Source organism: Xenopus laevis, chromosome 8L, assembly GCF_017654675.1.
Source record: "Xenopus laevis strain J_2021 chromosome 8L, Xenopus_laevis_v10.1, whole genome shotgun sequence".
NCBI lineage: Eukaryota > Metazoa > Chordata > Amphibia > Anura > Pipidae > Xenopus > Xenopus laevis.
The window spans coordinates 62,679,806-62,796,951 of record NC_054385.1 but is presented as its reverse complement, the minus strand read 5'-3'; the positions used below and the strand labels follow the sequence as shown (position 1 = coordinate 62,796,951).

The window sequence follows — 117,146 nt, the reverse complement described above, 5'->3', positions numbered from 1 at the left end:
GCATGTGTAAATAAGAAAATGGTAACTGACATAAACATTGGACCAGTGCAAATGAGAATATGGTTATATATTCAAAATGATTAAGTTTAAAGAGGACATTTCAGGGTAAGAATTGATGTGAACTATTATCAGTAACAAGAAAAAGAGAGCTTAACCATATCTATTTATAGAATTTGTGATATAAAATGGCAGGCTTTATACGTTTGACACTTGAGAAAGGGCAATTACAGCCCGAAACATGTTGTGTATAGCAGCTTAAATAAATATTAATCACAAGCAGTTAATCTGCGTCAGAGTGCTCTCCTCTCTCCTACTGAAAGTTCAAATGTTTGCCAACATTTTAAATTCTTTGTAAATATGGTGTGCATATTAATGGTGGCTGGAGAGCAAAAACTGCATTCAGGCAACAGAACGACACTATAATAGGTTTTGGCTTCTTTATATTTATTGTTCTATATGTTGATTCTTCATCTCCTGGTTTTAACACTTTACATCAAGGCATCATCTGTAATGACTGCCACCTTTTCTATCCTCTTCTCTGAAGGTCAATGCCTTAGAATAACAAATTTTAAAAGCTCTATTATTAGTGCAAACAACAGTATGACAGAGAGCACCCTGGACTATTTTTACCATTATAGTTTATAATGTACCCGCGCTTTACAGTAGTGAAATTCCACACTATGTAACAGATCAACCAAGGCATGTGATCAGAAGAGCTGCATGTGAGAGCTAACAATCTAGAGTAAGAGGATATTTTATGGGTGACTGGTGTGATTACTATTGCTGGAGAATCATTCAGCCCTGTGCAGATCTACAAGAATTAAGGCAAAGTTTTCGTGGAGCCTTTCCTTCAAGCATAGTAATAAGTCAATTGCTTTTACCAGCCATTACTTCTTGAGATGGGCCAATGCGGCCAATGCACTCTTGTTTAGAAAAGGTTCATACCTCCAATATGTCAGAGGATATATCTATGGGTCTATGCACTAAGGGGCTCCAGCCTGGATTTAACAATCTCATTCAAAGGAAAGCATGGTGATATACCTTGACTTCATGCAATCTGTTTAATCCAATCCAATCCAATTTTTTTGGTGCAAAGCTTTGCCATACCTAAAACATATTATAAACAGAATTGCAGGAAATGAGAAGAACATATACATAATTTCCTGTGTAGAATTGTGTTCACATTTTGTTCAACCTTTTCTATTTATAACAGGCAGTGAATATCATAATCCTTATTGACCAGAGCTGTTCTATTCTGATTGAGCATAATACACAACTGGAGACCTGGTTGTGCTTGAGACAAATTATAAGATTTGTGTAATGTTACCAGGAATGTTCCATAGGTGAAATGATTAGATTCCTCAATAGTTGTCCCCCACTTATGTTAAGGATTAGCCTGAACATTAAGTTTGGTATTTAAATGGGAAGTTCATCTTTAAAGGAGACATAGGATAAATGAAAAAAAACCCTAATTTTGTAGGCAATTATAAGTAATATGTGGTGTTGCTTTACATGGTGCTAAAAATAACATTATCTTTAAAAATAGCCCCTTTATTGGAGCTCCCTGTAGATGTTCTCTGGTGCCTGTCTGTGTTTCAAATGAGGAGTGGGCATGTCCTAATGGTCCCTGCCAGAAGCACAGTAGGAGGTGGACAGCCAATCACAGCCCTGTAGTCACACAAGCACAGACAGGCTTCAGTACCCTATCAGGTCCTGCTATCTACTGATTGGTTCCTGTCCTACAGTGCAGTACCGCCGGCTCCCCTGCACAGCCTGGAAACTCAGGGAGCAGGAAGTGGAAGAGAAGGGAGGGATTATTAGGGTTTTTGCAGAAATATTCAATAAATCAGCACAATTCTTCTATATCTAAATTAGTATAATGCACTGGTACATTCTTATTTTTTACACTGAATGTCTCCTTTAAACTAAGTTTTGATATGATGTAGACATTGATATGCTGAGACAATTTGCATTTGTCTCCATTTATTGTTATGATTTATCAGTTAATAGAGTTTTTGTTCAGCAGCTATCAGGTTGCTAGGGTCATATTTAACCTAGCAAAAAGGTAGTGGGTTGAAAAAGAGATGGGAATATGAATAGAAAAGGGCCTGCATATAAACAGTAAGAAATAAAAATAAAAATACAACCATAACCTTACAAAGCAATCAATGTTGGCTGCTCAAAGCTGGAAAGAGGCAGAAGAGGAAATTAAATAATTCAAAAAAAAAAATAAAAACAATGATTAAAACCAGTTGCAAAGTCGATAGGAATAAGACATTCTATAAAATACTAAAGGTGAACCACCCCTTTAAATGAGAACTAAAGAAGTAGGTTAGAAATATTGTACATTATATTTTGGGTTTCTGTACCAGCCCAAGGCAACCACAGCCCTTTAGCAGTAAAGAGCTGTGTCTCCAAAATGCCCCAGTAGCTCATCATTTTTCTTTTCTGCTGATTCACTGCACATGCTCTGTGCTACTGTCACTTACTGAGCTTACAGTTACAGAATTTAATAATCAGCTCTGTAGCATCATCTTATATTACAGGCCAACCTCATTTTGGCTGAAACTTTAGCCTGGTGCACTAAGTTCAATATATAAAATAAGGCATTTTTAGCCATATTCATTTTTAGGGTTTCGTTCTCCTTTAATATTGTTCTGGGTCACAATAGTTCCATCTTTGGAATGGGTCAGGAAGTAGAGTATAGTATCTAGAAGATTTGTATCTTTGATATGTGGTATATAGTGAAATGCCATGAAGGTTTCATTAATTCAGATGATCCTGAGGTCATGACACCAACCATCTAATGGATCAGCAGGATATTAATAGCACTACCATTAGTGCCAAATGTCTATCCTTCTGTCGCCCTGCTCCAGTACTTTAGCACTAAAAAAACAGAGGCTTTTTTTAGTTGTCATTTGGCTTGGGCCACTGTCTGTGAGTGCTAGATTTCAGGATAAACTTCTGTGCCTTATCAGCAACAGCTTACAATTTTCTCTTTTGTTTGCTCATCCACACACAATGTTTCTGATATATTCTTTACACTCAAATACCTTAGCATTATCCCAGACTATGGCAATACCTGCATTGAAATTAATCATTTTTTCTTGGATATCTCTGCATAGATATGAATTATTATTATTATTTTTAAATTACCTCTTGTTTATCTGCAAACACCTTCTCAAGCACTCTAAATGAAACAAGAAAATGAAAGTGTATCAAAGTAATTAAAAATATAATGTACTGTTGCCCTGCACTGGTAAAAATTGTTCTCTTTCCCATTTTCTCTCATACTCTGCCTTCTCATCCTTTCTCATTGTCATTGTCTTTCTCCCATTACTTTTTCCTTCTCTTAAAGGGGTAGTTCACCTTTAAATAATTTTTTAGAATATTATAGAACGGCCAATTCTGAGCAGCTTTTCATTTGGTCATAATTTTATTCTCTACAATTTTTGAATTATTTGCTTTTCTCCTTTGATTGTTTCCAACTTTGAATTGGGGGGTAACTAAACCCGAAAGCCAAAAAACGATTGCTCTGTGAGGCTACATTTCTAATGTAATTGTTAATTTTTATTACTTATCTTTCGATTCTAGCCCTCTCCTATTCACATTCCTGTATATTATTCAAAACACTGCCTGGTTGTTATGGTCAATTGCACCATAGTAACCAGATAGCTAATGAAATTAATTAAAAATTAATTAAAAGGTGACCAACCCCTTTAAGTTTCTTGCTCCCTTTAATCTCCCTTTGTGTCTTTTATTTCTCCTGTGTAACACAGTTTCTCTTGCTCACTCTCATACAATCTTATAGTGTATGCAGCTCAGTTTGTGTATATAAACTGCATATGTAACTAGCCAACTGTCAAAATATTGACAGATCTAAAATGTTGTTATAAGTATAAATAGATACTAGATAGATAGAAGATTAATTGGTAGGTGGAACACTTTTTGAACACATTGTTGACCAATGTAGCTAATATACAGATTATTTGCTACATATTTACAGATAAATATATATGATGCACCCTGGGGGGGGGGGGTATGATGCTTGTACTGTACTTTTGGTTATATAATATGTTTATTAGTCTCCTGGTAACATGGAGTATGGGAGAGTAATTACTGCAAGGTGAGAGGTCATCTCCATATAGGGGGACCAAGACACTGATACAGCACAAGCTGAGAGAGCCAAAAAATATATATAGATTAGAGGAGGGCGGGGGAAGGGAAGATGAGGGCTTAGGAGCAGAGCAGACTCAATATGGGTGAGAGCAGAACAGGGAGTTCAATAGAAAAATAGCAGGTGGGAATATACAAATAAGAGGGGAAGCAGAAAAAGCAGCATATTCTAAGAAATACTAATAATTCATACCAATAATTTAAAATAAGGTCCTTATATAAGCAGGTTTATAATCAATACAAAGCAGTGACAATATCCAGTATGAGTGCCACAATATAGCAGCAAACAATGAGTAAAGCTGGCCATAGATGCAAAGATCCTCGAACAATTGGACTTCCCCATCTCCCAACCTGCCACTAACCATTCCGATCAAATAAAGTAGTTAAAGAACAGATTAGCCGATGTTGGTGTGGCCAAATCAGGAGAGAGAGCAGTAACAGATGGTGGATTTTCCTTAGAACAAACCTGCCTTGTTCACAGATCAGCCGATGTTCTGGCCCTGACAGCAATCGTACGAAAGTTATGTCCGACAAAAGCTGGTGCCAGTCTCCCTCTGAAAATCTTATGACTGGCAATACATGCAGAGATATTATCGGCATTATTATCAGTGGCGTAACTAGATGTTACTGGGCCCCACAGCAAATTAATTTTAGAGCCCCAAACATATCCAGAGGTTGTCCTGTTTTACCAAAATGTATTGAAATTGTACATGAATTTGAGCCTCATGGGGCCCCCTATACCTCCTGGGCCCCCTGCAGCCGCAGGGTCTGCTTCCTCTGTAGTTACGCCCCTGATTATTATTAATAATTAATATAAAAAACAGCCTATTGGATTTATTTTAATGATTTTCTAGTAGACTTAAGGTATGAAGATTCAAATTACGGAAAGATCCGCTATCTGGAAAATCCTGGGTCCTGAGCATTCTGCATAACAGGACCCATACCTATAGTCACTTTCCTGAAATCTGCAACAGATGGCAGTTTTAAATGTGCATTCCGTTATGTGAGCCCATACTGGGTTGTTTAGGCAACCACACCTTTTAAAGGACAGATATCACCAACAAATGAAAACAATTTCCTAAAATTGACATGCCATTTTTTTCGATTGTAAAAATGTAAAATTATTTATAATAGCAAAAAATGCTTTGTTTCAATGTTCCTGCTGAAATGCTAATATCCATGATATAAAAGGCAAAGTATTATCTTACAAATAAAATGTAACACTTTCTGGAAATGATGCAGAGTTTGGAGAATGCTATATACATATAAATGTCTACAGGGCAATGAAACTGGTTAAGGCAGAACTCTGCAGCCCTTCATCAGGTGTTAAATTCCTCTTTGGCTCAACTACTATTACCAACTTTTAACCCACTCCTTATGCTTCTATTTTTGTACAGTCCTTCCACGTGTAGTGTGTGTCTCTCTCTCTCTCCTGGAGCGACATGTCCACCCAATGCACAGGTCTGCACTTCCACATATCTGTTATTAGGCTCTGTACATACCCACCAAGGAGCAAGCATTTAGAACAGAGATCATCCAGTATTTGTTGGGGTATTCTGGGGGTTGTAGTTCAACAACAGCTGTACTCAACTTCATGGCATGTTACATGATATTTCAGAGGATTAACACTTGCAATAAAGTGTAGTCACTGGGGGTGTACTATCCTGATGGCTGTACAGAGCATCCCAGGTCATACGATGAGATTAGAGGATAGGAAGTTTTGTATTTTGCACTCACACTTGCTATTTACAGTACCGGTCTAAAATATGATATGTACTACAACATACAAGCACAAACATTTCCCCCCTTTTGTCACAAAAATGTATTAATTTTTCCAATCATTTTTCTAATTTAAAATAAAAGCTTAAGGTAGACACCATTTACAGGTTTTTGTTACTATTGGAAAAAAAACCTTTTAAAGAATAAATCTTACATGGCCCAGCAAATATGTTTCATTTGAGACTGATAAATAATTTTTTTCCCTGTCAAGAGATTACTCAACCATTTTATAAAAAGTAGAGCCAAAATGCAATGTATTACACCTAGAAGGGCAGAATTTCATGTAGAGCTACAAAGCTATTTGGGGCAATAATTAGACAGGTTTCCTCTGTGACTTCAGTTAAATGATGAAGTCTCATCTAAAGCTTGGCATATATGGCAACGTTTGCTCTTTAAACAGGTATTTATCAATGGAATGTTGCCAGGGCCAGCAACAGAGGGGTGGGGAGGTGCTCTAGGACCCTAGGTACATATCTCTGGTGCCTTCTAGCCCTGTGTATCCAGAAACAGTGGTGTACAACACAGTGAGCAAGCTGGTGAGATATCAAGGGTAACAAAGCTCTGTGGGGCCGCATGGGGAAGATGGCTCTGCCAGCTTAGTAGCATTGGACCATATGATTACTGATGGCAGCTCTGCTAGCAAAGGCTGCTCAAACAAGATTTGGGAGCTCTAGGGCCAGTTAAGAAGTCACAGGAATGGAAATGGAAATCCAGTAGTTATTTCAATGTATATTGAAAAGCATATATTTTGAAGAGTTTCTGGATGTCAGTATCACTTTAAGTAATTTACCAGCAAAACGTTGGCAGATACAAGGAGAATATGCTTGATGAAGGGGTGTGACCCCAAATATTGCATTTCACTGAATAAACATGCAGGGTTTTATCGAACTTTTATCTGCCCATGTTGTACTGTTAAATTACTTTCTTCTATAGTGAGAAGCGTGCCAACCCTTTATACCAGGCACTGGGTGAATTTATATAAAGAGGGTTCGGTGTGCTGGTGGTACACTCACTAGTATTACCTAGAGTTCCACAGCTTATTATCCTCAAAAATCCCAAGATCCTTCTCAAGTAAGAATACATCAGCACCCTAATATTTAGTGTATAATTAGCATTTATGTTATTTCTACCAAAGTGCATAACCTTGCATTAACCAGCACTCTTTGTTATCTTTCTTTCAGCCATTTCCACTTACAAATATCATGTTTCAGGCAAATATTCCTTAATTTAACCAGTAAACTCTGTGTTGCACTGTATCAAATGCTTTAGCAAAGTCTGTGTTGATTACATCCACTGTCATTCCCTATTTTAGGCTTCTGCTTACCTCCTTATAGAGGACAATTAAATTTTTTCTGGTATATCTACTATTAAATAATCTGAATAGCAGAAGTAAAAAAGTTTGATCTAAATTCAGTTGTTTGTAGACAATGATTTGATGTTATTTACTGGTCATCAGCTCAAGGCCTACTTTTAGATTATGATCTACCTTTGGGTCTCCGTTATTTTAAATTATGGTGAGACAGACTGTGTGTGCCTGCTGAAGCCAAGTCATGCAAATGTATAGCTACTAAATAAGAGAAATTTACCCAGATCTTTGGTATCTCTGGGGCATATTAATAAATGTTCTGCTATAAACAAAATATAATATTTCTATATTGTTTTTACATTGCACAGAACATTAGCTATTGGTTCAAGATCAGCAAGAATCAGAAAGTAAATAGAAGATGGGGCTGCCAGAGGAAACACAACTGACCCTAGAGAGTGAACAGTGGGAAAGATAAAGGAGATGGTAACATCAGAGGCTTCAGTAAAATGAAATAAACTCTCAATATAATTCAATGTGAACATATTATACATATGAATAGTGAATACCATGCCAATTACAGAGTATATGAGAATGCGAGCAATAGCTTAGGACTTTGCAGTTTATTACTTTTTGTGGTAATTCATTTTAGTTCTGCAGAGCACTTTACTTTTCTGCTGCCATAGGCTAAATACATACTATAAACTAATCATGAGTAAGCCTCAAAACTTGATTTATTTTGACAAACTTCTCCAAGAACATATGAAATTGTTACAGGGCACCAACCACAAAAATACTTGTGTAAAGGAACTCTGCAATGTCACTTAAGCCTATGAGTTGGAAACAAAGGGTGCATCAGTGGCCCGTCTTTAAGAGCTTTAAAAGCATGGGTGCCCAGACTTTTTCAAAGTGGGGTCAATGGTAGTGAAGTTATCACATGAGGGTTTACCGTATAGAGTGTTATAATGCCATGGAAACCTATTGTTATATTAAATTTTTTTTTTAAAAAAATACATATTTCTCAAAGCAAATTCTGAATAGTGGGTCCTCAAAAGGACATTTTGTGGACAGCCTTGGGCTACTTGTGACCTACTAGTAAATGAGGATCCCCTAAAGTAGCAGGTCCTGGTGAGTTTGAGCATAGCAACAAACAAAATGCTGGCCTTCCAAGATCTTTCTCCCTATTAATATCATCAGCATCAAACATCATTTTTACCAGTCAGGCTCGTAAAAAAAATGGACACATGGCAACCCTACAGCCATTTGATTTTGAGCCCAGTAAATAATTAACTGCTTAATGATCAGGTGATTTGTGAGAAACCTGAACAATAGTTATAAAGTAAATTTTGGATTTTGGTGATCTGACTAAAGCAACCAAATACAGCTAAGCTGCTTGTTATTACAATATACCCAATTTCCACAATCCATAAATCAGTCAGATCTTAGATTTCCTGGACTCAGCAGATGAACACCACCCAGTGGCCGAATGTGGAAGATACAGTCAAAGCCAAATAAGTGTGCAAGCACTTAACATATGATAGCATATGGGTTGATAGTTGAGAAGTTGCAGCTGCCATGCAGTATACTGTTAAAAGGCATCTAACCCCCATAAATGCACTGATGCAGACTTACTTATAGTGTTTCTCTGAGCACTTTTGCAATTTATATTCAGTTTACATTTTTAACTGTTTCTAAGGTATTTGTCGTTTAGACTAATATCATATATCATTTTTAAGTATCAACAACATCAGGGTTAACTAGTCCAAAAGTGCATAGAAAATGCATGGACAGTTAGAGTCACTGACACTCTTGGACTTCAAAGAGAGCTGTTAAGCTGATGCCTACAAAGAACCTACTTAGCAAGACCAGCAGCTACACAGCAAAGAAAAGCATATCAATTTACAGCACTTTAGTGGACAAGAATATAACAACAAGCAACACAGGCATATCAGGAGCAGGATGCAACAGCAGGGAGATTGTGTCCAATATGAGAAAATATAATTATACTGTAATGCTCATAATATTGTGATCTCTAGTCAGACTCTCTACTGATGATTTTTTTAAAGCCAAACTAGTAGGGGCAGGTGACACAACTTGAATGAAAATGAAATGAAATTTGGACATTGGTTGTGGCAGAGACCAGTCCAACCAAAGGCAGTACCCTAAAGGATAAATTTAGACATGCTTGTTCATACTGATGGGATAGCCAACCTGTGAAAGAATGCCAAAAGAATCATTCAGCAGCTGACCAGATTTGTTTCTTTTGGACAGGCTTTGTCAAAGACACTGAGACTGACAGTATTGGGAAAGTTAAGCAGGCAGTTAAGAAAGTACCCTAATTGCTAGCTTTTTTTTGATTGGTTAATTCAAAAATGTATTGTGGCAGTCTCTCTGTAAAATAATCAGGTTCCCAGATGCAGGGACTCTGCATGTATCTTCTTGTAGTTCACAAAACAAAATGTAGGTCCCTTTACCGCGCCCCCACTTGCTAACATGGTTATTTTACCCTTTATGGTGTATGGAACATACATCTGGATGTGACTATCCCATGCCAGAGATTTTTTGCTAGCTTGGGATCCATTCACTACAAGATAAAGCAGTGCCTTTTCTTCCTGGGTATCAAGATGGATGCCAAGCATGTAAATGTGCCTTCTTAGCAACAACATAGAAAATACCAGTGAATTCAAAGGTCATGTCATGCACTGCAGTAGGGAAGCTCAATTTAAAACAGTTAAGGCCTGATAGGTATTCTTATTTTTGGCACAGACAACCCTCCTGCATAAAGCTCTGCTTACAAAGCAGTATCAGCAAAAGCTGAAGGGTGGGGTTGTATTTTCATAATCTAATTATCTACCTTGCAAGGACCAAGCATATAACAGTAGCTTCAGTTTCCCTTTTGCCCTGTTTAGCTCAAGAAATAACAAAAATAAATAGATATTTCATTATTAAACATGAAAAGTATGTTCAGCACAAGCCCTATTCACTGAACACATGTTGAACAAAGGGCCCTTTACAATAGACCCAGATGCAACAAGTGCAAGAATTAATTGTCCAAATATATTTGGCAGCTGATTTCTTTGCCCTATAATATTACATTTGAAGGTCTCAAGCCTAGGTAAGATGATTAGAATTCATTGCATGCCGCTGAGAAATAAGTCCATGAGACACATTCATACCCCATTAACTTATCTATAGTATCTGTAAAAAAGTAGTTTTTTGCTAATGACTGGCACAAATTTTTTTCTGTGTTATTATTTAAGGGTTGGATTATTTCTTGTTTTATGTTAGGGATTTTTGAAGTGCCTCCCCCTCTGCTGGGTACAAGTAAGCTATCTGTCCCTTATGCTATGTATGTTACACTCAGCTTTGCATAGGGATAAGGAATGTATCATGCGCAGGCTGGATCAGATTTTGAAGGACCTAGCAATTTAAAGGTTAAATGGTGAATGCTTTGCATAACCAACAGCTGCTGAAATGACTCTTTTGCCCTGGTGTTATGAAAGTTCTTCTCAGGAAGGGAGGGAAATTCCCAGAAGATTGACAGCCATGTCTGTCTTCTGAAAAAGTAGCAGAAGAGCAAAAACTTTGGGGAGGTCAAGCATTTATTCTCTTCTATACTGTGATGGAATTTATCTTCTATACCGTGATGGAATCCAGTTATGCTTTTCTATGTATCTGAAGAGGTTAATCAAAAGTGTGATTCACTTAATGAAGATTTTCTGCAATTTAATGTGTGTTGCAGGTCAATTAACAAAGGAGAAATACAAGATGGAGTGTAGACAACTTGTACTGGGAACATTATTATTATGGTCCTGTATTGGTATATTTCATTCCTTGATAAAGAGATAGGCGTGGCTGAGTTGAATCAAAACACCAGAGGAGATCATGCTGCTAAATCCCTTTAAAAATACAAGGAAATTGTTTCTCACTTGAGGAGGGGGGGGGGTTGTTAGGCAAAGTCTGCTGATTATGATCCTTTCTCCCCATATTGTCTCTTGCCTCAGGAATCCCTTGCAGCTGTCCAGTGCTATGTGCATTCTCAGTAGAGTAAATTCATAAGAGAGAGAGTGGGCATTTGCACAGGTCATGGCAGTCACAACAGATCCTTGTACAAGAAACAAGATGGTGGTGTGGTGCTCAGTCTGGTGTATTTTCCAGCAAAGAGTAGCTGGATTTGAGCCTGAGGCTAGGAATTTTAAAGCGGACCTGTCACCTAGACATAAAAAGCTGTATAATAAAAGTTTGTTTCAAATTAAACATGAAACCCAAATTATTTTTCTCATTAAAACAGCCATACCTATTATAAAATTGTTTAAACGTCTTAGCTGTCATATCATATATTGCCTTCCCCTCATGCATTCACTTTCATCAGTTCTGTACTTTCTAGATGTCACTGCACTCCCACATCCCCCCTCCCTCCTCACCATCATACTATGTAGCCAGTGCATGGATATGAGCATCAGGTGCCCTATTCTGGTGCATAAGGGCTCTTACAGACGAGCAGTTTTACCTGCGCTCCCCTGCATTGCGCTTTCGTCCGTTCAGCTGCAGTGGAGCGCAAGAGTAGACAAACTCAATTATTGTCAATGGGGCTGTACTCACACAGACGCATGTAAGCGCCAAACGCAGTTTACGGGATGCGGCATGTTGTATTTTACCTGTGTTTGGCGCATACATGCGTCTGTGTGAGTATAACCCCATTGACAATAATTCAGAGCGTTTACTCATGCTCTCCCCTACGGCTGAACGGAAGAAAGCGTAACGCAGGGGAGAGCAGTTAAAACCGCTCGTCTGTAAGAGCCCTAAACAAGATTTTGGCATCTTTACCATAATAACACTGTCCACAAAATGGTGCCTGCCTGAAAGGGCTGCCATTAGAAATCAAGGGGCCCAGCCCACACTGTCGCCCAAGCCCCACCCCTGGATCCCGCCCACTCCACATTACTGTTAAAAGACCACACAGACATCAGTGCTAAAAAAGTAAACCCCCCCACACAAGTTATAAAAAGCTAGTGATGGTCAGGGTCCCCTTATAAGTTAAAAAATATATAAATATTGGCGCCAGGGCCCCCATAAAATTTATTTTTAAAAAAGCATTGGTGCCAGGGCCCCCCTTACCAGTTAAAAAAAATTGGGGCGCCAAAGAATTTTATATTTAAAAAAAAACATTGGTGCCAGGCCCCCTCCTTACAAGTTAAAAAAATTGGGGCCCCCCCAAAATTTTTAAAGAAAAATTGGCGCCAGGGCCCCCCTTACAAGTTAAAAAAAATGGGGCCCCAAAGAATATTTTTTTGAAATATCATTGGTGCCAGGGCCCCCCTTACAAGTTAATAAAAATTGGGGCCCCAAAAAATATTTTTTTTTTTTAAAAAACTTTGGCGCCAGGGCCACCCCTTACAAGTTAAAAAAATTGGGGCCCCAAAAAATATTTTTTAAAAAAACGTTGGTGGCAGGGCCTATAGAATATTAAATTATAATACATTGGTGGCCAGGGGATTAAAAAAAAAAAACCCACAAATTGGTGTTCAGAAGAATTGAACTCATGGCTTCAGGACTTCAACTTCGCCTCCTTTCGTGACTTTGGGTCTTTTCTCTGATTCAGGACTTCAATTTCGTCTGTTTTTGTGACTTCGGCAGTTTTTGCCGCTTCAGGACTTAAATTTTGGCTGATTCCGTGACTTCGGGTCTTTTCGCCACTTCGGGAGTTCGGATTCGGCTGTTTTCATGGCTTCAGGTCTTTTGGCCACTTTGGGACTTCGGCTGTTTGGCTTTTCGTCACTTCCGCTTTATGGCTTTTCAGGACTTTGGTGCTCTCAAGGGGGGGCCTGGCTCTTTCAAAAGTGCAGCACTGCCCTTCATGCCTGTCCCCCCCTGTCCCCCCCTGATGGCGGCCCTGCTGCCAAGATTTAAATCATTTATATAGTGAAAGTAAAGTTTATTTTGCTTAAACATAATAATAATAAAATAGGATTTGTAATTATTGCTTAGGATGACAGGTCACCTTTAATCCTAGAGGTTCCTTAATACTGCCAAAATGTTGGCACTGCCATCTTTGATTAACTTTTCCCTGTTTGTTCAAGAGTATTTAGTAACATGAGCTCATCCAGGGGTTTGCACACCTACCTCCTTACCAAGATATAAAGGGATGCCTCACTTTCTTTATTAGTTTAGTTTCTTGCCAAATACTAAGGTGCTGGTAGTACTTGCCAGCTTAAGACTTTGGGAGTTGCCCCAGTAAATCATAAAAGAAGATTTTTGGGAGACAGAAATACTAGATATCTCCTTTAAAATAATAGAAGCAAGCAGAGCAGAAATAAATTCTCATTGACTCTTTATATTTGTTGGATTCACTTGATTCTTTTTACATTTAATCCAATTTATTTGTCTTTCTGTGCTACAGACATTGAAGCATAGCCACAAGAATGATATGGTGCTCAGGGTGCTATTTCCATATGTATATATTTTTACAATATATTTGACTATTTCTACAGAAAATAAGAGGACTATGAAGAAATATCATCCTTTGTGCAAACATAAGGGTTTGGCCAAAAAAATAAATAAATAAAATAAAAATGATAAATGATATTATTTTACTAGTTTTCAGACACAAATAAGAGCGCTCCTTTAGATAAAGCTCAGTTTATTAAGTTGGCATACTTACATTTTGTTTTTTTGTTTTTTCGTTGTTCCTGTTTTTGCCAAAGGCCAGCACTGGGCATGGTGATTTAGTGTTTGTTGCCAACCAACAAGGATCACTCAGTAAACATTGGCTTCAGCATTTCCTGGCAAGTGTCTCTAGTGACAGTGCAGCGAGCTTACAGAGTTTCATACTTGGCATCCATACAGAGCTGCCATCGGGAGTACATGCAAGACTTGTTCGGAGGGCCCACCATCTTGTTTCAGACAGACACACCCATTAGGTTCCCAATGGCAGCAAAATGGCCTGTGGGAGTGCTCACTTTAAGAGCTGAAGTTCCATATTTTACAACATTTTTTTAAATTAGTGAGGCAATTATGCACCTACGCTCAACCTGCTCCAGCACTAAAAATGTAAGTGCAAGGGGTGAGTTAGGGGGTGGTGGCATCACCCAGTCCCTATGGGGGAACAGGTCCCCCTAGTGAGGCCCCAAGGCCACTTTAAGGTACCAATGGGCCCAAGGCTCACACAGCTGTCCCAAGCAATTTGTAATAGAACCACCCTCAAGTTAAAGAACTCAAATAAAATATGGCTGAAAATAGAGCAGTAAGGGGTCATTTACAAATGTACCCACAGGTGCAGGTGATCTATAATGGTATCACATGTAAAGAATCCCTTTGTTTTATGTTTAGAACCATGTAGTGGGTGCGTCACCGTGCTGCCAAGTATTATTCCGTTACTGTGTTCACAGTTTCTACAGCAGTGCCCTTAGTGGACAAATTACATCCTGACATCCCCTCAGGTAAACAACGTCTTCAATCTTTCTGATTATGAACTAACTAAATCTGAATTGACTATATTAATCAAGGGGTTAGGATATGTTCCCTCCTTTACTACTCCAGCTTTTCTAGGCACTGTGGACCTGTTTAAATTTATTAGATCTTTGAGGCTAAAAGCTTTCTTTGGTGATAAACCAAATACAAATACCAAGGATCCAATTATGCTAACATTGAAGAATAAATTGGGTTCCACTAGTAAATTTGTGCCGCCAGGGAATCACCCCAGTATTGAAGCTCTTGAAGCAGTAGTAACCCTCTGAATGAGTATTTAAAAAAAAGAATAAACATAACAATATCTCAAGGGTTGAAAAAGCAGCATCAAAATCATTACAGGACAACACGTTGGTTACTATCACTAAGGCTTATAAGGGAGGGGGTATTGTTGTCTTAATTACCACTGATTACGAATTAGAGGCCAAACGGCAACTGGAAAATACCCGTCATTACAAAAAACTTAACAGTGATCCCACACTTAAGTATAAAAATGCAATTAAAATTTTACTGAATTCTGCTTTTATGGAGGGTGTAATTACTGATGAAGTCTGCCAGTTATTAATTGCTGAGCATCCTAAGGTTCCCCATGTTTATTTTCTTCCCAAGATCCACAAGCAGCTTACCAACCCCCCAGGGCGACCAATAGTTTCCAATGTAGGATCTATTTGGCAACCATTGGCAATACATAGCTATGTATTTACAGGATGTTGTAATTAATTTGGAACCATGTTTGATAGATACTACCGAATTTTGAAATAGACTCAATAACATAACCATGCCAACAGGAAAGTTTTTGCTGTGCTCACTGGATGTAAAGGATTTATTTACCTCAATTCGCCATGATGAGGGGATTGAATGTATCCGCACATATTTGTCGCAAGGGAACTTACCTAATCATGTGATCAATTTTATTTGTAATTTACTCGAGAATGTTCTGTTGAAAAATTAGTTTCAGTTTAAAAATTAGTATTATCTGCAACTACAAGGATGTGCCATGGGTGCCAACATGGCACCTGCCTATGCCAACATTTTTATGGACTTTTTTGAAAAAGAACTTTATTTTTACAAACGAGCATTTTTCAAAGTTTATCCATGGATATATACACTATGTCGATGACACATTTTTCCTGTGGTCGGGCACAAGGGATGACCTTAATGATTTTCTGAGTTATCTCAATATGGCACATTCCACTATAAAGTTTACATTAGAAGCAAGTCACACTGAGATACATTTTTTGGATGTTAACATAACATACAATGGCACAACCTTCACTACTTCAGTCTATACCAAACCTACAGATAGAAATAATCTATTGCGACCCACCTCTTTTCACCCTCCAGGATTATGCAAAGGACTTCCTAAGAGTCAATTTTAAGGGTTAGACGGATTACCTCCACGGATGCGCTCTATGATAAAGAATCAACTGAGATGATTAACAAATTTCTGGACAAAGAATATGATAAAACTTCCCTTGAGGCTAATAGAATGCCATCCCCCTTGTAAACCCTAACAAGACACAACGCATTCCTTTCATTACATCCAATCCTAAATATGGCCACTTGTTTCAATTACCCCCTATGTTTTCATATAGATGGGGTAGAAATATTAGTGACCTTATCAAACCCAAGCCCTTGGATAGATCAGGATGTAATTTGTCCACTAGGGGCACTGCCAATGGCACCTTCCCCTGTATAAAACTGTGGACACTGTAGCGGAATAATACCTGGCAGCATGGTGATGCACCCACTACATGGTTCTAAACATAAAACAAAGGGATTCTTTACAAGTGATACCAGTGATGTGGTATATTGCATTAAGTGCCCATGTGGATTGGCTTATGTGGACCAAACATCCAGACCTATAAAAATAGACTTAATGAGCATAAATGTACAGTATGAAACTACCAACTGCCATCGTATGGCACAGCTCTGGTTGCAAATTTTAGAGAAGGTGAGACAAGGACTGGACAAAAAAAGTTTATTACACCAGAGGGAATGTTTTTGGATCTAGTTATTGCAATCCAGATTCCCTAAGGGCCTTAATGAAGAACATAACCTGTCCTGTTTCTTGTGAAGTGGTTCTGTTTTCACTAATCCTGTTTTTTCAGGGAAAGGTAAAACTTCTCCTTTCCCCTTTTCTGTACCAGCAGGGTTAGTTAAATATACTTTGTATCTATACTGTTCTCTCTTGATACAATTGTTGCCAAGTTGTCACCTATTTTACTGCTTGTTACTTTGTTTAATTAAGCCCTTTATTGATTGGCTATATGTTATTTTGTTATTGTTCTAAGTTCTTATGAACTCTTTTTTGGACTCACTGTTTGTTTATAATTTTTCATTTTTTATTTTCTTTTTTATGGACTTTTTGGACTTTTTACAATGGACTGCACTTTATCACATGGGAATTATCCCTGATGGGGGTGGGCTTCTTATACTGCCTGATTCATTATGCACTCAGATGTTGCTTTTACAATTGTATATGTTCATTTAATTGATTATACCTATATATATGGTGTATACCACAGGTTCTGTGTGCTTGATAAAGGGGCGTGGACCCGAAACGTTGCACTTCTGCACTGCAATAAAGCAAGGTTTTCCTGCTAAACAAATGTCTGTGTGCTGGTAAATTTGTTTCTCTATGTACACATTTGTTTCACAAATTCAGATTCTAATTTTATAATTCTATAGAGTCTGTAGGGGGCAATACATGTTTACTCTAGGCCTGTTACACTGTTTTGTCCCTGGGATGGATGTCTTCACTTTTATGTGATTGCTAACTGTTCTATGTCCATTGGAGAAACCAGTGATGCCCATTTTAAAAAATAATGTCAGCCCCCTGGGATCGTAGGATTCACGGTGGACATAAACAGTATTTTTGGTCAAATAATCTCTCAGACCTATACGTATTGGGCATCAAACTGTTCAGCGAACCCCAGGCTTTCATATTTGGGGTGATTCATCTTGATACGTAATAGTATGTGGTAAATAAGATGCTGCAGGGTGGAAGTTTTGAGGTGATTTTTGGAAATGTCACCAAAATCACCAAGTTTAGGAAAGATTTGCAGCTTGGTGCTTTGGAGTACAAAGACATGCATACCCAATTTGGATTCAGGCGAATGTGTACTTTCCGAAATTATATGGTTTTATGGGGGTAAACGTATTTTTCTACCTTTGCCTCCCCCACAACTATGTAAATGTGTTGATTTTGCAGTACCTGAAATGACAGACCATATGGAGGGGGCTTATTTTTTGGGCCCCTATATGCCACGTGCTTGGGTACACCTATACGTATTGGACATCAAACTGTTCAGTGGACCCCAGGCTTTCATATTTGGGGTGATTTATCTTGATACCTAATAGTATATGGTAAATAAGAAGCTGCAGGATGGAAGTTTTGATGTGATTTTTGGAAATGTCACCAAAATCGCTATATTTAAGAAAGGCTTGGTGCTTTAGAGTAGAAAGGCATGCATACCCAATTTGGATTCGGGGGAATGTGTACTTTCCAAAAGTATATGGTTTTCTAGGGTACAAGTACTTTTTTCTACCTTTGCCCCCCTCCCCCAAGCAATGTAAATGTGTTGATTTTGCAGTACCTGAAATGACAGACCATATGGGGGGCTTCTTTTTGGGGCCCCTATATGCCATGTGCTTAGGTAAACCTATACGTATTTGGTATAAAACTGGTTGTTTTGAAAAGCTCAGGTTGTCCTGAAAAAACTATGTTGTTTTCCTGGGTAAACTAAAAGACCCCCCTCAGGAAAGTCCATTAAAGAAGGGGTCCTCAACTGTTCTGGGCCACGGATAGTCCTGAACTGGGCCACCAAGCCTAGTGACCAAGTGACGCGGTGCGCAGAATTGGATGCCGACCCTCCCCAGTCCTTGCAAACAAATTTGGCTCTACACAGGTCCCCGGGCCAATAAATGTTGGGGATCACTGCTTTAAAGTGATGAGTACACAATGTCTAAAAACAGCTTGGCAGTAGTCTTTCGCATTTAGGACAAATTGGCTAGCAGGGAAATCAACTGGATGATTATGTGCTATCCACCATTCCCCTTCCCCCTGCGCCGCTGTGTGAGCATGCTAATCTTTTAAAGAAGAAAGCGCCAGTAGCAGGGGTGTAACAACAGCGAGCAGGGCTCCCCACCAGAAAAATATTTGGAGGTCTCGGTCCGCATACGCATCCACCACTCCCCTGCCCCCCTGCCGCTGTGCGAGCACACTAATTTTTTAAAGAAGAAAGTGTCGAGAAGGGGGATTTCAAGACTATTGACTAAACAGTTTCTGCGGTTCAGACCCCCCTTTTCTCTGGGGGTCTGCTTCCTCTATAGTTACGCCAGTTGCTGGTAGTATATACTGGCATGGTCCCATATACTGTACATTCACTGCTGGTGCTGGGTGCCACCTTGTTGGCAATTGCTGATGCCTTTTAAAATCCCAGAGGGTATGAGTACCAGGGCAACACTGGTCTGTTACATGCAAAGGCAGTGGAAATATATCCCTGACTGCTGTTTATTTTGGGCAATAACTGTAGGTCCTGGGCTACTTTATAGATTTTATGGCATGATTTTATCTGGCAAACACATTATCGATGTACCAGACAAGGATCAATGCTTTAGCTGAAAATGCTGTCCATATGCAGGTAGAAAAAAAATAAGGATAAGAAAAATAAACTGCTGACAACTGTTGTTTACATGTCAACTGATCTAATAGACAGGCAGACTCATAGCATTTAGTAGCAGAGAAAGCTAGCAACAAAGATACAACTTAGTTTATGTATATGTAACAGTAAATACACTATACAGCAGGATAGAATTTGTATGTGTATTTCCTAATACAGATACAAAGATATACATGCAGAAACTCATAGTAGATATTCATTTTTATTATACAGGTATAGGAACCCTTATCCGGATCCCGATATCCAGAATGCTCCGAATTACGGAATGGCTGTCTCCCATAGACTCCATTTTATCCAAATAATCCAAATTTCTAAATATGATTTCCTTTTTCTCTGTAATAATAAAACAGTAGCTTGTACTTGATCCAAACTTAAATATAATTAATCCTTATTGGAAGCAAAACCAGCCTTTTGGGTTTATTTAATGTTTAAATGAACTTCTAGTAGACTTAAGGCATGAAGACCCAAATTACAGAAAGATCCGTTATCCAGAAAACCCCAGGTCCCGAACATTCTGGATAACAGGTCCCATACCTGTATTACTTTTTTTTATCATTGCAGGTGACCCACAACTTTGTGTGCACCGCAGGTCATCTTGAGATTTCGGCCAGGGGGTAGGAGCACCCATAGTTACACCACTGACTTCCATTCAGTGTCCTATCCTTTCATGGGAATATTTGCATACAGAAGATTTACTACGTTAAGTATGTACAGTATGCTATACAAGTACATTTATTTGTAGCCCTCTCTAGGCATTCTGTTTTATGGAGTTGTTTCACAAATTAGGGGTCCCAAGCTTCCTGCATTGCACTGGTCTGTTGCTTTTCTAACTTTGGCCCCATCTTTCAAGTAAAGGTAAATGTTATATTAATGTGGTAATGTTTCTGATATGTGCACACGTCACCTGTAATAAAAACTTACCTTGGTGGCCTAGTGGTGCGGGGGGACGCCTGCCTCGCCGCTCCGCTTCTCCCGAACTTCCAGGTTCCTAGGGTGCGCAGCACGCCTCTGCTTTATTTAAAGGTGCAGTGCCAGTGCGCAATGGCGCATAATTTGAAAAGTATAAATAGCTTGTTAAAGCTACAGGACTTTGCCCGTGATAGGTTTATCCTTTGGTGCTTTTGAGCTATCTGTTCTGATCCTGTTTTGATTCTGATTGATTCCTGTTGTGACCCCTGCCTGGCTATTCGACTATCCTGACTACTGCAACCTGACCCTTGCCTGATATCCGACTTCGATTCTGCTTAACCCCTCTGATTGACTTCCTGGTTTGACCCTTGCCTGCCTGATTACGTTTACTCTCTGCCTGCCCCGACCGGCCTGATCTGACTACGATTCTGTCTAACGCCTTGTACCATGACCTTCTGCCCAAAGACTTTTACTTACAGTTGTGCCCCTTTGTTTGTCCAGAATCCCTCGCCCTACACCTCTCGTTATAAGACCTGGCGGCATCTGAGTAGCTGAGGGCTCCTCCCGAGGGCAAAGGGGGCTGCTACCTGGTAAATTCTTCCTAAAAAACTGGTCCTGCAAAACCTGTACACTTAACAGCAGCCCTGGATTTTCCTTTTTATCTGTGGCAACAAAGAATTATCTGTATGCTGAATCACCTTACACAGGTGAGATTATGCCTATTGCATCAAAAATCCATTACACAGGAATGCCAGATTATAAGGGCCCTTACACAAGAAATAGTACAAGTCCTAAAGCCAGGGCCAGATGATGGTGGATCTCTGCCTGCATTCCTCTGCAGGTGGAGAATCCGCTGCCCTGCTGTGCTTTCGCTCCTGGAGGCAAATTCACTAAGCGCCAAAAAAGTCCTAGCGACTGCCCTAGTGAAATTCACTAAAATCCGAAGTTGCGCCCAGGGAGGCAAAAGGTAGCGAAGTTGCGCTAGTGTTAATTCGTCAAGCAAATCGATATTACGCTAGCGATGCCTAATTTGCATATGGCGCCAAGTTAAAGTACAATGGACGTATATATGTAGCAGCAAAAACATTACACTACACAATTGAGAATACTATAGATGGTAGCCGCACCTTCTAACCTATTGTTTTTCTTTTTAAGGGTTGCCCCTCACACCGAGAGTTTGAAAGCAGCTTGACTTGGATGTGCTGACCACTCCCATATAAACATTTAGTTTGGTGCTCAAAGGAGAGACAGAAAGCGGAGTATATAACGTCGCACAATCCCGAATTACCCCTGTGTCAAACAATGTGTCTGCCTGCCTGAAACGATCAACTTGTGTTGAAATAAATAAATAAATTATTAAATTCGTGTTGTGCTTCTGTGATTGACAATAGAAATTAATTAAAGTGCATTAATTGAACAGTTCATAGTGAATAAATATTTAAAGTGCTTGGTGCTTAATTGTGAACATGGGAATATACTTGAAACCTGCGGCTTGGACTAATTAAGGAGACATGATAAAAAGTAACTTTTATTTATTAAACTAAAAATTCATTGATAGAGAAGAAGTTAATTGTTAAAACCACTAAAAACGAGTAAAATTCAGGGTGGAAATCGGATCTAGATTAGGTGTAAACAAGGGGTAACAATAAATATGTTCCTTTAGACTGTTCCCTATAGATCTTCCAGCACCCGTTTCCCTATACTGGCTGATTAGTAGTATGGGAGTACGTTAAGGATAAATTGGCACTATTGCAGTGATCTCCAAAAACGACTGTGCGAAGGTAGGTGGGGATTGGGGGTTGTGGGGAGGTGCCCCTTGAGTAGAAAAGCGTAATGTGCCAGCCACTGTACAGTATGATGTGCGCAAAATTTAACTGACACTGTGTCCTCTCAGAGGCACCTAATGAGTTGTGGCCTATTCCCTAGACACTACAAACGCGACACATCTCACTGACAGAACCGCTTAACAGGACGTTCTGAGGATAGGTTCCCCCACCCAGAATTAAACATCCGATCCTTTCCCCCTGATCCTCAGACCCACTGCGTGCTTGGTAAGATTCCTTATGGTTCCCAAATATTTTCAAACCGCTGAGTTGCGGCTAAGCTACTGTGCCTGACGCACGTTTCGCCGGTTAGGCTTTTTCAAAGGCAAATGGCGGCGTGTTCTCGCGATATTTACGTCCTCACGAGCGCGCCGATTGGTCTCTTAACATCACGTGATCCGCAGCCGTCACTGCGTATGTATCTTATGTAGAATGCCTCACATGATCATGACATCCTTGTATTTGTATTGGATACAATACACTGTAACAATTCTAATCATGTTGGCCACTGTTGCAATGCATCTTTTTTACATTCCCATGTTTTTGGATACTTTCTATCATTGAAATAGCACTTAGATACATCTTAATTCACACTTCTCAAAAGATTACCTGCTGATTAAGCAACATATAGAGGAAGCAAAAAAGACATAATTCTTTGTTTTCTGTATTTTGCTTTATAATATTATCTTGGATCTCATAATCTTTTTTTAGACATTTTAATAGATCCTATTTAAGATATTGTACCTGACAGAATTATAATGCTTATAGCTTCTATGAGCCTATATACGTGTGTAAGGATAAACTTTCATTTAAACCATGGGGATTGAGAGTATTTAGTTCATAGATCCATCTGCTTTCTGTTGAAAGTAGTTTATGGTCTAAGTCCCCTCTTCTGATTCCAAGAGAAATTTTTTCAAGAACTGACACTGTTAGGCCATCTGGTGAGCCATTGTGGTGTAAATGAAAATGTTTCCCCAAGGGACTGACTTTTTTGGGGTATAGCGTTTTTTTGTCTGTGCAGGATGAATTTGAAGATTGAGTTTCCAATAACGCTCTCTGTGTTGATTTTATACTGTTTATATGTTCAGAAATCCTTTTATTTAAAGATCTTTTTGTTTTGCCTATGTAATGTAAATTACAAGGACAGGTGATCCTGTATATCACTGCTTGGGTTTTGCAGTTGCTCCACTGCCGTAGAAGATGTTTCTTGCCAAATCTGTCTACAACCTCTTTGGTATTGTGTATAAAGGGGCAGATGTTGCAAGTGCCACATGGATATGTGCCCCATTTTTGTTTTGATACATTCCCTTTTTTATTGTTGAAGTGACTTTGAACCAATAAATTTTGTAGGTTGGGAGCCCGTCTAGATGTTATTTGTGGGAATATTTGAATGTATTTACTCAAAGTAGAGTCAGCATGCAAAATATGCCAGTGTTTTTTCAGGATGAATCTAATTCCATTCCACTGTTTGCAGTATGTTGTAACAAATCTCACACTTTCCTGATTGGACTTTTTTTCAATTTGACATAGAGTTTGTGATCTAGATATGGATTTTGATCTTCTCTTTCCCTCCCTTATCGATCTGTTACTGTAGCCACGTTTTTTTAACCTTTTTGTTAGCTCTTCAGCTCTCTTCCTAAAGGTGAAATCATCGGAGCAATTTCTCCTAACCCTTAGGAATTCCCCAATAGGTATTGCTTTTTTCACATTGCTTGCATGATGGCTGGAAAAATGTAAGGTAGAGTTGGTGGCAGTTTCTTTCCTGAACATATCTGTTTGTAAGATATTACACTACACAAGCCTGGGAAAGCTTCATAAAATAAAATAGAGTTGTTATTTTGCCCTATACATGTGCCCACTGTATAGTTTAGGTGCCATATGTTAGGAAATGTAGGGGTAAAGAGGTTTTTGGGACTCAGAAAAAATTAATAATAGTAATATCCAGCCTGTGACCTGGTAGGTATTGCTGAAAGTTTTATTTTTAAATAAAAATATCATGTAGAAATTATCCAGGACAGGAAAATTTTAAGCAGGGTTCAAACAACAGAAATGATTGTGTAAATGGGGTTGCCACCTGGCTAGTATTTTACTTTTTGCTATATGTCGGTTTTATAAATTGGGAAGAAAGCTAAAATCATAGGCAGACAGTATTTCCAGAAAAGATGGCAGCATGTTATACAAAGCAACAAAGCTTTTGTCAAAAAGTTAATGTGAACCATTAAGAGTAACAATGCTGGCACCTGTGCTGGAAGTGTTAGCAAAGGGAATGCGGGAATACATATATGACAACATTCACAAAGGCACAGGAAAGGTGTCAGGATTGTGGACTGAAGTCATTGTTTACTATCTGGTGTTGCCAGTTGAAGGGGTGGTTCACCTTTAAGTTAATTTTTAGTATGTCATTGAATGGCTAGTTCTAAGCACCTTTCCAGTTGGACTTCGTGTTTTCTTGTTTATAACTTTTGAGTTATTTGCCTTTAACTTCTAACTCTTTCCAGTTTTCAAATGGGGGTCACTGACCCCCATCTAAAAATAAAATGCTCTGTAAGGCTACACATTTGTCATTGATACTTTTTATTACTCATCTTTCTATCCAGTCTCTCTTCTATTCATATTCCAGTCTCTTATTCAAATCAATGCATGGTAACTAGTGTAATTTGGACCCTAGCAACCAGATTGCTGAAATTGCAAACTGGAGAGCTACTGAATAAAAAGCTTGAAAACCACAAATAATAAAAAATAAAAAACAATTGCAAATTGTCTCAGAAAATCCCTCTCTACATCATACTAAAAGTTCATTTAAAGGTGAACAACATCTTTAATCACTATACACAGAATTTATGTGCTTGCCCAGTTATAACACAGTGGTTAAATGCTTGGACCATAAGTCTGTGAAGAACCCTTTGAGTAACTGAAGTGTGAAACACAAGCTTTAAATACTGAGATGTAAACATAGAACGGGAAATCCTGTTTTTCAAAACGTTAACAGAAATTCACAAAACAGGTGCTATAATTGCTCCCAAGTACTAACACATAGCAATTTGTGTTAGTGATTTTGTCAGTGGCTTAAAGGAAAACTTTACCCCCAAAATGAATATTTAGGCAACAGATAGTTATATCATATTAAGTGACATATTAATGAATCTTACCAAACTGGTATATATAGTTAAGTAAATATTGTCCTTTTAAATCTGTTGCCTTGAACCACCATTTTGTGATGGTCTCTGTGCTGCCTCAGAGATCACCTGACCAGAAATAATGCAACTCTAAGGACAGATTTATCAAGGGCCGAATTTTGAGTTAATGGAATTATTTAAAATTCCCATAAACTCCTGTGAACTTGAAATGAATCAAAATTTATAAAAAAAAAAAAAAAAAGGTCTGGTGAATTGGATTGACCCCCAAAATCTATTTAAATTCTAATCGAATTCAATTCAAATTTTAAAAACTTTTATTAGATTTTTTTCTCCTTTAACAAAAGGGGTCACATGACTGTAGGCTTAGCAAGGACAGACAGGGTCCTAACTGTCTATAATAGTGCTGCACTTTCAAAATGAAGATAAAAATGTTAGAATTCCCAAGAATCTCTCAAACATGAACAATTGTTTTATTTAAGAAAAACAGATGAGATGTTTCAACATTTCTGTAATGTACAGAGCCTTTATTGGGGTATGTTAAAACACACACAGTTTAATGATGCCTTTTTGACTCAGTGTACATCTTCCATATACTCTGGGTATACATAAAAAAAGAAGGATAAGGACCGTCAGAAAGAAGTACAAGTTGCTATATGTCTCCAATCTGTATGATTATAACTGCTCTGGTATGTTGCCACTCATTGGCACGCCTGTAAACAATGAATATCTGTTTGGTTGCTGAATTTAAGGTGGCCCATACATGGGCCGATAAAAGCTGCCGACAGACCGAGTCGGCATCTTATTGGCCCGTGTATGGGGCCCCCCCGACGGGCTTCCCCGATCGAGATCTGGCCAAAAGTCGGCCAGATCTCGATCGGATGGGACAAAAAATACCGTCGGATCGCAGCCGCATCTGTTCATTGATACAGTCCCGCGATCCGCCCACCTGTTCCCATTCGTTAGGATGGGCCCATGATCGGATCAGCCCGATATTGCCCACATATCAGAGAGAGATCCACTTGTTTGGCGACATCGCCAAACAAGCAGATCTCTCCATGTATGGCCACCTTTATAGTCTCGGCATGCTCAGATAGCCTCTTAGATTCTGGGAGTTCAAGTGAACAGTGAGAAACAGAATTTCTTATCAGAAATCTCTGTCTGGTTGTTTTCAGATCACTTGCTTACAGCATAAAGCGATAGCAGCCTGTGGGAGCACTCTTTCTGTGGCCTCTCACACCTGATGAGCAATCTCTTGTATCTTCTGTAGCATCTCTTCAGATTGCAACTGCTCAAGAGTAAGAAGAGACAGTCCCAGCTGGTCCTCCTTTAACAGAGAAACATAAAGAAGTAAATAAAAAATGCATAATACAAAATGATCAAGAAATCTTTAAAAGATGAGATATAGTGACAAAGATCAATGATATGGCAGAGGACGGTAACCCAGATACTCTTTGAAGAGATAAACAATCGGTGCAATTCAAGTAAATAGAACAAAAAAGTAACAAGAAGCAGAACAAGGCAACAAATGGTGAAATATAGCAGTTTATCTCCATGATTAAAAAAAAAACAAAAAAACAAAACAAAACAAAAAAAACTAGACTCTTATAATGAAGCACATCTTTCTACAAGTATACACATCATATTTAATATTGTACCACACAGGGGAAGCTTATATAATTTGTTGATTTTCTGGTAACAAAAGAATAATTAGGAATCCATGTATCCATAATGATAAATGTGTCAGTTTGTTAAAAAACTTCCTAGGCCGTCAAGAAAAATGGGTCCACAATTCGCAGAGCCTACGCCATCAGGGGTAAGGCACCCCGTTCGCAGTCCAGGCTCACTCTACTCACTCTGTCAGAATTTTTGGGGTAGTTTGCCATCGGGCTTCCACTGCAGAGCCACACATTTTCACTAAGTACAGGGTACACACACAGACCTCAGCCAAAGCTAGCTTTGGGAGGAAAGTGTTACATGCTGTAATTCCTGGATACTTGCAGGGATATCTGCCCCAACATCATGGATAGCTTTGGGACATCCCCATGTTGCCTTTGCCCCCCAATCTAGGAATAGCTGCTTCCATGTAGCATTACACGGGCTCACTACTCTCATAATTAGAATCTACTCCTGCTGGTTATGGCCAATCATGCTGCGCAGGTCTGGGAGTTTCTGGGGTGAGATTCTTCCTCTGTTCGGAACTAGAGTTCTTTCTCATCTACTGTCCTTTATTTCTTTGGTACAAAAACTGAAGATAGCAAAAAGTAGGCAGGGGATGAAGCTCTGAGCAGTAGGAGGAGTTACTTAACAGTTTAGTGTCCGTTCTCCAGATACGTTACCTCAGTACATCCATAAAGTAGAAGGCATCTCAAGACTACATGTATATTACATAAATTGTGTGATGCAGCCAAAGCGATTTGCAGGGCATGGACAAATAACCATAAGACTACAACAGAAAGTACATTGCAATTAAAGCACAAGTTTCAACAGCCTTACCCTGCGGAATGGTTGAGCCATTTGTCTAAGGAAGTGTCGGGCTAGATGGACACTTTCATCCAGTGTAAGGTTTAAGTTTGCGTCTGTAAGATGTTCTTGAATCCAGAGTGGCAGCTTTCCTCTCTTATCAGAGCGTGCATACCGCTGTAACAGCAGAGCAGGAAGGAGTAAAAGAAAATCGTGGTTACTAAGAGGGGAGAGAGGTAGGTGTGTGTATTTGTGTGGAACATATACGGTAGTAGTGTTTAGAAGGGTAGGGCTTAATTACGTAATGAGTAGGAACATTTGCAAAAATGACCAAAATTTGTTATTTATCTGCCCTATGATTTTTATTAGTGTACTTTTAAGGTGGATGCCATAAAAATAAACACAGTGCCAAACACCATTTAATTTAAAGATACTCTTTAAAACTGTGGGGTCTCTTGGTATCGCATCGATATTAGGTTTGCAGTACATGGCAGGCATTATTATCAGTGGACAAACTAAACACACATTCTGTAAGACACCTGCAACAATAATCTGGCATGGCTGCATCATGTAGCATTCAGTGGAATAAAAAAAGTCAACATTATTGTACATACACAGAATTGACATCAGTATCAATACATATACTAATATACCTAGTTACCTTATCAGCAAAGAGCATTATTCCATAGTCAGTTTTACCACGTATAGCACGTCCTACACACTGAGCTGCATGTCTCATAGCATCAAATGTCAAAAAATCATTCTCACGTAAATGGAACTGATCCCGCAGGAACTGAAGACGAGCCTGAAAAGGTGGGAAAGTGGAAGGAGTGATTTTAATAAGAGGTACACAGTTCTATTGCAGTTTGCAGATGCCCCTATAACAACTGAATGGTGCCCTGGTTTACTAAACTGGTAAACCCTGTGAATGGGTCTTGGAGGCTGCAGTTTTTTTAAAATAAATTACACTGTTTACACATTACACATCCTTAATACTAAGGATGCAGAAAAAAAGTAGTTTGAATATATACTTTAAAGTCAGAATACTAAAGATGATGCTGTAACATTCTAATTTTCCATGCATATTCATAGACCAACATCTTGTTATATACAGGTACAGGATACGTTATCAGGAAACTGTTATCCTGTTACGGAATTACGGAAAGGCCCGTCTCCCATAACCTACATTTTATCAACATTTTTAAAAATGATTTCCTTTTTCTCTGTAATAATAAAACAGTACCTTGTACTTGATCCAAACTAAGATATAATTCATCCTTATTGGGAGCAAACCCAGCCTATTGGGTTTATTTAATGTTTTTTATGATTTTCTAGAAGACTTTAGGGTAGGGACACACTGGGAGATTTAGTCGCCTGGCGACTAATCGCCGCGACTTTCCACGACCAATCTTCCCTGAATGCCTCCCCTCGCTCTGCGCCTGGCTAAAATGAAAAATCGCCTGCGCTAATCACACGCGGCGATTCGTTTTCCGAAGTCGCCCGAAGTTTCCTCGTGAGGCAACTTCGGGCGATTTCGGAAAACGAATCGCCGTGTGTGATTAGCGCCGGCGACTTTTCATTTTATCCAGGCGCAGAGTGAGGGGAGGCATTCGGGGAGAAAATTCACTGCGATTAGTCGCCAGGCGACTAAATCTCCCCAAATCGCCCAGTGTGTCCCTACCCTTAGGTATGAAGTTCCAAATTACAGAAAGATCCTTTATCCAGAAAACCCCAGGTTCAGAGCATTCTGGATAACAGGCCCCATACTTGAACCCATTTTAGAGCTGTAAATCAGGGTGGTGAAGTGGTACCTCAACCAGGGCCCTTAAAACAATTTAAAAGGGAACGCAGACCAAAAAAATATATATATTTTTCCATAACGAAATTTTGGAAAATTATTCAATTATTTCCATAGTGAATTAAATGACAAGCAAATTTTCAATGTAAATGGATTCAAACTTTACAATAGTTAGTTAACGTTATTTATAAATGTAATTGTTATTAAAACTATCATCTGTCTAGTCTGTTTATATTGTCTGCATTCCTACAGTATTAGTAGTTACCTTCAGTATGCGGCTTTGTGTATATACATATGGAACCCCAAACATTATTACAGCTCGGCCATAGTGATGCACTGAGGAGAAATTACAGAAATATTTCTATGAAGATCACTGGAGCTGAAGCACAGATACATCCATGTAATGAATATCATAGAAATGGTTTGGCCATAGAGTTCTATGCTGAGATTTGAACAGGTTTTTGGGTTACTTACCAAAATCAATGCCCTCAGATACTTTTCCTCGTGCAACAGATAACAGGATAGCTCCTCTTCCATTTTCACAAGCCTAATAAAGTCCATAAAGAGATCATATCACATTTTGTTTAATCACATTAAGGCTTTTATGCTATTTTCATTACAGACTGACCTCTTGATATTTTTCTAAGGCAACGCTGGTCTCTGCTCCATCTTGTGTCTCAATAAAGATCAATTTGTTCCTCTGAATGTTTTCCAATATTCCCTTTTGAAATATTTGTTATAGTCACAAAACTAGAGTCAGATTGTGTGATGTGTATACGGTATATGTTAGAGTGTTACTTAACTGTTAATGTACAATATTACACAACACAGGAACCATATAAATAACAAATTTTGCTCTCTGGAGATTAAATAGGTGAGAAACAATATTTAGAGAAGGAGATAGTAATCGGTTACCTGTTCATACCATGAAGCCACAATGTTCTCCATATATAGGTAACTGGTAAAAAATCCTACTATTCCATCTGGGACCACAGCAGACATTTCAAGCAGAAGGTTCCCATAATTCCTCATCACAGCTATTTGTTTGCAGAAAAAGAAGTGGCACAGGAAACCAGGAACAAATGGAAATTAAGAAAAACATAAGATGCAATATGATTTAAACAAATAATAGATGGTTCATATTTTTGTTTGTTGCTTACCGAGATCTTCCCTTGTTTCAAACTTTGAACTCATTGCCACTTGATCATTCCCACGGCCCACAACCTGCAGCATACAGTAAACAATTGTAAGAAACCCTTCACTGTTAATATCTTCATGTTTAAAATATATCCTACCCAACATTTTACCGTTCCTTACCATAGGACAAAGACAAACGCGGGCCAAGGTCATTGTAAACGTTGCCATAGTAACAGGGCGAAAATCCAAAATTTTGGGGTAGATATCCAAGGGAGAGAGGGTCTGTGAATCATTTAATAGGTTATAAAAAAAGCCACATTTTAAATTTAAAATAAAAAAAAAAAAAAAAAAAAAAGGAAGGGTTATCCAGGTCTAAAAAGAAAATTGAAAAAAAACCTCTCTCTTACCCCAGAAGTGATGATGACAGACTGAAACCTTTGGAATACAGGTTTAATAGCAAGGGAAGAATCTAGGCAGCTAAAACAATGAAAAGAACAGACAACTGGAGAAAACAGTTTGCTGGATTTTTTTTTTTTAATAAAAAGTTAAATACAAAGTTTTTTAAATACAAAGTTACATAGACAAAACATCAGGAGCAGCAGCAGAAATGGAAAAAAGAAATTGTCATGCTGGAGAAAATGCCTGGAAGAGATTGTGTTGGAAAGACAAATAACGTCGGGATTCTGCCTTTTTCAGCACAATTCGGATTTGGCGCTTTTCCTTATGCCTGGCCGAACTGAATCTGAAGGGAGGGAAATTGCGTGAATTTTTGTCACAAAACAAGGAAGTAAAAAATGTTTTCCCCTTCCCACCCCTAATTTGCATATGCAAATTAGGATTCGGAATCAGTTCGGTATTCAGCTGAATCTTTCACAAAGAATTTGAGGGTTCAGCCCAATCCAAAATAGTGGATATGGTGCATCCCTACAAATAACAATGGAAGAACAGAGACAAAAAATACTGCACACCGGAAAGGAATTTTGAAAAAAAAGTTGTAGGATTTTGTGTGTCAGAAGAGAAACTAAAGAAGGGGCAGAAAATGTATGTCTATGGAGCAAAGAAAAGTATTGGCCAAAAGAGCAAAAAGAAGGTTGGAGGGAGTAGCAATGCTGTGCATACCAAGGAGCAAAGTGTTACCTAAAGTGCAGCACAGGATTACTTATAGATGGAGTTCTGTCCTCGAATGGTTCAATGATGATCATAAAACCTGCAAGACAACAGAGACATTGTTCACAGGGGAAATAAAATGGTTAGGGGGCAGAGAGATGACCAGAAGGATATGTAACTGCTTACGGGTTCTTACCTTTAGTATATGTGCTGACAAGGGTAGCAAAGTTGGTTATGAGGACAAGGGGGGAGAGGTCTGTAATGTCTGCAATCTCAAGAGTGCGTGTGAGGGAACGCAACCGTTCTGCACAGAAACTAAAAAAGGCAAAAGACTTAATCTCGGTGAAAATTCACTTTTGCATTTACTTTGAGTATGCAATCATTTTACCAATATTAAGCAACTTTCTAATTGGCCTGCATCTGTTATTTTGTATGCTTTTTGATTATTAATTTTTACATTAAGGAGGTTATTTATTAAAGTCCGAATGCCAAAAACTCGAAAAATTAGACTGAATTTTTAGTAAAAAAAAAAACCTCAAATTTTTCATGATTGGAAAAGTCAGAATTCGAAAATCCAGCATGGCTGTATAAAAGTCAATGGGAGCAGTCCTGAAGATATCCTGATCTGCACTGGGTTTTGTGCAAAAATCCAAAGGTTTTGTGGTTTTCGGGCAAAAATCTGATTTTTCGGATTTTTCAGAAAGATTTGAATTTTCGGAAAATTTTCCCAATTCTATCAAGTCTTTTCCCAAACTGGAATTTTTCAGGAAAATGTATTGATAAATAAGGGGCAATAACCCATGCAGATTTGGTCAGAATATATTTAAAAAAAAAAAAAATAATGAAATAAAACTGGAATTTGATAAATAACCCCCTAAATCTATTTCCAATATTACTTATATTTCTGGTTGTCAGGGGTCATTCACTTTGAGGGTTCAGTTTTATGGTATTTATTATTTTATTGTGTATTCTCAGGCGCTCTAAAAATCAATTCTATAAAAATGATCACTTACATAAAAAACCTGACTGGTTTCTATGGTAACTAAACTGAAACAACCAGATTACAGATGAAATTCAAAACCTGAGGAAAAGTATACTATGGGGATGAAGATCAGGACACTAAAACATTAAACTTGGCCCTTCCTGCTGCTCAGTACTTCATCCACTTCCAAACACCCTCATTACATAGAGGCACATTTATCAACAGTCGAATTTCGAATTCGTGTGAGTCTTTTTTTTTTTTAACTCACATGAATTCTATTTAACTTGAAATTTGAATATTCGACTATTTATTAATAAAATCAAATATGTAACATTCGGGGCAAATTTTACTGACTCGAAAACTCAAATCGAATGAGACCAAACTCGATTTGAGTTTTTTTCTCTGAAAAAAACTCAATATAATCAGGAAGGCTACAAACAACTCCAAATTGGTCACTGCACCTCATTGACTTATACAAAAATTCAGCAGGTTTTAGGCGGCAAATAATCAAATTCGAATTCTTAAAGGGCCAGAATCGAGTGTGACCCTTAATAAATCTGCCCCATAGTGTCAGGATCTAAGGAGAGGACTAGCAACGTAATAGAAGGGAAGATAAATTGTTGAGTCCCCCTCAAGCCCAAGAGCTGCAAAGTCTCAGGCATGATGGAGATAACCATATAACTGGAAGTTTGAGCACATTAGGAGCTTTAAATATAAAGTACTGAGCAAGAGAAGTATTAAAGGATAATTGTTTCTGTTCATTCTCCAGCTCCAGGATATTTAATCCTATGGTGCCTGTGTCCCCCAAGCAAGGCTCACTCATTAAAAAAACAAAGAAAATAAACAGCGCTGCCAAGCAAAATGTCAGTTATGTCAAATCCTTCTGGAGCTTTTGATATATCTTAGGTAACCAGCTGAAAGAGCCAGTTCTAATTCTTTTCTATATAATTACTATATGAACAGAAACCCTAGGTAATTTCTGTTTCTGTTACATACACTGTAATAACAAAATATTATATGTGAACATTTTGCAATTAAAGGGGACCCGTCACCGAAAAAAATTATCGAAATCTTATTTTATCACATTAGTCAAGCAAAATAAACTTTAATTACACTATATAAGTTATTTGAATCTTGTTTCCTTCAGTCTGGGAATTCATAATTATAATAAGCAGGCAGGAGCCATTTTGTGGACACGGTTATTAAGGCAAGCCTTGTATCATCTCAGAATCTTGTTTGTGCACCAGAATGGGGAACCTGATGTCCATCCCCATGTCCTGGCTACACAATTAAATGGTGAAGAGAACGGGGCAACGTGGGGAGAGCAGTGACATGTAGGAAGTGCTGAATGGAAAGTGAAAGTAATTGTCTGCTCTGCCTCTATGCCTAGGCATAGAGGCGGGGCAGACAATATTTGATTGACAGCTGAGATTTTTAATTGAGTTTACAACAGCTATGAATGCTTTAATAAAAAATAGAAATTGGATTTCATGTTTAATTTGAAAAGGCCTTTATTATACAGATTTGTGTGTCTGGGTGACGGGTCCACTTTAAGGTTTTCCCTATGCATATTTATATACATTTGGGATATACTCTCTGTAGCTAGAAATGTAATTAAGATACGGTATTGCTGAACACATTAATTTTATATTATATATATATATATATATATATATATATATATATATATATATATATATATATATATATATATATATATATATATATATATATATATATATATATATTCATTATTGTTGTGGTCAGAAAATCAACTCTTACCGCATTGGCTTCCTTTCAATGCAGACTTTCTCAAAAAGGTCACGTAGGAAGGCGACAGGACCCTCTTGTGTTACATGGCCTGCACGTAGACGAGATTTGATGTAGCCCACCAATCGCCGCAGAAAACCCAGGAAATGAAGAGCATTTCGGATGCATCCTGGCACCGCCTCTGCATATAGCACAGAAACTCAATACTTAGTCATTTTGCTAGCAAAGGGAAAAAAAACTGTTTTGGGTACTAACCACATTAGTACAATATTTATACAATATTAATAACTAATGCAAAAACATTTTAATGTCCAGACTACAATGTTGATAAAGGTGCAGCCTCCTGCAGTGCTTGATAGGCTTCATGTTTACCTCTTAAGTGTTCCTCTTTCCAGGAGAACACTCATACTTAGAGACAGGTTTATCAAAATGTGAGTTTAGACCCCTAATAAATAAAAAGTCACCCACGTTCTATTCATTCCTATGGGATTTTTAGAATTGTATTTATCAATGGGTGAAATTTAGAACTCACCATTTGATAAATACGGTTCTACAATCCCACTAGTGTGAAAACAATGTGGGTGTGTTTTTATTTACCAAGTTCTAAACTCACATTTTGATAAATCTGCCACTTATACAAAGCAACAGATATTACTTCTCTTACCTTGCAGAATTTCATCAGGTAAGACAGGGTTGGACAGGTACACATCAGTTTCCCTTGCAACACTGGCCTCTCGCAATCCCTCCACCAGTCGAGCGTACTCCTCCTTCAGCTTCTTTTCATCTAAATCTTTCATTCTGTGAAAGACAAAAAACAATACAAATTACACAATAACATTTCTCCCTACACTCCTCCCAATATCCACCTATTAACGAAACTCCTTTGCACCCAGTTCTTTCCATTACATTTCTAAATATATCCCCTGTTTTTTCCCGTTTCACATGTTAGAATGCATTTTCTTTCAATTATACAAGAATTTGTTTTCTCTTTCCCTCCAAACAACATTTCTTACTTTTGTATTGCAGTGTTGAGCGTTTCAATGTTTGTCTGACTGCGTTCCAGGGTTCGACGTGTGATGGTGACACTCATAGAGTCAATACAGACATTATCTAAAGAGAAAGTAGGCAGTTAAATTTTGCAGGTGTGTGAAACAGACCTGTATAAACAAAAATTCAGTTTTTATCATCACTTACCAATATTATGAGCTTCATCAAAGACAACAACAGATTTCTTCGCAAGTTCACGAGAGACAAGGTCAGCTATTTTGGGGTCCAGTAAGTAGTGATAACTGTACACAACTACATTGCACTGTCCCAGCTGCACAAATACACAACATTATTTTATAATTTCTTCTGAAAAGAGGGAACAATAACTAAACACAAAAATATAAACTGTGACATAATCCCACTATGAGAGTGTTCAGATACACAAGCCCACTATCTGTTATACAAGTTTGGAAAGCATGAGAAAATTAGGACACTCACAGCATGTCGGGCAAGGTAATAAGGACACCAGCCTTTTTGTCTCCCCACAGTCCTAAGGTCATCCAGATTGTAGGTACCAGGAGGAAGAGGGGTCTCACGTCCAATGGCATCAAATTCCTAAAGCACCAGCTAACAGTTGAGCATAAGCAGTGTCGCTTCACAATGTATAATATATAAAAATGCTAAGCTTGACTTTAAAGGGCAAGTCAAACCCAAAATAAAAATGTGTATTAAATGAAAAGACAAGTCTAAGCAACATTCCAACATAGATCTATTAAAATGTTTCAGTGCTAATAAAGTTGTCAAAACAACTGCTTTTGAAAGCAGCATTTGCCTATCGGTTGTTGCTTTTAAATGTTGCAAAAGTTTTAGTTCTCCATCAAAGACAGTTCGGCGGCCCAGTTCAGGAGTGTCCGCGGCCCGGCGGCTTGGGACCCCTGATCTAAAAGATATCCTACCAAGACTTTGGGTTTGGTCCTAGGTCAAGTGCTTTGCCCCCACCACATGTTCTATTTTAGCAGGACCATCTTGATCCACACACCTGCATTTCCCCGATAATGCCTACGGACACCACCCAACCTATAGATGACCCACCTCTAGCTGAAAGCCTCTAATATTGAAAGTGACATCATTTGTGGGGCATTCAGAACACATTATACTGAAAAGTGCCTTTACTAATACTAACTTGCTGGGGAGGTAAAATTATTTTCTTAAAAAATGCTTAACAGCCAATTGCATCCTAGCTGCTGAATACCGGTAAGCCACCTGCTGGGACCTACCTGACCACTGTGTGGGTATTCCGAGGGCACCCAACATGGAGCAGGACTCCAACATATGCATTAGTGTGATATGGCATCTGACTAATTTAGAGAGTATTAGCTCACTTATAATTGTGCTTTTGCAAAAAATTTAAATATAAGCTTCATCAACTAAAATAAGAAACATATTAAATAAATTATTTCTTTAAATAAATTTAAAATACTCTACTGTTTTTGAAATGATCAAGTTGCTCTTCACAATTTTCCTTTGAACGTTTGTCTCTCTTCATTCTATCTTCATGCAAGAGTAGGATGCATATACATTTTGAGGGGGCTCCCGTTACTAGCAAATGTATTAGAGCTTACACAAATAAGGGATTCCAGTGCAAATAAAATCTAACAAAAATAACGGACTGGCACAAATCCTGCATGTAGAGAGATATGATGTCTTGTGACTTGAAAAGAGTGACCTTTAATAAACCTTTTAGGTAAAAAGAGCAACCCTAAGGCTATATTAGAGTTACTAGAGGTTAACTTTAATACAGTTAGTCGTGGTTATCAAATCGATTTATTTTTGGAAAATGGTCTTCTTTCACCACAAATATATGAGAATTGTCTATTGTGAAACATGACATATTCATCTGTGAATATTACAAGTACATATTTTGTTAAAGGGTTGGTTCACCTTCAAACAACTAGTTGTTTTCAGATAGATCACCAGAAATGACTTTTTCCAATGACTTTCTATTTTCTATGCGTGACCGTTTTTCTAATATTGAAGCAGCCCTGGGAGGGGAGGGGTCGCCGACGATGTAAACTGTTATAAATGGATACATTTAGTTGATACATTTTTTATTTTTGTCCCTGCTGAGCAGAATCTCTGGGTTTCATTACAGCCAGTTGTTAGAACTGATACAATAGTTGCTAATACTCCAGAGACGATACTGAGAAATGTATCAACTAAATGTTTCAAAATGTTAACAGTTTAGAGTCTGTACCTGAATTACTGAGCTGCCAGACTCATACAACACAGACAGGAGCATTCAACTTTAAACTTAGATTTTAGAAAAACAGTAAAACATAAAAAATGGAAAGTAATTGGAAAAAGTCTTTATTTTTGGGGAACAATCTAAAAACAACTGAATTGAAGAGTGTTTGGAAGGTGAACAACCCCTTTAAGTATTAGAATTTTTGGTTTGTAGTTTCAATTGATTGTCTCATACCTCATAAAACCGACAGCTTGGTACAGTTGGGTCTCTCTGTCTCTGGGAACGAACAAAGGAAGCTGTCAAACTGTGACAACGACCATCTATCTCTTTCCCAAAACGCAAAGCACTGACCTGAAAAGTAGAACATAAAAAACTGTAGAGATACCCAAAACTACTCTAAAAGTCAAACAGCAGATATGAACATGAACTCTCACCTCTGGATTAACACAAAGATTACGTCTGGAGCTCAGGGCCAGAGCCAAAAAATTGAGTGTCTCTCCAGTCTGTGTTTGAGTGTATTCAATTAGCTTTCTTAACTCCTCCACAACCTGTTGAAAGGTTACCATAAATTAGTCCTAAAACAATTACTGGCTTTCACTACAGTTCCTCAGTGCAGAATCAGGCATGTATAATTAGCAAAGTAACAAATATTTTAAACAATGATTACTAACCTTCTCTATTTCAGGAACAGTTCTGGAACAGTATATTAACTTGGTGACTTCTAATGGGTATGCCTGCAAAATAAAATATTTTAAATGTGAGAAAGTGAAAAAAAGGCGCAATGAAGGGAATAAGAAAAGCTGAATTACCCTTTGGTAGGCCACAATGAGCGACAGCAGAGAAACAGTTTTCCCAGTTCCTGAAGGCATCTCCAGAACACCATGACCCTAGGAAACCAACAAGCATTAGGATTATATTATGTAGAGCACAACAGAAAAGATCTATTGAGGTCAACTATTGTAAATATTATACAAATAAACAATTTTCAAAAACAGCCATTAGAGTTACAGACAATAAAAAGATCAAATTCCCACCTTAATGGAATATTTAGAGTTAACACTACAATGTAACAGTACATTTCTAAAGATTTATGAAAGATTTTGGACAGAATGTAAGAATATGTAAAAACATTATGCTGAGAATGCAATACTGTAAGATAAAGCAATAATAAAATCTTTCCTCCACAGAGAAGACAATGTCTAGAAGAATGAGCAGGAGACAACAAAATTACACTTCAAAAGCACACAACATCCACCTCAAGGAAGTACAAGAAAAAGGTGTAAAACTATCAGCATTTGAATTAGACTGGTAACCAGCACCTAACACTGAAAGGAAGAAAGAGTGAGAGATAGATAGACTAATAGAGTGTAATTATTAATATGCTAGGCATAACCTTCAACAGAAATTCTAGGCCCAGATATATTTTTAAACAGAGCAAGAAGTTACTTTTTGATCAGCAGAAGTCATCCACATAACAAGCCAGAAAAAAAGATATCCATAAACATTCAAGTGCTTTCTGTTGACATTTGCATGTACCATTTTAGTCCTGTTCACAGCGATATTTACCTTGGCATCCAGGGTCCTCTTGAGCTCCAACATGTAGGAGTACTGTTCTGGATATATGTACTCATAGGGAAAGTATACCAGTAACCCATCTATATTCAACCTGGCAGAAAAGCAATACACACAGGTAAATTATCTTAGATCAAGAGGCAACAATATCCAGATTTCTAAGATCCCACCCAACTGTCCCAGTTTGAGCGGGACAGCCCCAATTTTGACAGCTCAACCCGCAGTCCTGCATTTGTAGTTTAATTTCCCGACTTTCTATTTAATCTCCTGCACTGAACAGCCAGAAAAAGATACAAAGTTTCTAACTTACTTGGCTTTTGGCAAAGAGCCCAGAATAGATTTTTATAATAATTTTGTAACAGTTTTAGATAAGGAGGTCTCTCGGGAAAACTAAGACTCACATTTTAAAGGGCAATTCACCTTCATTAGCAAAACTGTATTAACAGATAAAAACGACAGAAATGTATTCAAACTTTCATAACCTGGCAAATTTTGTAAAATGGACATGGTAATTAGGGGGTGTGGCCACAAAAACGGGCATGGTCAAAAAAATTTGCAGTTTCCAAAATGTTGCAACTACTATGCTCATTCGTAGCTGTTCTAATAGGTCTCCCTTACGCTTGTCAATTGCTGTTTACTTTCTAAGCCCCATTATTTGCATCCAAAGGGCAGGCTGCCATCAGGAACCAGTTTGGCTCTGTGGGATCAAGTTCAAATAGGAAATCTAGGGCTACAGCTGATGGATAAGGACAAAATACTCCATTTAGGACCCAGGGGAATAATGGGGTTGTATCCCTTGTATATGAATGTGTGTCAAGAGGTGTTAATATGGTGTTTGGGTGTCTAACAATTATGTCTGTGCACGAGAAAGAAAAATACAAGGTCAAGTTTCTAACTAATCTATAATATATGTAACATTTACAAAATATAGCTGGGCCCCAAATAAAGAAAGCTCAGCCTAGAAATATCCCACTGTTTCACTTTAGTCTTATTAAATCCTGCCCTGAATCCACTGCTGTGAAATAAAAACACGGCAAATATGAAGCCATTTCAATAAACTATAAGAGAGTTTGTCATTAATCTAAATCCTAGACTGAACTCTTTGCAGCAATGGATCACATCCACATGACACGTTTATCCCGACTTTTCTTTTATACTACAATATCAGGAATGTGGGATAACACTGGGCAGAAACTTCCGAAGCAGACAAAAGATAAAGACACTTATACACAGCATGGAAGCTACGGCTGCCAGTTCTGAGGATAACTCACTTCATTTCTGCTAGAAGCTCCTCCCGGTTATGGAAAAACTTTCTACCTCTTTTTCTGTTTTTTGCGGCTTGTTACTATCTCCACATTTCCCTACATTATATAATAAAGAAACTACACTTTAGGAGAGCCATGATGGTTAAGGGAAACGTGACCAATCAGAAAGCACGGCCGGCGCTATGACGTATTATGGCTCGATGTTTCCGGAGCGCATGCTGCATTACGGAAGGCAGAAGCAATCGAGAGATGAGACGGGTTAAAGTAGTCAGAGAGTGAAACTGGCTGATAGAACCTTGTAATATATTTTAGATCTAAACTAGAGTCATTGTGACGGGGCTTGTGCACATGTACATAATTGGCATTTGTGTAGACGTTTTGTGCAATAATCTAGTGTGTTTGTTGCTGTGTACCATAAGAACCTAGAAGTTTTATGAGCCTTCTGTTCAGCCTGCTGCAGATAGATGCAAGTCCCTCCTGTGGCTGCATAGTCCTTTTGCATTCTTTAGACAAGGCTGGATAAACCCTGAATAACACCTAATGCAGAAATGCTGTATTTTATATGCTGAATCAGGCTAAAGTTTCGGAATCTCTGTAACAGAAAAGATTTAGGCATTCAAAGTTGTCCCCAGAGGGGTCGCCATCTTTTGTTAGGAGTGTCGGTGACATGCACATGCTCAGTGTGCTCTGAGACATTAAGCTTAGGGGTTGTTGTGAATCCAGCAAATAAATGAGGTTCTGTCACAGAAGCTGGTGCTACAGGAATGGTTATAACATTCTGATGCAAACTGCTGCTAATTTCATACATTCCAACATTTTGGAATTTTTTTCGAACAGCAAATTTTTTTGACCACGCCCTTTCTGTGGCCACAACCCTAATTACCGTGTTAATTTTACAAAATTTGGCAGGTTATTAAAGTTTGAAAATATTTCTCCTTATCTAAACTGTTATTTGTGTCTAAAAATTGTTACAAAGTATCTTATTTGGATCTGTTGGCTGTTCTGTGCTATCTGCTGAAAGACAATTAATTGAGAAACTTAGTTTCTTTTTCTGGCTGTTCAGTGCAGAGAAAATAGGGACTTTCCAGTACAAATGAGGGACAGTTGGGAGGTATGTAATTTGACTTTTACAGTCATATGAAAAAGTTTGGGAACCCCTCTTAATTCTTTGGAGTTTTGTTTATCATTGGCTGAGCTTTCAAAGTAGCAACTTCCTTTTAATATATATATATATATCTCTATCTATCTCATGTAGGGTTGCTAACTGGCCATTATTTTCCCCAGCTTGGTCAGTAAAAATGATGGTTGATGCCAATGTTATTAATAGGAAAAAAAGAAATATATAGGAAGGCCGGTATTTTTTTCCAGAAAATGTGGCAACCCTAATAACATGCCTTATGGAAACAGTAGTATTTCAGCAGTGACATAAAGTTTATTGGATTAACAGAAAATATGCAATATGCATCATAACAAAATTAGACAGGTGCATAAATTTGGGCACCCCAACAGAGATATTACATCAATACTTAGTTCAGCCTCCTTTTGCAAATGTAACAGCCTCTAGATGGCAGTATTTTTGACCATTCGTCCATAAATCTCCCAGTTCAATCAAATTGATGCCTGCTGAGCATGGACAGCCTGCTTCAAATCATCCCTTAGATTTTCAATGATATTCAAATCAGGGGACTGTGACGGGCAGTCCAGAATATTGTACTTAATATTGTACTTAAATGCCTTTGTAGGTTTCGAAGTGTGTTTATGGTCATTGTCTTGTTGGAATATCCAACCCCTGCGTAACTTCAACTTTGTGACTGATGCTTGAACATTATCCTCAAGAATTTGTTGATAATGGGTTGAATTCATCCGACCGTCGACATTAACAAGGGCCCCAGTCCCTGAACTAGCCACACAGCATGATGGAACCTCCACCAAATTGGACAGTAGGTTGCAGGTGTTTTTCTTGGAATGTGGTGTTCTTCCACCATGCAAAGCGCTTTTTTTTTTTTGACCACATAATTCAAGTTTTGTCTCATCAGTCCAAAGCACTTTGTTCCAAAATGACTGTAGCTTGTCTAAATGAGCTTTTGCATACAATAAGCGGCTGTTTGTGGCGTGAGTGCAGAAAGGGCTTCTTTCTCATCACCCTGCCATAACTATGCTCTTTGTGCAAATTGCACTGAATTGTTGAACAATGTACAGATAAACCATCTGCAGCAAGATGTTCTTTCAGGTCTTTGGAGGTGATCTTTGGGTTTTCTGTAACAAACCTCATGTCCCGCTCCTGTATTTTTCTTGGCCTGCCAGACCTGGGTTTTACAGCAACTGTGCCTGTGGCCTTCCATTTCCTGATTACATTCCTTACAGTTGAAACTGACAGTTTAAACTTCTGAGATAGCTTTTTGTAGCCTTCCCCTACCATTATACTAAACAACCTCTGGTTTCAGATTGCTTTGAGGATCCCATACTGTCACTCTTCAGAGGAGAGTCAAACCGAAGCACAACTTGCAATTGGCCACCTTAAATACCTTTTCTCGTGATTTGACACACCTGCCTATAAAGTTCAATACTTGACAAGCTAATCCAACCAATTTGGTTTTTCCAGTAATCAGTATTGGGCAGTTACATGCATTCAAATTGGCAAAATTACAAGGGTACCCAACTTTTTGCACAGCCAGTTTTTCACATTTGATTTAATTTCATACAACTGAATACTGCTTCACTAAAAATCTTTGTTCAGAAAACACCCCAGATGTTCCTGGGAAATGAAAGACTTATCTTTTTTGTTGAAAGTGGAGTTAATTATTATGCAGACTGAGAGGGGTTCCCAAACTTTTTCATATGATTGTATATACAATACAACCCCCATTTTACATCCCCTGATTTAAGTTTTCCCTCATTTTACATTGTTGTTTTGTGGTCCCACCTATATATTATGCATTATACATTTCCCTGATTTTACATTTCCCAGGATTTTACACCATTTTTTTCTGATCCCCTGAAAAATGTAAAATGGGGTTTCTACTGTATTGTGCGTTGGACCCTAAGCTCAGTAACTGACAGCAGCACATTTCATCTGCAGTGAAATAGCTTGACTCTAGGGGCTGGTACGAGTGGAGCGGTCACCAAACCGAAAAGAAAGACTCAGGTGTCCAATACACGGTTTTGTACTACTTTTTCTAAACCAGCACATAAGATAAAATGGATTGTGCAGAAACAAAGGAAGCTTTTATTTCAAGAGCCCCATTTAGTGGATACCCTGGATAGGGTCCCACGATTTGTTTTTCGCAGGGCCTCTTGGATATCTAAGAGTCTCTATAGGTCAAAGGATGAGAGTCAAGGTGGAGCATAGCTTAAATATAAGGGAACCTATAGATGTGGTCGTAATAGATGTAAAGCCTGTAAGGCATTATGGATCTCTGAGGAATTTAATAGTACCTATACTAATAAAAAGTACAAGATCCCCTGTTATTTTAACTGCCTGTCAAAAGGGGCGGTTTATTTGGCGACTTGCCAGTGTGGAGCCCAATATGTGGGGCAGACTGTACGCCCCATAGGGGTTAGGAGTTAACCAAAAGGCGAACCACCCCTCTAAATTATTTGTTAGTTGACTTAAGGTATAGAGATCAAAATTATGGAAAGACCCCTTATTCGGAAAACCACAGGTCCCGAGCATTCTGTATAACAGGTCCCATACCTGTACTGTTTTAATACTACAAAGAAAAAGCAAATCATTGCATTATGTGATTTAAATGGAGTTTATGGGAGATGGCCGTCCCTTAATTTAGAGCTTTCTGGATAACCGGTTTCCCATACCTGTACTTACAAAAGCAGACATATCGGCAAAAAAAATCGTGACCTAACTTCAGAGTTGTGTTTTCCCGGAAAAATGTTAGTTTTTCAAGGGTAGTTTCAATAAAAACTAAATTTTTGGGATACATTTTTTTTTTCAGAAACGGTCACTGTTGTACCAACTAATGCATAGTCTTACAGCATTTTGCAGGTACAAACTTGTGGCTTGTTAATCCTATAATAAAGATAGAAGAACTGTTAAAACGTGTCCAGACACAACAGTCATGGCAACATGAATAATTCTCATGACTCATGATGATTTTGAAATATATTTAATGGGAAGTGGGGGGTGGGGTAGCTCTATTTCACAGAGTCATTTTGGTATTGTAAGACAGAATTTTCAAATTCACTTCTGTTTCTCATAGGAGGGCTGCTGTTAGCCTACACAACACTCATTTACAAATATTAAAGATCCCCTATGACCTATTTAACTATGTAATGACAGTTTTATATGGTAGTGTGCACTTTACTCCCCTAATGGCCACACTAAAGTATATGGGCGTGAAAATGTCACTTGCAAGACTTTGCTAAGGGATCTTATTCACAGGCATTTTGGGGTATCTTCTAATGTTTTGTTGCCTGCAGCCCTGCACTGGAAACTGATTGTGTGCCATTGTCCTTCAGTGAATAAGTGCGTAGTTAGGCAATGTATTCAATACATATGGTCGTAGCACGGGAGTTCATTTAAAAGAACAGGGCAACATTTTGGTCCCCTTTAAGAACCTTTATCAAGTCTTGATAAGGGTCCTACAAGGAGTTGGTATTATACTTTGAATGAAGTAAAATATATATATATATATATTATATACAGCCCATTCAGTAAAAGAGCATCTGGTGCAATGGACATTCTTTGTCTCTTTTAACTGCTGCTTTGTGGAGCCTGGAGCAGTTATTCTGTATTGTGATTGTCATCTGTAATGATTGCTGGCATGCCACCCTATCGCTCTCAAGTTGTGAGCAAAATTCATTCATTGTTTTCAGTGATACTTGCAGGCTCACATCAAGCTGGGCCAGCATTGCCACAGTTTATATTTGTCTCCCACAGACAAATCTCCTTATGGGAGGAGATGAAGGACTTAGATGTTGTCTATCAGCTGAGAAACATTCTCTCTCTGTAATAGTATGAAGGGACAAAACAACGGATTGAATCTAAATTATAGGGAAGCTTTAAATCCAGGATTTGGTTTGGGAAGCAGCCAAAGACCATCACTTTTTGCAGGATTCTGCTAGATCCTAAGGGTTCTTACACACGGCCGTTCCGACCTGCGCTCCCCTGCGTTCCGTTTTTTGGCGTTCAGCCGCAGGGGAGCGCAGGAATAGACGCAAGTCATTATTTGAAATGGGGCTGTACTCACTCAGGCGCGTGTAGGCGCCGAACGCAGGAAAAATGCAGCATGTTGCGTCTGAACCTGCGTTCGGCGCCTACACGCGCCTGAGTGAGTACAGCCCCATTTCAAATAATGACTTGCGTCTATTCCTGCGCTCCCCTGCGGCTGAACGCCAAAAAACGGAACGCAGGGGAGCGCAGGTCGGAACGGCCGTGTGTAAGAGCCCTTAGAGCTTAGTTATACCCTTAAAGAGGCAGTTCACCTTTAGCTTTTGAAATGGTCTAGAATGGCCAATTCGTAGCAGCTGTTGAATTGGTTTAAATTTTTTGTCATTTTATTTCGACTCATTCCAGCATTCAAATGAGAATCACAGACCCTGCCAGCCAAAAAAAAGAAACAGTTGCTTTGTCGGGCTACAGTTGTATTGTTACTTTTCAATACTTTCTGTTACACCTCTCTTTCTCCTATTCATAAGTCAATCTCTCTGCTTGGCCGCTAGGGTAATTTGGACTCTACAAACACTGCAACTGCTGAAATTCCAAATAAGTGGTCTGCGGAGCACATTTAAAAACCACAAATAAAAAAAATTAAGAGCATTTGCAAATTGTCTCAGAATCTCACTCTTTACATAACTAAAGGTTAATTTTAAGATGAACAACCCCTTTGAAGCAGGTGACATTATAGCATCAAAAAATTGACCGAAAAACAGTTTTTTTCCAGAAGCCAGCAATTGGCTTTGTTCTGCCAGCTGCATGGAAAAAAAATTAAAGCAAAAACATGACTTGTTGCTGTGGGTTACTTCCCAGATGCAAATTTGCCTATAGATGCCCAGAGAACAGTCAGGGAAACACTAGAGCAAAGGAACGTCTCATACCAATTGCTATTGTTTAGATCACATTGAACATGCTGAGAAACTAGATTCCCTCATCCCAGTATTTTTGAAAGCTACATTCTTTCCTTTCATGTAAAGCCACTGTTTCATAGGGCACGGTGCATTGTTTTTTATATTACCCTCGTGTATCAGAAGCAATGGCTATGCACTGAAGCCACAGAAATGTTGGTACTGAGATGTGGGCCACCAGGTCAATTATTTAATCACTAAAGCTTTATTGTATTTGAACAGCCCATTGCAGTTATATCTTTAAAAAATATATCTTGTGTGTAGGGATGTAGCGAACTGTTCGCCCGAACTTCGACCCTTCGCGTCCGCCGAATGTTCGCGAACGTTCGCATTTTGAGTTCGCGTTCGATCGTTCGACCATTCGAATTCCTTCGACCGCTAAAAATCGAACGATTTCCATTCGTTCGAACGATTGTAAGCATTCGATCGAATGAAAAGCATTCGATCGAATGGCTTCGATCGTTCGATTCGAATGAAAATCCTTCGATCGAACGATTAAAATCCTTCGATCGTTCGAATCGAACGATTTTAGCGGGTGTTCGAAGTTCGCCAACTGTTCGCGAACGTTCGCATTATTTGCCGGTGTTCGCGAACACCAAATCGCCAGTTCGCTACATCCCTACTTGTGTGCCCCTGGCTTGGACAGTCACTTTTTGTCAGTGGAGAGATGACCATTTTCCCCCAACCAACCCCTGTGCCCAAAGACTATTCCTGATTTTGATTCTATTAAAAGTTTGCCCCTGGCTTTTAAACCCCACAAATTACCCAGAAGAATTTAAATAATAGTAAGTGTCTATAACCTATTTTCTGTTGAAAAAGAATTTAAAAAAAACACAATAGCTTTGCCATATATCTCATACTGTGCCCATTGACCAAGTGTCTTTGGAAAGAATTGTCACATCTTGATAAAGGTATGTATGGTTTGCTCTGATGTAAACTAGAGTCCTGCGCGGGTCCAGATGGGCAGACTAACGCAAACCCGAACCAAACCGCTGACCTTTTTTCAAGGGCCCTGTCCCTGCTAACCGAACTTGGCTTAAACTTTAACCAGACCCCAGGACCTGTGTAAACCAGAAGTGGTGTCATTGGTGGACAGAAGTGACACCACTCCGGAGGCGGATTAACCAGGCCGGGAGTAAACTGTACTTTTAATGTGGGGTAGTGGGGGCAATGCGAGCCTGCAATCTCCCCTGTACCCAGGAAGGCCAACCGCATGTTTAGGGAATCATGGTCTTTCTGCCCAAAACCCAATCACTTTATGGGTATTCCGAAGGAACCCAACCCGATTCAGGACTCTTATCTTAAAAGTTCTTACACAAATTCATACCTTCCACCACAAGGAAGCACATGAAGAAGAACAGCCTGTTCTTTGCTATGTGATTGAACTCACGCTGCCACAGGTAGGGTTCCACCTCACTCCTTTAATACAGGCTGCATACTGAATCCACACCCTGCAAGGCTAGTCAGCTATTCATTTAGATGCATGCTGCAGACTGAACTGATTTATGCACAGCCACGCAGCATGCATCAATTGCTAATTAGTCACAAGGATGTGGATTCAATATATGACATGAATTAAAGGGGTGTGGTGGTAACCCTAGCCCCAGGGAAGCACAGAAACACCATGATGCATTTCCACCTGTGTTTGGTGCTTCACAGTAAGTGCAAAGTCATAGAAAAAAAACAGGCACATCTGCAGTGGAATGCATGAAAACTGCACCACAGGAGAATGCAGGAAAAAAAAAAGCACTGGCTCTTAAAGGTTTCAAGCTGATCCTGGACTGGATTGCACAGTAGTGATTAGGTTAAGCATTACATTTATGGAGACAGGCATAGAAGTAGCTCATCATGTTTTGTTCACAGGGAAAGGGTTAACAGCTGCAGCTAATCCTTGCCCTGCAGTCTGATACAGTGTGTGTATATGTGCAAACACATGACTGGGCTTTCAAACATTTTATCATAGTTTCTGGGTGAATTTACAGATGGTGCAGTCAGTTAGTATTATTACACAATACATTAAATCATGGGTTTCAGATTGCATTCTAAAATGTGTCATAATGACTGCTTGTACAGGCAGCAATGAATCAGTCGGGGTGTTTGCATTGTTCTTGCCTTCAAGAATGCAGCCTGACACCTCAGCATTAGATAAAACGGTCTGCCAGCTCTCAAAGTAGGACAAAGGAGATTACAGACTGCACCTCTCTACCCACCATTTCCTTTCCCACCATATCATTCTCTAGACAGATAAGGTTATGTGTACAGTGTAGGGTGTGTACTTGTTAGTATGTGTGGGTAATCCATTGAATTTCATAAAGCATTTTATTGCATGTTAACAACTGTATCAAATGGGCAACTTTCCAGAACTTTTCATGAAACTCACAGCTGCCACCAGTTTTGGTGTTCAGTGCTATATATGCATGTCATAAAAAAAATATATATATATATATATTTTTGTGTAGTAGCATTATATCCTTATAATATACAAGAGCCCTGAATATATCCTGTATCCTTATGTAGGGCTCTTACACACAGGCGGTTTTTCCTGCTCTCCCCTGCGTTGTGCTTTCTTCCGTTCAGCTGCAGGGGAGCGCAAGAGTAGACAATTATTATGAAGGGGACTGTACTCACACAGACGCATGTAAGTGCCAAACGCAGGTGGGACACAGCATGTTGCATTTCACCTGAGTTCGACACATACATGTGTCTGAGTGAGTAAAGTCCCTTTTACAATAATGGACTGCGTCTACTCCTACGGCTGAATGGAAGAAAGCGCAGCGCAGGGGAGCGCAGGTAAAACCGCCCGTGTGTAAGAGCCCTAAGAAGTTTTTTGTGATGTCATTTCTGTTACATGACTCGTTGAAACTTGTGTTTTATAATAATTTTATAATAATTCATGTTTCTTGTGTTGTAAAACATGAAAATATTAGATGTCCCTTTGGAGTTCCATGATCTGTTATATTATTATTATTTTAAAATATATAACATGATTCACTATATATCTTCCTCCATGCATCATTAGAGAATAAGTTATTCTGTGCTACATTCAATTTTTTTAGCAATCCATAGAATCCGTTTTTATCAAGAAGGGTTTCTTGTTTGTTATAAAGATGGGGACTGGCCAGACAAGCTGTGCCACAGTGGATTGTTTATAGATTACATACGCTTGTCCAGTAATGCCATTCCTTTTTTCGAATCAATCATATTCGGCAGGATATGTTTAACAAAGGTTTGCAGCTTATGATTAAGTTTGTTGGAGCACAAAACAGGGAAGGTTAACCCTTGTACCTAATAACTGTTGTAATTTTTGGTGGAAATAAAGTTTTATTTTCCTCTCACATTTAGGGGATATGCGAGTACCTGTTGCATCTTTTTCATTATTACTTTACTTTAAGCTGTAGATCTGAGGTGTGTGCACCCTGACCCCACGTTTATACTGGTGAGCTTTGGTTACAGCACTATAGACGTGTTATATTTACTCAAACGTTTAGAGAGACCGACCTTTGAAAGGTAAGACCTTGGTAACAGTTTAATCAAGCGTGTCCTCTTGTAGAACAGACATGCCATTATATAGAAATCTATTGATAAAACGACTTTTTGCAGAAACAAGAACCTTTGGTTCTAAGCACAGCAAACACAAACATATGCTCGAAATTGTTTAAAGGGGTCACAGCTACTAAATTTCTCGACTGAGAAAACACAGCTTTAAATCAATGGTTGTATTTTTGCTTTAGGTTTGTAAGGGCATTTCTATTTAGTGTTCTAGAAAAGTGCAGACTAAACATGATGCATATGTGCATTTATAACATTTTCATTTCCTGATAACACTGATTCTGAAAATTTGTACAAGCAAATTTTTTGTTACTGGTACATTTTACATATTTCAGGCAGAATTACCCTTATCAAGTGTAACAAGGGATAAAAATGTGACAAACTTTAAACCAACAAGCCATGCCCTTTGGACTAGTAATGGTTAATTAGTATATTGTTTAGTAGTCCTGTTTGATTATAGTCCATCCCAAATGCAAAATCAATTCTTCTGAACCAGAAGTAATTCCTAATTGAGTTATCACGTGTTACACTTGCTAAAGGACAAGTCTGCCCACAACATGTACAGGTATGGGATCCATTATCCAAAAACCCATTATCTAGAAAGCTCAAAATTACAGAAAGGCTGTCCCACAGACTCCATTTTATCCAAATAATGCACATTTTTTTAAAAATATTTCCTTTTTCTCTGTAATAATAAAACAGTACCTTGTACTTGATCCCAACTAACATATAATTAATCCTTATTGCTAGCAAAACCAGTCTATTGGGTTATTTAATGTGTACATGATTTTCTAGTAGATTTAAGGTATGAAAATCCAAATAACAGAAAAATCTGTTATCTGGAAAACCATAGGTCCCAAGCATTCTGGATAACAGGTCCAATACCTGTAGTTTATTTACAATAAAATTGCAGCTGCAGTAACTCTGCTGTTGGGTCTCTCCTTTCTTATTATAATTCTTATTATAACTACAGTATTACTTCTTTTGGGGTGTGGGTGGTGACCCCCTGGCAGGTATATGAAATATATATAATGAAAATATAAGTTACAAGCAGACCGCAAACACTAAAAGGAGTGTTTCTGGCTTTACAGAAAGACTAAATATGATAGGGATTATATGTGGATACTTCCATTGTTTATATAATTTCGATTTTTTTTTTTTTTTTTACTGGAAAACGGATAAGGCCAATGCATAATTAACAACTAGAATAAGGACTGGGTATTTCACAATCCTTTCATTCTAATCTTTTTTGGTACATACACACAACAGTTTGATTTTAATTATTATTTTATTATAAAATAATGTTCATACAAAGACAAAGAAAAAAAAGCTAAACATTACCACAATTCGCACAGCTAATACATTGCTATACAAAATGTGCATCTCTTCCGTACAACAGCTACCTGTAATTCACATAATACTATCAAACATACGTAGTGTACCAAATGACATACACCGAGTCACTCACTGGATTTGGTTAAAAAAACATACATTCCATACAGAAGCATACATGAGACAATGCATTAGTTTGCTGTATGCACAAAAATACAAAATGGGCAACTGATGAGTGCAAATGACATCAGGTTGGTTCACTATTCACTGTATTCTTGTAACATCACTTGGGACTACGTGTAGAGCGAACTCTTGGGTACAGCTGTAAAACAAAAAAGTCAGCATAACGTCAGAGATGAGGTCTGCAAGAATAATGCCAGGAAAGGGTCTCCGAATAGAAAGAGCAACCATTGCCCGTGCTAAAGTAGTTAGAGAATGCAACTTAGCGAAGAAATACTTTACTATAGGTGACATACCATTATATCACTATGTACGTTTAAAAGGCCATTACATAGCCATTAGCCTCAAATGTTGAATTCTGCTAAAGGAGAAGGAAAGCTCCAAGACGCTTTATTGTCAACAGATTAGCCACAATAGTGCAAGCTAGAACGCTATATTTATTCTGCAGAATGCTTTACCATACCTGAGTAAACAGCTCTAGACACTGTCTCTGTTTGTTTAGGATAGAAGCTGCCATATAAAATCGGCCTTGCCTTATAAACTTAGGACCAGCACTACTTTGAGGGTTTACTGGTGTAATTATATAGACTTTCTGATAAAGCTTACTTAATTTTAGTCTTTCCTTCTCCTTTAATGCTAGCAGTTTACAGTACAAAGCTTAAAGCAGAATAGGGCAAAAACATAATTAATTTCCCCTAGAGGTGAAAATGTGGATGGGGCCTATCTGGAATGCATCACTAACTGGAGACAGCCCTTCTCACATCCCAAATAATGTCCAATAAGCATGTACACATGGTACTAGGAGAGGGACATATCTTATATTGACTGGAGGGTGAAGGGGTCCAAAACTGGGTAACTCCCAGTGAATGAACCTGTGGTGTTGACAGGTATGATTTCTGTACAAAGAGGCATCTCATATTCAGAAACCTGTTATCCAGAAAGATCCAAATTCTGGGAAAGCCATCTCACGTAGAGACTATTTTAAGCAAATAATTATAATTCTTAAGTAATGATTCCTCTGTAGTAATAATAATAATAACAGTAATAATAAGAGTAATACTGGAAGTATTACAATGTCTAGTTGATTCATGGTTCCAAAGCTTCTGATATAATAGATGTATCTTTCACTCTATATTTCACTTACCCCAAAGTAATTGCGAGGAACGTAGCCTTCCCGACCACAAAGAGAAGCCCACCACCAAGATCCACCCTCTCCATCTTTCCTTAGGACAGTAACGGTGTCCCCTTCCTTTAATGAAAGCTCATCAGCAAATTCTGCACTGTAATCCCACAAAGCATAGACCACTCCACTCTGTGCTTCTCCCATGCATTGTCCTACATCTGCAAAATCAAATAAAAATAAAATAAGAAATTACATTAAAGGTTAAAGGAAAGCAGAGAAGTAGACCAAAAGGGGCAGAACTAAAAATAAAATGAACGGATTCCCTATTTTAAAGGGACTTACCAGTAAGGTAATTGATACACTCTTGGTACCGTTCTCTATAAGGATCACATTTCTCCACAGCAAGGCTTCCATCACTGTGTGTGGTTGCAAAAATGGCTGCACCATGTCGTACCAAAAGTAAGCATATCTCAAGGTCATTGCAAGAGGCAGCACAGTGAAGGGGGGTCCTGAAAGACAAAACATTAAAGAGAGGATAAAGTTATTGACTAGGATAAAGCCTCGTCTCAGTGCAATCCTTTATCTACCTCCTTCTTTTTACTCTGTCCTATATTTGTTCACATTCTCTTACCATCCATGACTGTCTTCAGCATTTACATTGGCTCCATTGCTAACAAGCAGGTTGACAATATTATCGTTGGCTCCACATATAGCATTGTGGAGAGCAGTTATTCCCTCTTCATTTGGTTGGCTTGGGTCATTTACCTGAAAGAATAAATGAATTAGAAGACTGGTTCATTGACTGAAATAAAATCACACAAACATATAATAGAATTGCACAGGCATTCCAAGTCTTAATCAAATTGGGTGTTTTCATTTATTTTCACATGTGAATAGCTCAGAACTATGATAGAGGGGTTAAAAAACTAATTTCAGACAAGACACACATAGCTTATGCTATGGCAGGAATCTTACTGGTAAACCACAGCTGCAATTATATTCTGCTAAAAAGTTAATGCTCTCCAGGAATTTCAACAATATTACATAATGGGTTTTAAGGCACAAGTATTCAAATATTGTATTTTAAGGAGAGTGGTCTTTAATTAAAAGTTTACAAACAGCAATAGCATTGCCCATTCACTTTGAATGGGGGGGCTTTTTTTTTTGTTTGTTTTTTTTTCTCTATATTTTTTTATTATTTTGAAAGTAACAACAGATAAAACATCATATGACTTAAGCAAAGGGTAATTATACAAAAGTGACTTTTTAAACAGTACCATGATATTCTGTTATTATCATCTCAAGAGGTTCTAATGAGTATTCGAGTATTGATTTGATTATTTCAGTTCTGACAACAAAGCAACTAGTAGGAGAATAAGAGACAATAGATTCTAATATGCTAAACAAGTGAAAGTATCAATACAATAAGGCAATAGGTGAATACTGAAAGTTGACTCTCCTCTCTCAAGAGTTACATAGATGATAGGTGAGGTTCCTTCAAACCTGTGGTCTATCCAGGGGTGCTACACCTTGAGGGTAAATGCAATGCTAGTGAGCTTTTCATATATAAATACCCAGTCTATCTGAGGTTTAAGCAAATTGTAATTTATGGTGGGAGACTTCCAGGACCTTGACAAGGCCTGTCTAGCAGCTAGAAAGTGAACCAAAAAAACTATGATCAATTCCAGTTGCCTCATCAAAATAGCTCATACAAAAGCTCTGTATTCTAACCATTAGACCAGTGGTCCCCAACCGTTTTTGCCCCAGGGACCGGTGTAAAGCCCCAATTTTTTTAAAGGATGGGGGGGCATGAACCACTTAAATTTTGCGCATGCCGTGTCAAATTTGGACTCATCTCGGCGGCCCAATTCAATTATGTCAATGGCCCCGCGGTTGGGAGCCCCTGCATTAGACAACAGTGCAAAGGACATACCTCTTTAAGAGCCTGGTTCACCACATCCATTTCTCCTGTGAGTGCTGCATCCAGAAGTAAAATAAGGGGGTCAAGTCTGGCACGAGGGGGGCGCTGCCTATGCGGTGAACCTCGACCTTTCAGTGCTGAACGAAGTCCCTAGGTCAGAATGAAAATAAAACATTAGATCTTACCATTCATGCAATCATTTTTTCCTACTTTCTATACAGCCCTTAAAACATTACTTTCTTTTCTGTTTAAATGCCACTTGCCCTTTAATAAACCATTTTCTTGTTTGAGCAGCCTCATTATTATTAAAGGAGACATATTGTGTAAAAAAAATTGAATGTGCCGGTGCATTATACTCTCTTAAAGGCATTGTTCACCTTCTAACACTTTTTTCAGTTCAGTAGGTTGCAGATAGTTTACTAGAAATAAAGACTGTTTCCAATTACTTTCTATTTTCCATGTGTCTGATATTGAAGTGTAAAGTGTCAATTTTCACCTTCAGAGCTGCTCTAGGAGGGGTTACTGACTATGTAAACTGATCTAAATTGAGACATTTAGTGGATACATTTCTTATCCTTGTCCCTGCTGAGCAGAATCTCTGGGTTTCATTACAGGCAGCTGTTAGAATTGATACAATAGTTGCTACTATTCCCAAGATGCTTCTGAGAAATGTATCAACTAAATGTTGCAAAATTGTAACAGTTTAGAGTCTGCACCTGAATTACTGAGCTGCCAGACTGAAACACCAGAGAGTCTAAACTTAAAACATTAAATTTTAAGCTTAGATTTTGAAAAAATGGTAAGAAATAAAAAGGTAGTTATAAAAGTGTCTATTTCTGGGGAACACTGAAAAAAAGTGTTTGGAGTGTGAACAAACCCTTTAAATAGAAGGAAAGTGCTGAAAAAGTAGTGATTTATTCAAAAATCCTACTAGCTGTGCAGGGGAGCTGGCGGTACTCGGCATACTGCACTGTAGGATAGGGACCAATCAGCTGAAGCCTGTCTTTGCATGCGTGGCTGCAAGGCTGTGATTGGCTATCCCCCTCCTACTGTGCTTCTGGTATGGACTGTTGGGACATGCCCATCCCTCTTTAGAAACATAGACAGGGACTATAGCACATCTATATGGAGCTCCAAAAAAAGGGGCACTTTTTAAAGATTTTTATTTTTAGCCCAAATTAGAACCAGCACTATATATTAGTCAATATTGCCTACAATATTAGGGGGGTTTTGCTTATCCTACAGTACATGTCTTCTCAAAGCTTTTAAACTTACTCACCAAATTCTGGCTTCCACCGATAACCAATGGTACTTTAAATTCCACATCTCCAGGCACTGGGGCAGATGTACCAACCCGGGAATCTGACGTCTCCAGTATAACACACAATTTATCGTCGGGTATAATCTTCTCATCTGTCCTGATTTCCTCAGGAATTGGATCTATTTTATTGCACAAATCTACCTCCAATGATGGTTCTTTAGGGGAAATACTAAATTTAACTGCAGACCCCTGAAGTTTATCCTCAGCCTTTGGTTGCTCAGGAGAAGAGCTTTGTTTAGGTGTGGCCCTTCCAAATAGTCGTCCCATTATCTGCTGATACTGGCGCCGATGAGAGGGCAGGGGTGAAGCTAGTGCTGCGAGTTCCTGGGAGCCTCTTCTTCTTAAAGGACGAGGTATGTCCTCCAGAACTTTCTGCACCTCAGCAAGTGAGGGAGGCAGATTTGGCTGAAGACGAGTGGGACTGAGAGGACGGGGAACTTCTTCATTTGTGGGAGGAGGCACTGGAGTGACTGCGGGTAACTCCCACTCTGGGACCATTGGTAAAGGTACAGATGGTACAGGGGGCATTGAAACTGCAGTAGGTACGGTAGTAGGTACTGCAGTAGGTACTGTTGGTGCAGGAAACATGCCATATGAAAGGGGTGGAGTCTGGTGCTCCCAAAATGCATTCTGCAGGTGGCAGATCATAGAAAGAGGAAGAGGTCGGTGAGGCTGTCCTCTGCCTTCTGGAGGTGGAACTTGAATGCGGGAGATTGGCTGTTGGGCTTGAATAGATCGGGGAAGTGAACCAGTCCCTGCCCTCCATCCAGGTTCCCCACCTTGAAAACCCGGCTCAGCTCCTGTAGAGAATTTGTAGCCTCGAGGAAGTGTTGAAGAGGAGGAGTCGCCCTAATAGCCAAAGGAAAAAAATAATCAAATAACTATCCAAAATTATTTTAAAAAATTAACCCTACATTTAAAAACACCTATCGTTCACATATCTGTACATGAGTAAATTCTACAGTGATTACTAATTGTGAGTGCTTGAAATGGCATTGCATTTTGTACATTGTCGGACTGGGACACCAGGGGCCCACCCAAAAACCTTAGACCAGGGGCCCACCATAAAACCTTAGAACAGGGGCCCACTCTCAGTGATATTATTCTTAATCTCCTCAATCAACCTCTATTCTCCTAGTCTGTTTTCTTGATACTATAATCAATTATTCCATCTATTTAGCCTCTTTGTCCTCATAGAAATAGGGAATGGCCATGAAATAGACCAAAAGTTTAGCAGTATGGGGGCCCACTGACACCTAGGCCCACCGGGAGTTTTCCTGGTATCCCGGTGGGCCAGTCCGACATTGATTTTATAATGTCCATTATATTGCCCATTAATGTCTGACTTTCATATTCCTATTAACAATCCCTGTATACCTGCTGTCTCTAAACCCCTTTCAATAACAACCTTCCTTATAGACCCATTTACAATTAGCATGGTGAGCAAATTAACTGACCTTATGCTGAAAATACATTCTGCCTTTTTTAAGTAAAGGGGACCTGTCACCCTAAGAAATAATGCCAGATCCTATCTTATGATGTTAGCCAAGCATAATAAACTTCCCTTACATTATATGCATTATTTAAATCTTGTTTCTTGGAATTCACAATCACAGCAGGTAGGCAGGTGCCATTTTGTGGTTACTGGAGAGCTTTGCATTATGCCAACACCTTGTTTATACGCCAGAATAGGGCACCTGATGCCCATGTGCATGCACTGGATACACAATTAAATAGGGAGAAGGGAGGGGGGATGTGGGGAGAGCAGTGACTTCTAGGAAATGTTGAATGGAAAGTGAATGTAATTGCCTGCCTTGCTTGATGCCTGAGGCATAGAAGATGGGCAGGCAATGTAGGATTGACAATTGAGACTTTTAAATGAATTTATTACAGGTATGGACATTTTGATCTAAAAAATTTGTGTTTGTGTTTAATTTGAAAATGACTTTTAGTATACAGATTTTTGTGTCTGGGTGACAGGTCCCCTTTAAAAATATGTATATTATCTTTTACCGTTTGCCTTATTAAGGGGATTATTTATCAACGGTCGAGTTTTAGAGCTTTTTTAGACTCAAAACTATGTCTTTGGATTCTAACTGCTGTCTGCATGCTAGGGTTTAATTACCAGGCATCCAGGCAGGAGTTTGAAACATCACAATGGAAGAAAAGTAAGGGATCTGAAAAGAAATATAAGGAATAAGGATACAATTTTAAATTTAGTATTTAAAACTGGTTTCCAGTTTAGTCACCCCAACCATTATAAAAGCAAATACCGGTAGTTCAAAAGAAAACATAAGAAATAAAGATCAACTGAAATGATGTACTATGTCCGTTTAACATGTAGCAACACCAAGGTCATTTTACAATAAGGAATGTAGAATTATTCAATTTCACAATTAAAAAAGAAAACATCAGCATTAATAGCTGGGGATCTCTGATATGTCTAGTGCTTACCTTGCTTATCGATGCAGGGTCCAGACTACTCTCCTTCCAGGCTTTCACTATGGGCAAACTAGAAGGAATACCATGATCTGCTCCTGTTTTATAAGACATTAGGGGTGTTAAATATTTGTCTCTGTAAGAAGGTGAACAAAATGCATGGATATGGCTTAGTTTTGCAAACCTCGCTTACTTCCTTGCGGTGGTTTTTTGTCATATGCCACATCTAGATCAGACTCATTCCAGATGCGTTGCTGCTGCCGACGTCGTGGAGAACTGACATCATCTATGATTGCAACAAATATTATTATTATAAATCACTAAAAATGCAATATAATTCAATAAGGATGATTACAGATGTTGGACTCCCCACTCTTCATGTGCTTTCATAATGAGAACCTACAACCTTTAATTGCTGGCTTGTGCATCCACAAGCAATATTGATTCCCATAGAATATCCTATCAGGAACCCAACCACAAAGTGGATTCATTCTGCGGGTAGATTTATGTGGATATTTTTCCTTTTGGTTCCAGTTCAGACCTTCTATTCATCATTGGTTTACAATAAGCCAGTGGGAAAACTAGCAAGAATTACCTGGGAACCTGGAAGTGTATCCATGAGGGACTTCGTAGCCTCGTCTTTGTAATGAACCCCAGTCTGAATACATTCCTCCTGAATGTCCTTCAAGACTAGGAGCAGGTATCCGGGGTCCTACGGCATAATCATATGGACTGGAAGACAGCCGTGTAGAAGATGTGTGGGGACGGTCATAATACTGATGGCGAGGTGAGGAGGGACGGCCCAAAGGGATCTGAGGATTTAAAGTATGATAGGGATCTACACGCTCTGTGGGGATAGACCTACGGGCCATAGAGGGGGAAGTAATAACTGTGGAACTGATGGAAATGGAAGGAACAGAAGCGCTAGAGCTAATAGCATGTGATGATGCTGTGCTCATTGAGGACTCTGATAGGCGGGGCTTCAGTGAAGGTGTTGCAATGAGCGGAGTAAAGCTGGGAGAGGAATGGGCCCGGCGTGTCAGAGCAGGGGAAAGAGAGGCACTGGATGTCTGTTGGGAAGAAACTTGCAAACCCTGGGGAGAAAAGCGAACAGTCTGTATAGATGAATGAATAAACACAGGCATCTCCACAACAATTTATAAAAATATGTTTATACCTCTTTATTGCTGTTCTTTACCGGCTCCCTCCTGTTTTCCAAATCCCTCTTCAGCTCATCCAGTTTAGCAGTGGCTGAATCCAGCTCCATCTGCTTCAGGTCCAGTTCCTGAGAGGCCAGGGCTGTAGGAAAATAAACATTTAACCCATTAAAAGGAGCACACGAGAAGTTGGAAGAAGGCTGAACCACACACATTATAACTGCCTAATAATATTAGGATGCCAAATAAATGGATATTCTTGTTACAAAAATGTTATTATAATAGCATGGATGCATGTTCCAAATACCAAATCAATCATGAAGGATTTAAACTGAATCCAATCAAATGCAGGAATTGGTGAATATGTCATTATTCCAGTTTATCCTTCAATATGATTTTGATGATACCTATGTAACTCTTGATGCCTCAGATTATTAAACTCCACCCTATAAAACCACATCTAACAATACTCTTCTAATTTCCAGCCTACCTATTATTCATATCAGGGAACACCCTCACAATGACCTAGATACAGAATCACACTCAATAATCAATACTAAGCCTTGTGTTATGAACCTTTCTGTATGAAAGCTTTAGTTCTATTTTCTGTCCAAGGACTAAACAATTTAAGAAAAACTATCTTGCAAACAACCAGATTATGTCATGTCAAGAGGCTGAAGTGAAATATGTCTCCTGGAAAACTGAGATTCAAACTAGGCCCTGGCATTTTATTACACAGAGGCCCAAAAAGTCACCAAAGTCTGGGCCTGCTTATGGTCCCTTGGAATTGCAGACATGGTTCTGTCATCAAATATACACTCAGCATACAGCAGTTTAATTGGTGTCAGAATAAATTTGTATAATGGTTAATTCAAAGAAGACTTACTGTGCGAAAAGTAAGAATGTGCCAGTGCATTAAATAAAGAAGGAAGTTCTTAAAAAAAGTACAGTAGTAGCTTTTGCACTACAGTGAGCTGATTCATGTTGGAAGTATGTATGTATGTATGTATATATATGTATATATAATGTCCAATTGGATCTCAGCACACCATTCAGGAAAAAATTAATCCAACCCAGGTGCTATCCAAACGTGCTTTCATATAAGAATGTGAATAAATGGATGCACACCGGGATTTTTTTAAAAAAGTTAAAACTCGCTTTTATTTAAATACTTAAAACATGGTCAGGTCAACGTTTCGGTCTCCATCTTAGACCTTTGTCAAGACCTAAATGGTTGGTTAAAAAAGAGCACATATATAGATACATTAATCCCACCCACAAATGGTTACCCTGCCGCTGCTTACTTTAAATCAAAATATTTGGCCCTGTTATATGTATGCAGGCATTTTCAAACAACATTAGGTGCAGCCACGGGTAAACCAAACAAGAGAAATTGTAAATAAAAACAAAAATTGGACAATTGGACCATACAGAAACCTGATTTTTCAGGGCAAAGTTATGAAATCTTAAACCAATATTCAATGTTACATTGTTCCAGTAATTAATTATTCAACTAGACCCAATAGATCTGCACATATCCGCTATCCGAATTCAATCAATATATCTCATGTGGCAAAAAGATTGTCAACGCTCATTCAAAAAACATAAGAAGGAACAGTGTTCATTTAACCCCGAGGGAGCCAAAGTGTTCAGTTTTTTGATCCAAAACACTTCCCGTTGCAGTAGCATCTTAGATCTATTCCCACCTCTACTCAAGGGGGGAATGTGATCAATGGCTATATATTTGAAGGTGGGCAGCCTATGTCCCCTCTCAAGGAAGTGCTTGGCCACTGGTTTCTGTGTCTGTCCATCCCTAAAAGCCGTGCTAATCGCAGATCGGTGGCCATCCATTCGTAGCCTGAGGGTTTGATCCGTTTTTCCTACATAGGAAAGCCCACAAGGACATGTTACTAAATATATTATATGTGTAGTAGTGCATGTTATATGGTGTCGGATCTGGAAGCGTTTACCCGTATGGGGATGTAAGAAAGATGTGCCTGGAGTCATGTAGCGACAAGACGTGCAGCTTGGGCAGCGGAAACATCCTAGTTTTAAATCTGCTAACCATGTTTTTTTGTTAGTAATATAACAATTCACTGGGTCAGTCTTAACCAGTAAATCACATAAGTTAGTTCCACGCTTATAGCTAATCATATGTTTTTTGAATGAGCGTTGACAATCTTTTTGCCACATGAGATATATTGATTGAATTCGGATAGCGGATATGTGCAGATCTATTGGGTCTAGTTGAATAATTAATTACTGGAACAATGTAACATTGAATATTGGTTTAAGATTTCATAACTTTGCCCTGAAAAATCAGGTTTCTGTATGGTCCAATTGTCCAATTTTTGTTTTTATTTACAATTTCTCTTGTTTGGTTTACCCGTGGCTGCACCTAATGTTGTTTGAAAATGCCTGCATACATATAACAGGGCCAAATATTTTGATTTAAAGTAAGCAGCGGCAGGGTAACCATTTGTGGGTGGGATTAATGTATCTATATATGTGCTCTTTTTTAACCAACCATTTAGGTCTTGACAAAGGTCTAAGATGGAGACCGAAACGTTGACCTGACCATGTTTTAAGTATTTAAATAAAAGCGAGTTTTAACTTTTTTAAAAAAATCCCGGTGTGCATCCATTTATTCACATTCTTATATGTATATATACACACACACACACATTATACACCTATGTATTTTAGATTATTATAATATCAATACTCACATTGAAAGTTGATGTCGAGAAGAGACTGCGTGGGTCTGATCTTTTCTCCTGACATCTTGCGAAAGGTGTCCCGCCAACCAATTAGTTTGGTCCTTGGGAGAACAAGCACTTCCATTAGAACAAAATGCTAAAGAGCAGGTGGTAATAATAATTTGGGGATGTAGAAAACAGAAAAGAGCTGGGGACATTAGGAAGGAGATAAGAGAAAGCCAGAGTTATTACTGAGATGGAACGAGAACGGACTGCATTTAAATGGTGTGGTGGTGGGAGGAGTGTGACGACATGTAAATACATAACAAAGGGTGTATCACAGATGTAAAGATAAAAACTGACAGAAGAACGCACAGTGAGTAATTGTAATAGTGCTTTTGTCAATATACTTTATGTGCACTTTGAAGTTTCTTAAGTCATGTTTACCCCTGAGGTGTTAGAGTCAAATGACATGTGTGTCTACAAATACGGTGCATAGACAATAATCCTAGGAAAGAGAAATTTTAAGTCCATTATTACATTTTGTACTTTCCACCTAAAGAAGCCAAAACATGCCAAATCAGCAGAGGATATCAGGTTTCTATGAAGGGAAGGCATAACAAATGGAAACTTAAACACAGAAACAGATTAAGTATTATACCCTAAAAAGAGTGGGGACTCCCCTTAACTTTGGGAATATGACATTTTTCATGAACATATACTAAAACTAGTTATCAATCAGTCCTCACTGGGCCCCCAGTAGTGTCAGCTTCCTTTATAGATAGGCTCCTGCACGGATATCATCTCTAAACTGAGGCTGCCATTTGAAAAACACCTGTAATCTACATTTAAACAAAAATGCTAGATGTACTTAAGAGCAACAGAAGCATGTAAAACAGTCCAAGTCTCATTTACTCTTTTAAAAAGCAATTACTCGCCAAACAAACAGCCCATACTACTTTCAATAAAATGTATCTCCAGCCTTTCAGCGTATGCCAATTGCTTGGATCTCATCCCAGCCACACCTGTTTCCACTGCCAACAGTTTAATAGGATTGCTGTAAACCTTCTGTGTTGTTTTGATCAAGTCTGCTGCTTAACTCCAAATAATTAGCCAGATCCATTACATCAAAGCCCACGAATGCTGTTTTTCCCACAAACATCTACTAGTTTGGCAAGTAACCCCAGAAACACCATTACAAAATAGAGTTCCCAGCCATAATCTTGTGTTTATATGTTTTATAATTACTTATAAAATGCTTCTCAGGGAGTTTTACCAGCAGAATTCTGTAAAAACTCTGCAGAAGAGATTTACTGTATCTAAGGCACCTCTGAAAAAGATACTGCACACTGTTATGGACACTTTGCCCTCTAGAAGGAGCTGTCTTGAGAGAGAGATCAACCTCAAAAAGCACACAATAGATATATTTGTATAAAACTGCAAAGTTATAAGTTATGCAAATGCAAATTCAATTGCAAGCTGTATGAGGCAGGATCTTCTTTTTTTTAACCTTTTGTATCGACAGGAAATCTTCTCTCCTGCAGGCAACAAATTGCCCAAACTACACTTTACATGCGGAAATCCAAACTATTGACGCGAAAATGACGTCTGCTGCAGGCAATTTCCTCTTCTGCAAATGATAAAGCACCGTCTGTAATCCCCCTAAGGGCTTAGTGTCTTCAGACAAGAAAAACATGAAACTAAGTAAACCTTCAATATAAAAGTCTACACTGGGTAAGAAAGACAACACTAGTAACTTGCTTCACACAAGTTGTAAAAAAAATAGATACTGGGCGTTTGTAACATATGGTGCAAAGTTTGCTACAGGTCTAGTCTTCTGTAGCAGGTAGCTGCTTTAAAAGCATCTTATAGGTTTCTACAGATTTATTGTGGTGTTGCTGCTTCTATACTTACCTAACTTATCTTTAACTATGCCAGTGTGACAGTAATAATGCAAGTACTGTGGCTGGGAACATTTCATAATCAAAGCATGCACACATCAACTGCTCACCAAACAGGCTGCTATGCGTCATGAAGAGCCAATGCCATTTTGTACTTTTTTCATTGGTATTTTATTCAATGCACATTCATTCAGATCCTTTCAGATGAAGCCAGAGTCTCAATAATGGGTTAAAACACTTGAATACACAATAATATGTATAACAAACTTACATCAGTCAAGTAACTTTCTCTACCCTAACCCAACAGTTAGAAGTTTGCTTTCAATAGTCGTACTGCTCTAGATCTGTAATAGCCAATTTTTTATTAGTTCCTGTAAATGTTGCCCATGATACTATTTAACTCTCTTGGTGACAGCCTACAGGAAAGAAAGAAAGAAAGAAAGAAAGAAAGAAAGAAAGAAAGAAAGAAAGAAAGAAAGAAAGAAAGAAAGAAAGAAAGAAAGAAAGAAAGAAAGAAAGAAAGAAAGAAAGAAAGAAAGAAAGAAAGAAAGAAAGAAAGAAAGAAAGAAAGAAAGAAAGAAATGTAGTGCCATAGTGTAAAAGGCAAGGAATCACTCAGTGACTTCTTTACTACTGTCTTAATATCTGTTATAAACAGCAGTACCCACTGCTACCACCATCATCCTGCTTTGACTAGTGATGGCACAGAACAAATTTTACAGAAATATTATGTTAGTGCATTTATGTAGAGTATTTATGCCCACATCCAGCCTGATTTAATTACAAATATTTTAAGGACAAGTACAATTTTTTATGCCTGTATTTTTGTTAATTAGGGGAGACTGTGTCAACAAACCACAATGAATGGTTTCAGGTCGCTTCCCAATCTATTGGCTGAAAACACTTTGCTATAACAAGAACCAACCGAAACAAATCTTGTTGCCTGGTCAGAAGTCATACAGCTATAATTACCAAGGTGCTAATTAATAACAAAGTGACACGGAAAGAGAATAACTGGTATTCAACACAGGTTATATAATGCCTCTCTGAATATTTAGGTCAGAATAATAATGCATTTGTACTTTCCTGTGATGCAATCATAAACCAGTATCAGTTTTCTGAGGTCTGTTGGCGATACATAACTAGAATAACAGAGACTGGGAACACACTAGGGTTGCCACCTGGCCGGTATTTTAACGGCCTGGCCAGTAAAAATTATGGTTTATGTTATTAATAGGGAAAAAAGATAAATATATAGGAAGGCCGGTATTTTTTTCCAGAAAAGGTGGCAACCCTAGAACACACACACACACAATACTGTGCACAACTAAACCCTAAGGAATTATATAATTATCCAAGATTTCTTCTTTCTGGCTGGTTTGGGAGCAAACCTGGACTCCCAGTCAATATCTTATAAATATATATATATATATCTTTTTCTAAATTTTAGTGAAATTGTATTTATTATACTATATAAGTCATAAACACCGTAGAGTGGCAGAGTCCACCTGTGCATAATAAGGACATCCATTTCTATTAGTAACACTCCGCTATTTAAAGCCGCTGATGGGTGGGGGTTTCCTTGCAAGGAAACATCACAGTAACTGATGATTAACACAATCCATTTTATATCACACATCTCTCTTACAGTATTGTGAAGCTTTTTAAATATAAGAGCAAGGTTGAAACAAGGGTAGAAATTGAGGGAATTATAGTAGTAAGCATAGAAGAAACATTATTCAGAATGGCCTGTGGATGTAGGCACTCAGATATTTTACCCTTATTAGAATACACACAAGCTTGTAAATTAAATACCTTTGAACTATATTGAAACATTGATTTGCAGATCAAAGGCTAAATTGGCTGATATGCCACCCCTTGCATCCCAACTCATATCATTGTTGCTGGGGTAGTAGGAAGAGTTGCACTCAAAAACAACAGAAGAGTAACCTGCATCAAGAGTTCAGGATACCAATACATATTATATGCACTTTTTTTAAGTTTGTAAATCAAAGGTAAAACAAGGTTTACATAGGACTAACAATCACCTGGAACTATATTTTTGAATAACCAATGCATTCACTATAAAGGAAAAGGAGGATTGGGAGAGGTATGAAACTTTATTTGGGGGCACTAGGCCATTTGGTCTGTGCTGTGAATTCTAAGGAAATATATTGGATGCCACTCATCCAGCATGAGAACAACTGGCTTTTTTCTGAGCTTCAAGGGAGTGCACTAATACAGTGATGTGTTTAATACAAGCAGAATTTAACATCTAATGTAAAAATGACGGACATCCTGGATAAAAAACTTTTTTATATTCCCTAACAATAAACATCTTTTCTCATGGTTACATATACATGAATTAACCTGTAAAGCCCTATAATCACCCAATCCACACAACAATACCACAGCTCTGTCTAATATATTTACGTACCATAGTTTGCTGTGAATCTTCTTGCCTCCTGATAAAGACAACACGCTTCCAAAGTTAGCGTGTTTGGGTCTAGGCTGTGTCTGCACCATTGTGGGGGACAAAGAGCCCAGAAGACTAGAGCATTATGTGAGAAGGTGGCACAAGTATGGAAGATAAATACTCCAGTGTAGGAGGTGTGTCACAATAATTAAAGGGTGCTGAGCATGCATAACACTAATGGGAGGAGAGAAGTAGTAGGTGATATCAATGAAAGTAGTTAATGGAATTTTTATGTCAGTTACTATTTGATAAAATATGTAGGGCATTATTCCAATAAGGGAAGTAGGTTCTTCCTTGTGAAGTAATAACTCCTTTTCAGATAGATTGCGTTGATGGGATGTGTCCCATTTGCCCCCCTACCCTAAAGGAATTACACAATACTTTATAGGACATTCACGGCTCTTGTGTAAGTATACATATATATTTTAAAGGTTGTATGTGTGTATGGGTTTTTGAAGTGAGTACATTGAAGAAAGGTATTCATCAATCATTATTCATTTATCTTCCAAGAATAAGGCCAAACCTTGCCCTTTAGCTTTATATTGCAGCCAATCCATCTCTCTCTATACAGGTATGGGATATTTTATTTGGAATGCTTGGCACCTGGGTTTTTCCAGATAAGGGTCTTTTAATAGCCATACCTTAAAGGGGCGGTTCACTTTTAAGGTAACTTTTATTATGTTATAAAACGGCCAATTCTAAGTAACTTTTCAATTGGTCTTCATTATTACTTTTTATAGTTTTTTTTAAATTATTTGCAGTTTTCTTCTGATTCTTTCCAGCTTTCAAATGGGGGTCACTGACCCCAACTTTAAGGCTACAAATGTATTGTTATTGCTAATTTTTATTATTCATCTTTCTAATCACACCTCTCCTATTCATATTCCAGTCTCTTATTCAAATCAATGCATGGTTGCTAGGGTAATTTGGACCCTAGCTACCAGATTAGTTAACATGCCAATTGAAGAGCTGCTGAATAAAAAAGATAAATAACTCAAAAACCTTAAATGATAAAAAATGAAAACCAACTGCAAATTGTCTTACAATATCACTCTCTACATCATACTAAAAGTTATCTCAAAGGTGAACAACCCCTTTAAGTTTACTAAAAAGCAATAAGAATAATGCAGCTTAGTTATGTAATGATATGTTATGATCACATACAAGGTACATTTGTTTTTAATATTACAGACAAAAAGGAAATATGTTTGTATACAATGGGCTCGAAGGGAGGTGGCCTTCCTGTATTTCTGGATGATGGGTTTCCGGATAAGGGATCACCATACCTGTATTGCTCTTACAAAAAGGCTTTGCATATGACACAAGTATCAAGAAACAAATGGGAAGCATTTTCATAAAGCTAATAAGGGCAATGAGTAATGGGTGTTATTTGCAGGTAAACCTCAAACTCCCAAGAAATTGATTAGGAATGTCACTGTGATGTTTCAGTAAATATAAAGAGTTGAAGAGGTAAAAAATGAGGACAGAAAATAGTCTCATGAGTCACAAATATTCCAGTTATATTCTACAGACCTGTCACATATGACACAGGCAACAAGGAAGCTATTATAGCAAATAAATCCACAATTCAGCATGGATTATAAGCGATAGATAATGCATATTGCAAAATAGTTTGTGGTTAGACAACACAAATGTTGCAACTCTTATAAACATGACTACACTAGTGCTGTAACATCTAAAGATAGCCCCCAAAATAGCTTTCATTCACTTATAATTCACTCATAAAGAGCCATAAATCTTAAAAAGCAAACAAAAAAAGAGGAGTAAATTTTCAACAACAATCCATGCACTAGCCCAGGGCCATACTTTCTATATTCTGTTGGTATCCTTTGGCAACAGCTTCAAGAGGATGGCTCCCAGCTGCAAATATAGAAAAAATAATTGCACTTGCTATTGCAACCCCGAAGTCTAAGGCTAAGGCCACACTAGGCGATAGCGCCGCGATTTGACTCGCGGCGACTTTTCGTCGCGACTTTTAAGCCGCAATCGCTGGGGAAACTTTTGCGCTGGCGTCTATGGGGAATCGCGTAAAATCGCCAGCGTAAAAACACACGCGGCGATCTTTTTTCTATTGTCGCTCGAAATTGCCTAGCGAGGCAATTTCGTGCGACAGTAGAGAAAAGATCGCCGCGTGTGTTTTTACGCTGGCGATTTTACGCGATTCCCCATAGACGCCAGCGCAAAAGTTTCCCCAGCGATTGCGGCTTAAAAGTCGCGGCGAAAAGTCGCCGCGAGTCAAATCGCGGCGCTATCGCCTAGTGTGGCCTTAGCCTAAAGCAGGTCACTTGCAATTTAACAATAGGATAAGAGAAGAGGTAAATGAAGGAGAATGCTGAGGGCATTCTAATTCAGCACTGCTAGGTTGCCTTATTAATAGATTTGTGGGTGAAGAGAACCCATGTCTCCAGAAATAACTTTTTACAGTTTATTTTTGTTTGTTTTAAAATTAATCCTTATAAGCAGAATTCCAAATATGTTAAAAACAGATAATTTCTTCAGTAACATCATAAAAAATGCATCACTTAGGGGCAGATTTATCATGGGTCAAAGTGAAAATTTGAATTTTCAAGGATTTTTTTTTGGTGAAAAAACTTAAATCAAATTAGATTCTATTCGAGCTTGCAGGTCAATCCCATTCATCTGAATTTGAAAAATTATCTATTTATTTTTTTTAAAGAAATATCGAATGGCAATTTTTTTTTAATTTCGAGTTAATGGGAGTTTAAGGGAGTTTTTACAAAATGAACTTGAAATTCGACCCTTGATAAATCTTCCCCTTAATGTATCAATTACAACAATCAGGCAGGGAAAAAAGTATATTTTACACGATTTGGTACAAATTAGTTATTTACATATCAGATTAAACATGTAAAGTCAGTTTTTTAAAGTGTAAATATAGTTCCTATCACTAAATGAAACAACTCTGTAATGTGTCTGTTAAAAATGTAGCACAAGTACATGCTTCCATGTATATGAGATTGTTTCTGTCACTTTCCCTCCTCAAGCTTCTTCAAAATCCCCCAGCAGTTTACACAGAGTCAGAACAGGCCGGTGGAATATTGGGAGAAATTCTGGTGACTCGCTGCCTGCCTTGGGTGGAATGGATTTTGCTGACCACAAGAGGTACATGGTGGGCTAGCGGAGGCAATGGGTGACAGGCCCTGGTGAGCCTCAAACAGTCCAGTCAGGCCCGGACTGGCAATCTGTGGGTTCTGGCAAATGCCAGAGGGGCTGCTATAAGGTGCCATAGACAGTCAGTATTTAGTGGGCTGGTGGGGGCTGTTTGGGCCTCTGTGTGGGCTGATTGGGCCTCTGTGTACCTGAAATGCCAGGGCCTATTTTAATTCTCAGTCCGGACCTGAGTCCAACACTAATCACACAGCACAATACGTGCACATTTACTTTGCGGCTGCAGCCGACTCCAGCCGGCTGCATCGAGCATGATCTGCCGGGGGGCCCTGCGAGGGTGCGGGCCCTGCGGGGGTGCGATCCCAGTTGCACCCCCTGCTCCCCCGGTAGTTACGCCACTGATTCTTCACCTTCCAAACACTTTTTTCACCACAAATACCTTTTTCAACTGATTTTCATTTTTTTCTTTTTTTTTACCATTTCTCCACAATCGAAGTATAAACTAGTAATCCAGGCGCAGACTCTGAACTGTTACAATTTGCTACATTAGTTGATACATTTTTCAGCAGCATCTGTATATTAGCAACTATTGTATCAATTATAACTGCTGCCAAACACTTTTTTCAGATCAATTGTTTTCACATTCCCCAGAAATAAAGACTTTTTTTAATTACTTTCCATTTTTTTTTATTTAATTTTTTTTCAAAATTTAAGTTTAAAGTTTAATGTCCCTGTCTCTGGTGTTTGAGTCTGGCAGCTCAGTAATTCAGGTGCAGACTCTAAGCTGTTACACTTGCAATATTTAGATGATACATTTCTCAGCAGCATCTCTGGAGTATTAGCAACTATTGTATCAATTCTAACAGCTGCCTTTCATAAAACTCAGGGATTCTGCTTAGCAGGGACAAAGATAAGAAATGTAGCAACTAAATATATCAATTTACAGGGTCGGCGACCCCCTCCCAGGGCTGCTTAAGAAGGTAAAAAATGAAACTTTACACTTCAATAGTAGAAAACCAGTGACGCATAGAAAGTAGTTGGAAAAGGTATTTATTTCTGGTGAATCTGAAACCAGCTGAATTGAAGTGTTGGAAGGTGAAGGTTGAAGTAGGGAGGGGTGTGTATGGATGCAGGGTTTTCATTTGGAGCGGCTGAAATTGATGGTCTTTTTTCAACCAGATTTAACTATGTAACTATGAACAACCCCTTTAATAAAACTCATAAAATGGTAAGAAATTAAACTTTAGAAAACTATTAAATGAACTATTAGAAAAATGGTCACAAATACAAAGTCTGAAATAACTGAACTGAAAAAAGTGTTGAAAGGTGACCAAACCCTTTAAAAAGGAAATAGGGTGCTCATGCCAACTAACTCAATTTATGTGTTATTTTAAGGTGGCCATACATGGGCCGATAAAAGCTGCTGACAGACCGTATTTGGCCAAAAGTCGGGCAGATATCGATCGGGCAGATATCGATCGGGCAGGGCTAAAAATCCCATCGGATCGCTGACCGCATATGTACATTGATGAGGACCCGCAATCGTCCATACTCCTGCATTGTGATCCGAGTATGAATGGCTCCTCATAATTTATTTACATCTATGTTTTTAATACAGGCTTTAAATACAAGAGGTTCACAATAAATATACATTTTGTTAACACAGTGCTGGGCATATAGGTAGAGGCGACCAAGGCTATGTCTTGCCTCAAAATCACTGCTATGACCTTGACTGGGCTGATTTTCCTAAGCATGGTCAACTTCTTTACTGTTAAAGTCTTACAGTATGTGCAGGTTTCAATGTGAATATGTACTGGACTCCTCAAATAATAAATCCAAGTTGCCAGCACAGGTGAGGGAGCAGACTAATGCATGGAAAGCATGTCAAATAAGTGGGAATAGCAGTAAAGGTTCAGAACAATGCTGTTAAACAGGCAACACACAAGCAATAAAAATCAAACTTATCCTGAAAATAACTTCTTCCTATTCTTTTCATTTGAAAAAAAAAGTTTTAGTTTTCATTATAAGGGTTAGTCCACACGAGGAGATTCGGGGAGATTTTGTCGCCTGGCGACTAGTCGCCTCGTCTTCTGAGCGACAATCTCCCCAAACTGCCTCAGTGTGTTTCCCATAGGCTACAATGAAAAGTCGCCTGTGATAAAGCACACGCGGCAATGCGTTTTCCATAGTCGCCCAAAGTTGTCGTCTAGCGATTAGTCGCCAGGCGACAAATTCTCCTCGAATGTGGAGTAACCCTAAAGCAGTAATGGAGAGTTTCTTGCTTTCAAACTTTGTTAGTAATTAACTGGACTAGAGCTCTGTATACACAACCCCCCTAATGCTTTCTTCTGCTTACAGATAAGAAAAAGAGTATTATGCACAGGGGTTTATCTGCCTACTGGTAAAGTCATAAGAACCGCATGTTGGAAACATGGAATTGTTACAGTTTCCTTTGCCCTGTTTACCTCAATCCATTGCATGTTCATTCAAAGCAAAAAAAAAAAAGTGTTCATCATAAGCCCTATTCATTGAACTCATGAAGAACAATGGAATATGCTGAACTTTTAAAGGACAGCTAAGGGGGCCCTCCCATTTAAGCAAAGCAGCAGAAAGGGCCAAGCAACAACCATACCACCTCCTGCAAAGTCTCAATTTTTTTGTGTCTGTCTGCACATAGTTCTGCTGTCTGACTTCATAGGATATGAGTTAAACCAATACCAGTAAAAAAAAAAAAAAATTCTCCATATTATATCTGCCATCCGAAAGCGCCATTATAGAGTATGCACACACACTACAATTTAAAGGATAAAGACACATCCATGTAATGTCTACCCAGTATAAATAAAAACATAGAACAATGTGAATACTTTGTACCTATAATATATTCAATCTCATAACAAATTGGTTGCTAATTATTACAAGTAAACATTTAGCAAATCTATCTATTATTAAAGGGGTGGTTCACCTTTAAGTTATCTTTAGTATGTTATAAAATTGCCAATTCTAAGCATCTTTTCTTCGTTATTTAATTTTTATAGTTTTTGAATTATTGGCCTTCTGATTCTTTCCAGCTTTCAAATGGGGGTCACTGACCCCCATCTAAAAACAAATGCTCTGTAAGGCTACAAATGTATTATTATTGCCACTTTGTATCACTCATCTTTCAATTCATATCCCAGTCTTTTATTCAAATCAGTGCATGGTTGCTAGGATAAATTTGATCCTGGCAACCAGATTGCTGAAATTGCAAACTGGAGAGCTGCTGAATAAAAAGCTAAATAACTCAAAAACCACAAATAATAAAAAATAAAAACCAGATGCAATTGTCGCAGAATATCACGCTCTACCTCATATTAAAAGTTAATTTAAATGTGAACAACCTTTAAATGCACACCGAGTTTATCCAGATCTGAATAATTCTGTCATATATAGACCAGTTAAAATCAAACACAGAACATAAATCTCTACATAAAAAGTACAGATATATCCAGCTACAACATCCCCTACTAGTTCTGTTTATGAACACGCACCATACTCTGCTGCGCAGCTTTTTGCCCTCAGACAAGGACAACACACTCCCAAAACGACTAAGCTTGTGCCTCCGCTGAGTCTGAACCATGATGAAGAGGTAGCAAGTGCACATACTGATGAATATTCCGAGGAAGGAGTAGGAAGTACAAAGCATTAATAGAGTATTTTGGGAGTAGGAGGAGTGACTAAAGAGGTGGTTGCTGGCTGACTATATGGGAGTGAGAAAAGGGAGGAGGCAGGGGGTCTGCAGGTAGGAGAGGAGCTGCCAAAATTAAAGTATAAATAAAGGATAAAAATTTTAAAAAATAAATAAAAAAATAGCATGAGGAGGGTATAGATTTGAAGTAAATTAAAATGGAAGCATATTGTGCATCAAAAAATCAATTTAGGCAGGAGAGAAAGTTATCTCCTTTTCATAGCTTAGGTGTGGCAGAAAAAAAACAACTTTTTTAATGACAGAAACTATTACATAAGCTGCATAACCAGTGTGTGTATTTGGCAGCATGTTATGAATAATCAGGAATTTTATTTTTGGAAGCAGAACACTGTGAAATCCCACTTAATTCAAATAGATTCAGGAGCATCACAAACAATACACTTCATAAGGATGTATGTGCAAAGACACAAGTACTGCTGGAGGTTGGCATGTGTAGTGCCATGTCATTAAGGAAAATATTTAAAAAAAAAAAGCCCAGAAAACTAAAATATTAGCCCCACCATATACATATAAATACCCGAATAACAATGCAGGTGTTCTGAAGCAGTGGTGCTAGAAATGGCCCTCCAAGCAACCAACTAACTCAAGGTAAACTGAAATTTAGAGCTACAAATTTCAACCCCATTGCCAACCCCTGAGATGATGCTCAGTGAGTTTGTCAAAAACCTGAAGTGTCTTTTAGGGAAATGTACATGCCCCCAGTGCAAGGGGAAGAGCTAAACCATAGGTCACCCAGACATCCAGTTTCACAAATTCAATTCAAGCCCTACTCCATTGGAGAACCACAAAGACTTCCTATATATTTCATCCAGTACAATTCCAAAAGTACTTTTCAGTTTCACTGAAAAATCCAGTTCTCCTTTGGGTCAATAAATCCACTTGCTCTGCCAAATCAAAGCTCAAGGCACCAGTGGGTAAGCAGGAATTGCCAAACCTAAAACTCTACTTCTTGGTCATCCAGTTATACTGGGATTCCTGGTGCTTCAACCCCATTTCCAACAACCGCATATTGGGTTCAGAGATAACCCTGAATCATAGCACTTAAATCATAATCACACCCTGTAAAAATCTTAATCTAAAGCCCCCCGATCATCACCCCTTTTATTAGGAAGCACTAAATTGCCCCACTTGAAATACATCGCTGCCGGTGTCTGGAAGGTGAGTGCAGGGAATGGGCCGCAAGGTTCCAAAAGAGCCGGGACCCATCAGGTTTTTTCCTGGTGTCCTGCTGGCCCAGGCAACCCTGAATTCAGACATTATTTCATGGCACTGTTTTCTACAGAGTCAAATACACCAGTCCTGCATGGCCAGGGGTTTCATACAAAATAAAACAAGATGTAAATAAATAGGATACCTGTACAAAATGCTATAAGAACCCTCTACAGTTAATAGGAATGGAAAGTAAAAAATGGTTGTATATCCTTAGGTGATACTGATACCCTGTTCTGTACCCCACCCCATGCCCTCACCCCATTCTCCCACAAATCTCCTATGTCTCTTCATTTCATGTCTACAGGGAAAAAAACACCAGGGATGAAACCTGTCTATGCAGAGAGGGAATATTCAGGTTACATAAGTACTTACCACGCATTACATAATTATTTTGTCAACGTCCACAAATAGGTCTGTGTGTTATAATCATGGTAACTGTTTATATATTTATAATTGTGTTTTTGTGTTGTGCTTTTTATCTGCTAGATAGTCTTTTTCTACATCACTGTAAAATATACTAGACGTTATAATAATAAGCTATTAAAATATTTGGCTGTGCTGCAAGATAAAAAAAAGATTGTTTGAGCAGATACTGGATACAGGTTTGTTGATTTGAATGTAGTCAGGTATGTATCATCTTTCATAGTGCTCTTAGGGATGAAAATAGAGGTAATTTATGACGGCAAGCCCTGCTGCACTTGCATAAAACCCCATTTGTTAAAGGGCACATGTCTCCTTAAAGGAACAGTAACATCAAAAAATGAAAGTTTTAAAGTAATAAAAATATAATACAGTGTTGCCCTGCACTGGTAAAGCTGGTGTGTTTGCTTCAGAAACACTACTATTGTTTATATAAATTAGATGCTGTGTAGCAAAGGGGGCAGCCATTCAAAGGAGAAAAGGCTCAGGTTACACAGCAGATAAGCTCTGTAGAACATAATGGTGTTATCTGTTATCTACTATTTAACCTGTGCCATATAGCCTATTTCCCATTTCCGCCATTGCTACAAAGCAGCTTGTGTATATAAACTACAGTTGTGTTTCTGAAGCAAACAGATCAGTTTTACCAGTGCATGGCAACAGTATATGAGAGTATATACCAGAGGTGTTGACTAATAGAGCCCATACTCCAGTTGGGGGAAACAATAGTTTTATTTTCTTTTAAATTGCCCCCACCAGAGCTAGGCTGCCTCCACCAGGAGAAATGAAAATCGCTTTAATTTTAGCTGGCGTAGGGCAGGGGGAAGACAGTTCGGGTAGATTGCCGCCCCCCAAAGAAGAAGACATTTGTACCATTTATACACTGTACCAGAACTGTATCTTGTCAACACTGCTTATGACTTGGTGTGCTGCTGTATGACAGAAAGTGGCCTAGCCAAGCTGTCAGCCTTCCATACCACAAGGGAATCCCCCCCCCTATGGTCAGCACCCCTTTAAATAATGGACCATCCCAATGCCTATTCTACTGCTCAGAGCCAGGGCCGGATTTACATTGCGGGCGCCCCTAGGCCCACTGCCATTTGTCGCCCCTGTCCCTTCTCCTTTATTCGTGCAAATTTTCATCAGCAATGGGGAAATTTAAAAAATTATTGTACCTCCTGCGCAGTCCCCAGTGCTTTGGAACCAATGTGGGTGTGGTTGGGTTGTCCTAGGCCTGGGTCTTGGTGGCCTTTCCACAAATCCAGGCCTGCTCAGAGCAGCAGGCTGTATTTAGCCCCGCCCCTTCCCTCTATGAGAGGGGAGCTTAGGGACAGACTCGTACAGTTAAATGCAAGTATCAGTTCTATATCACCATGGTTAAAGGAGTTGTTCACCTTTAAATTAACTTTTAGTATGATATAGGGAGTGATATTCTGAGAGAGTTTGCAGTTGGGTTTCATTTGCTATTTGTGTTTTTTTTTATTTTTATTCTGCAGCTCGTCAGTTTGCTATTTCAGCAAGCTGGTTGCTAGGTTCCAAATTACCTTAGCAACCATGTACTGATTTAAATAAGAGACTGGAATATGATTAGGAGAGGGCCTGAATAGAAACATGAATAATAAAAAGTAACAATAATAATACATTTGTATCTTTACAGAGTATTTGTTTTTAGATGGGGTCAGTGAGCCCCATTGGAAAGCTGAAAAGCGTCAGAAGAAGAAGGCAAATAACTAAAAAACTATATATAAAAAAATAATGAAGACCAATTGAAAAGTTGCTTACAATTGGCCACTCTATAACCTACTTAAAGGAAAACTATACTCCCCAAACAATGTAGGTCTCTATAAAAAGATATTGCATAAAACAGCTCATATGTAAAACCCTGCTTCATGTAAATAAACCATTTTCATAATAATATACTTTTCTAGTAGTATGTGCCATTGGGTAATCATAAATAGAAAATTGCCATTTTAAAAAAATAAGGGCCGCCCCCTGGGATCGTAGGATTCACTGTACTCACAAACATACCAACAAACCATACATGTTAGGTCACATGAGCCAATTAACAGACAGAGTTCTGTCTTTTGCTTCAACACTTCTTCCTGTTACAGTTAGAGTTGAAGTATTTCTGGTCAGGTGATCTCTGAGACAGCACACAGACCATCACGAAATGGTGGTTCAAGGCAAGAGATGTAAAAGGGCAAGATTTACTTAAATATATATTCCATTTTGCAGGGCCGCTCCGGCCATGAGGCAAGGTGAGAATCTTGCCTCAGGCGGCACGGAGCGGCCAGTTACCAGGGGCGGCAAAAAGCCGCCTCTGGTAACTTTAAGAGCCGAATTTCCATTTTTTAAAACGGAAATTCGGCTCTTCTAGCGCAGCGAGCGCAATAGCGCTCACTGCACTAGCGATGCGGCCCCTCCTCCACCCGCTCCGACGCTGGTAGTTAGAAGAGCGGAGCAGGAGGAGGGGCGGCATTGGGGCTGCTGCCTCAGGCGGCAGCAGCCCCTGAAACGTGCCTGCCAGTTTGATAAGATTCTTTAATATGCCACTTAATATGATATGAACTATCTGTTGCTTAAGTGTTCATTTTGGGGGTATAGTTTTCCTTTAAAGTTAACCTAAAGGTGAACCACCCCTTTAAGGCTAAGATAGATAGGTTGGACACAGCTGTAAGTGGTGTGGGGAGGCTATGGCAGACTTTGACTTATTCTGGTCCTGTTCAATAATTACTAGCTACTTAAACGAAGTTTTGATTTTGTTGGCTTAATTAAGTGGCTTAATATGACTAATAAAATGCTCAAATTTATACTTATACATTGGGTCGCCCCAGAAAACTCCATAAATACTTGGGATGCATGGACTGAAGCAAGGCAGAATACCTTCTGCTCATGGTTGCTAAGGAAATTATGCCATAGCAACCGAATGGCAGTTAAAATGGCAAGACAAGACAAAAGATGTTGGCACAGGGCTCAGTAGCACCTTGGGTTGATGCATTTCAAACTTCCATTTACCTTTTGCTTGCACTTTCACAGATAATATCTTAACACTATGCAAGAACAGATATTCCCCTGAAACAGACATAATGGCTAACTGTGTACAGTTATATATTAAATTATGTATGCATATTGGAAGCATGTGCATTCGCATATCCAATATGCACCGCAGTAATTTGGATACACACTCACCCAGCCGCCCTTATAGCATTTCATTTTCACCATGATAAACAGTTGTGTCCATGGTTGCCGTAAGGGAAGCATTTTACAGGTAATGGGTGCCCTTTAAAGTGACAATGACACAAACATTTTTGTGCAATTTTCCAGAATTTACACTTCCCTTGAAACTAGACCGATGCAAACTACAGTTTTGCTTCTTTGGAAATACTTATACTGCCTATACCTATGGGTAACTCCCTATGATTTTACTTCTCCTAGCATGCCTTTTATATCAATAAGGCAGGCCCAGACTGGAAATCTGTAGATTCTGGCAAATGTGAGAGGAGCTACAGTAAGATTATATGAACAGTCTCTGTCACTTGAAATGCCACAACCTACTTTGATTTCAGGAAGGATCTGCTATAAGGTTACATACCTCCCAACATTTGAAAAATGGAATGAGGGACAAAAAGTCCTGTTACGTGTAGCAATCGGTGAACATTTTTTACCAAACCAATTTTACCGCCACAAATACCTAAATACCATGTCCATTTCACAAAATTTGGCAGGTTATGGAAAGTCTGAACAGAGTTTTAGGGCCATGGTTTATGTGTTATTACAGTTTTGCTAATGAAGGTGAATTGCCCTTTATGCTGCTAGTTTCAGTTCCCCCAAGAGACCTACTTATTTTATTTGTTACAACTGTATCAAAGTGCAGGTGCTGAGTATTTTGGGTTCTCTTCCAAAAAGCCTCGTATTTAATTACGTTTCAGAAATGTTGTATTTTTTTCTGGCATCAGTACAAAAGCTCAAAGGTTGAGCTTTTTTCTGCGGCTTGAGCTGTCAAAATCGGGACTGTCCCGAAAGAGACATTTGCAGATAAATTTAGCCATTGTCTGCAGCATTTATTTTACACAAGAGTAAAAGTTGTAGAGTTGCATGCATACAGATGCACATGCCTTGCCTGCCTTTTTCTCCCTGCAGGTTGTGCCTGAATGGATCCCGCTGCAAAAATAAATATTAAAATAAAATAAATAATAATTTAAAAAAAGCTATATGGGGACCTGATGACACAGGGCCCCTACACTATAGCCCCTAAATTTGCTATAGTTAAGCAAATGCAGTCAGTAACCTTTATATGCATATTTCTGACAAAATGCTCCATAATGCTCCGTAACACTTCCTCATTTTGACTTTACTTCAGTCACAGAATTCTCCTTTTACACATTTCTTTACTGCATGATGTGCCCTGTAACGTAATCTTGTATAGTTCCTTTCCACCTAGAGGCATAACTGATTCACACCCACAAGCCTTGTAAAACACTGCAAATACTCTTTCAACTAAATTTACACTAAGAAACAAGTCATAATAATTGCAGAATTTATGAGCGGTTCCAAGACATGCCTCTCTTAGTGTGCACGCTACATACAAAAATGATAGCTACGATTTAAGTCACATGAAACACACCAAATTCAGGATTCAGTTTGGTGCCACATTTCAGAACTTTTTGTTTAATGTATAAAAGTTTGTTTTTTATTAAGATGTGTATTTTGGAAATGTTAACTCCATGAAAGTCAAAGGGGCAATTTATTGTATAGACCAGGGATCCCCAACCTTTTGAACCCGTGAGTAACATTCAGAAGTATGAAATGTTCTTGGGGTGCCAAATAAGTGCTGTGATTGGCCATTTAGTAGCCCCTATGTGGATTAACAACCTACATTGAGGCTCTGTTTGGCAGTGCACCTGGTTTTTATGCAATTAAAACTTGCCTCCAAGTTAGGAATTCAAAAATAAGCACCTGCTTTGAGGCCACTGGGAGCAACATCCAAGGGGTTGGGGACCACTGGTATAGACACACAAAATTCATAGTCTATCAACAAGAGAATTGTATTTTCTTCTTTATACAATTGTGTGTGTCTGTTTCATGCAATACAAATATTTATTCTTATATTTACAGATCATGTGTTGAAAACACTCTCTTTGCCAAATCATAATTAAAAAAAATGTCTATGTAACTTTTCGTGTTTTAGACTATATTATGTCTCTTTCTGTTTACTTTATAACCATTTTATAGCAGTAATGGCTTACATGAACAGTCATGACAAAAAGTGAAAAGATCTTTTATTATATCTAAAGTGTTTAGTCCCGTAGAGAGTCATGAATGGCATTTGACCCCTGTTTAATTTTGTGTATGTAGGAAGGCTACCCTGAAAGTAAAGACAAGTGGGCTAATTTATAAACACTGGGCACATTTTCCTCTGGGCAGAAACCTATGGCAACCAATCAAATGCTTGCCTTCATTGTTTAACCAGCAGCTGGCTGAAAAAAGGCAATCACTGATTGGTTTATATGGGTAACTGGTTTACCATGGGCCAATTAACCCAGTGTTTATGAATGAACCCCAAGGTGGTGTTCTGCCTCAGGCATCACTTCTGAGAAAAAAAAAATCAATGTACTGATGTAAAGTGAAATGCTATGCTAAACACTTGCATATAATCTACTGCATAGCAGCAGTAATACGCACTACTCCAACATTACTATGAGGATAGATGCTTTTCAACTAGATAATAGTCAGGCGGCTTGTTGGAGGGACCCATTCACAGGCCAATAAGCTGCCGACTTGGTCTGGAAGCTTTTTAGAAGGACACTGACATTCAGCTGACTTTGGCCTTTATACAGTGTTCTTATTTCTGGTGCAGTGCTTTTGAAATTCAGGACTTGCTACTCTGGGGATTTATACCAATAAAAAATCTCTTAAAACAATACTTTTGTTACCAGTGTGACCACAAGGCTTTCCAAATTGCTTGCATTTTCACATACCTAACAAAATATTTATGATACATTTCTCTATATTATTAAAGATATATGGCTGCCCCCAGGATATAGTTTAGAGCAAATGAAGTGCAAACCTTGATTGGCAGTGTAAGATAAGTGTGGCCTTTCTTTTCTCTCTCCATTATTTAAGTTTGTAATGCAAGACTTTTAAGGCAGCATATCAATGGCTCTGGGACACACAAGGCCCTATGAATGAGGGCCCTCAATTAATTATGCTTTTCCAAGAAATCAACTGAATATGGTTAGGACATTTCTTTTTGGTGGAAACCTCTTGCTACATTGTGTCTGTAAACAACCCAAACTTGCTATTTACAAACAATAGTCTGTTCTGGAGCATTGCTTTGAGCTCCAGTAAACTTCATGAGCCCACTAGAAAAGAATACAGGATGAAACTGAAGCTTCCCACACTTTCATTCACTGCTTGACATTCTCTACGGTTACCTTCCTGGTAGTAAGATTAAGGCAAAGTATAGCAACATGAAAGCAGGACAATTGTATTTTTTCCTGAATGGTGCTGGCATTTAGATACATGCTGAAGCTTCTGCTCCTGTCCTTATTCACAGACTTTGCTTTTGTATAAAGTAGAACTTCCTGGTCTCACGTGGATCTTTTTCAGACTGATGGCAGCCCAATAAAACTCCTAAGTTAAGAATCATGAAGGAAAGACGCTGGGCAGGGCAAGTTTATGAGAATCTTTTACGGCCCATTCGTGTTCACAATGTCTGTCCCTCTGGTTCTTACTAAACAAAATCATATTTCAATACCTGTCATGTACTAAACACCCTGTAGCAATATTTCTGCAGGTGTGTTCAGTAAAAAGCAGACATTGAGAGGAATATTACATTCAATGAGAGCCTGAAAGACAGAGGTGGGGAATGCAGCCGAACTGCAATGTTTGTGCCTTCTGCTCAGAGCTGCTTGCAGTGGGACATAGTACTGCTCTCCTCTCCACACTGCATCTTACGTCTGCCTGTGTAGGCCAACATAAAAATAATTCACCTAATTCTGAATAGCTGTAAAATAAAAGTTAGCTTTTTTTAAAATGCCACAATCTGCTTTGCAGTAAAAAATAAATAAGTAAAAGATACATATTAACATAGCTACGTGCACTGTAGAAATCTTGACTAATGCCGGGTGAAAAAACTTTTGACCTGAAAATGAGCTTTAAATATAGAAGTGCAATTAAAACAAACCTGCAATACAGACCACAATGAGCAAATTGATGTTTTATTTAGCAGACTTGCTTAGCTTACGTTTTGAATGCTGTGGCATACTTAATTATGGGGCATGACTAAGTATACAGTAGCATGCTAAGCAAGTCTGTTAAATAAAACTGAGGGATAGGCCCTGCTGAGCCAATTTATCTCCTGAGCATCTACATTTAAGAATGAATCAATTTGCCTACACCTGGAGGTCCAATGCTTGCCCATTCCTAATCCGTGTTAGTCTTCTCTATAAATAACAAGTGTCACATCACTAGCCTAGGGCTGTCAAATTAGTAGCTCTGCAGAGCATTCCACAGCAACTTTTCAATCTCTGAGGAATGCTTTAGGCGACATTGTACTTACTATATTATTGTTTCAAAAGTGATTTTGAATATATTACACACTAAAATCTACATGCAAAGTCTTGCATCATTAATAATAATAATAATAATAATAATAATAATAATAATAATATTAATAACACTCAAATGAGGCAACAAATCAGGGAACATGCAGGATCAAATTATAAACTATTAAAAAAGTAGAAAGCACACAGACTAGATTCATAGCCAGTTATTAGGTAAAACATAACTCATAGTCCTAAAATTAAAAAACCCTTATGTCAAAAAAGGGAATGAAAAGAAGGTCAGGAAAGGTGTAAATTTGGTTTGTTAATACAGGTATGGGATCTGTTATCTGGAAACTCATTATCCAGAAATTGCTGAATTACTGAGAGGCTGTCTCCTATAGACTCAATTTTATCCAAATAATTCAAATTTTTTAACAATGTTTCCCTTTTCTCTTTAATAATAAAACAGTACCTTGTAATTGACCCAAAATAAGATACTGTTTAATCGTTACTGGATGCAAAACTATCCTAATGAGTTTAATTAATGTTTGCATTATTTTCTAGAAGAATTAAGGTATGAAGGTCCAAATTATGGAAAGATCCATTATCCAGAAAACCCCAGGTCTCGAGCATTCTGGATAACAGGTCCCATACCTGTATGAAAATATTGCTGTATAGGGGACACCAATTCGAAAGACAGTAATATGTCAAAATGCAAAGTGGCATCAGTGGAAAATCAGTTACTTTCACCTCCAGCCACAGATATACCCTTTAGAGTAGACCAGAGAGGAGGAAATGCGGTGCGTCTGAAGAATCACTACTGATCCCAATTATTTCTCATGAAAATACCACTTTCCATACAAACAGGGTTCTTTTGTGACCATTCTTGACATCTACCTTCTCAAAGAACGTACAGATGTGTAACCTTATCCAGAAATCAATTTTTCATTTATTAGGAAAAGTTCTCAATTCCTGCTAATAGATGCCTCTGTCACACATTTCACTCAGCGAGTCCTAGCTTTATCAAAGGCCTTTGATGTTTGTGGATTCTGGGAAGTCTACCTTCAGTTCCCATGTCTTCTGATGAAACCAGCCTGCACCTCAGGCACTTAAATGTAGGCAATAAAAAACAGCACAGTTACTCAGAATGCTGGAGAAATCCCAGGTACAGCCCTGCCTAACTTTACCATCACTATTGTTAAAGGAACAGTAACACCAAAAAATTAAAGTGTTTTAAAGTACTGAAAATATCATGTACCGTTGCCTTGCACTGGTAAATCTGATCACAAACACTACTATAGTTCATACGTATAAACAAGCTGCTGTGTAGCAATGGTGGAAATTGAAAAAAGGCTATATGGCACAGGTTAAATAGTGGATAACAGATAACACCAATATGTTCTACAGAGCTTATCTGCTATGTAACCTGAGCCTTTTCTCCTTTGAATGACTGCCCCCATTGCTACACACAGTTTTACCAGTGCAGGGCAACACTGTATTATATCTTTATTGCTTTAAAACACTTTATTTTTTGATGCTACTGTTCCTTTAAGACTGCAAAATAGGACACCTTTACTGAATTTGCCTTTGTACATAATGGCTACCCTAACATTACAGGGGAGATGTGAGTTTAGATTTTAAAAAATAAAAATCTATTCACGTTCTATTCATTCCTATGGCATTTTTAGAAGCATATTTATCAATGAGTGAAATTTAGAACTCACCAATTGATAAATATGCTTTCAAATTTCCCATAGGAATGAACAGAACATGGGTGAGTTTATATTTATCAAAATCTAAACTCACATTTTGTTAAATCTGCCCCTACATCTTTTTTATGATCATGCTACAAGATAAGATTGCTTTATTTGTCAATACAGACTATACGTATAAACAGATACAGTGTATCGAAATTACGTTTCACTCAGCCCCCCCCCCACTTGTATTACACTATTTCCTTCAGGGCCGGAACTAAGGGTAGGCAGAGTAGGCACGTGCCTAGGGTACAAAGCTGGAGGGGCGCCAGGCACGTACCTGCTCAGTCACCTACCCCGTGTCCTGTCCCTTCTCTCCCCGACGGTCTCTGTTATGTTTTGCGTAAATGCGCTTCTGCGCATGCGCGCTGGAGCCAATTTTCACACATGCGCGCGGGAGCCAAGTTTCGCGCATGCGTGCTGAAGCCAAATTTTGCGCGAGCGCGGTGAAGCCAAATTTCGCGCATGCACAGTACTGAGCCGGCGCCGTGGCCCGACAGGTTGCCTAGGGTGCCTGGCTGGGTTGGCCTGGCTCTGATTTCCTTTCTATAACCCAGTTGCCACATTATACCACATTTCACCACAACAACGAAACAGACTGACCTCTAAAATGCCTCTCTCCCACTTTCCCCTCTTTTGCCATATTAATATGGGACAGTATACACACCCCTTTTCAACATTAGCTGAATGAACAGGGCTTGTGCTGAACATACTTTTGCCTTTTTTTATATAAATGTTTATTTATTTCCAACATTCAGCAAAAATGTTTTTGTACAGACATTACATTAAAGAAGATTTGTATTACATTGTTTTTTTCTTATTTATTGTACCCCATGACGAAACACTTTAAGACAAGGCAGAATTAGTTAAAGAAAAGTAAAGTAATGTAAAAAAAAGAAAGAGAAAGAAATAGAAAGAAACACAAAGTAGAAGGGGGAGGAAGCGGATTACCTTATACATCAGCAAAACATTTTGAATTCATAGGGTCCCTGCACACAGTAAACCTGGGCAATTTGCTGCCTATAAACAGTATTTACCCCCTATCAAGGAACACTGGCACAACCACAGTCATCATGTTTTAACCTATAGAGTCAAGCCAATCAAGCTCTGGGATTGGCGAAGATTGTACTTTTGCCTTTTTAATCAAGAAATGTCTATTTTTCTGTTATTTATAGCACTAAAGCAAATACCACAAAGGGCTGAAAATTGGACTGCTTAAATACACAAGCAGAGAATCAACCACATGGGGATTAGCCTCCTATAATGTCTGTAGTCATATCTGGGCTGACCTCCATTGTGTGTGTGTGTGCATGCAGGCTGATCGAATTCAAATCAATGGGGCAGGGGCAGGAAGCAGATCTCCTGCTCTCAGCTTGCAAAAAATACGCAAGCTGAGAACAGCGGAGTCTTCAGCTTGTGTGCCCACAGCCTTAACCTAATAATGAGCTGCTCAAAGGCTGCTGCTTAGATAAGGGAGAGGTTTGTTTAAGGTAGATAAGATTAGAAGTTGTTTAATTTTCTCTTTGTCAGCAAGGGTTTTTAGGTGTATGATGTCCCTTTAATGTAACATGTTCTTCCATCATCCTCTCTCTTGCTACAAGCCATGCATGTTATCCCATATGCATGCAGTATGCCTCCCGTAATCCCTTCTTTTGCCATAACCATACTAACCATGAATGCTACTATCCCCTCTTTTTCCATAATCATGCAATGCAATATTTTATATAACCATGCAATGTGTCTTCCAACTATAAAATATCTTGCCATAACCTCACAATGTGTCATCCTACTACCATTCTCTTGCCATAACCATGCATCCATGCCATGTACTCCTACTTTCATATGCAATGCAAACCCTTTCTGAAAGTCTCTAATGTTGACCTTCTCTCAAAGGTATTCTTTGCCAATATAAATGATCGAGGTTTTTAAAACTGACAAGCTGTGGTAGTACTGCCACTCCCATGCACAGAAACATTTTAATCTTATGTGCAAATCCTGTGAGTGTGTTTTTGCAACAAGCAAGCAGCCCTGCAGATATCCCCCCCCCCCATGACTATCCCCATCAGGCTGACTCACCTCACTGTAGGAGCTCTCCCGTGCAGCCTCAGTCCATTCACTGGGCGTACCCCTGGCTCTCACTCTCGGCAGCCCAATTACTGGCTATTCTTCTCCTCTTTCTTTTTCCTTCTTTCTCTCTCCTCGCAGCTCTGATGTTTACAATTTCATAAAATTGCCCTTTTCTGCTCTCCTCCCTAATACTTACTGTGATCTCTCTCCAAATCGATGTATCAGTTATATTTACCCTGTTTTCCTACTTATTCAGCTGAAATATTTTTAGCCTCTCCCCTAATTCCTTCCAACTTTCTCCTCTCTCCAACTTTCTCAGCTCCAACCCATGGCTCCTCCCCAAATCTCCTCCTCTCACATTACTCCCTATCAGGTATATGGCTGCACACATACAGGTGGGGCTTGGCAAAGTCTTGTTGGAATCGTAGTTCACAAGTTTCATAACCCCAGAGCCTGTCAAAGTTCTAAGCTTTAGAGAAACTACAAACTCCAGCATTCCTCGCTCTCCTCACACTAACTTCACAGAGCATCCCAGAAATGCTAGCAGCTGACTGAGGAATGTGACAGCCTGAGTTAGTAAGTGGGACTAGTCATCGCCTGCCTGTTGATTACATGACTAGTTCTGCATGTACCCAGCTGATGCATGATATACACGTCACAGGCAATTGTATCAGTGTTTATACTATAGTTTCAATGTTGCTAGGCTCTCAAGAGGTCCTGTAGTATCAGTCAGAGGTACCTCATCTCAGCTCCCAACTTTTAGTGTCTCCGGCCACCAAAATATTTTTAAAGCAGTGCTGCCATCTGAATAAAAGACTGCTCTAAATATACATGAAACAATGTGAAATAATGTAGTTTTGGTGAAAAATAAATGATTTTACGTGGTGTTGTGGCTTATAGAGCTGCACCCAGGATCAGAGCAAAATAAAGAAATACTTATTTTATTCCTTTACATTAAGTTATATACATTTTAGCTCATGGCATGGTGTTATTAATTCTCACTGCTTCTTGTTGTGTTCAGCGGGCCTTTGAGCAGCTCATTATTAGGCCAATGCCACACCAGACCAGGTCCGGACTGAGAATTAAAATAGGCCCTGGCATTTCAGGTTCACAGAGGCCCAAACAGCCCCCACCAGCCCACTAAATACTGACTTTTTATGGCACCTTATAGCAGCCCTCTGGCATTTACCAGAACCCACATATTGCCAGTCTGGGCCTGCACCAGACTGATTCTCAGGCATAAATGCAGGCAACAGTTCAGCCCCTACATTAAGTCAGCCTAACCCTGTTACTACAGCTGGAGTCCCTGTGTCAGACTGGGTGCAGGCACACAGAGTGAATTTCGGCATTTCTGTTCTGTGTGCCTGCACCTGGGTCGTGAGTGAAGTCACAAGGTTGGGTTGATTCAAGCGTAGGGGTTGATTCTCAAGTGTTTATTCTCAGGATAAGAATGAGCCTGGTGCTGGTCCGGACTGGCAATCTGTGGGTTCTGGCAAATGCCAGATGGGCTGCTATAAGGTGCCATATAAAGTCAGTATTCAGTGGGCTGGTGGGGGCCTTTGGGCCTCTATGTGGGGTGATTGGACCTCTGTGTACCTGAAATGCCAGGGCCTATTTTAATTCTCAGTTCAGACCTGGCCAGGTGTAGCATCACCCTTAGGGTCAGAGCACACAGGCAGATTCAGGGAGATTAGTCCCCCCGCAACAAATCTCCTCTTCATTGGGGCGACTAATCTCCCTGAACTGCCTCCCCGCCTGCTAAAATGTAAATCGCTGGCAGGATGGCACTTGGAGCGACTCGTTTTCCAAAGTCGCCTCACGAGGAAATTTCGTCCGATTTCGGAAAACGAATCGCTCCTAGTGCCATCCCACCAGCGATTTACATTTTAGCCAGCGCTAAGGCAGGGGAGGCAGTTCGGGGAGATAAGTTGCCCCAAAGAAGAAGAGATTGGTCACCCGGGGCAGGAAACTACTAGTTCCGTTACTGATTGTCTGTACAGATACATGGAGATGCAGAAGGGACCTGATCCACTTCTCTCCTCTTGCACAAAAGATGCAGGCTAAGAGCAGCTGAGCCAACGTGCCTTGTGTCCAGGGCTTTCAGTGGATCACCGTATAAAGAAAAAGGGCAGGCACTAGCAGAGACCAGTCTTCCAGGCAGTCTTGTCAAAACATATAGTAGTTTATTGTAGAACTCAAGGATACAACCTCACCATCTTATGCATTTCATATCTCTCAGATACTTATATAGGTTAGCTATGATTAATGGTTTGGAACAGTTCCCTAAGCCTAGCCCCCTGCTCTCCTACTGATCTGTCTGACTACTTTACTGAGCTGTCTGACTACTGTTACTTGGTATCAGCAGCCATCTGTTCTCAGCCTACATCCTCCAAACCCCACAATTCCCTGCACACGTGATTTCAATAAGAAATCAAACATCACAGTGCAATGCATTGTGGGTTATGTAGTTCCTGAATGCTGTCTGTAAGCTGTGGAGAAGTTGTTACAATTTGAAACATCAGTGTTTTAGTCCCTCCCTGCCAGGAGTTCAAATGATGCAGATGGAGAGGAACTGTTGAACAGCTGGATTGCAGCATAGAAAATGGGATTTATTCATACTTTTTGAAGAAACGGGTAACTCTGATGGGTATATTTGGGGTTTCTGTGTTTTGTGGGCCTCTTTATTAAATTTTGGTTTGGAAGCCGGAGTTACCCATTAACTTGAAGATGAACCACAATAGTGGTGCTAAAGTTAGGCAGGGCTGTACCTGGAATTTCTCCAGCATGCTGAGTAACTGTGCTGTTGCAATCCAAGCTGATCCCCTCCTTTTGTGAGTAGTAACAAGCAAGGATATAAGCTTGCGTGTATTTATTTACTGTACCATAATTGGTTTCTTTTTTCAAGGTAACCCACATTTAGACAATACATGGACATTTCCAGACATAAAATTACTGTTTGGTATACAAGTGTGTGAACTCTGAACTACATTCTTATGTGGACTTTTACTCCCCCTAGTGTCTACAAGGACACTAAGGGGAGTAACTACCTGGCTGTATACTCACTTGTTTTACCACCTGTCTATAGTTAGCAGCGTACATCTGAGATGTGTAGTTGCATGTACATTGAAAAAAGTGCCACTTTTCTTTTTTCTGTTTTGGTTTCATTTATTGTGTTGGCTTGCTTTTTATAAAGGCCCCCATAGACGCACAGATTTCTCTTGCCGAACGACCAATTTTAGCGAAGTCCCACCAATCCTTCAAAATTATCGTGCGGTTAGTGGGATTCGAACGATCGAACACTTAGGATTTTTCGGCCGACATCTGTCAGCCAGGTTAGAAAATCTTTGTCGGTCCCAGTGCAATCTATCTGTGTTTGCAGGGACAAGCAGGCAGCTACCCTTTGTTTTCCTGGATCGTTCCGAGATAATCGTGGTCTCACGATACCGATCGGATCTTTTAAAAATCTCAACATCTATGGCCAGTTTAAGAGAAGCTCTCAGTTATATTGTTGTATTAAACTGTGCTGTTGATAAGTTTGAAAAGTTTTGGTGCCTGGGGCACAGGTTATTCTCAGCTTCCTCCATTCACAACCTCCATTCACACCTATTCCAGTGACAGTATAGAAGACTCATTAGCATGTATCACAGACTTTAGTATGTTTTTCATCGTTGAAATATATTTGATGTACACAATGTTGTGTTTGATCTGGACACGTGAGAAATTAATAGCTTTTAAACTTACTACATTATCTGTTTGATCTGGACACGTGAGAAATTAAAAGCTTTTAAACTTACTACATTATATGCTTTTTTCTGAGACATATTCTACAAGACCACAGTAGAGTGCACTCCATTTCACATTAATCTCTGCATTTATGGGGCTATTACTCCATTGCCTGTAGCATTCCCTGCCGCTCTCTATTCATCATGTACAGTACTTGGGGAATTACATATAATACTGTTAATGAATAACACTCCTTCTGATCCCTAGGCAGGGAAGTCATTTTGTTGACCACCTTTATAACTGCTTTGCGGCATGAGGGCATCCACCTCATATCCACTTAGACTAAGGTTACCACATTTTCCGAGCAAATTCTGGAGACCAGTAAGAATGGTGGCATGGATAGCAAATTTTTAGCCCATGCTCACTTTGGGAGACATGCTCCCTATGAACCATTCCCCATCTGGCAGAAGGATAGATAGTTAGCTTTTCAGAACAAAAACACTGATGCATGCAGGATTGTCAATTTCATTTATAATGCATACAAAATACTTAGTGCTTTTATTACATAAGCCCCTGAATTTCCCCAGGAGCTGTAACCCATAGAAACCAATCCGCAGGTATCATTTTAGGTCACCTGTTTAAAAGTAAACATCTTATTGGTTGCTATGGGTTACTGCTCCTGGGCAAACTTAGTGCCTTTTTATTACATATGTGGGTTAGTAGCAATTCCATGTCTAATTCCCCCAGAACTCATAGCAGGATGAATGCAGTGGCAATTCCATGTATAATACCCCACAACTCATAGCAGGATGAACGAAGTGGCAATTTCATGTGTAAAACCCCACAATTTACAGCAGAATGAATGCAGATGCCAGTCCATGTCTATACCCCCAGAACTTACTGCAGGATGAATCATGTGGCAATTCCATATAGAATACCTCACAACTCATAGCAGGATGAACTCAGTGGCAATTCCATGTATATTACCCCACTTTTGGAAAAACAAGGAGCCAAATACTTACAAGTTAAGAGTCTTAAAGAAAAGTGTTTGGTAGAAGTGCCAGGTAGAACATGTAATAAATCTGCAGTTCTCATCATACCCATATTCTCACTGCATTGACAGTTTGGGGGGAAGAAGATGGAATGTGCAGAGTAGCCAGCCACCAACTTTCCTTCTGTTTTAGCCAAGTTCCTCCAGAGGCCAGCATGAAGAAAATTCTTTCCCTCCCCCTCCCCAACAGGACCTGGCATGGTTAAAGGACCAGTAACACAAAAACATTTAAGGGATGTATATGCATTTAAATATAATGTGCTGTTTTTATGTTGCTTCAGAAACACTACTATGGTTTATATTTATAAACACAGGGCAGCCAGTCAAACTAATACTGAGTAGTATGTCTATGATGTAGATATCAAAAAGGCTGTCTTGAATACAATAGATAAATGTCAGTCAAGGTTTGAGCTGAGCCTCTGCCGATCCCCTAACAGGCAGCATACTTCAGTTACAGTACATGTAGAAAAAGAAATCCACGAGACAGATATGTGGGAGCTGTTGGCTTGTTAAGTGCTTAACTTTGTTTAGGGTTGCCACCTTTTCTGGAAAAAAATACCGGCCTTCCTTTATATTTATCTTTTTTCCCTATTAATAGCATTGGGATCAGCCATAATTTTTACCGGCCAGCCGGTAAAATACCGGCCAGCTGGCAACCCTAAGTCTGTGTTAGAATACTGCAACTCCCATGCACAAAAATATTTTACTCTTATGTGCAAATCCTGTGAGTGTGTTCTTGCAACAAGCAATCAGCCCTGCAGATATCCCCCCTATGACTAGCCCCATCAGGCTGACTCACCTCACTGTAGGAGCTCTCCTGTGCAGCCTCAGTCCATTCACTGGCGTACCCCTGGCTCTCACTCTCGGGCTTGGCAGACCAATTACTGGCTCTTCCTCTCCTCTTTCTTTTTCCTTCTTTCTTTCTCCCTCCTCTCTCTCCTTTTTCTTTCCTCGCAGCTCTGATGTTTACAATTTCCTTAAAGTGCCTTTCTGCTCTTTTTCCCTATTATCTCCTTATTGTACTCTCTCTCCAAATCTCTTTTTTATCAGTTATAGTAACCCAATTCATATAGTTGAAATCTTTTTAGCCTCTCCCCTAATTCCTTCCAGCTTTCTCTCCTCTCCAACTTTCTCAGCTCTTCTCAACTCCAACCCATGGCTCCTCCCTCACTTCTCCTCCTCTCACATTCCTCCCTATCAGGTATATGGCTGCACATACAGGTGGGGCTTGGCAAAGCCTCATCGGAATCGTAGTCCACAAATTTCCTAACACCAGAGCCTGTCAAAGTTCTAAGCTCTAGAGAAACTACAAACTCCAGCATTCCTTGCTCTCCTCACACAAACTTTACAGAGCATCCCAGAAACCCTAGGATCTGACTGAGGAATGTGACAACCCTGGTTATTTAGTGTAACTAGTCATCGCCTGCCTGCTGATTACATGTTCTAGTTCTTTGTGTACCCAGCTGATGCATGATATACACATTACAGGCAATGGTGCCTCATCTCAGCTCAGAAAATTTTGAGTTTTCGAAGGTATTTTTCAGTCAAAACTAACATTTACAGGTTAAAAAGAAACTTTTTTAAAAAAACTCGAATTTGTCAAGATTTCTTATACCCCAAAGCTGGAAATAGTTTGAATCCGGTCATTAACTCGATTAATTTGTGTTTTTAGGTTTCTCACTCTGAATTCACTGATTCAAGTTTTTTACATTCCAGTTTTTTTTTCTTAAATTAGAAACCATTCAAGTTGTGAGTTCATTTGAGGTATAAAAAAACCTCACAAACGTCTAAAACTCAACCTCTGATAAATAACCCCCTTAGTGTCTCCATTATGAATAAAGCTGGGGGTTATAGTTTTGCACTCAGGTTCTTTGAAAGGCTTATATATAACATTGCATCCCAGGGAGGTTTTTAGGAAAAAGCTTTGTTTCACAAAGTTACATGAAGTGTTGTCTGAAAGGCAAGTTCAGTAGACTTTGAAAAACGAGGAGCCCCGTGTATGTTTTCCCATCTGTGAGTTACTTTATTGCCCGTCGGAAAGAATTTTGGGGAGATTTGTCGTCTGTGTAGATGTAAACAGGGTAGACAAATCTCCCCTTGTGCCACCACTTAGGGTGATTGCCTTAGCATTCCTGATTGGTGCCTGCCTGCCGCCACCAGTTTCTGCCATACACAGAGCAGTTCCCTTTATTTTCAATTTCAAATGTTTTGAATGCACTGGTGCTCCCTGAGGGCCCCATGACTAACAAATAAATGAATATGGGATGGTTTGCATTTTTTTGTGCCTATTCTTCCTAGTGACAAAATAGATAGTCTTTTGGTTCCAAAGAAATAATATAAAGGCTTAAACAAATGGAATTAGACATTTAACCTTTCAACCTCCCTTTGGATTGGCTTAAGAAAAAAAAAAAGTTACAGGGTTCACAATAAATCACTTTTATGTTTCCCCCATTCCCAGGATCTGTTATGTACAACTGCTCAAAGTCATCAGCCACACCACCACTGCACACTGTTCTCCTAAACCCCCTAAGTTGCTTAAACTGCTGTATATTTGTACTCCTTTCTCCATGGGATACCTGCCACTGGATCAGTAATCCAAAGCTTATCTTTGGGCTATAAATTCTTCCCATTACTGGTGTATGGCTACCTTTCCGTGTCGTAACTATAGAGGAAGCAGACCCCGCAGTCGCAGGGGGGCCTGGGGAACATGGGGGCCTGGACTGTGGGGTCTGCTTCCTCTATAGCTAATAAAAAAAACCCTCCTCCCCAGCCGCTCTTTTACCTGTGAAAAATTCGAGTTTTTCAGGGTATTTTTGAGTCAAAAAATCTATTTTTCACGTTTTTTAAAAAACCTCGAATTTTTGGAGATTTATTATACTTCAACTCTGGAAATAGCTCAATTCTGAAAATACACCATCTAAAAGCTGTTAAGATGACGTAGAAGTCAATGGCAGAGGTCTCCTGAACCATTTAAAAATGTTAATAGTCTTCATGATGTTCGAGATTTTTTTCTCTGGGTTTCCCTCGATAACTCGATCAAGTCAATCAATTAGAGTTTTTCCCCATGGAAAACTAGATCTAATCAAGTTTTTGGGTTGTTTACCCCGAATTCACTGATTCAAGTTTTTTACATTCAATTTTTTTTTTAAATTAGAAGCCATTCAAGTGAGTTTATTTGATGTCTAAAAAAGCTCACATAGCTCTAGAATTCAGCCTTTGATAAATAACCCCCTTAAAGTTTGTATCAGTACAACAGTGCAACAAATGACCTACTATATTTTTCATTATATTGAAGAGATAATTGGTCACTGTTTATCATCCTGTGTAAAATAGATTTTCACGTCTGCTTCATAGACATGGGCCCTACAACACAATTTTAGCTTGATTTGCTACTAGTGTTTCTGAAGCTTCATACAAAAATTTTTTTGTGATATTGTTCCCTTAACCATGTCATGCCTCATTGCATCTACTAGTTGGCTTAGCTCACTTGGTAAAGTTTTTAAATGGCCAAATACAAGCTAAGTATTCTTTTATCCAGCTGTTTCTCTAATACTTGAAGACACATGGGTGTGATGTTTAGCTCTTTTGTGACTGCAAATTTTAATTGCATGGGGAGGTCAAAACGAAATCTCCTGAAATTGCTCTCCTTTCCTTCTATGGTAGTTGTAAGTAATTGTTACTTGATCCAGATTCCAAAGCATATCTTTGCTTGATCTTAAAATTCTTGCCATCACTGGTGTATGAGTACTGTTCATCTATTGCATGTATTGTAGGGGTGCCCCCAATCTGTTTTTTTGAATAAGGCCAAATACAGACTTTGTCCAAATGCTAAATGAAATCCAAATCCCACTTTGCATATTTATATTTAAAAAATGATTACATTACAAAAGATTGTGTAACAAAAAAAATTGTCTAAATTCTGGATTTGGTTTATCCTTAAAGGGGTTGTTTACCTTCCAAATTCTTTTTTCAATTCAGTTGCTTTCAGATGTCCACCAGAAATTACTTTCCGTTTTCTACTATTTTTCCATAATAAAAGTTCAATGTTCCTGTCTCTGAAGTTTCAGTCTGGCAGCTTAGTGATTCAGGTGCGCAATCTGTATTGTTACAATTTTCTACATTACATGATACTTTTCTCAGCAGCATCTATGGAATATTATCAACTATTATTTGTTATATTAGCAACTTTTGTATCATTTCTGACAGCTAGAAAGCAGAAGAATGTATCCACTAATGTATCAATTTAGAACGGTTTACAGAATAATCTTATCTTATCCTACAGTTTAAAGGGAAAGTAAAGTAAAAAAAAAATATTTCCCATTTTTAGGTCCACTGAAAAAGAATCCTATCTTCAATAAACTTTAATTGAAAAAAATCTGCACTGTTTTAATTTAAAAAAAATAAAACTTTTCAGTTCCCCCTCCTGTCCACGTAAAGGCACTACAGCCTGAACTATTACTTAGGCCCTGAGTGATGGCTCTGATGCTCTCAGCTGGCATTTCTTTTGCAGGCTGAGAGAGGTTTTGACAATTACAGCTTCTACCTGCTTCTGTAGCGGAGATTGGGCCAAAAACTCAAAAGCAGACGTTTTTCAGCTCTTGTTTTGCTTTGCTTCATGTAGCTAAAAGCAGATGGAAGCTGCCAATACAGCTACAAGTTGATGCAGAAGGGAGTGGATCCACTTCTCTCAGCCTGCAGAAAATTAAAGTATATTAAAGATATTGAAGGCTTCTTTTTCAGCAGTGGACCTGTTAATGCATTTTTATTTTTTCTTTAACAAAGAAGTAGAGTAGAAATGTTACATGTTATGTTGATCCTGTGTGCTGCTGTCAGTTACCCAAGCTTAGAATTTAAGCACAACACAAGGTTGATTAGTAATTAATTCAGATTCTCATTATATCAGTGTCGGACTGGCCCACCGGGACACCGGGAAAAATTCCGGTGGGCCCCAGTCCTTGTGGGCCCCCAAGACCACACTCTACCCTATTTTTTTGCCAGTGATCAGACTTGAATTGTGCGCTATGCTCTGTTTTTTTTTGTTTCGATTGTGCGCTCCACGCCCGACACGCTGTAACTAGTGGACCCCACTGCTGCTACACTACTCCGCCTGGCAAAGCTGCTCTTATCTTAGTATTTTGCTCTGGAAAGGTGAGCCTGTTTCAGCTGTGCGGGATGATGTCACTGACTGGCCGGCGTCCATCACGTGGGGGAATCAGAGAGAGGAGTGTCAGGGAGGGATCGGCTGTGGATACAATTACTACTGGTGCGATGGGTAGATCCTGGCTGCATCTGCCTATGCTAAATTTCAATCCGCTGATAAAGTTGGGCTGCTGGTGGTCTGATATTGCTGCCTTCTCATTTTCTCCTCTGCCAGTGCTATCCAGGAAAGATTTGATCTGCTTGGCTCCTACTACAGTGCTAGTGAGCAAATGATCTAGGGGGAGGGGTGGGCCTTAATTACCCCCAGTTTCTGCATCATTGTATTGAATGCCATTTGTTCTTTATATGTCCTTTATTTTCCCATGCGGGCTTCCCTGACTAAATGGAGGGGCCCTTTAGATCAAGTTCTCATGTGGGCCCCAGGTGCCCCAGTCAAACACTGCATTATATGGTAATGCAATTCTAGAATGAAATAATCAGCCCTGTAGCACCAGCTTATATGACTGAACATATATCTGTCACTGACACTCCAAGGTGATGAGCTCCTGTGACAACTTTGAAGGCCACGATCATTACTTTTAGAAATAATCTCAATCTATAAAATGATGCAGTAATCTTAAAATTCGATTTAGCAGAGTATTTTTACCCAAATTAGTTTGAGTTTAGTTCCCCTTTAAGAGTCATATATATATATATACACACACATGTTAAAAAATGTACATGTTTATTCATGTATAATTGCACCTTAATGTTTTAAAACTCTTTCAATCACAATGGCAATGCTGTGTTCTGCCCCTCAAAGATACAAAGATCTCATCACGTGTGAAAATAATAAATTGCTTGGCCCTAATACAGTTCCCAATGGCCATAAAAAGTGGCCCTAATAAATATCGCGGTGGCACATCACTTAGAATACATGCGCAGTGTGAAGATGTGCCGTTGACTGCTACTGTCTGTATATGATCCCAAGGCACATATTCCAAATGTTTGTGCTTTTTTCCTCCACATTCCCAACTGCTATAAAAAATAAACATTTTACCCTGTTAAACATGGATAGTCAGACAGTGGTTATTAATAATACATTTAAATACAAAGTTGTGAAACTAGTGTATTGACAACACGATTGAACTCTAATAACCAGGCCAATTATGATGTACAGATAATTTGTCATATCTCAGTAAAGCAATAAAATGCCAGTATATTAAATAGAGGAAAGCTGCTCTTTAAAGCTATTATATAATGTTAAGATGACAACTTGTTGCAACAGATCATACATAATAGGCATCAGTCATGTAATTTTGTAGCATTTAAAGGATTAAAGATTAAAGGATTAAAGATAATTTAATCTGTTGTGCTGATAAAATTCTATAAAAGTTGTACTTTGTTCTTGTATACATAGGTGTGTTTACTGCTATGTGTGTAAAATTGTAACTGTCTTTATAAAGGAATGGTAAATGTTGTGGCAAGGAAAAACAAGCACTAAGTTCCACAGTCAGTCTCACTACCCCCCATCTAGTGTTGGACTGGCCCACTGGAATACCAGAAAAACTCCCGGTGGGCCCAGGTGTCAGTGGGTTCTCATGCTGCTAAATGTTTGCCCTATTTCATGGCCATTCCCTATTTCTATGAGAACAAAGAGGCTAAATAGGTGGAATAATAGACTATAGTATGTAAAGAAAAGAGACTAGGAGAATAGAGGTTGAGTGAGGAGAGGAAGAATAATGGTAATTAGAGTGGGCCCCTGGTCTAAGGTTTTTTGGCGCGCCCCTGGGGTCCCAGTCCGACACTGCCCCCACCCCCTCCTTCTGATTGGTGGCATATCTACCTAGTCCTTCCTCTCTTCCCCTTCCCATTCAGTGAAATAATTACCTTCTGCTTTGCCCATTCAACTGCCCCTTTCAGTAACATTCCTGCCTACTCCTTCTTTGCCTCCCCACATACTAAGGCAACAAACAAATGGGTCTAAATTTACATTTAAAAAATACACCATTCAGGGTATAAGGGGAACTATTGCAGATATGAAAATTTAATATAAAAAATCTTAATACGATCAATTAAAAATTCTGTATGATTTCTGAAATAATCAAATTCATCTTCACTATCCCTCTCAGCATCTGTTTCTCTTCATTCTCTCTTCATGCAGATATTCATTAACAGTTACTGTAGATCCAATATATCTTAAAGGGAGGCTCCTTTTTCCTAGAAGATGTATTAGAGGTCACTCTATTAAAATCACCAGACATCATGTCTCTCTACATGCAGAATTTGTGCATAAGGCAGTTATTTTGTTAGATTTTGTTTGTACTAGAATCAGTTATTTGAATGAGCTCTAATTCATCTGCTAGGAAAGGAAGCCCCCTTATAAGATATATTGGATCTAACTGTCAATGAATATCTGACATTCAACTGCTGCATGAAGACAGAATGAAGAGAAACAGATGCTGAGAGAGGGATAGTGAACATAAACTTGATTATTTCAGAAACAATGCAGGATATTTAATTGATTGTATTTACAAAGTTTCTTATTTCAGTATGATGAAGCTTATATTAAATTTTCATTTTCACAATAGTTCCCCTTTAAGGTAATGGCGAAAATATATATATCCAGTGACCAGAGAATCCGTAATTTGGATCTTTATACCTTAAAGGGGAACAATCGCTTCTCTTCATTCTGTCATTCAAAATCAGACTCCTAACTCCTGCATGAAGAATGAAGAGGCAGATGCTGAAAAGGGGTATAGTGAAGATTGACTTTATTATTTTCAAAAACGGTTCAGAATTTGTAATTGATTATATTTGTAAAACTTCTTATTCAAGTATGATGAAGCTTATATAAAATTACCATTTTCAAGATAGTTCCCCTTTCAGTCTACTAGAAAATCATGTAAACATATAAAAAAACAATAGGCTGGTTTTGCTTCCAATAAGCATTAATTATATCTTAGTCTGGATCAAGTACAAGGTACTGTTTTATTATTACAGAGAAAAAGGAAATCGTTTTTAAAAATGTGGATTATTTGGATAAAATGGAGTCTATGGGAGACAGGCTTTTTCGTAATTCAGAGTTTTCTGGATAACGGGTTTCCGGATAATGGATCCCATACCTGTACTTGCCAGGCTAAAAAGTCTGAAGCAGAAAGTACCTCTTAAGAATATTTCATGGTGATAAGATCATAGGTAAAAATATGAAGCACCAGGGGTAGATTTATGAACACATACGCTGCCAATGCACCAGTGTGTGTAGCTCTATCTAAATAAAAAATCTTGGCTGAAAGTTCAACACTTGTATTTGATGCTTAATGAACATATAAATTTAGAGGGAAATATACTGTGTGAATTGTAGCAGCCACATGATAATGAGAATCAAAACCTTTGATTTCACAGAAACCTACAGATGCTTATAGTATTTGTGCAATCATCTATCGTAAATGTTGTAATATATAGATATGTTGAAGGCTAATTAGGAGATTACTTCTTTCATCACAAGGAAGAGAAAAGTCACATCCAATACTGACCTACTTATTTTATAATAATATGTAATATGGGCAGAAAACCTGTTTAATTTCTTCCCCGTACAATATGTACTATTGTGACTTTAGTGACTTTTTCTCCTCTCGGTGTAGTGCATGCCATTCCTTTCTGTAAGACAAAATCTCTTCCCTATTAAAATAAAGCAATCACTGCTTCACACTACAATAACATTTGCTACATACAGCCACAATAACCTCTAAGAACACACATTGCTGCATTTTAGAAATAAATGCAGGTATGGCCAGTGGTGTTTACTAGCAGGATCAGATATATCCTAAGCCAAATGTGACTTTTTATTATATCATATGTCATATATTTTATTTCAAGGGTCTATATATGTTATAATGATCAAGTGCCAGTATAGTCATTTGACACAAATTACATCACTAAGCACTGATTATAACTAAAGCACCACTCACATCACAAAGCACTATTTATAAGCATATCATTTACAGCAGGGGCTTAACTATAGAGGAAACAAACCCTGCGGCTGCAGCTCCAGGAGGTATAAGGGGCCCCATGAGGCCTAAATAAAGAGCAATTTCAACTTATTTTTGTAAAACAGGACAACCTCTGGACATGCTGGGAGCCCTAAAATTAATTTGCTGTGGGGCCCAGTAACATCTAGTTACACCACTGATTTACAGGACCTTATTTGAAACAGATATTTTTTTTGCTTAGGCATTATAGTAGAAATAAGCAAGTAATATTGGCACTTTCATTATAGATGTGTTGCCATACTTTTACCAGAATTGCACAAAAGCAAGTATTATGGAAGTGATAGCTCTTATCTGGAAATTTCACATCACCACTTAGCAATCTAGAGCCTTCTTCAGGTCATTATTGCACACATAGCTTAGAAGAGACAGCTTTAAAGATTGTCTGTATATGAGGGAACAATTAAAATATTACACCCAGTAATCTCGCTTGTGGCTGTTCTGCTCCTAAGCAGCGGTGCAGGGGATGTGATTGGACCTGGGCCCACATCCAGTTGCGGTGTGCCAGAGACCGCATTGCAAACAAATTTTCAGTGCACATGTTTCTGGGGACAGGAAATGTATGGCTGAAAGGGGACCCAGACAGTGCTACTTACATTACTGCTCCTAAGGTAGCTACAGTATGAAGGTAAATAAGGCAGAAGCTTTGTGGACAGACAGGAAAAATAGGTGGGAAAAAGTATCAGAAAACAGTGGAAAATAGATGATTTGAGACAGAAGAAAAGAGATTGAGAGTAGGGTGTAGAGGGACAAACAGAAGCATATCTAATATATGTCATGTGACAGAAAGTGGTACACTTGCTTAAAAGAGGGTAATAAGATCACAATTGGGGAAACATGTCATACAAAAATGAAGAGGAGGAGAGCAGAAAAGAAAGCATGACATCTGAAAAGAGAAGTCAAATGGAAAGAGGAAAGTTGAAACCTATTCCTTCAAGCCCACTTACCTGTGAAAAAACATGCAAGCCTCATTTTCCCTCATCAAGTATTCATGCATGTTCTACCTGTCACTGCTGCCCTCCTGTGACTGAATGCCTCACTGCAACATGCTCGTGAAAGGCTTAAAGAGACTACAAGTATTGAAGCACTTTTTCATCAAGGCACTGGTAGCAGCCCCATATGAGTAAAAACTTTCACATAAAGTGCTATGTTTGGTGTGACTGCACATCTAAATACTCACTATACTGTGTGTAGCTTCTCTGATCTTGTGCCTTATATTTCTTTAGTGTATAGGTTATAAGACAAAATAACTACCAACAGCCAAAGTAGAGATCTATGGTTCATAGTGTGAAATACACCACTATGTCCATTCCTACACAGATGTTTATCTTTTCCATTCTAAGTACCAATATAACCCACTATCCACCCCAACTAGTGAGAAATGTGTTTGGTAAACAATTCTATCTAATGATGTTTTATTTGCAATCTCGTGCGGTAGTTTTCTTTCTTTTGTGGTAAATATTACATTATAGAGGAATCATGGAGCTCCCATGGTTTATAATGGCCGTGTATAGTTCTACTGAGACAGAGTGTCTGACCGACATGAGAACAGCCTTACATGCATGTCTAATTGTTAGATAAGAATGACATAGTGGGCAAGTCCGGACTAGATTCAGAATAGGCCCCCTGGTATTTCAAGCACACGGAGGCCCAAACAATTGCTCACAGACTCAATCAATAGTGACTGTCTATGGCATTTTACAGCAGCCCCATAGGCAGAGGGAGTTTTTTTTCTTTGGGAAAGCTAAAGTTGGCCATACATGGGATGACTTAAAATGGTAGTTCACCTTAAAATGAATATTTAGTATCATGTAGACATTTATATTCTAAGATCATATGCAATTGGTCTTCATTATTTATTTTATATGGTTTTTCAGTTATTTAGAGTTTTGTTTAGCAGCTCCCCAATTTGGTATTTCAGCGGCAAAGTGGTTGCTAAAGTCTTATTTGCAGCAACCAGGCAGTGGCTTAAACAAGAGATATGAGTAGTAAAAGGTCTGAATAGAAAGATGTGTAATAATAAGTAACAATTGCAATAAAATTTGAACCTCACAGAGCAATCGTTATTAGGTGCTGGGGTCAGTGGCCCCCCATTTCAAAGCTAGAAAGAGTAGGAAGAGGAAGGCAATTAATTCAAAAACTATTAAAAATGTATAATGAAGACAAAATGCAAAGTTGCTAGGAAAAGGACATTCTATAACATACTAAAAGGTAACTTAAAGGTGAAGCACCCCTTTAAAGCTAATATCAGATGTAGCTGATAAAACTAACACCCCCACCTCCTGTGGCTCTTTCTGATTTCACCATGCAGAAGTGTAGGTAGGAATGCTTTTCCACAACAAAATATTAAGGGTGTAAATACACTCACAACTGCACATTGTTTAACATGGAAAGAAGTAGGCACTGACTCCATAGGCACATTGTATAAAATGATAAACAGTGGGTATGAAATTAATTACTAGTTACATGTATAATGGCCCCAAAAAAAGAAAGGTTAAATGCAAAACACATACTATAGCAGAATAAATAAAATTCTAATTTTACATATAGTAGCCTCACGCACTAGTCTTCATGTACAAGGCCCAATGCACATAAATGATCACTACACTAAAACACAATATAGGTTTTTTTTTTCAATAAAAATATTCACATAAATGTCTTTGCTTTTTTGTTGTCTTTTGACTTCTCTCCCTTCAGTTCAGTTCCCTTATGAGCCTCTTTGATTTAGAATTATGTTATTCCTCTATTTCTGTCACTCTCTACTCTCTCCTCATTCTCTTCTTTCTTTCTTATATATATTTCTTCACCTTGATTGCTTATAGCCTATGTTTTACTCTCCACTCCTCTCTCTCATGCCCTATTTTCACCTGTTTTTCCCCCTTCAACCCCATTAACCCTTTTAGTGAAATGTTTCCCAGTCATACAGTATCATATGGACTTCACAGAACAAACACACAAAATCAACAGAAACAAAGAAAATAAGGAAAAACTACATGTGCAAATACGCCCCCCAAACAAAATATCCTTTATCGGGGAGAGCAGTGGCGGAACTACCGGGGGAGCAGGGGGTGCGAGCGGGCCAGGGCCCGCACCCCCTCAGGGCCCCCGGCAGTCCATGCGCCACTGAAAATGCGGCCGTACGGAGGGGGGCGGGGCCCGGCTGCGCTGATTTTCTACAGCTTCAGAGTTCACAGGCACAGAAGGAGTTTTCCCTGTGTTTAACCAGCGGGCAATCAGTAAAGGAGAATTTTTTTCTCTTTTCTTTCTTTCTTTCTTTCTTTCTTTCTCTCTCTCTCTCTCTCTCTCTCTGTCAGGCAGGTTTGGGGAGGCATAGCCTCCCCAAGCCTTAATGAAAATCCGCCCATGAACAGCCCCTCACACAGACTGGCAGATTGCCAATCCAGGCCTAACATTTGCTTCTCATTATTTAACCCACAAAGTCAAGCCTCTCTTTGCAAGCCTAATATAGACATTAGTACAACTTATAGTAAGTGGGACCCAGAGCAAAATAAATTTATAGGTATTACTTCTTTCCAATAACATGCCCATTAGACAGGGTGGTGATCTCTAATAGCTGCAGTGTTCAGGGGCAATCCTGGCCCTTCTGCCACCTGAGGCAGCAGCAGTTGCTGCTGCCCCCCTCCCCCGGAAATTCACGCTTAAAGTACCAGGAGCAGCATTTTTGCTGCCCCTGGTACCTAGTGGGGCGCTGCCGCCTGAGGCGACAGCCTCAATTCGCCTCATTGGCGAAGCACCCCTGGCAGTGTTTAATGCATTGATTGTCATAAGCCTGCTTATAGGTTTTTGCTTCAATATAAAGGGTGATATATATAACATTTTGGGTCCCTAGTCAGCTGTTTTGACAATTATAGGGGCAAAACAGCTGACAAGGGGCATATTTACTAACATTTACATTTCTATTTTATTCATGAATCTAATTTTTTTCTCTAAAAACTTGAGATTTATAAAGTGTAAAAAAAAACACTAAAACCTCTAATACAAAACTTCATACAGTAAAAGCTGTCAAGGTCCTATAGAAGTGAATGGGAGTCGCGCTTATCGTATTGGACCATTTTAAATGAATTCGGACTTGTAGAGGTTTTTGGATTTTTTTTTGCTAGTAATTTTGGAAAAACTCGAAATTAGAGGTTTTCAAATTTTTTATTCAGAATTTTTTGTTTGTTTGTGCTTCTTATATTCAGATCTTTTAATAAATTACATGGTATATGTGATTTTAGAGATATAAATCTCTGGTTTTAAAAATCTCTAATACCACTAAAATGAGATATTGATAAATGGACCTCTAATTGTGTAGAAGAGAGCCATCCTACTGGAGGCCCGTGGGCAGGATGTGGCCCTCTAAAGGAGTTTTATGGCACCCAACCTGTTTAAGGGCTACATAGACTTATCTGTATGACATAATGATTGTATTAAAAAGCAGCCTTTGAATGTGCATAATAGGAAATAACAAAAATAACCAAACAAACTACATATAAATAGTTGAAAAACATAGAACTCTCAATGACAAAGCAGAAAGAAAAGGCAACTCACTGTAGTTCACACAGAGGATCTAAATTGGAGCATATCTCATATAACTGTCCTCATAAGCCTTTAGCAACTTCCTAGGACTGGCTGGCCAGCCATGGGCCCCACAGCACTACACCCCTCTATTGTACTGCCTGGCAATACAGATTTTGTCATGAAAGTGAAGTACAAACTTTTGTGCACTTATCTGTTTGTGTTGAGAGAGCAAACTTGACAGATATTATCATGCCATTTCCCCATTGGGCAGGTTTAAACATACCAAGAGCTGTCATTATTCTCAAAATATTCAGAGTCACAACATTCCTGGCTGCCCCCCCCCATCTTGCGACGCTGATGAGATTCCCCCATAACAGGGGTCATCACATACGTACGCCTCATTATCTCCCACGACATACTATGTAAAGGTTGACAGCTCTGAGTATCAGTTGGCTCAGACAAATGACAATATATATAGTGGACAATCATACAGTGGGGGAGAGCGATGGTGCCCTGGGACCATATGATAAGGAAAGCAGCATGGTAGTCTTCTACTCAGTTCAAATGAATCCTCTTTATTAAACACATTTTAAAATATATGATAACCAATGTTCCCTCTATTTCCTTCTCAGCTATGTGTGAAAAAAAATACTTTTGTGCGCACATTTTAAATTTGTGTGCAGTTTTTAAAAACTGTGCGCTCAGGTTTAAACATACCAAGAGCTGTCATTATTCTCAAAATATTCAGAGTCACAACATTCCTGGCTGCCCCCCCCCATCTTGCGACGCTGATGAGATTCCCCCATAACAGGGGTCATCACATACGTACGCCTCATTATCTCCCACGACATACTATGTAAAGGTTGACAGCTCTGAGTATCAGTTGGCTCAGACAAATGACAATATATATAGTGGACAATCATACAGTGGGGGAGAGCGATGGTGCCCTGGGACCATATGATAAGGAAAGCAGCATGGTAGTCTTCTACTCAGTTCAAATGAATCCTCTTTATTAAACACATTTTAAAATATATGATAACCAATGTTCCCTCTATTTCCTTCTCAGCTATGTGTGAAAAAAAATACTTTTGTGCGCACATTTTAAATTTGTGTGCAGTTTTTAAAAACTGTGCGCTCAGGTCAGAATTCTTATAACATTGTGTGTTTTCACATAAAATTTGTTTTGTGCTCTTGCCTCAAAATGTGTGCAAAGAAGACAAATCCGGCTCTGAGTGTTTGCTTAATTGTTATAAACACGACAAAGGTGCGGGTATCGATTCAGTGCTGAAAAACTTAATGCAGACTTAGCCCCGCTCACAGTGAACAAAAGTTGGTCCGGGTGCACCTGCCCCGGACCCCACTCTTCAATCTAAACACCGGGCTCTTCCCGTCCGCTAAAGAAATGTTGTAAGTAGATCTTTAGAATCTTACCCTGCACGATAGGTGACCCGGGTGCAGCCAGCCCCGAGTCCGTCACTAGGAAAGGAACGCCAAAAGTCCAACAATCGATGTGCAGGCCGCGCACTCCTGGGTATGAACACAAATCGCTCGTCTCCAGATTGTTTAAAAGGTAAATACTTTATTTAAGACATACAATCAAGTAACTATGGCGTCTGAGGTCTGACGCGTTTCGTGACAATGCACTTCCTCAGAGACAAAATGTGTGTGCGTGCACATGAGAGCACACATTAGAGGGAACACTGATGATAACAGTCACCACGGGAGTAATTATGAGCTGATGCATTTTGTGGTCTAAAGGAGGCCATAGACATAACAATTACAATCTTTCTTTGAAAATATCTTTCCCGCCATACACGCACTGAATATTGCACGAAAATTTGTTTTGTATGATATTATCTGTGCGTCTGTGGTCACATTAAGACCCCTTCATCAAATATCCTGTAAAATATATCCTTATCATACACAGAGCCATGGATATCCTGTAAATCATATCCTTATAAACAGTGCTTAGTGATGTCATTGGTTATAATGGGAGCTTAGTGATGTCATTTCTGTCACGTGACTCACCGAAACTTGTGTATTATAATAAAGTCCCCTGTTGCAAAATATGAGGATACCACAATATGGAAGCCATGGAACTCCTCAGTAACTTATAATATCCTTATTTATAGTTTATTCACTATATATACATCACTATACATATACATCTTAGTGCTGACATCAGTTGTAACTGCTGCTTAGTGATGTCACATATGTTAAGTGCCTTACATAAAATGTTTTGTGCACACAAACTTGCAAAAGAATTGACATGTCCCACAGTCCCATTAAAGCTTGTGTATCTAATTTAAAATATATAAAATCTGTAATCTATAGGTAACCCTGGCGTTGTATGGAGTTGAGAGTCTGAATTCTGTACATGCTTGACTGCACTTTCCTATTTAGGGTATAAGATTAAGGTTAGCCAGACACAACTGAGAATTATACTGATTCTAAATGAAACCAAAACTACTTCTACTTCTGACATTGAAAACCACTAGGCAGCACCTTTCTCTCCCTCGTTACAATAAAAACTAATATTTGGCCCGCGTCCAAACTACAGTTCCCAGGATGCTTAGCCAGAAGCCAACACTACAACGGCCTGTACGGAAGTTGGTCGATGACCATTTTCTTTCAACACATTATGCCGTAGTAATAACAACCCATATCCTACGTATATTATAGGCGCAATGGGTAAGCTACAAATGTATAGCCGGATATGACGTTGCAACCATGACGCACCGAGTAACGTGACACAGAGCGCCGCAATGGAATCCGATGGTAAGATGGCAGCGCCCTAGTTACACGCTGTTGTGTGTGAGTGAAAGTATCACGAGCTGTAATTGGTGTTGTTTGTGCGTGTGTTGTAGTGAGTCTGTCCTCTCTGCGCCATAATAATGTTGCTCTGATATAATACTGTCGTCTGTCTGTCCTGTAGCTCAGTCATCTAGTCTTCTATACATGTGGTCACATTTATTCCAAAATGCTGCTGTGGGTGACCAAGAAGTGGATGGCTGCCACCTCCTCCCTTTAAAACTAGGTACATAGTCAATATAAATACTAAATGGGAAACTAGTAATTCATATAGATTCATGCCGTGAGGCTGCAGAGAAATCAGTTTATTCTACATCAGAAACGAGCTGGGGACATGCGCATCCATGTCAACCAACATGGCCACCTATACCAGAAGCTGTAGCCACGGGTTGACAGCATAGCCCTTGCCATTTCTGAGAAAAATTAGTACAGGTATCAGGTCTATTATCCAGATAATGTTTCCATCATTTGGATCTGCACGAAAACATTTACCGTCAAACCCAACAGGATTGTTTCACCGCCAGTATGGATTCATGCATTTTAGTTACATCAAGTACAGGTACTGTTTTATTATTACAGAAAAAAGGAAAATCATTATTAAAAATTAGAATTATTTTATCAATATGCAGTCTGTGTAAGATGGGTTTCTTGTAATTTGGAGTTTTCTGGATAATGAGTTTCTGGATAAGGGATCCCATATCTGTATTGTTTTCCCCAACTGGATTGTGGGCTCTATTTGCCTGTACCTCTGGTGGGGGGACCATTTTGCTATGATAGGTGCCCTTTACTATAATGGCCAACTGAAAGTGACAATTATTTTTGTATGGTGCAATTTTGTGGGGGGGGGGAATATGCTTGTTTTCAAATGCAAAGTTCTGGTTTAGTTCTGGAATCGGACGAATCCCTTGTGGTGGATTTAGTATTTAGAAAAGAAATTACCCTAGCACACCCTGGCCTTCCCAATCAAATCGAATCCCAGGTGCTCAGTGAAGGAGGCGTTTGGCTACCTCAAGATCCACATGAAAGGTAAGAAAACACTGGCACAGCATGGGTTGCTTCTAGCAGGGAAATCCCTTGCTCATTTATTGCGGATGCAACGTTTCGGGGCGTAACCCCTTTGTCAAGCATACAGGATGTTCAATGAGCAGAGTATTTAAAGGATTACAAATTAAGCTCTCATTGGCAAACATAATTACTTTGAAAACTCAAAAAATTAACAAAAAATTAAAAAGCGAAAAAAGATAGAAAAAAGACCATAATTCAGAGGTGAATAATATCAGCCAACGAAAAAATATTCCATCAAACGAAATAATTGTCCATGGTAGTGTAAATGTCCTTCAATAAAAATTGTGAAATATCCTTCAAAAAAAGTAAAGTGTCCATATGATAATACATAATTATTTCAAATTACCCCACTAGCATTTAAAAAAAAATAAACTTGGCTTAATGGGCAAAAAATTTCAACATAATGTTATGAAGTATCTTTCCAAGTAGATTAAAAGTATCCAAACAGTGTAAAATTGTGTCAAAACAGTGTTAATCTCAAGTGTATATACAATGTGTCATTTTCCATAAATTACATAAAATTACTTTTCAGGGAGCACCAAGTAACAATAAATACTAAGATTACAATGCTAGTGCAAAATGTATAAAAATTACAATATAATAAATTTTTTTAATAAATTTTCTTAATAAATTTTCAATCAACCACACAATTGGTATGTTAACTATAAAAAAGTTTAAATATTTACTTATTTGAAGATTAATAACAATTCACTTCTATCTTACCCTACATAAATGGAGAGAAGAGAACCGTTCCCTGAGGCATAGCTCGGCAGATAGCTTATCTAAAAGGGAAAAATAATTATAATTAATACACAATGCTTATAAAAAACAACTCATAATAAATTCGTCATTTAACCCTTTTGGATGGCGTGTTTGCAAAAACCAGATCCAATAACACTCTCTCTGGAGCAGTGTTTTCTTTAAATCCATGCCTGGTTTTTTCACTAACTTTTTCTAATATTTGCCACCGTAGTTGGGAAAGTTGGTGGGCATGAGAATGGAAATGTTTAGCGAGTAAAGTTTCACCTTTAAATTTTTCTTTCTGTTCGTGGATCCCTGTGGTAACTGGTGGTGGACGGTAGGTGCGGATGGTAGATTTATGTTCATTTAACCATAATTTTATAACGAGCAGGGCCATAAAATTAAGGTTAAATGAACATAAATCTACCATCCGCACCTACCATCCACCACCAGTTACCACAGGGATCCACGAACAGAAAGAAAAATTTAAAGGTGAAACTTTACTCGCTAAACATTTCCATTCTCATGCCCACCAACTTTCCCAACTACGGTGGCAAATATTAGAAAAAGTTAGTCCAAAACCAGGCATGGATTTAAAGAAAACACTGCTCCAGAGAGAGTGTTATTGGATCTGGTTTTTGCAAACACGCCATCCAAAAGGGTTAAATGACGAATTTATTATGAGTTGTTTTTTATAAGCATTGTGTATTAATTATAATTATTTTCCCTTTTAGATAAGCTATCTGCCGAGCTATGCCTCAGGGAACGGTTCTCTTCTCTCCATTTATGTAGGGTAAGATAGAAGTGAATTGTTATTAATCTTCAAATAAGTAAATATTTAAACTTTTTTATAGTTAACATACCAATTGTGTCGTTGATTGAAAATTTATTAAAATTTTTTATTATATTGTAATTTTTATACATTTTGCACTAGCATTGTAATCTTAGTATTTATTGTTACTTGGTGCTCCCTCAAAAGTAATTTTGTTATTTTATGGAAAATGACACATTGTATATACACTTGAGATTAACACTGTTTTGACACAATTTTACACTGTTTGGATACTTTTAATCTACTTGGAAAGATACTTCATAACATTATGTTGAAATTTTTTGCCCATTAAGCCAAGTTTATTTTTTTTAAATGCTAGTGGGGTAATTTGAAATAATTATGTATTATCATATGGACACTTTACTTTTTTTGAAGGATATTTCTCAATTTTTATTGAAGGACATTTACACTACCATGGACAATTATTTTGTTTGATGGAATATTTTTTCGTTGGCTGATATTATTCACCTCTGAATTATGGTCTTTTTTCTATCTTTTTTCGCTTTTTAATTTTTTGTTAATTTTTTGAGTTTTCAAAGTAATTATGTTTGCCAATTAGAGCTTAATTTGTAATCCTTTAAATACTCTGCTCATTGAACATCCTGTATGCTTGACAAAGGGGTTACGCCCCGAAACGTTGCATCCACAATAAATGAGCAAGAGATTTCCCTGCTAGAAGCAACCCATGCTGTGCCAGTGTTTTCTTACCTTTCATGTGGATTTAGTATTTATCCAAATCCTAAAATTGCCTGGTCCAACCCTAGTTATAGGGCACATGTACAACTTTAAAAAGTAGGGCCTCCCCACATGCAACCCAAACTTATCTTCCTCTGGCATGGCTCTAATCTTTCATGTTTCTGGAAAAGCCCACATGCATTATTTCAGCCAGGAGTAAAGGGTACTTGATGTGCATATGCTTTGGTACACAGCACCACAAAGTGCCTAAGAGTGATAACGGTCGACCTGTAAAAACAGTCAACTGCTTCCGTGCTATGTCTGTCCGTTTTTTAATTTCCCAGATAATTGCTATAAAAACAATTCAAAAGCAGGAAATGGTTAATACAAAACACATGGAGTTTTTTGTGCTCTTTTAAATGGTGTATATTTATTTAACTGCCTTAAGGGTAAGGGCACACCTGGAGATTTGGGGAGATTTAGTCGCTCACGAGGAAAGTTCGGGCGACTTCAGGAATTGAAGAGCCGCGAGTGCATTGCCGTAGGTGGTTTTTCATTGAAGCAGACGGAAGACACGGGGAAGCAGTTCGGGGAGATTAGTCACCCCAAAGAAGAGGCGATTCGTCACCGGGCGACTAAATCTCCCCTAATCTCCAGGTGTGCCCTTACCCTATGCTATTGTTCTGAAACTGGCAGAACTGCTTCAGATATACTGATGCCTGTAAAAGTATTTATTAACTACGCAACACAACATGATGGCCTTTGAACTTGTGCTAGTAGCTGATAAGAGCAGATTGATAAACATTGATGCCCATAATATATATAACACTAAATGTATATACCCCTCTAGGAGGAAAAGAACGATTTGAGTGCCCCTTGAACTTTAAGCCTATGGCTGTGTATGACGGTACAATGACTTCAGATCCTGACTTAGAAGTGTGGCTTATCAAGGCCCCAGCAGATTTTAATCCTGAGAGGTAAGATATATTCGTTTATGGCATCTACCTTTGAATGGTTCATGGGGGAATTTGAAGAATGTTGTTATCCCAGTGTTTTGTAGCACTGAAGACTGGTAACAAACCCATACAAAATGGGGGGGTCAAAATTGATCCGTGTCCCATTAGGCTAGGGCCTGACCAAGCAGACCTCGGACTTCAGAGAAACGTAGGCCAAGAATCTGCTACTATCCTGATTAATGTGCCTGCATTGAGAGTTGGCATTTCAGAGCCAATATATATATATTTTTTTAATTCAGGTAGTTTATTAAGTGTAAAAGCAACACATGGGTACAGAAAAGAAAATAAGCACAATACATACAATACTACTCTTGACAATGTTTGATTTACTGTTAAACAGTCATTGTGCATGTATATACATTGTTCATAGTCCAGGGGAATCAATGTGCTATTTAACCGTGATTGGTAAGCTTACAATTCACCCAGAGTGTAACACTTTTCTTAACATAAGTATATAGTAATAGGTTTGGGATAACATTAATATACACATACTCACAGTTCTTAGATCTTACACCGGATTGGGTTGTTGTGAATGCAGTGGGTACAGTGACTGGTATTGGTTCAACTTTAATTCTTGTATTATGGCTAATATACATATCTTAGCTGTTCTGGGGATTGTAACTTGTAGCACAAGATCCAAGGCATCTAAGATTACATATGTAACAATTCCCTTATCAACCGTACACCTAGTGCAAACGTCCGGGTTATTGGCATTAATGTAGTTAGTCGAACAGGTGTGTAATATGCCCTGTATAGAATATATATTTGGATTAGGCGTAGCCTATAGTTAGGAGATACCAGTTGGGGGGATTCTTGCGCCTCTTCCCATTCCTCATCCAGAACAACACCCAGATCTGCCTCCCATTTATTGCGCAGCCTATCCAAGTCATCTCCATGAACATCCAGTTGTAACTTAGGGTATACCATTGAAACCAGGCCCGTCGTATGCCCCCTTTTAATATAACGCATAAGGGAGTTGGTAGAGACGGACAGGCAGCGGCTCCTGTGTGTATCCCTAGGACACAATTGAGTTTATGGAAGTTGAGCCACTGGTTTTGTGGGAGATGGAATTGTTCCCTTAATTGGGCAAACATAACTGGTTTATCATCTTGCCAAACATCTCCCATGGTATTGATGCCACTTTATGCCCACAGTCCCAACTGGCCCAATTGTGCAATTATTCCAAAGTGGTGTAAGTGGGTCTATGGTTAGGGATTTAATAAGTTTGTTTGCTGTCACCCAGACTCTGATTGGGGGGGGGGGGGGCAAGCAAGGCTTGAGAAACTATATTGGTGCATTTCCCTAGTATCCAGCTCACCGGGTTGTCACTGTACCCAGTTCCCATCACTCACTTAACTGGGCCCAAAGTGAGTGATGGGTTCTGTGTTGTGAGTCTTCCACCCAGGTAGCCCAATTGTACTGCCAGATATTTACATATCTGGGAGGGACAGGCCAGCTCTGCTTTTGGAACGCATTAGCTTCTCCAATCTTAACCTCGATCTGGAGTGAGCCCATATAAGTTGACAACAAATAGCATTTACTTTAACAAAATAGGTCTTGGGCACCAAACAAGAGCTTGTTGTAGGGAATACAAAAGTTTGGGTAAAATAAACATTTTTATAAGGTGGACTCTGCCTGTTGGGGAGATCCATCCATGACTTTATTTTGCCATTCATCCAACAAATAAGTGGGTCTAAGTTGAGAGAAATATAATGGCGGGAAAGGCTGAGACTACTTTAAAGGGAAATTATACAGTTTGTTCATCTTCGGTTAGTGGGTCTAACAAGAGTCACAGCTAATATTTGCTGCGTCTCCTTGCACCAGCCGTAGAGAATCCAGGTACAGGCACATTGATCAGGACAGTTCTCAGCCTGTGTTTCTCCTCAGGCCAAGGTCCACTTTGTCTGGCCCCAGCCTTACCCTTAATCTTTCACTTCTGGAAAAAGACCTTATTAATTACCATCATTGTCCCTTTCTCTCCCTTCTCTTATCTAATGGTGGCAATAAATTGCCAGATCCGTTCATTTGGCGAGGTTGCCAAACTAGTACAGTGGTGTGAAAAACTATTTGCCCCCTTCCTGATTTCTTATTCTTTTGCATGTTTGTCACACAAAATGTTTCTGATCATCAAACACATTTAACTATTAGTCAAAGATAACACAAGTAAACACAAAATGCAGTTTTTAAATAAGGGTTTTTATTATTTAGGGAGAAAAGAAATCCAAACCTGTGTGAAAAAGTAATTGCCCCCTGAACCTAATAACTGGTTGGGCCACCCTTAGCAGCAATAACTGCAATCAAGCGTTTGCGATAACTTGCAACGAGTCTTTTACAGCGCTCTGGAGGAATTTTGGCCCACTCATCTTTGCAGAATTGTTGTAATTCAGCTTTATTTGAGGGTTTTCTAGCATGAACCGCCTTTTTAAGGTCATGCCACAACATCTCAATAGGATTCAGGTCAGGACTTTGACTAGGCCACTCCAAAGTCTTCATTTTGTTTTTCTTCAGCCATTCAGAGGTGGATTTGCTGGTGTGTTTTGGGTCATTGTCCTGCTGCAGCACCCAAGATCGCTTCAGCTTGAGTTGACGAACAACTCAATGTAAACCTTCATGTACTTAATGTACATTTAATGTAAACTTAATGTAAACCTTCATTTAAAAACTGCATTTTGTGTTCAATTATGTTATCTTTGACTAATAGTTAACGGTTTTTGATGAGCAGAAACATTTAAGTGTGACAAACATGCAAAAGAATAAGAAATCAGGAAGGGGGCAAATCGTTTTTCACACCACTGTAGATGGGTCTGAATTGTCTACCCACATGCTGGGAACCACATCATTGGCCCTTGAACTAGTAATTGGGCCATCCATTGGGGCCTGTAGATATTTGTTGAACGAAGACTATAAAAAGGCTGTTGGGATACAAAAATATCACGTTTTGAGTTTCTGTGACCTTTAAGAATGGATGAATCAAATCAAGGAGTTGGTTTTGGCAGAATCCCATTCCCTTTTGTAGGAGTTGGATTTGGCCAAATGCTTCAAATGAACTGAATCCAAACCTTAAAAAATCATGACTTTAAAGCACTGAGCAACTGAAGTGACACACTTTGATCCAGATGAGACAATTTTCTTAAATTTAAATATGCAAATAAGTGTTTGAATTAAATTCCGTTTTCAAATCCCTAAATAATGTTTCCATTCAGTCTGCGTTCAGCATCCTTATTTTCTCTGCCATATAGACACTACATTATGTTGCCAGTGCCTCTATTATTCCACCAATTTGCATATCAGTGTATTCAGAAATCTGTGGTCTTTGGACATGTATAAGTAGAAAGTATAAACTATCTGTGCTTGTGTATCATGGGGTATGCATACAATATGAGGGCATGTCAAATAACATCAATCAGGTAGTTTATATCCTATTTCTATGTTTCATGTAAATAATGTTTCCCTCTGATTTATCTTAAGTTCTTTTGTGCCCCCCCCCCCCTTTCCTTTCTAGCTTCACCAACCACCGTTTCCCTCTTGCTGGCTGCAAGTCCCAGAAAGTTAAAGTCGATGGTGTTCGGAGACTGTACAGTGTTGCAGCGGCTCCATGCACAGATACACCCTGCCGTGCCCTCTTGCCACAGGATAATGCATCTGGGGACAGACTTGTGTGCGCTCCCCTATTTCAAGGTGTCATTACCATATCAGATGCCCATGGAGATTCTTCAGCTGTACACCCCATTCCAGACAGGCAACCTCGAGCTGTTCCCGAAGGGTTAAAATTAAGATACAGCCCTTTTGGCTCAGTTAACCCAAGTAATAAGAGGAAGGGAGAGGAAGCCATTGTTCATACTACTAAGAAGAAGAAGAAAAAACGAAAGCGGGTGGAGGAAAATGTTAATGTCTAGGACTGCAACATTTGCATTATGCCTCTCATATCTGTAATATCTCTTGTGGCCACAAGGTGGCGTTATTAAATCTGCTACATAAACACTCATGAGTTTTCGGTATCTTGGTCTACGCCCAAACTGTGGTAGGTATGCAAAGGAAAGGGGCTTTATTACATTTTAAACTGGTATATCCAGTGTCAACAGAACAGTTTTTCTGTGTAAGACTGATACCCTTATATAGACATCTCACTACTGTGTGAATATTTTTGTTCAGTTATGTTTCATTGCAGTTGGAGAATTTATTTTACTTGCATTAAAATAGAGGTGGTGCGTTTGGGAGGTAAGCCCAGAAATCATGCAGCTTCAATTTTTATTCATGTAGTGCAGGGCTGTCCAACTGGTGGCCTGCGACTCCCCCTTATATGACCCTCCACATCAAAGTCTGCCTGCTGTGTCTACTTACCATATGTAACATTTAAAAGGTATCACTACAGAGACTGACTGGCCCCTGCATTGTTTAAACTTCAAATTCACACTGTAATCCCCTGTATTGTTCACACTTGTGACACCTCTATTGTTCACACCCCCACAGCCCTGTACTGTTCACACCTGAGACCCAGACTGAAACTGCCCACATTGTTCACCTGTTCACACTTTATTCAAAATTCTAATGGGGCACCAGCACTGTGTCACTGTATGTAGTACATATTAGACTGGTCCTGATTCCTATCTCCTGCTCTGTTCTGTCTTCCCTATGCTCCCTGTGTGTTATACTTTGGAATTTGTTCTGGGGGTTTGTTAGCAATTGAAAATTATTGTTAGTGGCCCCTAAGGTGTTAAATCATATGCTGGGGTACTGTATTATACACAGGGGAGGAGGAGGCATATGGATTTATGGGTATGTCTTATTTGACTTAGCTTTTTTCACATATGAGTGAGATCCTTGCCAGGGCAGGCACAAGGTAGTTC

General features: G+C 38.8%; 3 protein-coding genes across 13 annotated transcripts; 1 reads left to right on the top strand and 2 right to left on the bottom strand.

Annotated features, from left to right (window-relative positions):
- Positions 1-25,782: 25,782 nt before the first annotated feature.
- Positions 25,783-48,153, bottom strand: ercc2.L (excision repair cross-complementation group 2 L homeolog). 4 transcript variants are annotated; one of them, XM_018230061.2, is made up of 23 exons: positions 48,008-48,153; positions 39,332-39,431; positions 38,575-38,652; positions 38,437-38,499; positions 38,200-38,313; positions 38,000-38,116; positions 36,019-36,135; positions 35,728-35,851; positions 35,547-35,643; positions 35,198-35,331; positions 34,546-34,714; positions 31,978-32,096; positions 31,812-31,881; positions 31,082-31,151; positions 30,855-30,956; positions 30,698-30,761; positions 30,453-30,574; positions 30,166-30,258; positions 30,012-30,084; positions 29,803-29,873; positions 28,401-28,544; positions 27,773-27,916; positions 25,783-26,603 (listed from the first exon to the last, which is right to left on the bottom strand). In XM_018230061.2, the coding sequence occupies exons 2-23, from the start codon at positions 39,362-39,364 to the stop codon at positions 26,511-26,513; spliced, it is 2,211 nt and encodes a 736-aa protein (XP_018085550.1). In that variant the 5' UTR covers positions 39,365-39,431; positions 48,008-48,153; the 3' UTR covers positions 25,783-26,510. The 4 variants fall into 4 exon arrangements, 3 of the variants coding, with proteins under 3 accessions (XP_018085550.1, XP_018085551.1, XP_018085549.1); XM_018230062.2 differs by having other exon boundaries at positions 48,071-48,089; XM_018230060.2 differs by lacking the exon at positions 48,008-48,153 and adding an exon at positions 40,609-40,769.
- A 3,345-nt stretch (positions 48,154-51,498) lies between these two features.
- On the bottom strand, positions 51,499-92,631 carry ppp1r13l.L (protein phosphatase 1 regulatory subunit 13 like L homeolog). 6 transcript variants are annotated; one of them, XM_018229041.2, is made up of 12 exons: positions 92,250-92,631; positions 62,432-62,523; positions 59,723-59,844; positions 59,141-59,639; positions 58,730-58,831; positions 58,561-58,643; positions 56,065-56,955; positions 54,798-54,935; positions 53,496-53,629; positions 53,207-53,373; positions 52,886-53,082; positions 51,499-51,883 (listed from the first exon to the last, which is right to left on the bottom strand). In XM_018229041.2, exons 2-12 carry the CDS (start codon positions 62,484-62,486, stop codon positions 51,845-51,847), a joined length of 2,427 nt encoding a protein of 808 aa, XP_018084530.1. In that variant the 5' UTR covers positions 62,487-62,523; positions 92,250-92,631; the 3' UTR covers positions 51,499-51,844.
- A 15,162-nt stretch (positions 92,632-107,793) lies between these two features.
- Positions 107,794-116,280, top strand: LOC108698516 (DNA-directed RNA polymerase I subunit RPA34). Of its 3 annotated transcripts, none has more exons than XM_018230059.2 (3): positions 107,794-107,937; positions 112,134-112,260; positions 115,802-116,280. In XM_018230059.2, exons 1-3 carry the CDS (start codon positions 107,925-107,927, stop codon positions 116,193-116,195), a joined length of 534 nt encoding a protein of 177 aa, XP_018085548.1. In that variant the 5' UTR covers positions 107,794-107,924; the 3' UTR covers positions 116,196-116,280. The 3 variants fall into 3 exon arrangements, with proteins under 3 accessions (XP_018085548.1, XP_018085546.1, XP_018085547.1); XM_018230057.2 differs by lacking the exon at positions 107,794-107,937 and adding an exon at positions 107,992-108,196; XM_018230058.2 differs by lacking the exon at positions 107,794-107,937 and adding an exon at positions 108,228-108,529.
- The last annotated feature ends 866 nt before the right edge of the window (positions 116,281-117,146 follow it).

What these genes read in the sequence shown, in the direction of transcription:
- ercc2.L (XM_018230060.2), bottom strand. An exon ending in ATCTTTGTGTTAATCCAGAG is followed by an intron (nt 38,117 to 38,199) that starts GTGAGAGTTCAT and finishes TCTACTTTTCAG; the next exon opens with GTCAGTGCTTTGCGTTTTGG. An exon ending in CACAAAGCCGCATACTGAAG is followed by an intron (nt 28,545 to 29,802) that starts GTAACTACTAAT and finishes CCACCTTTTCAG; the next exon opens with GCTCGTCTTCAGTTCCTGCG.
- ppp1r13l.L (XM_041572070.1), bottom strand. Translation starts at nt 73,613, where the DNA reads ATGCTTTGTACTTCCTACTCCTTCCTCGGAATATTCATCAGTATGTGC. An exon ending in AAGCTGCGCAGCAGAGTATG is followed by an intron (nt 62,524 to 73,458) that starts GTGCGTGTTCAT and finishes TGTTCTCCCAAG; the next exon opens with GACCAAACTAATTGGTTGGC. An exon ending in TCGGTGGAAGCCAGAATTTG is followed by an intron (nt 54,936 to 56,064) that starts GTGAGTAAGTTT and finishes ATTCTGACCTAG; the next exon opens with GGACTTCGTTCAGCACTGAA.
- LOC108698516 (XM_018230057.2), top strand. Translation starts at nt 108,118, where the DNA reads ATGTGGTCACATTTATTCCAAAATGCTGCTGTGGGTGACCAAGAAGTG. An exon ending in CCTCCTCCCTTTAAAACTAG is followed by an intron (nt 108,197 to 112,133) that starts GTACATAGTCAA and finishes ATACCCCTCTAG; the next exon opens with GAGGAAAAGAACGATTTGAG. An exon ending in GCAGATTTTAATCCTGAGAG is followed by an intron (nt 112,261 to 115,801) that starts GTAAGATATATT and finishes TTTCCTTTCTAG; the next exon opens with CTTCACCAACCACCGTTTCC.